Source organism: Mirounga angustirostris, unplaced genomic scaffold, assembly GCF_029215605.1.
Source record: "Mirounga angustirostris isolate CCGP_5_RB_7025 unplaced genomic scaffold, mMirAng1.0.hap1 SCAF_5, whole genome shotgun sequence".
In the NCBI taxonomy this organism is placed as follows: domain Eukaryota; kingdom Metazoa; phylum Chordata; class Mammalia; order Carnivora; family Phocidae; genus Mirounga; species Mirounga angustirostris.
This window is the reverse complement of record NW_026991713.1, coordinates 43,294,454-43,438,632: the sequence shown is the minus strand read 5'-3', so window position 1 is coordinate 43,438,632 and position 144,179 is coordinate 43,294,454. Positions and strand designations below refer to the sequence as shown.

The 144,179-nt window shown below is 34.9% G+C and overlaps 1 pseudogene; it reads right to left on the bottom strand.

Moving 5' to 3' along the window:
* Positions 1 to 47,173: 47,173 nt before the first annotated feature.
* On the bottom strand, positions 47,174 to 126,991 carry LOC123837469 (small ribosomal subunit protein eS17-like; annotated as a pseudogene).
* Positions 126,992 to 144,179: the final 17,188 nt, after the last annotated feature.

Sequence of the window (144,179 nt, the reverse complement as noted above, 5' to 3'; positions counted from 1 at the left end):
TCTGAAAAACAAACTGAGGGTTCTAGAGGGGAGGGGGGTGGGAGGATGGGTTAGCCTGGTGATGGGTATTAAAGAGGGCATGTTCTGCATAGAGCACTGGGGGTTATGCACAAACAATGAACCATGGAACACTACATCAAAAACTAATGATGTAATGTATGGTGATTAACGTAACAATAAAAAGTTAAAAAAACATTAAAAAATAAATGTTGTTTTATGTTCTTAATTATTTTACTTTTCTGTATCTAAAAATATTTTATAGATTTGAGCATTTCCAAACCACTTTATTTGGACTTCTTTTCATGGACCATTGAAGGACATACATTATCATTAGAGTTTAATACTGAAATTTGAAAGTATACTAGAATTCCTAAGCAAGTTAACATAACTTTCAGCTTCCTCAACCACAAAATGAGGAGAAGCATACATATATCATAACTGTAGGTAACTTCCATTGAATTCATTCTCTGTATTAGCTGGCTTATATCTTACTTTAGTCCTCATTTAAACCTTCAAATGCTTAATAGTATTTTACTCTTTTCCACTCATCTTTATATAAAAATAAATAGAAATTATCTTCTGCTAAGAACACTAATAACATTCTTGATGAGTTGTAATTGTTACTTTCAGCGCATCAAAAATAATAATAAATAATTGTCCTTTGAGATCCAACTGATCATTTCTGAAATGTTAGGACTCCTAAGTGTTAGGCATCTCTAAGATCTCCCATTCTTATTAGATTTCCTACCAAATTTTTCAGACATCATTAAATTAGGAAATGCTATAAATTTGGCGTAATGGCAGATAAATCCTTTAATATTATTTTAGTCATCAGTGATTAAAGTCAGGCATTTTTAATCAAAAATTAACCAGTTCTACTGAACTTGACTTTAGTTTCTGGACCGGTATCTATTATCAGCCTTATTTGTAATATTTGAGGCAAAAAGAATAATTGAGACCACTTAGGATTTGTATGTCTCATTCACATATTTTTAAAAGTATACTTTACTTTACAGAAGAGTTTGATTTCCCAAAAACTGAAAAGATAAGAGAGTTTCCATCTATTCCACACAGATTTTTCCCCCATAACTAACATCTTACATTAGTATGTTTGTTACAATTAGTGTACAATTAACGTAATGTAATACCAATGTCTTACTAGTAAATAAAGTTCATACTATAGTTATCTCTATAGTCATATAAATCTCTTTAGTTTTTTTTTTATATTTTATTTTATTCATTTATTTGATAGAGAGATAGCGAGAACAGGAACACAAGCAGGGGGAGTGGGAGAGGGAGAAGCAGGCTTCCTGCCGAGCAGGGAGCCCGACATTGGGCTCGATCCCAGGACCCTGGGATCATGACCTGAGCCGAAGGCAGACACTTAACGACTGAGCCACCCAGGCGCCCCTCTTTAGTTTTTATCTAATGTCCATTTTATGTTCCAGGATCTCATCCAGGGTACTGTATTAACTTAGTTGTCATTTATCCTTAGTTTCCTATATTCGGTTGAATTGTGCCCTCCCCCAGTTGTTATTACCTTAGTTGTCATTTATCCTTAGTTTCCTATAGTCAGATGAATTGTTACCCCCTTCCCAAAACTGTTAATTCCTAATACCTCATACCTCAGAATGTGACTTTACTTGTAGTTAGGGTCTTTACAGAGGTAATCAAATTAAAATGAAGTCATTAGAGTGGGCCCTAACCCCATATGACTGGTGTCCTTATAAAAAAGGGAAACATCAGGGTGATGCTTCTACAAGCCAAGAAATGCCAAAGATTGTCAGGAAACCAACAGAAACCAGGGGAGAACCATGTAACTGACTTTTCCTCATAGCTCTCAGAAGGAACCAACCCTGCAGACATCTTGATCCTGACTTCTAGCCTCCAGAACTGAGAGAATAGATTTCTGTTGTTTACATCACCAATTTGTGGAACTTTGCTATGACTGCTGTAGCTAACTAATACAGCTCCTCTTGTCTATAATGGTTTCTAAGATTTTATTTTTGATGACCTTGACAGCTTTGAGGAGTACTGATCAGGTACTTTGTAGGATACGTGAAATTTGTCTTTTTTCTCATAAATATTATAGGCCTTTGAGAGGAAGGGCACAAAAATGAAGTGGTATTTTTGTCACAATCTTACCACACTACATTATTTCCTTTTCTTCTTTTCACACTGCACTATTAAAGATTTCATTATGCACAGATTAAACTTAAATTATGCTCCCTCTTTAAGAGCAATATCTCTATATAAATTTTTTGGAATTCCTACTCACATGAGATTTATACTATTTTATTCCTTCTGTTCTTCAAATTGTTCCAGATTTGGCCATTGGCAACACTTTCATTTGGCTCAATACCCTTTTTACAACATACCCCCTTAAATATGTTACTTGTTTTTCCTCTGAGCACTTTATTTTATGGTACTATAAGATGCTCCTGGCTTATCTTGTAAATTTTTTTTTGTCTTAGTTGTAGAATCAGTTATTTCTCAAAGAGGTTCTGATTCATTTTATTAGAGAATGGTATTAGATAATGATGATACTGTGGTACATCCTGATAATAGAATATTATTATGTTAAAAAAAATGAGATCTGAGCCATGAAAGACATGGAGGAAACTTACATGCACATTAGCAAGTGAAAGAGACCAATCTGGGGCACCTGGGTAGTTCAGTCAGTTAAGCGTCCAACTCTTGATTTAGTCTCAGGTCATGATCGCAGGGTCATGAGATGGAGCCCTGCATCAGGCTCTGCACTGGGCATGGAGCCTGCTTAAGATTTTCTCTCTCTTCCTCTCCCTCTGTTCCTCCCCCATCTCAAAAAAAAAAAAGAAAGAAAGAAAGAAAGAAAGAAAGAAAGAAAGAAAGAAAGAAAGAAAGAAAGAAAGAAAGAAAGAGAGAGAAAGAAAAGAAAGAAAGGAAACCAATCTGAAAAGGTTAAATGCTGTATGATTCCAACAATATGGCACTCTGAAAAAGGCTAAACTATAAAGACAACAAAAAGATCAGGGTTATCGACAGAATGGAAGAAGATATTTGCAAATGACATATCAGATAAAGGGCTAGTGTCCAAAATCTATAAAGAACTTATCAAACTCAACACCCAAAGAACAAAGAATCCAATCAAGAAATGGGCAGAAGACATGAACAGACATTTTTCCAAAGAAGACATCCAAATGGCCAACAGACACATGAAAAAGTGTTCAATATCGCTCGGCATCAGGGAACTCCAAATCAAAACCTAAATGAGATACCACCTCACACCAGTCAGAATGGCTAAAATTAACAAGTCAGGAAACGACAGATGTTGGCGGGGATGCGGAGAAAGGGGAACCCTCCTACACTGTTGGTGGGAATGCAAGCTGGTGCAGCCACTCTGGAAAACTGTATGGAGGTTCTTCAAAAAGTTGAAAATAGAGCTACCATATGATCCAGCAATTGTACTACTGGGTATTTACCCCAAAGATACAAAAGTAGGGACCCGAAGGGGTACGTGCACCCCGATGTTTATAGCAGCAATGTCCACAATAGCCAAACTGTGGAAAGAGCCAAGATGTCCATTGACAGATGAATGGATAAAGAAGAAGTGGTATATATATACAATGGAATATTATGCAGCCATCAAAAGGAATGAGATCTTGCCATTTGCAACAACATGGATGGAACTGGAGGGTATTATGTTGAGTGAAATAAGTCAAGCAGAGAAAGACATGTGTCATATGATCTCACTGATATGAGGAATTCTTAATCTCAGGAAACAAACTGAGGGTTGCTGGAGTGGGGGGTGGGGTGGGAGGGATGGGGTGACTGAGTGATAGACACTGGGGAGGGTATGTGCTCTGGTAAGCGCTGTGAATTGTGCAAGACTGTTGAATCTCAGATCTCTACCTCTGAAACAAATAATGCAAAATATGTTAAGAAAAAAAAAAGAAGAAGGTAGTGGGAGGGGAAGAATGAAGCGGGGCAAATCGGAGGGGTAGACGAACCATGAGAGACAATGGACTCTGAAAAACAAACAGGGTTCTAGAGGGGAGGGGGGTGGGAGGATGGGTTAGCCTGGTGGGTATTGAGGAGGGCACATTCTGCATGGAGCACTGGGTGTTATGCACAAACAATGAATCATGGAACACTTCATCTAAAACTAATGATGTAATGTATGGGGATTAACATAAGAATAAATAAATAAATAAATAAATAAATAAATAAATAAATAAATAAATAAATAAAAGATCAGGGTTATGAGGTGGAATGGGGATTAGTAGGGAGATATGAATATACAGAACACAGATTTTTTTAATTATCTTTTTAATTTAAATTCAATTAATTAACATATAATGTATTATTAGTTTCAGAGTTAGAGGTCAGTGATTCATCAGTCTTATATAATATCCAGTGCTTATTATATCATGTGCCCTCCTTAATGTCCATCACCAAGTTAACCCATCTCCCCTCTCCCTCCAGCAACCCTGTTTGTTTCGTATGTTTAAGAGTCTCTTATGGTTTGTCTCCCTCTCTGATTTTGTCTTTATTTTTTAGCACAGAAGATATTTAAGAAGAGTAAAAATGCTCTGTAAGATACTATAATGATATTTGTCATTATACATTTCTCCACACCCACAGAATATACAACACCAGGAGTGAACTGTAATGTAAACTAGGGACTTTTAGTAATAATGATTGTCAATGTAGGTTCCTTCCTGGTAGGAAAAAATAAAAGTACCACTCTGTTTAGTGATGCTGATAATGGGGAAGGCTATACATGTGGAAGGGCAGGGGATATGTGAAATCTCTGTACCTCCCTCTCAATTTTGTTGTAAATCTAAAACTGTTCTAAAAAATAAAGTCTTTTTAAAAAATCTTATGAATAGGGACGCCTGGGTGGCTCAGTCGTTAAGCGTCTGCCTTCAGCTCAGGTCATGATCCCAGGGTCCTGGGATCGAGCCCCGCATCGGGCTCCCTGCTCCGCAGGAAGCCTGCTTCTCCCTCTCCCACTCCCCTGCTTGTGTTCCCTCTCTCACTGTGTCTCTCTCTGTCAAATAAATAAATAAAATCTTTAAAAAAAAAAATCTTATGAATAAAGCTTGGGGGTCTTAAGAATGGTCTAATCTTTATTTATAACCTCAATATAACATGATACTTTACATTAAGTAGGTACTCAATAAAAGTTTATTGAATAGACTGTCATGGACAAAATACATTTTGACCTAATTTTATTTATTTATTTGAAAGAGAGTGTGCATGTGCATACTTGGCTGGGGGGAGGGGCAGAGGGAGAGAATCTTCAAGCAGACTCCCTGATGAGCCTGGAGCCCAATGCTTGGCTCTATTCCAAGACCCTGAGTTCAGGACCTGAGCCCAAATCAAGAGTCTGATACTCAACTGACTGAGCCATCATAACACACTGCTTACACAAAATAGTTTTCAATATTTTTTTAATTAATGAGTATCTTAATACTTTTTTAAAATTATTTTTTAATTATTTTGTTCAATAAACTTAGTTTTAGTCTTACTTTTACAGAATCTTGCTCAAAATAGCTATTCTATGATTTCTTAGCTCAACGCTCTTATTCTTCTGACATCTCCCTTGGTAAAATGCATGTGTTCCTAGTCAGAGAAAAAGATCTCCGTGAGGGAAATGCTGCTGAAATCTCTTTAGACTTATGTTAATTATGTCCCTAAATTCCCTAACATTTCATATTTGAAGTGAAAAACTCAGTTTTTCTAATTCTCTTTAAATATTCTAATAAAAATTAAAAATTACTATAATTTATGTGGTACATTCCTTTTTTTTTTTTTAAAGATTTTATTTATTTATTTGAAAGAGAGAGAATGAGCACATGAGAAGGGGGAGGGTCAGAGGGAGAAGCAGACTCCCTGCCGAGCAGGGAGCCCGATGCGGGACTCGATCCCGGGACTCCAGGATCATGACCTGAGCCGAAGGCAGTCGCTTAACCAACTGAGCCACCCAGGCGCCCCCTAAAAATTACTATAATTTATGTGGTACATTCCTTTTCACTTAATAGTCTTATTTTTAATTGTAAGGCAAGTAAGATAATTTTCTGCTAAAGATTTTCAGTACTACTGAGGAAAGATTAACTAGAAAAGAAAATATTTTCCTGAAGAATTTATATTCAAAACTAGCCAGTAATGTCAATATAATTTTTTTCTTTTTTATAATCTTCAGTTTTTCCTGAATATAAGAAATTTAATTAAGAGAAAAGGTGCTTGAATTTATACTGTAGTATAATCAGCCTGAAGTAACTTCTCTCTACCAATAATAATTTTGATACAAACAAGGACCAGTGGTTCACTGTGATGTTTCCTTTGGTGAAGCAACCAAAATTGATGTTCTCACCAAGACCCAGTAACTGAAAGTTCTTGTGGGTGAAATACATTTCGTTCAAAAGAGGGATTTTCAGATTGTGTTTGACTAGACCAACACTCAGGAAAATAGAGGGCCTGCTCCTAAAAAACTATTAAGAGAAGAAACATTTAATTTTGTTTCTGGCTTTTATTTATAGTTACCATATTTTTTTCTACCTATATTCTATGTGTTTTCTCATAGCACTCTTTCTAAATACCAGAGGTTGCTTATACAGTTATTTAAGCATCAGCCTTGAGAAATACAAACTACAATTCATATTTTCACTTAGATTTACTATATAGAATATATATAGAAATGTGATTTAGACAGAGGTGGCTAGGTATGCAGAAGAGCCCATTTAGAGAGTATCTTATTCCATGTCTTGGCTCTGCAGACCTTTCAGATACAATGCCCTTTTCCATATCTGGCAGTTTTCTTTCCTGAAGTCAGTACAAAGTATAGCAAATTCAGAATAAAAACAAGGAAATAACATCACAGTTGCAAAAACTGGCAAGACAGCAGTACCATTCTAAGGCATCAAAGATTATATCTGGCTATTTTTGTTGAGAACTTAGGTAAGTATTCTTTCTTGACTTATCCAGATATGACTAGTCCCTAAAAGAATAGCCCTTAGTAATGAAAAAAAAGTACACTAGAATACACATGTATTCATTTCCAAGATATAACTATCAAAAGGACCAGAAATTATCCATTTCAGGAAAACTGAAGTCTGGGGAATCAAGAAATTTTCTGTACCCAAGCACACTTGTGTAGGGATGCAAAATCATAATTGGGAATAATTTACAATAATCTGTCACAGAGACCAGAAACCTGTAAGTACACACCATCAGCATAGATTCTTCCTGCAGAGATGAATTGGAAAATCATTTGGCAAATGTAAGAACTTTATGAGAAGAGTTAGGAAAGTTAAATATATATAATCATCTCCCTGAAGAACTCCTTTTAACATTTCTTGCAAGTCAAGTCTGTTGGAGATGAATTTCCTCCGTTTTTCTTGGTCAGAAAGGTTTTCTTTCTCCATTTTAAGATGAAAATTTCTCTGGTATAGAATTCTAGGTTGCTGGTTTCTTTCTTCCAACACTAAAAATTTCACTCCAGTTCTCTTATTGCTTGTATGGTTACTGATGAGAAAGCTACTTTATTTCTTATCCTTGTTCCTCCTTAGGTAAGGTTCTCCCCCACTATTCTTTCAATATCTTCCCTTTGTTTTTGATTTTTTGTTCTTTTGTTTGTATTTATCCTGCTTGATGTTCAGTGAACTTCCTTAATCTATGAGTTTCTCTCATTCATTTGGGAAATTTCTCAAACACTCTTATTTCAGAGATTTCTTCTGCTTTGGACATGTAGTATTAAGTATATAGGAACTGAATTAAATAGACCTTTAGTGTGAGGATTTATGTTATTCTGGCTATGAGCTGGGTTGTGTGGAATGTTTGCTTACCTAAAGGTACCAGAGGCTTTAAATTCTTCCAGTGTCCTTGCTTTCATCTTCCCTCTTGACTCTGACTTTGGAAGAAAGAGACTGTGATTTATGGCTCTTTCAGTTGTGATCTACTCTTTTTATTCTGGAGCCATTTAGGTAACTATAGATAGGTGTGAAGAGGTTTTAATCTTAAGATTAAACCTCTGATTTATAGGCTGACCCTTGTATCTAGCTGTGACCCTTACAAGTGTTTTGCAAATAGTATTGCATTTCTTTTCACCTTTAGGTGAACTCAAAGGTTAGAAGGCACTCCAGTGGAAGGATTATTCCCCAGGCTAGTATAAATCTGTAGGAAGGCCCTTTCGCTAGAGATTAGGCCTTTGCTATGGAGAAGACTTCGAGTATATTTCACAATGATTACTGTTTCTATCCCCATGTCATTGCCACAAAGAGATCTTTCTCAGCTCTTCACTTTGAGAACCTAGAGGCATTCTCTGAGGTAAAAGTATACGGGTCCCTTAAGACTGTGGCCCCCAAGAGATTCTCACTCACACTACTCCACACTCATCCTTTGGCAAGTAATCGGTTAGCTTTTAAATGTTCTTACCAGTTTATGGCTCCATGCACATATGCTCCAGGTTAGCAGCTCTAACTAGCAACTCTGATTTTCCTATGTATTTCTAGATTTGGGGATGGAGATTTTGCTCTGTGACCCCAATTTTCTGATCAGTTTAACAGAACTTTGTCTCTTAATTTATTTTCAGTTTGTCCATTAATTACTGATTTGTTTAGTTTTTCTTGTTGCAAGGATGAATCATGACTTCCAATCTCTTTATATATTAGAGATGAGACCAGAATCTATAGTTCTTTAAAACATTTTTTTGGTTATTACCCTAAAATTTATAACATATTTTAATTAATCTAAATCCAGCTTCGAATTGTAGTTGATTTGTAGGACAGATACCTTATTACAGAGTGTTTCCAAATCTTTTTCATACCCTTATGATATTATTGTTATTCATCTCATTTATCCATATGCTACTAAGTACATTTTACTGTCATTATATTAAACAATTATCTTAAAGATAAAAGATGAGTTAAGAATTTAACTTCATTTATTCCTTCTATGACATTTCTTTCTTTCTTTAGGTCCAAAGTTTGAACCTATATTATTTTCCTTCCCCTGAATAACTTATTTTATCATTTCTTGCAGGAAAGGAAGGTCTGGTGGCAATAAATTCCTTCAGTTTTTGTTTGAGAAAATATTCCTTGTTTTTAATGAATAATTTTTCTGTATATGTAATTTTAGGTTACTGGGATTGTTTCTTTCTTCTAAACTTTACATATACAATATAGCTCCCTTTTTTCTTGCATGTTTCTGAATCAAAATCCACCATAGCGGTGCCTGGGTGGCTCAGTCAGTTAAGCGTCTGCCTTTCCTCAGGTCATGATCTCAGGGTCCTGGGATGGAGTCCCACATCAGACCCCCTGCTCAGCGGGGAGTCTGCTTCTCCCTCCTTCCCTTCCCTGCCCCCTTCTTAGGTGCTCACTCTCTCTCTCTCTCTCTCTCAAATAAATAAATAAACTCTTTGAAAAAAAAAAAAAAGAAATCCACTATAATTCCTAAACATGTTCCTTTATAAGGGGTTTTGTTTTGATTTTTCCCTAGCTTCTTTCAGATTTTCCTTTCTTTTTTGAAGATTTTATTTATTTATTTGAGAGAAAGAAGGGGAAGGGAGGGAGAGAGTACGAGTCAGGTGGAGAGGCAGAAGGAAAGGGAGAAGCAGACTCCCTGAAGAACAAGGAGCTCCATGTGGGGCTCTATCCAGGAACCCTATGATCATGACCTGGGCCAAAGGCAGACGTGTAACTTACTGAGCCACCGAGGTGCCCCTCAGTTTCATTTTGTCTTTGTTTTTCTACATAGTTTTTTGCTTTTTTTTTTTTTTACATTCATATGGAGGTTTTTTGTTGCTACTGCTTTAATTTTGTTTTTGTTTGATATTGCCCTGCTTATTCTCTGAGCATTGTGAAACTGTGGTTTATTAATTACATTATGTTTTATTGTATTATTATTATTGTATTATTTGTATCATTAATTACATTAATGTTTGCTATCAATTTCGGAAATTTCTCAGCCATTATATTTCCAAATATTTATTCTATTCTGTTCTCTCATTTTCTGCTCTGGTATTGAACTTACATGTACGTTACACTTTTGGAAATTATCTCACAGTTCTTGTTTGTTGTTGTTTTTCATTCTTCTCCTTTGTATTTTAGTTTCTGAAGTTTCTTTTGACCTGTCTTCCACATAATCATTTTTCTGCCATATCAAGTCTACAATGGGTTCATTGAAGATGTTCTTTACTTCTCTTACAGTGGGGTTTTTTCCAGCATTTTCTTAATTCCTTCTTAGAGTTTCCATCTGTTTACATTACCAATCTGTTCCTGCATGGTTTCTACTTTTCATACTAGAGTCCTTAGCAGATTAACCATAATTATTTCAAATGCCTTGTCTGATAATTCCAATATCTGTGTCACATCTTTGTCTGGCTTTGATTATTGCTCTACCTCTTCAGAATAAGTTTCCCTTGTCCTTAAGAATGCGTTGTAATTTTTTTTTTTTTTTTTTTGGTTGCTGTTGTTATTGAAAGCCAATCACTTTGGTTAATAGGAACTAAAGAAAAGAAGTCCTTAGTGTGAGATTCTATGTTAATCTAGTGAGGAATCAGTCTACTTAAAGATTGCTATAGCTACAGGTGACAGAAGCTCACATTCCTCTCATTTCTTTGGTTTTCTCTCATCTTGATTTGGGCATTTCTAAGTTCTCCTCTCTGGAGAGCCTATGTATAACAGCCCCTTCAGCTATAATCCTTGATATTATTTTGGAGCCATGTTGATATGGTAGAAAGGTATAGGGGGGAAAGGAATCTCTCTAAAACCTAATTGAGTCTCACTGCTTCATTAGCCTGTGTCACAGAACTGACTTTCACAAGTTTTTCTCCACTCAGTCTAGAGTAATTTGTCAAAACTACCATTTAAGTTTTTCTCATCAGTTTATTGTTCCAACAGCTTCTGCTCTAGGTAAGCAAATCTTGACCATGTGTCTTTGGATGAGCACATCTCTAAAGATTTTGGTGTGGTGGTTTGGCCTCTGATGGGTCCAGGTAGAGTCACTGATTTTAAGTTTGTCCATCTTCTTGTTGTAAGGACAAGAGTCATGACTGACAAGATCTTTACATGTCAGATCTAATACTGGAAGTCTCCTTTATAGAGTTTTAAATTTTCCAATTTATGGAATCATATTGTGGTTATGGATCATAATGAAAAAAAAAACCCATTTAGTGGTTACCAAATACTCTTCACTGAAAATATTTTGGGCACCTGGGTGGCTCAGTCAGTTAAGCATCTGCCTTCAGCTCAGGTCATGATCCTAGAATCCTGGGATCAAGTCCCACATCAGGCTCCCTGCTCAACTGAGAGCCTGCTTCTCTTTCTCCTCTGCACTCGTGTGCTTTCTCTTTCTCTCTCTCTCTCAAATAAATAAAATCTTGGGAAAAAAGGAAAAAAAGAAAATATTTTGATGTACAAAAATTTTTTTTGAAAATAGACTTAGCAAAATTAATTATTTTCTTAATTTAACAGTTGTCAATTGATCAATGAATCCTGATTCTCTAATGGTGGTTATAAGTGAAATGACCATATGCTGCAGATCTTCAATTGAGTAGTTCCATTTGTTGGAAAACATATAGACTCACATAGCTTATTTTTTTCTTCCAGATCCACAGCCCCAGCCCAGCCCACAGAAGATGAACATAAATGAGTGGTACATGACTTTACCCAGGTCCATAAAGGTAATATGGACTCTCAGGTATTTTCCAGAAAAAGAGAAATGCCAATTTATGCTACAAAAAAATCTTACAAAATCTTAGATTAATATAATTCTACAGAAAGGAAGGCAGATTTTATAGCTACAAAAACATTTTTTAACATTAATGATGACATCTGCTTTTCTCTTATAGACATATTTAGTAAAACTATGAATATTTTTGTAAAGCACTTTGAGTTTCTTGGAGAAAAAAAATCCGTCATGTTATCCATCTTTATTGCTTAGTCACAAAGCAGGAATTCCAGAATCTAGCTTGGGATTTGGGAAATCTTCCTGGAGATGAACAGGTAAAAAGTTGGGAATTGCTAACTAAAAAAGAGTAACCATCCTCTATGTGGAAAGAATAGTTTACCACCAAAGAAGAGAAAAAAAGTGGATATATTTTGAAAGCAAGAAAACACATGATGTTTCCTAAAAACAACAAAAGATTTCTTCCTACTAGAGTATGAAGGTGATAGGCAGGAAAACAGTATAGTCAGGAATCTGTCATGAAAGCTTTAAGAGAAATGTTAACGAATTTGGATCCAATTCTGTAGGCAAAGCGGAGTTTGTACCAAGGTGATGTAACAGATAATGAGGGCTTAAAGGACCACAATTGAAACAGGAAGAGAGAGAGAGCAAGAGAGTCAAGAAAAGAGTGAGATCGAATTGACATGATTTTATTTTTAAACATAGAAGTTGAGAGAAAGATAAAAATCAAGATTGCTGTTTAGATTTCTAGGTTTGGTGATTAAAAGGATGGTCCTGATATTTTCTGAGCGATTAAAAAAAATGAGGAGGGGGACACATTTGAAATGGGGTGAAATAGAAAAGAAGGGATAGGCCTAGTTTCATATTCTAAGAATGGGGAATTTGTTGCTGTCGCATATTTATAGTCAATAAGGTAGTGCATAATAAAACTATAAGAGTAATTACAGAGAGGAAAGAGCTAAAGTAAGGACTCCAGGAAATTTCAGAATTTAAGTAATAGAAAAAGAGGAACCAAGGAAAATGAGAGAATAGAAATGTCTAAATGGAAGAGAATGCAGGATGAGTGGTATCACATTATTCATGAGGCATATTTAAGGAGAGAAATATGGTTAACAATATCGAATGAAGTGAATCAGAATATGATATGTCTATTGTTCTTAGAAATATAGAATTTACCAGTGAATTGCTTTTCCAGAGAAATTTTAGTAGAGTCAGGAGGACATATATAGATGTTATGGGTTAAGACACTATACCAAAAGACTGAAGGAATTTAGTTGCAAAATGGAGAGTTGGGGGGGAAACAGCACATGTGTGAGAGAGTGAGCAAGCAAGCTGTAGCTAGAGAGGAAAGTCTAGGTGAGTATGCGTGTGTGTATTATCCCAAAAAAGACTTGAGCACATTTATATTCTAGGTAAAAAGAGCAAGTATCATGAATAAGGTTGCAGATGCAGAAGAGATGGCAGATCCCTGGCTAAAAGGGAGGGGCCTGAGGGACACTTCCCTTCCTGGGACTTTGGAAAATTGATTAGCTCTGTGTGTAGGTAGATAAGTGTGTTAGTTGAAGATGATATGGAGGGCTGACAGAGAACTGCAGAAACCATACTTTATAATTTTATTATCTTTGTTATAAATCTGAGGTGATATTGTCAGGTTAGACATTTAACTCTGCCAATTTCTAACAGTGTTTGTACTAAGGTAAATGTTTATCTACAATCTTTACAAAAGCTCATGATTCACAGGTGGTCTGTCATTCTGAAAACAAATTTTTAAAAATAACAAAAAATAAATAAACAAACTTGTGTCCTCTTGTGTAGTATACTGAAAATAAATCCTGTATTGTTTGAAACTTTATGAACCATTTGGATATTTACCTCAGGTAAAACTATGACCACATGTGAAATTCTTAGTGTGAAAAGATAGAAAATAAGATAGGCTTGCATATTTGCTTCCCTGTTTTTTTATCTGCTCCATTTTCCTTTCTGCATCTTTACTAGGCTCAGGTAAAGGGCAGCAGCTGCTCTGGAAGTGTCACACCAGCTTGTGCACAGGCACTTCTTACCCATTGTGAGTGAAATTGACTAGAATCACACAATCTTCATCAATTTCCCACTCAGTAGAAATCAGTTTTCTATGCAAGGGGGCTATACAACATTTGCTCTGCAGCTGGCGGTCCCATGGAGCTAAGCTAGAGGGAGAAAAAGAGATGACCTGCTGCTAGTGAATGATGTGCTCTGTATGGGTGTGCTCACCTGATTTTGCAACTGGAATCAGCCCTCTATATAAGGAGAGCAATAGAGGCTCTGGCTGAATTGAAGGAAATGAAGAGTGTCTGTTTCAATCCTCAAGTTCCATCTAACTCATAACTAATGAACTAGCATTCTGCACAGCGGTACCATCTTCCACAGGCAGCAATTACGTAAGAATAGCATTCCAAACTTGGTAGTTCTGTGACTGGCTGGCATACAAGCTGCTAGAGTGGGAAGGAGCTTTTCACACAGATGTTAGCTAGAAAATAGACGGATGGAAGTGACTACAGCTTACTGGGATCACAATAGGAAAGGACAAAGATTTAAATTTAAAATGTCTAATGCACAAGATGATTCATGCTAAAGATGTATTTTTTTTCTTTGTGTGATTTATGAAACTTCTAAATGTGTAGATTTCAACTAAAAGTACAACTGGGGTGATATCAGTAACCAGTCTCTGTGATCTCCCAATAACTTGAATTGGAATTTCCTATGGAACTTATTACAAAGTGAATTCCTAGACAATGCCTTATGATTCTAATCAGTAATTATGAATGAAGCACAAGAATTAGTCATACATAACAACTCCCTAGGTAATTATTGTACACAGTAAAGCTTAGGAACTACCAGTATATACTGACGTTGGTAAGGGACAGAGACAACACAATTAGGAAAAGAGAATTCAAAGGCACCTTTAGTTTTAAATTTTACATTTTAAACTAGTTCCAGTTAAATAATCCTTAATGTGACAAAAAATAGGAAATGAAAATTATATAGATAAAGAACAATTATCTGAGTAGTTTCAGTTATCATTTGAATAGCATAAATTGATGTTTCTTTCTACAGAGAAAACAATTGGGCTAAGAATCTGCAGATATTTAGTAATTACTACTGACTTCTTCAAATGTCTTAGAGATAGATGGCAAACATATCTACTAGAAAAGAAGGCTCAAGTGTCTTGTTGAAACAATGAGATAACCCTACTTGTTATGGAACTCAACTTGTACAGCATCACTTCAGCACACAAATGCAAATATATGGCACAGTAAATGCCTCTCCTCTTTTTTGAATAAATGGTATTGTTCTTTAACTACAGCAATCCTACTCCTGTCTCTACTCCCAAGTTCTGACTGTGCCTCAAAATCCATGACAGCAAGGCTCACCATTTTCCTAATCTCCAAATTACAACTGATGAATAAATTATCTCATGGAAAACAATTTTCTTTTAGTTTAGGAACATGCATTAGATTTAAAAAAATATAAAACACTAGTTTAATCTTCCAAAGAATTTTATAAAACATGTATACATATATTAATTAATAAGCTTTTATTGGCTTAATTTTTAAAAGTCAGATATAGATAATATCTTACTCTACCTAACAATGGAAATTACCCTGTTTTTTTTATTATGGTCTTGGAAATAGAAATTCCCAGTTTCATAAGCAATTTACTTATATAAAAATATGCAATCAAGGAAGTAAAGATGCTATCCAAAATATCGCCACTGCTTCAATTAGTTCCTAGGGAATTAATTCACTGAAAAAATATTATTCAGCAAAACTGAGCATAAAATTTATAATCTAATCAGTTTAAGAAACAGTCTTTGAAATTCAATTAACATAGCTAGAACAAAGAATAGTATGCATTAGCAGAATCTACCTTTAAAACGTTCAGATGTCTGTTGCCTTAAAATCAAACATTTTTGGCGAGTGTACCCCCACCTCTGCTACACACACCACCAAAGGGAGTTTAGACATGGAAATAAACTTTGTACTGCTTATTCTGAACTTTCTGTATCAGTGAACAAGAAAAAAGTGTAGCTAACCAATTAGTAATCACCCTTTCTCTTTAGAGGGACATTTTATTGGTATCTGGCTTTCCAAATATTAGCATGTCATCTGCTAAAGGTAGTTTCACTGTGGAAACGAAATGGTAGGGAGTGATTTTTATGTACTGTTTTTGTGTCTTGTATAACTTCTAGCATAATCTGTGCATCTCTAAAGGCAGTAGAAACAGAACACATGAAGTCTAATGAAAAGGAGTGACAAAGAAAGAAATTATTTTAAATCTTTTTACCCTTAAACATGTAAACTCTCCAAAAACAAAAAAAACTGTACTTCATGATAATATGCCAAATCCCAGGTTCTATAATGATCCCCGGTGACATCTTTCCTTCAATCCCAACTATACCTAGGTCAACTTCATCACTTTTTTGCCCCTCCTCCATCTTGTGTTCATAATCTTTCAGCATTTACAAATTACTTTGTGATTACTCATTCTCTACTACTAGTCTCTTAATTCCTTGAGAATATGGACCAAAATTTGTCCATTTGATATCCCCAGAATCTAAAGTATATTTTGTATGTATCAAGCAGTTAATAAAATTTTGAAGGAATAATAAAAATCATTTGAAAAGAGTCCTGAATATTAACATGACACATGGTATCTTTTGAAAAACAGAGATTATCTCCTCACAAATCTTTCTTTCCTCTCCAAGCTTTATAAAACAGAACAATATTCAGGGATTAGGAGTACAGAGATAACTCATACTGCTTATGTTTCATACTGCTTATGTTTCAATCATAAGACAAGTAACCTTTATTCAAACTATACTCTGTGTGGATTATGTTGAATTTATTTACATCTGGAACAGCTACATTTACCATCAGACTTTCAATTGCTTGTCATTCACTGTAGAACTGGAAGGAATTAAAGAATGAATATTTTTAATTAAAAACAAATACTACCTAAGTAATTGTAGTTTATTAACTTCGTAGACATATTCCAAGGCTTAGTATTTATTTGTCAATTACTAAGAATAGGAGACAAGAATACACTAAAATAAAATAATAAATTTAGAAAAAAATCTTGGATGCATATTTTTACTATATGTGATATAGTCCACTGGTGTTATCTATGTCTCACAACAAAGTACTTGTTATAAGCTCCAAAGGTAACCTTGAGTTCTTTGAATTCAAGATACAAACAATAGAAAAGATAAAAATACATTTAAATTGATGGTAATTGACCTTAGCTTTGCAGTCTATTCCATATTAGCTTGTAAAATGCAGAGTGTTTTCTATTCTTGCACTATGTACCTTTTATTAATACTGAGAGCCAACAATTATACACCTAAAAATAAATACATCAAATTTTCTAATCTGTATTTCTTTTCACCCCAACTCATCTTTGTATCATTTGAAATGTTTATAATCCTTTTGTCTTTTTGAGATATCTAACCATTCTTCAGGCTTGTATTTCCACCTTTCCAATCTTACCTGTCACACATTAAAATTATAGAAAAGAATAGAAACTATAGTGATAAAAGAAATCAACCATGCATTTCCCAAGATAACCTAGAGCAGAAAAAAAAAAAAAAAAAAGAATGTGGTGTGTCTTTGGGGAGAATATCCTAATTTAGAAAATTCACTTGTGATATACCACTTCCAAATACTCCAATTTTTTCCTCTCTCATAGATTACTATCAAAGACTGAGAAACAGAAATAAGTATATATACATGTATTCTACTGAAAGAATAATTCATAAAGGGACAATTTACCTTCAAAAAGAAAAATGTATCAAGGTCTAAAATGACCACTTCATCATGAAAGAATGAAAATAAATGATATGACAAACTTGTCAAGATGGGAGACACAAGTCTCTCATTTATTTATTTGGGGATATACATTTATTTGGGGGGAATTTTTAAAACAGAACTCACACAAACCTCTGCTTTATCTCTGTAATCGGTATAAAATGGCATGTCACAGGCAAGGTGGTTGTGGATTGGGACTGAAAAAAGATCCTATTAAAAAAAGGAGAAAATGTTTCTTAACCATACCATATTTTGAAGCAATGACTGTCACATATTACATAAATTCTAATTAAGTGCATCTCCTTAAATAGAGAAAAGCAGAGTCATATGAGGACTGAAATAAAAGTTATTATCTCTTATTAAGTAACATAAATCTATAAAAAAGCAGCAAAAATTGGTAACAGTTAATACAATACATAATATCTTAACTAATATTGCCTTAGAAATCCCTAGGGCTTGCAAAACACCAAAAATGTATTCCCTCTTTTTCGTTTTCATTTTCTCTCTGATTTTCAAAGAAATCTATAGTCAAGGAAGAATTCTAGAATTTGAAGCTATCAAGGCTAACTAAGGCAAGGAGTATCAAAGTTATGAGGTGAATAACAGATTTTTAGGAATGCCATGAGATTTGTACATTGTGATATTAACAAATTAGAATGTTGTTAGATCAAATTATCAGAGTCATATTTTCTGAATTGCATAAAACTGGGGCTCCTGGGTGGTTCAGTTGGTTAAGCATCCGATTCTTGGTTTTGGCTCGGATCATGATATAGGGGTCATGAGATCGAGCCCTGCTTTGGGCTCTGCGCTCAGCACAGAGTCTGCTTCAGATTCTCTCTCTCTCTTCCTCTCCTTCCTGCTCACACACTCTCTCTCTCTCAAATAAACAAATTTTTTTAAAAATTGCATAAAACTTTATTTAGAAGTATATATGTATATGTAGAAGTATATATGCATAAAATACACAATAAAGTATACACAGTGATAACAAAGTATATATACATTGTATATATAATGCAAGCATTATACTACATATATGTAAATACCAAATTAGTATATTAAAATAAGTTACACTTTCTATACATTAAATGAACATAACTCTGTTACATCATTCATTCATTTGATCAACTGTGTGTACTTGAAATTTTAAAGAGTGGCATATAAGCCATTTCAAAACTGTTTAGATATATATTCAATAGAAAGTTAACTAACCTGTGATATTGTTCTGTGAAACATCTGTTAAAAGATAATGTATTTTACCAAGATACATTTATATAGAAAATAATAATAGAAGTTAAGAGCTACATGAATTTATGCCTTCCTCTATTACACCTAACATAGTGTCTGGCACACAACCAATGTACATAATATATTTGGAAAACAAATGAAAGAATACTAATAATAATTCTACTAAGATTTTAAAAGAAGGATTTCTGATTTCTGATCTAGCATGTAAGGAGCTCGTAAGTCCTCACTACGTACTAACAAGTAAAAAACTGAAATATCAACAACTCTTCCTGGATCTGACAAAGAAGTGAATTCACTGGGCAAACAACTGCTCCCCAAATTGGAGAGACAGGCAAATACAGGGATAGAGCATAAATGTTTGCATGATCAGAAACCTCTCAGAACCCGCGCTGGGTTTAGGAAAACCTAAACTGTAACTGACAAATAGCTGAGGGTTCAGAGTGGACAAGTCTGAGAGTTTAAAACTCCAGGGGAAACTAGTCATAGAGTGGTTCCACAATTTCATGTTTTGCCTCCAAGAGCTGGACCAAGTTCTTACAATGAATGTCACACAAAAATGCCATCACCAGTCTGAGAGGGGAAGAGGAAAGTAACTATTTTTAAAAATACCAGAGTATTCTGTTCTTCTTAACAAGATCTGCCCTCAAGAGAAACTTTACTTTTTAAGAGTAATTGACCTGGAGGAAGGGAACTATCCAATTCCAACCAGCTTTAGGACATGGGAAAGGCAAAGGCAAATACCCAACTCTGGCCATGTCTAGCCATCCTGTCCCACTCAAGTGGGGCACAGGAGAGGACAGAGAAGCAATTGTGAAGTTCATAGTCCAGCAGCACAGGCTCACTAAAAGACTGAGACCAAATCATAGGACTATAGAACAATTCCCTTCCTCCATACCTTCTCATTACTAAAACCTGATTTCCTATAGTTCCTTTTACCCAGTCCTTCATGTCCAGCTATCAAGAAAAAAATTACAAGGCATACCATATAACAAAAATACAATTTGAAGAGACATAGCAAGTATAAGAACCAGATATGGCAAGGACATTGGAATTATCAAACCAGGAGTTTAAAACAACTATGACAAATATGCTAAAGGCCCTAGTGGGTAAAGTAAACAACATGCAAGAACAGATGGGCAATGTAAGAAGAGAGGAAATTCTAAGAAAAAAAATAAAACATAAATGCTAGAGATTAAAAAAAATAACTATAACAGAAATGAAGAATGCCTTTGATGGGCTCATTAGTAGACTGGATCCATTGAGGGAAAAACCTCTGAGATTGAGGATATGTCCATACAAACGTTGAAAACAAAACAAAACAAAGGAAAGGAAGAAGAAAGAGAAAGAGAGAAAGAAAGAAAGAGAGAGAGAGAGAGAGAGAAAGGGGTGCCTGGGTGGCTCAGTCAGTTAAACATCTGCCTTCAGCTCAGGTCATGATCCCAGGGTCCTGGGATCAAGTCCTAGACTCCCTGCTCAGTGGGGAACCTGCTTCTCCCACTCGCTCTACTGTCCCCCCTGCTTGTGCTCTCTGGCTCTTTCTCTCTCTCTGTCAAATAAATAAAATCTTAAAAAAAAAAAAAGGAAAAGAAGGAAAGAAGGAAGGAAGACTGACAAAAAAAAAAAAAAGACAAAAAATCCAAGAACTCTGGCACAATTACAAAAGATGTAATATATGCGTAATGGCAATATTAGAAGAAAGAGAGAAAGGAATGGAAGAAATATTTGAAACAAGAATAGCTGAAAATTTCCTCAAATTAGTGCCACAAACCAAATCACAATTCTGAAAGCTCAGAAAACACCCACTAAAATAAATGCCAAAATAAAAACAGGCATTTTATATGCAAACTAGGCATATTATATTTAAACTGAAAAAATCAAAAATAAAGAAAAGATCTTGAAAGAAGCCAGAGAGAAAAAATAAAATAGAATTTTACCCATGGAGGAGCAAAGATAAGAATTACATCTGACCTTTCTCAGAAACCACACAAGCATGAAGAGAATGGATTGAAATATTTGAAATGTTGAGAGAAAAAGATCAAAATCTAGAATTCTGCACCTTACCAAAGTATCCTTCAAAAGTGAAGGAGAAATAGTTTCCCATACAAAAAATTGAGGGAATTTATGGCTAGTAAGCCTGCCTTTCAAGAAATGTTAAAAATTCTTCAGAAAGAAGAAAAAGGATATAGGTCAGAAACTCAAATCGTTAAGACAGTTAAGACTGTATTTCAAAACACTTGAAAACTTTCTAAATATTAAATAGGTTCATCAAGGAATTATTATGAAAAGTGAAAACCATTTAGAACTCAAGTAGAAATTAAAATATTTGTAATAATGGTGTTTTAAAAGTAATTCTTATTTAAGAAAAACATCAAAGTTTGAATATAACTGAGCTAAGTGATCAACTCTAGAATCTCAAGAAAAAAGCAGATAATCAATTTGAATTGAAACATAAAAAAGGGGCACCTAAGTGGCTCAGTCAGTTAAGTGTCCCACTCTTGGTTTCAGCTTAAATCATGATCTCAGGGTCGTGAGATCATGCTCCACATCGGGATCTATGCTCAGTGTGGAGTCTGCTTCAGATTCTCTCTCTCTCTCCCTCTGCTACTCCCCCCACTCACATTCTCCTTCTCTCTCAAATAAATAAAAATCTTGAAAAAAAAAAAAAACACAGAAAAAAAAGCTACATGAAAAAGAGGCAAAAGACCTCAATGGAAGCCTAATGAAAAATAAAACTTAAATTTCCAGTAACAAATGAAAAGATGTTTCATCTCATTCACTTCAGCTAAACACAAATGAAAATCTCAAGGAGATATCCTGACAAACCAAATAGATAAGCAAAAATTTTTTAAAAGCTTGGTAACCCACAGATGATTTGGGTGTGGGTATGGACGACTTTCATTCTATATATGCTGGAACAGAGGCATTAAGGTTTTACCTCACAGTGACAAGTGTCAGGGAATGGATGAAAATAGGCTGGTTCGCAAACTCAAACTCTTGACCTCAATACTTGACTGCCTCCCAAGAACAGACAAAAAAATTCTACAAAGGAAAACAGTGGGAGCCCCTCCCTCCAGACTTCCTGGAGCTCCTGTATCTTGTATATCATACTAGTTGGCTGTAAATTAATATTAAACTGCAAAAACAAAAGATTTTGCTCAACTGACTTTACCTATGATAAAGCCTCAAGGTCACCAAGGTTCTTGGTTTTACCCTGAATTAAAGAATTCTACTTAGCAAGTATTCCTGGGAATATTTATGCTATTGCCATTCAAAATTAAAAAAAAAAAAAATACTACCACAGAAATGAGATTTAGTTTACCTGTCCTCAGAAGACCTACCATCCTATTTAACCAACTTCCCTTCCTCCCTTTCTCATTCCTTTTCCTTATGTCTTCTTTCCTTTCAGTATTTTGTCCACAAGTTATGCTGTGCTACACCAAATATTGTACTAAATGCTGGAAATACAAAAGTGAATTAAAAAAATCATCCCTTTTTGGATAAAGTTCACAGTCCAGTACAAAGATTTCTTGATGGAAAAATTATATATTTGTATTCTTTAATGCACTACCACTCCATAAATAAACAGCACCCTAGCTTTCTTCATAGAGGTGATTCTTGGTATCTGCTCTTGAGAGACTTTGATATCTTCAGCTGGTATTCCTAACTAACCATATATGTAAAAACCGTTAATTTGAAAAATAAGTAATTAATGAACTAATCATATTCTTACAGTTAACCATATTCTCCTTTCGGATGACAATAAAGATGATCAACCTATAGTTAGAATCAAATACAGAATTGTGGGAGGTTGTCAGATTTGATAAATTTTTTTGAAACGTGAAGTGATAATTGCAATGTTATTTGTAGGCTCATGGGATTCCCAGTTATACATGAATTACATCAATTATCTCTAATAGGGATGGCAGAGGAAGAAGCATGGAGTGGCTTAGAAGTAATTTATATTGCATGAATAAACTATTTCTTTGGCTCACGTCAACAGGTTTTATGATTATGTAACTAGTTACAAAATGAATTGAAAATAGGAAATGCCACTTACAGGAAGTTTTTCTATGCAAAACTTTTAAAATGTTCACAAGTTTAAAACTTATTTTTGCCTGAAAAACACTCTTGGATTACTTGGATTTTGACCATGTGTAAAAATAGTTATCTAAACTAAATGTGGTAATATAATTTATATTTTAAGTTAAACATTTACTCCTTATTATGTGCTTATGAAATAAGTAAATTAATTTCTTACTCCTTGTTGAATGTAAACTTACATTTTTTGCTCAAATATGCAGGTTAATCCTGTAATAGTACCTTATGTTACGCTAAGTGAACTTGTAGTCAGAGAAACTTCCCAATTTCCCTACTAACACTTCACATTTTCCCCCTTTCCCCTTTTTTGTCAAAATAGAATGATATGAATTTTAAATGAAGCACTACTCTCGTTTTGCTCCTACAATATTCTGGGATATGTCTAAACATCAGGACTACTGGTGGCAAGAAAAAGATAGGCCAGTGTCAAGCAAACCCCAGAAATAGACCTTTCTCCACCTTTCCATAATTCTGGCCAAGGTGCTTCTCACCTACACAGTGCCTTTACCATGCATTTTTAACTCGCCTTTTTTTTATTCCTCACTTCAGGGAAATCTCCTGGAAAAAATTAGATCTCTCCATTCCTTTTTGCCTAATTCTACAGGGTTGTGAGTTGGAACGCTGGCTTTATTTTGAGGTAACACTTTGTATTTAGTTTTAAACTCCTTGATATAATTTTAAACTGCCAAAAGGTACAAAAATAATACAAGGAACTCTCCTAAACTCTTTACTCAGAACTTCCAATTGTTTATATTTTTCCCCATTTGCTTTAATGGTGTATAAAGCATTTTATGTTGATATTTGTTTTTCTTTCAACACTGTATTTTACTATACTCTCTTCTAGCTTACGTGGTTTGACAAGTCCACTATTATTTTTATCTATTTTCCTCTATACTTAAGTTTCCTCTCATCTCTGGCTTCATTCAAGATTTTTCTCTGTCATTGGTTTTGTTTGTTTGAATAAGATAAGTCAAGATATTTTGGGTGGGTCGGAGGGAGAGTCAGTATTTGTCCTACTTGGTATTCTCTCAGAATCCTAGATCTGTGGTTTAGTGTTGGTCATTAATTTTGAAAAGTTCTTGACCATTATTACTTCAAATGATTTTTTTCTGATTTTTTCAAATGTTTTTTCTCTTTCCTTCCTTCCTGGTAATCCAATTTAGGTTGTTTCCAATGATCAATCTATAAGTTTACTGATCCTCTTCTCAGCCACATTAGGTTTACTGAAGAACATCACATCATAAGCATTTTTTATTGTTTTTGACTTCCAGTGTTTTATTTTCATCCTTCTTAAATTTGTCATCTGTTCTTACATATTTACTTTTCTATTAAAACTCTTAGCAAATTAATCACAGTTGTTTAAAATTCTCTACCTATGGGGCGCCTGAGTGGCTCAGTCGTTAAGCGTCTGCCTTCTGCTCAGGTCATGATCCCAGGGTCCTGGGATTGAGCCCCGCATCGGGCTCCCTGCTCTGCAGAAAGCCTGCTTCTCCCTCTCCCACTCCCCCTGCTTGTGTTCCCTCTCTCGCTGTGTCTCTGTCAAATAAATAAATAAAATCTTTAAAAAAATAATAAAATTCTCTACCTAATAATTTCAAAATCTGTGCCGTATCTGATTTTGCTTCTGATAACTGTTTTGTTTCTTCAGATGGGGCTTTTTTTCTTGTGTCATGGCCTATCTACTTTGTCATTTTTTGTTGAAAGGCAATGTATCCATTGATAGGGAACTGAGGCAAACAGACCTGGTATATGAAGATGTATGTTAATCTCATTAGGAGTGGGCTCCATTAATATTTGTTCAACCTACAGATGCTAGAGGCTTCAAATTATTCTATTGTCCATGTTTATGTCTCTCCTCTTGATTTTGGGTTTCCCTAAATATCTTCATCAGAGAGAATAAATACATTGCTACTTTTCTACTTATAATCCACTGTTACTATACTAAGGCCATATTGTGGTGGTAAGAAGAGAATAGAGAGCATTCTACATAGTCTTCTAATTAAATCTCCATCCTTGAGACAGTGGGCCTTGTTGTGGCGAAGACTCTGGGTTTATTTCAGTAATTATTCTCCCGCTCCCTCTGCCACGTTCAGAAGGGTATTTTTCCTGGATGTTGTGAGAATCTAGTGAGATTTCTGAAGGTAAAGCAAATGAATGCGATAGGTCCTCCTTAAAACTCCAGCCTCCAGGAATTTCTCACTCTCATGTTCATCCATACTAAGCCTCCAGCAATTTACCAAAAATACCATTTCTTCTGAGATCCTACCAGTTATTGGCTTCTGCTGCAATTAAGCAGATCTTAGCTGTGTCTGCTTGGATTTGACTGTCTCTCCAGATTTTGGGGTAGAAGTATGCCCTGCCATGTCAGTTTTCTGATACGTCCAAGAAAAAAAATGTTTATTTTCAGTTTTTCAGGTTTATCTTGTTGTAAAGATGAAAATGACAACTTTCAAACTTTCTACATGTCACAGATGAAACTAGAAGTATCATCAGCAAAATTTATCTATTATTTTTAGTACCTACTGATATTTTCTAACTCCTTTATTCCTTCTACATATTTCTTCTGTTATTGTTTTGGGAGGAAATCCCTTCTCTTCTTTGTATTTATTCATTTACATGTTCATTTATTTTTATGTCAGTTTGATAAGTATTTTCCTTTCATTTAATAAGACATAGTTCAGTAAATATTTATTTTCGTGCTCAAGTTGTTCCAGATTGGCCAGTGTGAACCCCATCATGCTGATTCCTGAAACCTCTGACATGTCTCCATGATTCTTAATACTTCATTTCTTTCTGACACAACATGATGTCCCTGGCTCAACTTCTATTTCCCTGTCCTAGTGTAGGAATCATCCATTCCTCCAAGGAATCTTAGTTTCTTTTAGTGGAGACTGGTGTTTAAAAACTGAGATCTGGACTCAAATTGCTCAATTCTGCTCTTCTCCATTTCCATCTTTATAACAGATGTCTTTTGGTACTGAAAGTGTAGGTAGGATCTGAGGAAACATCCTGGGATTACGGAAATGTTCTTTATTTTAACAGCTATGTAGGTTACATGGGAGTATAAATTTATAAAAATTCACAGAACTATATCTTTATGTACATTTTACCATATGTAAATTTTACCTAAAAGAATAAAACCTGCAAACAAATATTGAACTCTAATTAGTGTATTTGTTATTGCAGACATATGGGTTAAAAAAAACTAAAAATGACTTATGTATATTCTATTATTGAACAAACTGAATATATTGAGGATATTTAGGGCCAGGTATTTCACTATTGAGGAATGGAACTATGGTTCCATTGTGGTGGTAGGACAACTGAATAACCATATGCAAAAGAATGAGGTTGAGCTTCAACCTCATACCACATAAAAAATGAACTTGAAATGTATTATAGACCTAATAGCTAAAACTATAAAATTCTTAGAAGAAAAAATAGGCATAAATCTCTGTACCTTTAGATTAGGCAATAGATTCCTAGCTATAATAACAAAAAGCACAAACAATAATAATTAAAAAGATAAATCAGACTCATCAAATTCAAAATGTCTCTCCTTCAAAAGATACCATCAAAAAATAAAATGACACTAAAAAAAAATAAAAGACAATAAAAAGAAAATAAAAAAATGATAATAGGAAAAAACATTTACAAACTATATTATTGATATGAGACTTACATCCAGAGTATATAAAAACTTTCACAATTCAACAATAAAAAGGTAAATAGCCAACTTAAAATATTGAAAAGGACTTTATTATTTACTTTATATTTTAAAAGGATTTTATTTATTTATTTGAGAGAGAGCATGAGCAGTAGGAAGGGGAGAGGGAAAAGCAGACTCCCCGCTGAGCAGGGAGTCCAATGCGGGACTTGATCCCAGGACCCCGGGAACATGACCTGAGCTGAAGGCAGACGTTTAACCGAGTGAGCCACCCAGGGACACCGAAAAGGATTTTAATAGACATTTCTCTAAAGAGGGTGTGTGTGTGTGTGTGTGTGTGTGTGTGTGTATACACACACACACATACCTACATGAAAAGATTCTGAACATCATAAGTCATTAGGGAAATGCAAATTTTAACCACAAAGAGATACTATTTCACATGCATTACAATGCTAAAATAAAGGATAGTAATAATGTGTTCATGGGGAGGTGGAAAAATTTGAAACTTCCTTCCATGCTGGTAGGAATGTTAAATGGTGCGACCACAATGGAAAATAGACTGGCAGTTCCTCAAAATGGTAATTGTAGAGTTCCCATATGACCCAGCAATTTCAAACTCTAGATATATTTTGAAGAGAAATGAATATATATTTCCAAAAAAATGGTACATGAATGTTCACAGCACCATTATTATTTATAGTTAAAAAGCAGAAATCCGTAAATATTCATCACCTGATAAATGGAAAAACAAAATGTAGTATAACCATACATTTGGATATTTAGCAACGAAAAAGAATGGAGCACTTACACATACTACAACATGTGTGTACCTTTAAATATTTTGCAAATTGAAAGAGGATTTTTACAAAGGACCACATATTGTATGACCACACTTATGTGAAATGTCCAGAAGAGGCAAATCCATAGAGACAGAGAGTAGATTATGTGTTGCCAGAGCCTGTGGGTGGGAAGGTATGGCTGCTATTTGGTATAAGGTTTCCTTTCCAGGTGAAGATGTTCTAAAATTATGTTGTGTGAATAGCTGCCAACACTAAGACTATAGTAAGAACCCCAGAACTGCATACTCAGAGGAGGGATTTTATTGTATGTGAATTATATTTCAATAAAGCACAATGGAAAAAAAATTGCACTGAATCTATAAATTGATTTGCTGTGAATGGACATCTTTACAATATCAAATCTTCCCATTCCTGAACATGTATAGCACTTTATTTGGTCGTCATTAATTTCTCTCAACAGTTTCATTGTTTTTGATGTAGAGGATATGCAATGTGTTGTAGTTTCTTCCTAAACATTATTTTATTTTAGGTGTTTTCAAGTGGCTTTTTTTTTTTATTTCTAATTTTCTCATTTTGGGGCTAGTATATAGAATTACAATTGATTGTTGAATCACTTTCTATCACTTAACTATGCTAATTTGTATATAAGCTTTAGTAGTGGTTTTACAGATTTTGCAGAACTTTCCACAAAAACAATTATGTCCAAAATTAGGGACAATTTTGCTACTTATTTTCCAGTCTTTAAGGTTTTTTTCTTTCATCTTGCCTCAATGCACAGTCATATCGGTTACACAGGTAGACAGACATAGTAGACTTTAGATCAATAGGTAGATAGACAGATACAGAGTAGATGGGTAGACAGAAAGAGAGATAGATTTAATATATCCAAGTCATGTTATTTTCTCTGGAGGGAAGTTAATTAATTTTCCTCACCTTTCCTGCTATTAGACCAAATGCTAGCTCATGTCTTTCTGATATCTTGGTTTATGCTATCTTGATTTAACTTATCATCTACTAAATAATAATAAAGTTGAACCAGTAAAGTATGAAAAATGAAGAGATTAAATGTTATCAGTCCCAAAAAATGTATAATTGAGTTCCTCTTTCTTACTTCCCCAATTTAATATATTATCATTTACAAATAATTCAGCCAAAATTTTAGTAATTGAAATCCTATTTCACTTTGACTATGGAGGGGAAGATTTTAGTGTCTACAAAGCAGGCTGTGTAACTGTAAAACTTTATGGACTACCTTGCTTTAGAAATCTGAAATCTACTTTTTGGACAAATCCTTAAGTTACATGATTCAGTTTTTTAAAAAAACAGAAATATTCCAACTGGTGATGATACTGTCGTAACTAAAAACTCAGCTGCATACAGACCTAAAAAAAATAGGCTGTCATATCATACGACTGTCTGAATATTTCAAATAATCAAAAAATTGAACATAGAACCAACCTAGAACAGTATGTTTAAATACTGCAATGTTTGATACATGCACAGAAATTAATGAGATAATATTTTATATTATTAACTAAGATATTTTATCACATTAGAAGTACACACCTAAGAATTAGAAAAAATATGAAAATCTAAGTAAAATTATTTAAAATAAGCACATAACTTTGCTGTTTTCATACTGAATTTATCAATTTGTTTTGACATTGGGTTGACACAGCCTTAGGCTGTTTTCTTACTTTTTCTTATAAAAGAGACAATGCTGCAATAGCAAATACAGCTGGTATTTTAGTTTTACATACAAAGATAAAGTATTTTACATAGTTGGATGCATTTCCCTTCTACTATTTATACATGCCTACAATCTACCCCATGGTAATTATACTGTAAATCAAGAAGTTAAAATGTAATTGAGCTGGGTGATAGACACTGGGGAGGGTATGTGCTATGGTGAGAGCTGTGAATTGTGTAAGACTGTTGAATCATAGACCTGTACCTCTGAAACAAATAATACATTATATGTAAAAAAAAAAAAAAAAGAAGAAGAAGAAGAAGAAGATAGCAGGAAGGGAGAAATGAAGGGAGGGAATCAGTGGGGGAGACGAACCATGAGAGACTATGGACTCTGAGAAACAAACAGGGTTCTGGGGGGGGGCAGGGATGGGTTAGCCCGGTGATGGGTATTAAGGAGGGCACGTTCTGCATGGAGCACTGGGTGTTATACGCAAACAATGAATCATGGAACACTACATCAAAAACTAATGATGTAATGTATGGTGATTAACATAGCATAATAAAATTTTTAAAAAAATAAAATAAATACAAGAAAGAGAAAAAAAAAATGTAATTGAGAGCTGGGTGTTCACAGGATATGCCCACAGCAACTTGATGAAAAATTGATTTGTTTAGAATGACTTACTTAGACACTTAGTAATCTAAGATGAAGATATTTTGAATCTATATCCTCTAGCATCATCCCATATTTCAGCAAATCCTTATTGCTAGGGAAAAATGCAATTAGCTATAAAATATAGGAACCTACTTAATCTTACAAATTTGCTCTATTTTCTTCATTTAGTCTTTCAGAATCCTTATCTAATTTTACATCATCATCATGCATTTCTCTAAAAATAACCCCAGATTTACAACCATAGCCTTTATCACTAACCTGTTACTTGTCTATATAGAAAGCTTTGATTGTCACCTCAAACTCACCAAATGAAAAATTTAACTCCTCCATATCATCCTCCAACATATATTTGCTTTCCAGCTAACCCAGTTCTGTCAATAGGCTTTTCCAGATGACTTTCTAGATTCCTCATCTAGAAAATTTGGTCAAATTTGATATATTCTTCTTTCAAAAAAAGCTTTTTATGTTCTTTATGTCACTGAATCCTCCTAATTCTTTCTTTAAAATAAGCTCAAGTATGCTCCTTCTCCATGACTATCAGAGGTTCCAAGAACATAGTCACCACTGCCTTCTATTAGATAACTGCAAACAACCTACAGTTTAACTCCTTTTTTCTATTAAACATATTAATATTAATAATATTAATATTATTTACTCTACCAAGCTCTTAGGAAAATAATTTTTTAAAAAGCTTTACAAAACTTTAATTATTAATTATTTAATTAATATTATTTAATTAATTATTAAATATTTATTCTCTTACAAAATTTAGGAAGACATTTAGTGTTTTTATTAAAACTTAAAATAATTGCAAATGATATATACTTCATTGTGATAGTCCTTACAGCACTATTAAATGTATCCACAAAATTCAAATATTACAATTTGATAAAACCACTATCTATTAATATATATAAATAACTTCTTCATTAATTGTAGGAAATTTTGCATCCTATATATCTAAAGGAAAACTCATGGAAACAAAAATCTTCCTGAGTTTTTCTATGATCCTAAAGTTACCTCTGACCGGTTTGAGTGAATTCAAGATATTGGTTTAATTTTCCTTGCTCGAATATTTTAAATACATTATTATTGTTCAAAAGTCATGATGAACAAACTGATTTTCTTTCTCCTATATATTGTATAACCAGTCTGCCTAAACACCCAAATAGATTTTTCTTTTTCTTTCTATTCAAAGCCAATACTTTGCTAGTATATGTCAATCTGTGGGTATTCCTATGTTGATTTTCTCATGTATAAACTGCAAATACTGTGCTTCTAAATTTTGTTTTTTGATTTTTTTTAAAAATTTATTTCTGTTGAATTACTTGGGTTTTCAGTATGGGGATTCCTATTTTACTTATGTTGGTTTGCTCTGGCCTATCTTCTGTATCTAATGCTTTTGTTCAAATCCATTTGATTTTTCATTTATTTAAAAAAATGTATCAATTTTTCTGTATATCATATTTCAGATGGCATTATTCATAATTATTTCTGTGTTGTGTGTTTCTTCCAATTCAGACTATTTCTGAGATGACTTCTTAAACATTTTTTAATTAAATCCTGTTATATATTTTTCATACATTTTTTTCAACTTCATTTCTTGGTTTTTGTCTATTTCTTATTTAAGATGTTCTTTCAGAGCTTCAATTATTTTTGGATTAATTTTAGCTCAATTAGAAACATTAGGTTATATTTCTAACTTTTTTGTGTGTGAATAGATCTTTCTGTTACACCTTCACTTTTTCAGGGATGTAATTCTGCTATTTATTCTTTTATTTCTCTATACTAATTTCTATGGAATTCAACCACAATTCTTTATTGGTTGCTCATTTTTAAGGGAGGCTAGTGTTTTTGTATTTTTTAGAAGGTAATTATGGGCCTTTGTATTGTTGCTAACTCTATTACTCTAGAGCTATTTCTTATTTTGTTCATAAAATGATCAAGCATATATTCACTTGTATTCTTCAATATTGCTCCCTTTTTTTTCTACCCTTTGTTTCAGTCCTGCTACTTTTGATCATAATCCCACACTTTCTTCTCAATATAGGGTCTTCTCCTTGATGTGAGTGTTGGTTTCTTAGATGTCATAGAGCTCATACTACTTCTATCTTTTCTTTTTAGAGTCTCCTCTCATTCACCCATAAATTTAGGCCTGAAATTCCCTCTCGGTTTTAAATGCTCTGCTCAGTTTGAACTGGGATACTTGACAGTGAATATCCTTGGTGACAGTTAATATCTTTGGTGACCTGAATTTCTCAGGTCCTAGGGCGGTCAGAGGTAAGTTGCTTCCCCTCTACTTTCCTTCGGGCAGTTTTTGATTCCATGTGGGTCTTGCAGGTCTGACTAAAGACTTATCTTTTATGCCATGAAACCATTATGTCACTTGATTTTATGTATTTTTTGTGGGACTTTTGGTTCTGCTATCTTATCTGCCAGTTTTAATTAGGAAATTGGAGTACATTCACAAACTATTGAACCATTGTGTCCATCTTTCCAGAAACCCAACCTGACCTATTTTTGATAGTATATTCTCAGAGACAGTGGACTATTTGTATGTTGCCATCTTTTTGTTGCTTTTGGAAACAATAACCTTCAAATTTTATTTATAGTGTAAATTATATTAATTAGGCTATTTCTATCACCTTATAATAACACAAATAGAACAAGATTCTATGCATATAAAATTGCCAAAAATATTTAAAGGATGAATTCTTTATGTTTTTAATTTTTGTTTAACATTTGACTTCCTGTAAATCTAATTTAATTTCTAAAGCCCATAATGTATACATATACACAAAAATACTCAGTTTAAAATTAGCAGTGATTGTTATTATAAATATATCACTCAGGATGCATAAAGTAGGGGCTAAGACAAATGTTTCTGTTCAGAAATACCTTTGAGAGTAAAACGCATGCCTTCCTTCAAACGATATAATCTCTAAAAATCTTTTCATATATGATTATCTTAAGTTTGTGATTACTTTCAATGACAACTCATATGTCCTATTCATTAGATGTTTTTAACTGTACACTCAACATTACAGAAACAGTTAAGATCTAATAATATGAGATTTCCATTTCTGGAAGTTTATACTAAATACAATGCCATCCCTTATGTCATCCCCTTTTTTTTTTTTTAAGATTTTTTTTTGTTTATTTATTTGAGACAGAGAGAATGAGAGACAGAGAGCATGAGAGGGAGGAGGGTCAGAGGGAGAAGCAGACTCCCTGCCAAGCAGGGAGCCCGATGCGGGACTCGATCCCGGGACTCCAGGATCATGACCTGAGCCGAAGACAGTCGCTCAACCGACTGAGCCACCCAGGCGCCCTGTCATCCCCTTTTCTATAACTAACTTCATTTTTATCTTTTACAATAAGTTTATATAAAATCAAATAGTTCTCTTTTAATTTGAACCAGTCTTCTTAATATACATTTATACCAGTACATATACATTCATTCACAATTAAGTTAAAACTATTAAATTCATTGCAAAGAAATATCTGTTTTCTTAAAGTATTATCATCCAACCCAAACAATTATTAGTTATTAATGCAACATTTCCCTGCTTCTACCCTTGCCAATCTATATTCTATTCTCAAAAAAGTAACATGAGATCTTTTTTTAAAAATTGTAAGTCAAAACATGTCACTCTTTTCCTCAAAACCACTAAGTAGCTTCCCATTTTGCTCAGAGTAAAGCAAAAGCCACCTCTATGCCACAAACTGTAGTACAAGATCTGGTCTCTCTTCTTCTTTCTAATCCCTTTTATTCACTCACTCTGCCACCAACTTCATGGATGTGCAACATATGCCATCATCAAGGCTTTTTGCTCAAATGGACCCCCCATCTTGTTTAATTCTCCCTAGTCACCATCTTTTGATAATATTTTTAACTTTTTTACTTTATATAAATTACATAATTAGTCCTGCTGGCCATTTTGGTACTTCTTGAATATGCTGGTCATCCCTACATTAAAACCTCTGTTGGTTGTTCCTATTTCCGGGAATGTTATTCCCCCAGAAATAACTACCTTTCTCACCTCTTTACAATTTTTGCTCAAATGTCAGACCTAAACTGAAGACTCTGTTAAAAACTACAGCCATTCCACCAACATCAACCACACTGAATTTCAGATCCCTTATTACCATACTTCATACTTCCTTGTTTCTACAGTTTCTACTGACTAACAATTTTCTTATTTACTGTGGGTTTGTTTATATTTGTTTGTTTTTGTTTTTGCTTTGTTTTGTTTTATCTTTCCATTAGCTAATCTGTAGACTGCACAAGGGAGGATCTTTTTTTCTAATGACATAGCCTAACCACTTAGGACAGTGCTTGGTGAGCACTACTCAGTAAATCTTTGTTAAACAAATGAATCAGTTCAGTCCTTTTAACTAGGATTTAGCCTTTTTAGTTTTACTCATACATAATGTACATCCACAAATACTTGCTCTACCACTGCAAAAATTTGTTCCTATTTGGGTCCTAATATCCCAAAAGGTATTTTCTTGGTCAAAAGAATGATACCCAGCAGAAATTAAACCATTTTTTTGGATCTGAAAAAAACACTGATCTGATTTTTACTAAGAACTTTGCAATATGCTCATTAAGCTTTGTAATCTCTCTCATAAATTAGAATCAGAAGGCTCTAGAACAGACTCATTATATTAATGCTTATGTAACAATGTGAAAAAAATCACCCTTTCATGAAGTCCTAATTTCCTTATTTGTGCTGTGAGAGTCAGCACAATATAAAGACTATAATGGACATCTACAGAGCCAGCTGCCTGGTTGTATTCTGGTTCTACCATTCTAGCTGTGGAATATTGAGATTTCCTCATTAATTGTAAAGGGGAATAATAATAGAATGTCCTCTTAGAGCTGAAGCTGTGAAGATAAAATGAATTTATCAACATAACATACTGTGAACAGGCACATACTAAACACATACTAAATAAGAACATGTCAAACACTGTATAAATTTGCTAATATTATATGTAAAATGGGAATATCAGTGTTTGTGTACTGTGTATTTCTTTGGTCTTTATGAGACTCAAAGATAATACAGTTAAAAAAGTCAAGTTGAAAATTAAAAATAACTGTGTAAAAATATATTACACTGATTGAGCTTAATGACTATCATGAGATTTCCATACCCAGGAGTCTACAATGAATACAATGTCATCCCGTCCAGCATATAATCTTCATTTGTAACTAACTTTATTTTTCTCTCTTACAATCGATTTAAATAAAGCCTAAAAGTTCTCCTGAGAAAAAATAATTTAGGGATAAAAGGAAGTCTTTATTATATTTTACCTTCTCTATGTCCACCATGCTTATCTCTAAGATGATAGGTGCATCTTGCGGATTATTGTCTGGACATTAGAAGGTTAAGAAATTATCAAGCCTATAAGATTCATGTGAAGTGCATGGTAGTGGATACAGTCTCTCTGAGAAACATGGGTGAGGGAAAGGAGAATACTGTTTGGGGACTGAGATTTGTAAATAAACGAACTGTACAGATAACCTTTGGCTCCATGTTCATAGAGCAATGCCATTTCCTAGAGTAAACATATAAAAGGGGCAGAGGAGTTTGTTAAGACTGTTAATGAAAAGAGTCATTTTAGTTTTTGTTATACAATGATGTTTATTAATACAATTTAATTTCAAAAAATATTGCACTTTGATCTCCCAGTTCTTTCTGTGCATTTCAAATACACATCATCCAGCATTTAATTGCAATTCAGTGACATGCTTTCTTTGGATCTAGAGACTAATGATTTTTTTTTTTTTTTACTAGATCAGAGTCCTTTGAGAACACTGACTAATAATTGAGCATAGAATTAAGAGAAAAACTATCCAATTTACTCTATTCAACAAAAACATCTTTTGTAATTCTGGAAGACTATGCACTGTTATGTTAAGTAACAGAGTAAAGAGCCAAAATGAAGTTTTATCAAGAACTAACATTTCCAAATCATTTTGATAACAGAGACATCCTTGCATTTCCTAGAAAACAAGAAATGTCCTAGTTTTCTAAACAACAATCCGGTAAGTATAAGAGTACTAGAGAAATCTGATTCCAACCCTAAGGCCAGCTCAATTCACAGCTAAGGAAGAGTTGATATCTGATTGGTCCTTAGCAGATACCTACTTGGAAACTAAGATATGAATGTGTTCAGATGCACTTGAATAGATCCACATTCACAAATGAAGAACAAACAGATTCGAAGTGTAAATAAAACCAGAACAAATGATACAGTTCTTTGATGGTATCAGGACTTGGCATCTCCTTGGAGATCAAAGAACATACATTTCCCTTAAATTTAACACCACTCAATGAACACTTAACATACAGCCTAGTGTTAACATATTTTGTCTTTGCCATAAACTAGATAAATACCACTGGAAAAGTTATTACATTTTTTTCAGATTTCTGTTAATCTATAAAATAATGGTGATTTTTTTCTCTATACGAAGTAGACTAGAGGTCTCATTCTAAATCTTTCATAAAGAATTCTATTTAGGGGCGCCTGGGTGGCTCAGTTGGTTAAGCGACTGCTTTCGGCTCAGGTCATGATCCTGGAGTCCCTGGATCGAGTCCCGCATCGGGCTCCCTGCTCGGCAGGGAGCCTGCTTCTCTCTCTGACCCTCCCCCCTCTCATGTGCTCTCTCTCTCTCATTCTCTCTGTCTCAAATAAATAAATAAAATCTTTAAAAAAAAAAGAATTCTATTTAGGAAAAATTAATTTTTTGAGAAAAAAGAAAAATATTGAAATGATTTTGCAAAAAAAGTTAAGATTTATATACTCAGATTTTTGAAAATGTAATATATTTTGACAAGAAGAAAATGATGCAATAGCCTGACAGCAATCATCAATAAACCAATAAAACCTCCCATAAAAAAAAAAAAAAAAGAAAGAGCCAAATGGTTAAAGAAACAAAACAAAGCAAAGCAAAAAACCAATATGCTAAAGGTCTGGGGGTAAGCAGGAAAAAATGTTAGAAGATACATAAGATAGGCATAAATAAAGAGTACAAGAAGTGATTTTCATTATTGTAGTCAAGGTTTTGGGCCACAAACACCAAAGGAATAATTCTACTCAAAAATCATCCTACCCAAGACACCATGACTATATGTTTACATTGGAGTTTGAGGCCAAAGCCTTGTACTAATTGTCTGGGGGAATAAAACAAAAAACACACACAAAAAACAAAAACTACCACATGAGCTTTGGTTAGGGCGGAAAACAAGTTAAGGATTCAGGATCCCAGTAAATCTCAGAACATACATATAAAATATAGCATAGCATGATTTAGCCTGACTTAACAATCATAGAAGTTTAGAAAGGAGAAGGTCATTACAGAATGCTGTGCTTTACTTTAAACGATTAACCTACTTATGGGAAATCGTTTCATACCAGAACAATCTCATTTATTATAAATACTGAATCTTGGAAATGCCACTTATTACTTCTATGATATAAATGAGTCGTATGTAATATCGGGCTGAATATTTAAATATATCATTTAAGGATGATTATCCATTATGACTTACTGGTGAACTTTCTTATTATGGAAGGAAGCTAACTAAAGACATAATCATTGAAGTATTAATCAAACATGATAATCATTCAATAGGTGGGACAGAAAGATGTTGATGAGAGAGAAGCCATTTACCACTAACTGTAGTGCAGTTTCATGGCATTTTTTAACCTCTTTTGTGATTTTTTAAAAGATTTTATATTTCACTTAAACTCAAGTACCTAAATGCTACTATGTGGATTATGACAGTTTAGAGGTTTATAAAATCCCTAAATAGTTTATATGGCTACCCAAAAGGGCTTTGGGGCCAAGATGTACTTTAGGTTGACATTCTATGTAGTCATTTATATTATAATGAAATGGGTGTACAAAGTCCAGGAAAAAAATGATTTTTTTTAGAGTAACATCTTTTATTTCTTCTTATGCCCTTACCCTTTCAGGTTACCCAGCCTGTCACAGCAATAAATAGCTTCTACCTCCTGCTATGCCATGCCCAGTGGATGCTTAGTAAGGTCAGAAAGCTAAACAAACAAGAACAAAAGAATGAAAAGGGAACATTTTTATAAAAAGGCAGAAATATTAGGAAGAAATGGAAAGATAGATATGGTTAGTTTACGGTAGTATTTTGCAAGGCATGCTTCATGTAACATTAATTCTATAAAATTCTTTTATCTTGAGAATCCATGGGAAAAAGTACCATGTTCAAATACATGTGGAAAATCTGCATATGCTAACAGTTTCTAAGGCATATTTGCATACCTAACGCTCTAACTCAGAAAGAGAAGCAATGTATTTAACTTTGCTTAGCTATTTATTTCTCAGATGTGTTTGATCATAGAAGTCTTTCTATCATTCAATTCCTTTTAAGCAGCTGCTTTTGGGTTCTGCAAATCAAACTTTTGGAAAACATGGTGCAGGTTACACAGTCAAGTGTGGACTATTCCCTTTCAAAATGAAAATTAAAAGGTTATATATTCAAAAGATAAACATTTTATATTTGGTTTCTCATTTATATATTCTTTACTTAGAAAATCAAAAGGAAACAACTCCATGGGTTCATGTCAGTCAAATTGGGGCTCCTGCCACTCAGTGGGCTAGATAGTACTTGCATCCTTTCATCAAATTAAAAAATAATTGTAAGACACCAAAAGACCCTATTTCCTTTTTCTCTACCAAATATAATGCCAAGTATGGTACAGCTACTACTCATTGCTCCCATCTTCTTAAGTATCCCACTGGTCTTATGACCAAGAAAAGGAAGCATGGCTCACTTAGGTAAGAATGAGGCTGACAGGATTTTCTACTGCTAAAGCCAAATATCTGTGATTTTAATCAGTCATCCTTACTAAATGTGTGAGGAAGTGTTCTGACACTCCTATTAATTTTTCAGAGCACAAATTGTGAATAAGTGTGATCTCAAGTCTTAAATTTCGGATCTAATTTGGAATAAGAAAAGAATGGTTTCTCTCAATTCATTATATAAAAATAAAAGCAGGGGCGCCTGGGTGGCTCAGTTGGTTAGGCGACTGCCTTCGGCTCAGGTCATGATCCTGGAGTCCCGGGATCGAGTCCCGCATCGGGCTCCCTGCTCGGCAGGGAGTCTGCTTCTCCCTCTGACCCTCCTCCCTCTCATGCTCTCTGTCTCTCTTTCTCTCTCTCAAATAAATAAATAAAATCTTTAATAAATAAATAAATAAATAAATAAATAAATAAATAAATAAATAAATAAATAAATAAATAAAAATAAATAAATAAAAATAAAAATAAAAGCAACCTAGCAACCTGATTTCTAAACAAAAGAGGTCTTGAATTTGTAGACATGTTCTCTCTTAATTCAGATATGTGGTCTGTTTTCAGAAGGGGCACACTGATTTTGGTGTGTGATGAATAGTACTAAAGAGTTTTTAATACCATCTTCTTCATATGAGAGGGCTCCATGTATGGGATAGTCTTGATGGGAAGAGTCTAGATGCATAGTCCATACAGTTATAGTCTAATAGAAAAAATAGGTAAATTAAATACATAGTTATAATATAATTAGCTAAATGGAAATAGGTGTAACATGCACAGAGTATAAGAAAGGGTATGAGGATGAGCTGCTTCTAAAAATTGATTTAAAGGGGCGCCTGGGTGGCTCAGTAAGTTAAGCGGCTGCCTTCGGCTCAGGTCATGATCCCAGGGTCCTGGGATTGAGTCCTGCATCAGGCTCCCTACTCAGTGGGGAGCCTGCTTCTCCCTCTGCCTGTCTCTCTGCCTACTAGTGCTTCTATCTCTCTGTCAAATAAATAAATAAAAAATCTTAAAAAAATAAAAATAAAAATTGATTTAAAAATAGTAATAATCAGAGAGAAAAGAAAACACAGTTTGCTGGGGCGCCTGGGTGGCTCAGTTGGTTAAGCGACTGCCTTCGGCTCAGGTCATGATCCTGGAGTCCCGGGATCGAGTCCCACATTGGGCTCCCTGCTCGGCGGGGGTTCTGCTTCTCCCTCTGACCCTCTTCCCTCTCGTGCTCTCTGTCTCACATTCTCTCTCTCAAATAAATAAATAAAATCTGAAAAAAAAGAAAACACAGTTTGTTGTGTTTAGAGAACTATTAAGCATATAATCCAAGATATAAAGGGAATGGAAGTGGGCAATTATAAAATTCAAGAGATCAAATATGACATAATATCCTTAGCTGGGTGAGTGGGTTAACTGTGGCACTATAATATAATGCTGAGAATGCAAAATTAGGTTTAGAGAAAAGGATAATGAGCTTATCATAGGATATTTTGTTCTGGAAGTATCCATTAAATGTCCAAATAGTAAAGGGGGAGCAGAGGAGAAGGCTGCCTTAATACTGATAATTTTCAGCATATAGGAGATAACTAAAAATGTGAGAAGATTAGATAACCCATATGAGCAATGGGTTGGGAAAGACTCAGAGAGAACACCTTAATTTGAGGGGAATATTATATTTAGTTGCATCAGTATTAGATATTATTTTAATATCTTATTTCCCTATATATGATAGTTACCTTTTACAATATGTTTACACTAAAAATTTAGTCTTTTGGTGTTAACAAAGCAATTTATATATTTGTTGGAAAAAAAAGCCCTACTTTTTGAATAGTTTATTACTATTGAGTCCGCATCTATGAGGATAACAAAAGTCCTACTCTCTTACTTTCTATTCAATATGAGTAGAGAAATTACAATTTTTTTAATCATAAGTGGTCCTCCATTTAAAGTGATATTTTATGCGGAACATCTAGTGAATGACATTGAATTGTTGCCCCTATATTAGTATTCTTTCTTCAGTGTTCTTAATCAGAATAAATTCTCTTCCACATTCTAGGGCCACTGAGCTATAGAATTAGATCTAGATGGCACTATTTATTTTAGGAGGGCAATATGACATAATGAAGATCACCATGGACTCTGAAATTTGAAAACTTCAAGTTCAAATAATGAGCGACTTAACTTTCAGTTAGAAAACATACTTAAGCCAGTTAAACGCAACTGCACCTGTTCAAAAAACTTAAGTGTAGAACTTAAAGACTATTTACATATATAATGCCCAATATCAGATACCAGATCTATAAATTTCAATCATTCTCCTTTCTAATACCCTCAGAATTTCTTAATTATTCTGACTTTTATAATCATTGATAAGTGTTGCTGGTTCTTAAAATTCATATAAGTGCATTTATATATTTTCATTTGTGTCTGCTTTTTTTGCTCAATATAATATCCATATTATTCTGCATATCAGAGTTCCATCCTTTTTTCTACATGTATAGTATTCTGTTATTTGAATAGAACATCTCATCCATTTTCCTGTAGAAAGAGTTTGGAAATATTATGAATAAAGCTATTGCAAACATTCTTTTGTTTATGATTTTGAGAACATATAAATACATGCCTTTTGGGTGTATAGCAGAAGTGGATTTGCTGAGTCATAATGTAGGCATATGTTTAGCTTTAGTAAATACAGACAGTTTTCCAAAGTCTTATACTCAATTTAAACAACCACCAACAATGAATGAGAGTTCCAGATCCTTCATATCCTTATCAATAATTAATGTAAATCTATTTAATTTTAGCTATCTTGGTAGGTGCAACATAGTACATCACAGAGGAGTTAATTTGTATTTATCTGCTGATAGATGCTGTTAAATATGTTCCATATGCTTTTTGGAGATTTGGATATTTTCTTTTATCAATTCCTATTCATTGTAGTTTCTTTCTTCTAAGATGTCTTGATTTCCCCCTCATTCCTGAAGAATATTTTCCCTCGATATAGGATTCTGGGCTGACAGTTCTTTTCTTTCTGACCTTCATGGTTTCTATGGGAAACCTGTTGTCATGAGAATTATTTTTGCCTGACAGTTAAAATGTTGTTTCTCATTAGAACTTTCAAGATTTTTCTTTGCTATTAGTTTTTAGATGTTTGACGATGATGTTTCTTGGTGTTGATATCTTTGGGTTTATCTTGAAATTTGCTCAGCTTCTTAAAATTGTGGGTTTCTCTCTTTTGTCAAATTAGAGGATTTTTCAGCCATTGTTTCTTCAAGTACTCTTTTAGCCTTATTCCCTGCCCCCCATTTTTTAATTTCCTTCCTGGACTCCAATTACACCAATATGATCTTTTTCTTTCAACCCTGCCAGTGCCTATGCTTCTGTTCATTTCTTTTTTCAGTTATGTTCTCTCTGTTTTCTCATTGGATAATTTTTATTGTTGAGTCTTTAAGTTCACTGATTGTTTCCTTTGTTCCATCCATTCTGCTATTGAGCCCATCTACCGAGTTGTTTCGGTTACCATATTTTTCAGTTCCATAATTTCCCTTTGGTTCTTCTTTATAGCTTCAATTTCTTTGCTGAGAATTTCTATATCCTTGCCATAACTTTCTATTTTTCATTTGTTTCAAATATGTTCATAATTGCTCATTTATTTTTTTTTAAGATTTTATTTATTTATTTGACAGAGAGAGACACAGCGAGAGAGGGAACACAAGCAGGGGGAGTGGGAGAGGGAGAAGCAGGCTCCCCGCAGAGCAGGGAGCCCGATGTGGGACTCGATCCCAGGACCCTGGGATCATGACCTGAGCTCAAGGCATTCGCTTAACCAACTGAGCCACCCAGGCGCCCAATAATTGCTCATTTAAACACCGTTGTGATGATTGCTTTAAAGTCTTTGTCAGATAATTCCAACCCCTGTTATTTTAGTGTTGGCGTCTATTGATTGTCTTTTTTATTCAGTTTGAGATCTTTCTGATTCTTGGTAGAATGAATAATTTGTTACTGAAACTTAGATATTTTGAGATTATGAAACTCTGGATCTCATTTAAACCTGTTTTAGCTGGCTTGTTCTGACACTGCTCTGGCAAGGAAAGGGCAAAGTGCCACGTCATTATTGCCAGAAAAGCAGAAGTCCAGCTTCTCCACTTGGCCTCTGTTGATACCCAAGATCAGGAGGTAGTCATTATTATTGTGAGATGGTAGTTCTGGGTCCCTGCTAGTCCTCTACTAATATCTCCCTGTCTAGGAGGCATAAGCTCTACCTTTTTTTAGCATCTTATATGTTTTCCATTTACACCAAGTTGGGGAGGATGTCCTTGTAACTGCTGGCAAGAGGGAAAGTCTTGACTCTCCCAAGAGCCCTCTTCTAATGCTTTCCCAGGAGGAGTGGAGGAGGAACACTGCCTCTTTACTTCAGGCTCACCATATGGTCTCCATCAACACCATGTTGGGTCCTTGTTACCACCTAGAAGAAATGAATTGCTTTGGCTCCCAAATCAGCCTTCTCTGACACCACTCCTATGTGGTATTGGAAGGAAGCTGCTGCACCTTGCTACAACCTGCAGACAGTGAAAATCTAGGCTCTCCACTCTGCTTTTGCTGGCTGGGTTGGGGCTGACGCCATGGTTTTCCCTATAGTGTTTTGTTTTTTTGTTTTGTTTTGTTTTACAATAGAGTACTTGTTATATAAAAGTTCTGTCTTGCTCTACAGCCAATTTCCTGTCTTTTGGTTGGAAACATCAGGGATTTTCAATGATGGTATATTAGTTCTAGCATATTAAGAGTTTTATATATTTTTAAATAAATGTATGCTTTAATCAGTTTATCAAAGATTTTTTAAAACTATGAAGATGATCACTGATAATATAAATCTAATGATATTAAATATGTATTGCCTTTTCAGGATTAAATGTTACTTTGGTCATGACTTTTTTCCCATTTAAACAGTGGTAAATTGTATTTGTGAATACTTTATTTAGGATTTTATTGTACTGGGATTTTAAAATTTGGATATGTCATGTGTTTATATAATTGATGACTGTCTTACAATAAGCTGAAAAGTTTTACAACTTTTCTTATGCTCTCAAATAATTCAAATAACATGGAAATTGAGATGTCTTATTGTTTACTGTATGTGTATAAATAGTTGCATTTCTCTTCTAAGTGCAATATAAAAGAATACTCATTTTACCACTCCTCTTTTTCAGCAAGTATTCAGTTTTAACCAAGGAGGCAGCCCCTGGTTCCTAACCTTGAAAAAGAATGGTTGTATTTGATGGGACAATAATTGAGTTCTCAGCTGATCATGTTTACTGAGACATATAAAATCAACTCCTCAATCTCTCCCAGGCATGTTTCTCTCTGTAATTGAGGCAACCTCTGAGATTCCAGATACCAATCCCCAATTCTCCTTCCTTCTTGATTTATTTAACTTTATGGTCACTTTCAGCCTGATTTCCTAATTTTTTTAGGTATATTTGTTGCATACATCAATATCACCATCAACTGCATGGCCAGAGCATACTGTGAATTAGCAGCACTCGGTTTTTGAAAAATTTGTGACACCGTGACTCAGAATAAAACTGATGGAACCCTAAGGTAAGAAAAAATCTGTAGGCCTGTTTATTCCATCTGTCTCTGATGTCCTTTCTTGGTGGCACTCCAGAAAATCAAAGTCAGACTTGGGATTTCAATTGAGGGATCAGAAGTCAGAGGTAACAGAAACAAGAAGAGAGTAGTGTATCCACTTAGTCAACCTCTCAGCAGAGAAAGGCTTGCCTGACATATAGGAAAACAAAACAAAAGCAAAAAACTTCTCAACAAAGTATATTTTTGGTGAAATGTTATAAATCTTCCTTAAGGAAAAAAAACAGCCAATTTGGACTGCTTGTTTTTGTTATTGTCATTATTTTGAAAATTCCAGCCTTTAGGTCTCATTAAAGACCTCTCATATTGACTCAGGCCAAGATCATCAACTCAATTACAGTCTGTCTTTCAATGTGAGCTAAAGTTCCCTAATCCTTGTTCAGTAATTCAGCTTCTGGTGACAGATTCTCCTGGGCTGGTCAAAAAGTTTCTACAGACTCTTTGAGGTAGAAGGCCACACTACTTTGCCTCCAAGGAACTTGGATGCTGACTTTGAAATCACATTATCAGAGAACCATCAATGACTGTCAGGAATCCATTCTGAAGGTTAATGCTACAGTTGGTGTGATACCTGCTCCCACACTGTTTTGCTTATTGAGTGGTGAAGGATCTTCCATCCCTGGAGTCTTTTAGAGTCAAATTCCCATCCATTGTTCTGCTTTCCATTACAGCATGAACATAACTTCCATGACCCCTGTTGTTTACCTGATGGAAAAACTGCTTCTAACAAAATTGCCTCACTCGTTCCTAATGTCAGGTTTGCCTGGTCAAGTCAGGTCGATCATTCTTCTCAGTAAATGCTAAAAATGTAGTTTGAGAATGTAGTTAACTTGACCCAAAGTCACATAAAGTAAGTATGCAGCTGATCCTTTACCTCTGTTACCCAAATTATGTTTAGAAGAAATTTCAATCTGTATCACTTCACTGATAGAATTAACTTCTAAAAACTCCTCATATTTAAACACCGTGATTGTGATTGTTTCTTTAAAACAAATTAACCAGAACACAGCAGTACTTTTTAGACAAATGGCAACAGTGATGTTTTTCTGTAGAATGTTAAGCCTTAATTTTTAGTATGCACTGAATATCAAGAACCACACTGTGGTTATTCTGATTTAAAAATAGTAACCAAACCCTTTGACATCTATATAAATGAGACTTGCTGGACTTGTGACAGTTGTCTGAATCACCTTCCCCTTCTTTCAGAAATATGTTATAGAAGGACAGAGAAATTTCTGCAGTTTGGCCACTGGTTATCTGAATACACACACCACAGAAGCTAGTTTTCAACTACACTTTTTTTTTTTTTTTCACTTCTCCCCTGAGAATTGTATCCTGAAGTTGTTTAGTTGAAAGCTTAAATGGTAAAGGGACTGGAAATGGTATTTAGGATTCTGTAAGGGAATAAGGAATTGAGGGCAGGCCCCTGAGAATAGTCTGTGGTGACATACGAACACAATTATGGTCTCAAACTGACCGCTAAGAATCCATGAGCCAAGGAGTAGGCTGCAAAAAGAGTTGGTGCCCTTTTGCTGAGAGAGCCTTGGTTCCTCTGCTACATTTCACAGACAGCTCAAATAGAACAAAGAAAGACAAACATGCACACTGAATGTGTAACCAGTTCAGAGGAAGAAAGGTTAATTAATAGCAGAGATGGTAAGGTTACACTGAAATCCAAGAATAAAACCTTCTTAAGGACACCACTGAAAAGCAGAGCATGAAAGGATCATAAAGGGCAACGGGGCACACATAGAGGAGAAAAAGTTAGATTTTGTTATGTTGTAGAGTCTAAATTTTTAAAGAGCTACTAAGATGTGACCACAAAAATGTACACATATATCTTGAACCCCAGAATTCATATCTTCCCTGTAGGAATGTATTAGGGAATTAGAAATGAATATTTTCTGTTAAAATGTAATTTTATCAGCTGCTTCGTGTTCAGATGGGTTTTGAATATTTGTGGCAAATATCATAATTGTTTTTTCTGAATTGTCAATTCTAAGTGTACATTTATCTATCATCACATTAGTATTCCCTTATCTATTCGCCTGAAGCATTTAAACTGTAATGCTTTAAACGAAGTTTAATTTATTTTAATATTGTGATCCATAGCTATTTGTCTTTTAATTGTGGTTTTCTTATATTGAGGAGTTGTGGTATTTTGTGATTAAAATCTACTGACATTCTTCTTTGGGAGTTCTTCCATTACCTTTAAATTCAGAAAATTCCCCTGTCCTGAATATTTTATTTTATAGTATCTTTATAATATAAACATATATTAGATATATTATAAACATATATTAGATAAATACATACCTTTATAAGTTATTATTAATATAGTTAGAACCTTACTATAAAATCATTAGAAAATCATCTTCAATATGTTTGTTTCTTTCTTAATTTGAAAATAGATTCTATTTATAAAAGAGTTTATTCACATGCTCATTTTCTTATGAAACAAGTACAAAGGGATGGAGGAAAATGATAGAGGAAATGATATTGCCTATTTTAGTGAGGATGTTTGAAAAGTACCTATTGAGTAACATATTAATAATATAGCAGAATTCTTAAGGGCAATAATTTCTTCAAAGTAATTTTAAAGCACCATATCTTTTAAAATTATGCATGTGGCAAAAATAACAGAAGAAATGATGGCATCTGCACTGTTATGCAATAACCTGAGAATAGGAAATTGTTAAAATGATATTTTTTTCTATATAACATACATGGTAATACATGATCAGAACACAGAAAACCAAAGGAAATCTGTAAGTTTATTTGGCATTATTACCTACGTATTATGTAATTGAAAACTATAGTATGTGTTATATGAAATGTGTACAGTGAAATCCCCTAAAATAGCTATAATTTATAATATGTAAATATTATAAGTAGAAATGATATTAGACTAATAGGGGACTTTATTTCAATTTCTTTTTTGTTGTTATTGCTATGTTGTTTTCCAAGGTTACTGAAGGTATTATAGAATGGCAGAAGGATTCAAGTGGCTCCACATGGCGTTTTGAAATTCATCCCAACTGTAGGCTAAGTGACCTGCAGGTTGGACAAAGCCCAAGAGTTTCAACATTTCCTTAGTGTCGGGATCTACTTCAGTGATCTCCCGATCCAGGGCTGAGACCTCAGGAACAAAATTCTCTCTCCTTTCTCTCTCCTCCTGAAGCTTGATTGAGATACCTCTCACGGGGCCTCTCTGCATCGGCTTCATCAGATGTGTGACATAGCCTGCTATCTTGTTGCAGAGCTTCTTGCTGGGAATAATGGCAATCTCCTCACACACACACTTGGTGTGGAAGTTGTTGCCCGACATGCATAGTACTTCTCAGTGATGACCCGGACCGCTTTCTTCATAGTTTTGGTACAAACACAACCTATGTTGGCAAGTCCCTGGTAAAAGAGGATTCCAATTCTTCATAGAAGGAAAGTACTAAGTGGGAGTTGGAATAGACTGTAAATTATTGAAATGTTTTAAAAGTCATGAAAGGGTCAGCACAAGCATGTTTCACTTTATAAAATACTAAAGTAGGATGTGGTATGTTTGGACAAGAATAGAGTCTGTTCTGATGTCACTGTTCTTGGTGCTCTGTTTATTTTGACTATCTATAGGAGCATGAGGGTACTGACTATTAAAATGATATAGAATTATGTGCTACATGCTTCTCTTCTTAATAATCATTGAAGAAACACTTTAAAAGAGTAACATGTATGGCAGCAAAAATTATTTAAGAACAAAATCAAGGCTCTGGATTGAACCATGTTGATTGACTAGTTATTAAATCATAAATAAGAATTATGCATATAATATTATTTGTGGGGCGCCTGGGTGGCTCAGTCGTTAAGCGACTGCCTTCAGCTCAGGTCATGATCTCAGGGTCCTGGGATCGAGCCCCACATCGGGCTCCCTGCTTGCCGGGAAGCCTGCTTCTCCCTCTCCCACTCCCCCTGCTTGTGTTCCCTCTCTCGCTGTGTCTCTCTCTGTCAAATAAATAAATAAAATCTTTAAAAAATATATATTATTCGGGCGCCTCGGTGGCTCAGTCGTTAAGCGTCTGCCTTAGGCTCAGGTCATGATCTCAGGGTCCTGGGATCGAGCCCCACATCGGGCTCCCTGCTCGGCAGGAGGCCTGCTTCTCCCTCTCCACTCCCCCTGCTTGTGTTCCCTCTCTCGCTGTATCTCTCTCTGTCAAATAAATAATCTTAAAAAAAAATATATATATATATATTATTTGCAATCTTCTGCTTAAGTTGGGTGATAGTTTCATGGGTATTTTTTCTATACTTATTACCAAAATGTGAAAATTATTATTCATCTATATATATATAATTATTTATATTATTTTATACATATAGCAAATAATAAATAATAAAACTATTTCCAAAGTTTCTACAAAATTTTCTTAATTTAAAAATCCATTTAGATAATATAAAGTCTGATTGGGCCCACCTAGAACTTTGTGTTCAAATTCTGTATTTATAGAGAGAGAGAGAGCAAATGAGATAAGTAATATTCTTTTCAGAAAGTTGGCTTAGTTAGGGTTATGTAAGACCTTATTGGAATATATTATGTCATGATGAACAAACCCAATAGAAAGTGTATGATTTAATTTTTATTCTCTTCATACACAATGCAAAAAAAGTCTTTGCCCATAACATCTTACTTTCTCCATGAGCACTTAGGTTTTTTTTTAAGATTTATTTATTTTAGAGAGCAAGAGAGAGCACAAGCACACATGCTTGCGTGAGCAGGGTGAGGGTCAGAGGGAGAGAATCTTCAAGCAAACTCCCCGCTGAGCATGGAGCCTGACACAGGACCCGATCACATGAACCATGAGATCATGACCTGAGCCTAAACCAAGAGTCAGACACTTAAGTGACTGAGTCACCAGGTGCCCCATGAATGCTTAGTATTGAAATTGCCATTGAATTAACAGAAAACAATATTCCCCCTTCACTAGCCTTCAAATAGATTATTTTATAATGCAGACACACAGATACACACAAACACACACACAAATGGCAGCACTGGACAGCAGCAGCAAACGACAAAAGGAGATACTGGTGCATAAGGGAAATGTAATTGATATTTTACATCATAGTGGATTTACTCCATAACTCTTGCTAACTAGTTCTGGAGACAAATATTTTAATATGTAGTGAAATACACAACACTGGCCTACAGGAAAACCCTTTCCCAAATGACATACTCACATGTATGATATGTATGATAAAATATTTAGTTCTTTATCTTCAATATCTTTTAGTGAACTTACAAAGTTCATGACTAAAAATTTTATTAAATTTTTTTATTAAATTATATTTAATATAAATGTACATTAGAGGATAACTTCTAGAAAACAAAAAAAAGTCCTTACACATCACTATTAGCTAGACTCATCTCAGATATTTATGTCTATAATTTTAAACATAAAAAACACTGATTTTTTTTAGCAATCTTAAACTCATTGGTAATTACTTAAATGTGAAATGAAGCAAAAATTTATAAATATAACTTCACTAAAGAAGTTTAAATTCCCTACTAGATAAATAAGAACTTCACAGGTTATTTTCTGTACACATCTTAGCATAATTATAAAATGTTACATGTATTCATATTAATATAATTTTTCAGAAAGTCTTCAAGAAAGCAGAATAATTTAACAGCTACACTGTGATTTTATGTTTACTTCCAATAATCCTTTGCTAAATTTATGATGTTGAAGGAAAATAAAACTGTAATCTCAATAAAAGTACTGAATTCTAATTATCAGCTTCAGATTTATGTGCTAATTGAAAAACAGAATCCCCCTTTCCATGACTTGTGCTTCCTACCTGACTTTGTTGTATAACAGATAGGGTTTTCAGACAACTCAAAGAGAGAACATACTGCCTTATATTTATGATTAAAATTTCACTTTTCATGTACTTGCATCTTGTGAATTTTCAGATTCTGGGATATAAGCCCCCTTATAATATCTATAAAAAGACTGATATTGTAAAATCATTAATCATAATCTTTTACTTTCCTTTATCCTGTTTGTATCAGTAAATTTTGTGGCCCATTGTTTCTAACTTTCTAAGTAATCAATATATATTTTGAGCTTTAACTGCCATTTTCCCACTTTTAATTTGTTCTTACAAATATAAAACAGAAGTTTCCACATGTCTGTAACTGCCATGAAAATGCGTATACTTTTTTTCTCTAAAATGTTTCTTCACATAACACTTCACAAAATAAAACTGACTTTTCCTATAGAATCCCACTCTCCGATGGTATCCACAAGCTATAGTAACTCCTTAAATTTCATTTTAAGTTAGGTAAAATTAAATGAAAGTTAAAATTTAGTTCCTCAGTGCACTAGGCACATTTTAAGTACTCAAAAGCAACACACAGCTTGTGACTACCATATCGGAAAGCACAGAAACATTTTCACAGATTTGTTAAAACAAAAAAAAGGGAAAGATGTTAATAAATATATGCATACATACATATATGTATGTATTTCTTTTGGTTTCTTCTGAGGGAATTAGGATTCTGTGTATCTCTTGAAATTTTGAGACTATGCCAGAAGGAGTAAGTGATGTGAATGTCTAGAAAGGTTGGAATTGTCATAATCAACAAAGCCATCCATTGGGAGATTAAAGAAACAAGAGTCCTTGGAGAACCATAGACCTTTAAGTGACAAAATGAGAAGATGCTACAGTCACTGTTAGTCAAGTGAATTAAGTATATTCAAAAGACTGGAATGAGTGTAGGGAAACTAGGGAATTTAACTTTTTAATACATATTATGTTTATATTCTGCCCAACAACTTCTCTCCACTAACACACAAGAAAACCCTCTCTGCCCCTTTACCCAGGAAATAAAGAAATCCAGAATTCAAGGACACAAAAACATAGCTCCCTGCTACAAAAGGAGGGTGGAACAGAAAAACATTTTATCCATTTTGTTGTGCTATGGCAGAAAAAAAATAAAATCAAACTAGACAGTTAATTTCTCAGTAGGTTATTCTGCCACTTTAAATTCTTAATAATCTGCCATGTTATGTAATAATTTTTGTTTAACCCTCCATTGCATGCATATGAGGTATATGCTTGGTTGAGGGCAGGAAAAAAACTGTCTTGTTCAATGAAATACCTATTGATAGCCATCCCCACATGTATTATAAAATAAGTGAAGTGAAATATTTATAAAAGGTTACGGGAAGTGAGGTTTCACTCAGAGCCTATATAATGACCATCAAAGCTTAGTGTTTATTCATAGTCACACAAAATAGATCCTCAATTTTATATTTATATTAGCACACCCTTTTGTGACTATATGTTCACAGAATATAATCTTTATACACATTAAAGGATTTTTTTTTCCCTTTTGTGATTTTTGTAGTGTTTGTTCTTCACAACTCTCACCCCCTTTCATTCTTGTATTACAGGAAAGTTCTAGTTACATCAGTGGACTAGCTGAGATACATTACAATATGTAAAATCGGTCTTTTTTCAATTTTGAGGAAATAGACAAGTCCATTAATATTATAAAACAGTTATGAAGCTGCCAGAGTTTACCCTGAACCTACCCTGGACTCCACCTACTTGTTCAGAGGATATCCAAACTAGTGTTTCAACCTTAATTCCCACCAATCCAGCCATATAGGCAGAAAATGGAGAACTTAGAGGGAGAAAATGAGTCTGTTAGTGCTGAGGTGTAGCTCACTAAAATAACTGAAGGGAGCTCATTCTCAGAGAGACTGGAGATTTTTATCAAAGGGAGAGCTGACATCAATCGTTTCTGGTTAGATGTTTCAAAAACTGTGAAAACTCTTGGGCCCACCCCAGAACTGCCACTGGAGGGGAATCACCTTGAGAAATTGACATTGGTCCTCAGTAGTTTGGGAATATACATCTACGTGGAGCTTCGTGCCTGTTTCCTTTCTGAGGAATTTTGAAGACTGGTGGTTTACTGAATGAACCACAAGCAGTGTGGTGAGGAGAGAGGAAAATGAAATCAGCCCCGGTATTCAAGTTTCTACTTCTTAACCTAGTGGCACTGCCAAGTCACGATATGGACTGTGTACTATGTATATCTTAAGGAGGGCAGCTTCAAAATAGGCCACAATATGCCCCCATGAGAAAGCCAACATTCTGATGCTAACTGAAATAGAATGCTGATGGACAGGCATTAGCATTCTCCCTTTGCCTACCCCAGAAAAGATATCATCAGAGGCTAGGCCCTCATGAAATCATTTTACAATACAGTGTAAATTCTGAGACACAATAAAACAGCAAGAATCTACAAACATCCCAAACACTTTCAGAAATCTAAAGAAACGATTTTCTAGATATATTTGGTACTGTTACAGGATTTTGTGACTCCTTAGTGCCTGCGGCTCTTGGTCACACCACTTCGAAGAATGAAGAGGTAGACCAGACGAAGAGTGGTGGGCAGCAAAGCAAGGTTTATTGAGCAAGAGTACAAAGCTCCTAGGGAGGGAGGAGGACCTGAGTGGGTTGCCCTCGTTATTTCTAAGTTTAAGGGTTTTTATGAGGTCTTTTGCAGGACTTTCTTAAGCAAGCAGGGTGTGCTGAGTCGTGCCAGTCAGGGCTTCGGTCACATATCTGCCTACCAATTAGGTTAATGTCCACTGCTGGTGGTCCTTTTTTTGCTGACATGTGGGGGCTTAGGTCTTAACTGCCCCTTGCCCATGATATTGACAGATGCTCTTGTGGTTAATTGTCTTATTTTAGGACGTTTTGCAGAAGTCATTTCTGCAAAGGCTGCAAAGCAGAATGTCAGTGTGGTCCTGTCTAAGCTGCAAAATAGGATGTCAGTGCTATTTTCTTTTAGATGTCCTGACTCCGTATTTTCTTGTTGGGGACCCTCACCCTGACTACCTAACTGTTTAACTAACTCCTAACAGTATAGAAGAGCTTGAACAATTTTTTTTCAAGTAAAAATTAGTTTCATATTATAATAACATGTACATCATTATTATAAACACAAGTAAGCATTAAATCGGTTATTTTAATAAACTATTATTTCCTGAATATACAACTAGCTTTTTTGCCCCATTTTCTTATTGATTTTAAAGCTGTGCCTATATATAGTAGAGAATTTACAAAAAATTATCCCAACAATCAGGCAAAAATGTTTGCCATTAAAAATATTTAAGGGGCTTGGTTGAGTGTCTGCCTTGGGCTCAGGTAATGATCTCAGGGTCCTGGGATCAAGCCCCGCATCGGGCTCTCTGCACAGTGGGGAGCCTGCTTCTCCCTCTCCGTCTGCCTGCTTTTTCCCCCACTTGTGCGTGTGCACTCTCTCTCTCTGTCAAATAAATAAAATCTTTTTAAAAATGCTTAAAAATGGGGTGCCTGAGTGGCTCAGAATAAAGAGAATTCTTTATTTTAGATGCAAGGAAAATATAGTACCATATATAAAACAAGTAAAGAAGGGAACTTAAATTGTGGGGATATTTTGATATTTATCAAAGCATTCTCATTTTTATTATATTTACTACTGATTCCTATTAGAATTATTATATAGAACCCCATTCAGTAACCTGATCTCAGCTCAGGTTAATCAGGTGTTTCTGAAGACACTGCTGAACTTGAAAGACCGATTATTCTTAAATTAAACATTTCACTTAAGAAAGTGTCCAACTCTTGATCTCAGCTCAGGTCTTGATCTCAAGGTCATGAGTTCAAACCCCATGTAAGGCTCCACACTGGGTCCACGTGGAGCCTACTTAAAAAAAAAAAAAATGCTTAAAAATTTGGAAATGATCATGGAAGTTTTTTGGTTTAATTTTAGTTATCTAGATTATTGCCTCTATTGTCCAATTCACACTTTAATGTTTAAAGCATAGTTCTAGTTTTCTTTTCATTTGAATTTTACATTTTTCCCTGATTAGCAATTCTGATAATGTGTAAATGAAAAGTTTCTTAACATTTATAATACTATTTCTGTAGTTTTATATAGTGAATTTTTTATTATCAAATTAAACACCTATTTTATAAAATAAATAATTTATTTTTGTTGTTGTTAGTGCTTAGGATCTGTGAATGTTTTAAACATCTTGAAAAACGTGAAAGTTGTTTTTTTTCCTCTAAGTTGTTCAATACCTAATTTCGTATGTAATCCATAAACTCCTTGAATCAAACACAATTTACAGCTATTTAAGAATATTAGCAAGAAATGATATGCATACAATATAGGAAGAAGCAAACAATAGACCCAGAGAACATTAGCTTCTTGAAAGCTAAGTTTTTAAGGAAGCAGAAATGTCAATCCAACTTAAAATACCTTTACAGGTCTCTGTAGATTCTATATAGAAATGGAAATTTGGTCTGTGACATTTCAGAGTATTTCCAGGTTCAGTAGTCATGTACTGTGACAAGGCTTCCTGATGTAACTAATAATACAATGGCTGTGGTGGGTCTCTGGCATCTGTAGGGAATCATTCCTACATTCAGATTTACTACAAAGCCTGTTGCGTTCTGAAGTATTATTTAGGAGTAACTCAATGTATATCTACTATTATTTGAAATTTTATTTTTAGAGTTCATTGAGCTAAACTACAGGAGGGGAATGGGATGAGGTTTCCTAGCAGAAAATCTTAGATTTGTCACTACTGCAGAATAAATTGTTTAAATTAAATGTTATTCTTGAAGATCAATAAATAGACCAAAGTTATTTGTCAAGCCAAAAGAGTTTGAAAATTATTTTCCTACACAAGGGTTTTTTGCTGTATTTATAAAAAAAAATAAAAATATGGTGATTCAATGTGTATACCTCAGGAGGAAAAAAAAATCTCTTTCTGATACATGGCATGAGAAAATATTTGCTGACAAAATTAAAATAAATTAGACATATGTGGAATGTTTGTCAAAGGAACTTAATAACCTTATCTGTTGACATAGCTCCCAAACAAGATGGGTATGATTCAATTTGTTTTGGAGGTATTACTTTAAGAATGCTCTAAATTAGAAAAAAAAAAAAAAAATGCTCTAAATTAGAATAAAAGTGGGAATCTATATATTTATTTTCTATAGAAATTGGCTAAATCAAATCACTTTTCGATTTTGTACCTACGCTTTTATTTTATTAAACTTCCATAGCTTTAGAACCTTTTATTCTTTTGGTCAATCGTGTCTTTTATGTTCTTCCTTCCTGTCTTATTCCACTTTGTTGATTAGGAATTGCTGTTTTTGGGGCGCCTGGGTGGCTCAGTTGGTTAAGCGACTGCCTTCGGCTCAGGTCATGATCCTGGAGTCCCTGGATCGAGTCCCGCATCGGGCTCCCTGCTCAGCAGGGAGTCTGCTTCTCCCTCTCCCACTCCCCGTTTGTGTTCCCTCTCTCGCTGTGTCTTTCTCTGTCAGATAAATAAATAAAATCTTAAAAAAAAAAAAATCTAAGTTAGATAAAAAAAAAAAAAGGAATTGCTGTTTTTATAAGTCAGTCTTTCTGTGTACTTGGTATGTTAGCATATAATCCTAATTCTACAAGTGAAGACACTAAATCCTAGAACTGACTTAGCCCCAGAATCTACTGTACACTGTGCATCACCTAGAATCCCTTGAAACATTTTTATTTAATTATCCACATACATTTAACAACAACAACAAAAAAGAATGGAAAAGTACTTTTTAGATTAAATGAATAGCTCATAACAATCTGCTGGATGTTAATCAGGAATTTCTGAAGACACTGTTGAACTTGAAAGACAGGTTATTCTTAAATTAAACATTTCACTTATGAACAACTGTATATGAATTATTAGTGTTACATTTAAACAAACCAGAGTGTATTTGGGAAGACCACTGCAGGGGGGATTTATTTTATAACAGAAAAAACAAATATGAACTGGGCATATACCTCAGGGGGCAAGGAGAAAAAAAAGATTAAAATATTTTTTATTGTATGAATAAAGAGAATTCTTTATTTTAGATGCAATGAAAAAATAGTATCATATATAAAACAAGTAAAGAAGGGAACTTAAATTGTGGGGATATTTTGATATTTATCAAAGCATTCTCACTTTTATTATGTTTACTACTGATTCCTATTAGAATTATTATATAGAACCCCATTCAGTAATAATGCAAGTACAAATTCAGGTTTTCAAATTATAGACTTTCTAAAGCTTTCCAAAACAATATTAAAAAACGGGCAGTCATGTGGTTTTTAAAGAAACATGACTAATTTAAAATTTCTCTAAACATTTATGATAAAATAGTAAATGCTCTATACATATTTAAGTGGTCTTTTAAAATTTGACAATGCACATCACCTAATCTTTAGGTAAACTAATTAGCATTTTTTTTGTTGGGTGCTACACATAGAAACACAAACATTAACTCCATATCTGAAAGTTCACAGCCTCAATTGGAAAGTTGATATGTGTTAAGTACTGAATATGTCCCTCCAAAATTCATATGTTGAATCCCTGGCCCTCCCTTCCCCCCAAAAGGGCTGATTTGGGAATGGGAACTCTAAGAAAGTAATTATGGTTACATGAGGTCCTAGAAGTTGAACCTCTTATTAGGTTAGTGCCCTAACAAGAAGAAGCATCAGAGAACTTGTCTCTGTCTCTCTTCATATGCATGCATTAAGTAAAGGCCTTTGAGGGCATAGTGAGAAGGTGGCTGTCAACAAGCAAGGAGGAGTCATCACCAGAAACAGAACTGGAACCTTGATCTTGGACTTCTAGCCTTCAACACTGTAAGAAAATAAATTTCTATTAAGCCAACCTGCCTATGTTTTTGTTGTTGTTGTTGTTGTTGTTGTTGTTGTTGTTGTTAATGGCAGCCCAAGCTGACTAACACAATATCCAAAGAAAGGATTCAATTCAACCCAATTAAATTAATCAAATATTTACTGCAGGTCTATTATTCACCAGCTATTGTTCTAGGTTATTAGGTTTTAGGTTTATCACTGAACTATTGGGGAGGGAGAGAAGTAATCACTCCCACAGTGATTACTTTCTCATGATGTAAGACAAAGTACCCGTGAAGTCAATTATGTATGTTACTGGGAAAACTAAAGCAAGGAAAGAAGATAAGGAGTGCTGCAAGTTAAAATAGGGCAGCCATGAGAAACCTCTTTATTTAGAAAGTTGTATTTGAGTGAAGGTCTAAAGTTGATGAGGGAGCTAGCCTGTGGATATGTGAATGAGGAACATCATGGGCAGAGAGAAGAGCAAGTGCAAGGATCCTGGGGTAAAAGCCTAACTGGCAAGCTCAACATTCAGAAAGGAAGCCATTGGCTTTGGTGGACATCAAAGAAGTAAGGAAAAGATTTGTGGAAACTTTTAGGACATTCTAAATACACTTGGGTTTTTTTGTGCTAAATGATATGGAGAGGTATTGCAAATTTTTTGAGAAAAGGAGGAACATGATCTAAGTATGTTCTATGAAGGATCATTCAGGCATCTGTATTAAAAAGCTACTCCAGAGGAACAGATAATGGAATCAAGGAGCTTTTTATTATAATCCAGACTTGGAACAGAAATAGAGTACACGACGGGTAAGAAAATGTCTAATTCTATATACTATATATTTTAAAGTTTAGCCAATGAATGGATTTGATGTGGTATGTGAGAAAAAGAGAGAAACAAAGAAGACACCTGAGTTTGGGACTATGCAAATAGGATAGAGCTGCCATCATCGGAGACGTGTGGAAGAATAAGACTAGAGCAGGTTGGGATGGGGGAACTGGTGCAAAGGAGCTCAAGTTTGAAATGTTTCTTAGATATCTAAATGGAGACATTAAGTAGACCATTGTATAGACAAATACTGCATTCATAGTAGATGCAAATATAAGAGCCTTCAGCACATGGGCTGCATGAGATTATCATGGGAGTGGGTATGGAGCAGAAAGGCTCATGGGCCTTGGGTCTCTCCATCTTTAAGAGACTGAGGATATGAGGAATCAGCAAATGGGACTGAGAAGGAGTGGCCAGTGATTGAAGAGGAAAAAAACAGTGATGGGGAGTGGCCCTGGAAGCCAAATATTAAAATATTCTCCTGGGGAGGTAGTGATCAATTGATTTAGTCCAACAGTGCTGCAATTTGATGAGAATTAAGAAATAACATCAGATTTACTGCCATGGTTGTTGGTCATTGATTTTCAGTGTTTTGGATGCAGAATAATTACATCAGAGTGAATTTAGGGAAAAATCAGAGAATAAGGGCCAGAGAGCAGAAGCATTTATAGTACAACATGAAAATATTATACAACATGTAAAAATTCTAAGCTCTTTACATATACAAGTTCATTAAATCCTCATAGAAATTCCTGAGGCAGGGACACTTATCTCTCTCTGTCCCCTTAGGATAGAATAGTAACTTTAAATTTGCAAAGTAAGGAGTGCAAAGGTTAGACACAAATTAGGTTTATCTGATGACAGATTTCAAGTATATAACCTGACTCTTATCTCACATTCTGGGAGAAAAGAAAAGAAAGATTATTGAGAAAATGCCATCTGAGTTCAGTTTTAATGAACAAAAGTGGAAGAAGAATATGCCAAGTATAGATAGTGATGAGACAGGAAAGAGTAATGAAAACAGTTTTTTATAGGCATCATTTTTGCTGCAATCCTTATTTTTTTTTTGTTTTGCTTGATTTTCTTTAGTTCTGTTAAATGTTCTATAGATTTCTGACTATGTGCTTACAATAATTTATACAGTCTGTGCTACCATTCTAAGACATGTAAAAAAGGGGGGGAAAAGGTCAGAGAGGAAGTATTTCATTACACTAAGAAACAGAAGACTCATGGAAAATAAGGCTATTTTTTAAATTACGATGAATTAAAAAACAGAAAATTTTAACTCTCCTATTTTTAAGTATTTACTGAATTACTTGTTTTGTTTATTCAGGAATTTAATATTAACATCGGTGCAAGAATGAGCCTGAAATAAGTAAAAGACTTATAAAATTGTATGTACTCTAAGAGTCTCACATTCATATACACCATACATCATACTGCAAATATGTGGAACAACTTTCTGTCTAGTAATTTACTCATCAAATTTTCTTTTGAAGAATAATACTTTTTAAAGCTAATCTGTTTGCTAAAACCACATTCTATTGACCAAACTAAAACTCCTCTGGTAATTTTCATACGTTCTAAGTACAGGAGCATTTTAAGAATTCTCTTTAATTATAGTTCTTTTATAGTCAATTAGCATTGACTTGCAATCCATGCCTTATAATTATATCTTTAAGTGCCTTATAAGCATATCTTTAAATCACATCTTTAAATCATATCTTTAATACTGAAAAAAGTTAAATTGAAAAGTTTTGTTTCCTTCTTGTTTTGTTAATTTCCCTACTTGTCTGTATCTTTCCTTATAGGATATCGCATAAACATCAGATCTAATGCTTAAGAAATTGTACCTTAAAATGAACAATTTATTTTAAATGTCAGACAGTTACAACTGAATTCCTTAAGAGAAGTCTTAAAGCAAGATTTTATTTATTTCTATTTCTATTAGGATAATTAAAAATTATTGGGTTGGACCTATAAATAATGATTGTCCATTTGATGAAAGACAGTGAAATGACATATAAATTGAAAGGTACACTCAGTTTGGTCTAAACTAGCTGTCCTGCTGAGTCACCCAGCGCTCCACTTGCTATGCCTGCTCCTCTCACAGGGAGGAGCCTATGTATTTTGTCCAGCCTCTCGGACCTCCTCTTGCTGGTTTTTGAAGCACCTAATCATTTCTCTCCTATGCCTCCTTGTTCAAATCCTAATTACCCGAAACGCCCAGTTCTGTAGTCACCTCCTGTCTCAGATATCCCTAATCTTTTGCTATGGAAAAAATTTTCAGTTTCCTATACCAAATTGAACTTTATTTGTATATCATTTCTCAGGGGACATACTACTTTCTACATTTTATTTTAGTTATTTATGTGCATGCCTTACTGCTCTTAACTTCATGTTTTACTGGTGTCATTTTTCACTGTCAGTTCTATTACACCATGGCTTCCAAATCTGGATTTATTTCAACCTGTCTCCTGGTCACTTAAATTACATCTTTATTAAATTTTCACCGAAGGGTCATGGATGTGATTTTTTTCAAAGCCCTTGAATATCTGAGAATATCCTTTTTGTTGACATCAATACGACAGGAGAACCACAGAAAAGCTAATGAAACCTAGCTCTTAACATATTTTTAGTGAAAAATTCCTAATTAATCCTTGTACGCTAAATAGCCACCAATACAGCAATCATGTCTTTTACTTTGTATAGTCAGCTTTTAAAAATGACCATTCCATGGGGTGCCTGGGTGGCTCAGATGGTTAAGCGTCTGCCTTCGGCTCAGGTCATGATCTCAGGGTCCTGGGATCGAGTCCCGCATCGGGCTCCCTGCTCCTTGGGAGCCTGCTTCTCCCTCTGCCTCTCTCTCTCTCTCTCTTTCTGACTCTCATGAATAAATAAATAAAATTTAAAAAAAAAAATGACCATTCCATAAATGAATGGCATGATTCATATAGCTCATTCTAGGATATATTTCTGAGCTCCTAACTTATATGTCCAAATGCCCACTTAACAGTTTTCCATGTAATTTAAGAAATTCACCAACAATATTCCTTCATGATCTTACTGTCCTGGGTAGTGGCACCATCCATACACAGTTTCTCTATAAACATGGAAGTCAGTTTTGACATTTCCTTACCTCTATCATAGGTCAAAAATTTATTTTAAATATAAGAATTCTGTCATGACCATGGTCAAAAATTGCATTTATCCTTTGTGTTTTTACTGTAATAATCTTTTTTTTTAAAGATTTTATTTATTTATTTGAGAGAGAGAATGAGATAGAGAGAGCATGAGAGGGGGGAGGGTCAGAGTGAGAAGCAGACCCCCCGCTGAGCAGGGAGCCCGCCACAGGACTCGATCCAGGGACTCCAGGATCATGACCTGAGCCGAAGGCAGTTGCTCAACCAACTGAGCCACCCAGGCGCCCTGTAATAATCTTTTAACCAGCCTCTTTAATTACCTTATCTAATTCTTTTTCTATGAAGATTTAAATATTCTTAAGTAGTCTTTTAAAAATACCTTTATGTGATGTAACTCATCTGCATAAACTCTTAATAGCTTTTCATTGCATTTTAAAGTCATGTTTTAAGTTCCCTTAATGTAACGTATGAATATTACTGTACTACTTTAGTGTTTAAGAAATATCCCATTATTTATAAAAATAAAATAGAAATAAATCTGACCATTACCACCACCACTAAAAGCACACTTTTTCCTCTTCTCTCAGTAAGCTCAGGCCTTTGTAAAGCTAATGCTAGGAGGAGAGGTGTTGTGAAGGCAAAGTTTGCTTTAGGCCCTAAAATTTAAACATTAAAAATTTGAACATAAAAAAAATTGCAACTAAGGAGATTACAGGCCTAAACATCTTTGTACAAAGATGGGGAAATTACAAAAGTGGGGAAATGCTAATACTAAAAGTAATCCTAATCCTTTCTGATTATATTATAGCAATTAAAATATATGCACACATACAAACTTTAACATATCAAAAAATATGTATATAAATAGTATGTGAAACTCTGTGTGGACTACGAATGTATTTTCATTACCTATTATTCTCCTCTTGCTTTCTATGCTGCAAGCACACTGACCTTCTTTTATTTCTTAGAGTACGTCAAAGTGTTTAATATAGGTGGGACCTAGGTTCCTCTATCTGTCACCATTAATGAAAGAGATCTCAGTGAAAGGCAGTGTTTTCAAATTTATATTTGAAAATGTATATCTAAATGACAAATATCCTTATTAAGGAAATAGATTCATTTCACTAGCTTAAGTATAAACTACTCCACAATTATTTTTATTAAATATAGGAAATACATCAAATACAAGAAAATCTTTCCCTACATTTATACTGTATTCATTGGAAAAAGCTGAATAATTTAAATTTTAGTCCAAAGATAATAGGAAATTTCAAAAAAGGGATATTTTCAAATGTTGATAAAATATGTTAATCTATAAATCAGTGCATGGCTACATAAAAGAAAATAGAACTTTTTGAAAATAATTCAGTTGTTATAAAATGAGGCCCTAATCTAAAATCAGATATATCCATTTTTGATTGCTAATCTTTAAAAAAATCAGATTTAGTAATTAGTATCTACCTTTTCAGACATAAAGTTGTTTAAAACTTCTACAGAGTACTGAAGAATGAGTTTACTCTACAGTGGCACCATTAGTAAATGAACGATATCCTTAACATATACTATTTATTATCATCTTTGAACAAAGAACTGAAGGAAGAAAGGGAGTGAGTCATGTCAAAAGCTGTAGTAGGGATGTTAGGCGGGTGAAAAAAGTATTCTGGTTTGGATATGTAAAATTTGTGATGCTTTTTATGTTCAAAGTTTTTACGACTATACACCAGAGTAAAAGATGGTTTGTATTTATTATATCATTTAATTTTCATAACAGTCCCATAAGTTTAGTATTATTACTGTTCTCAATTTTTAGAGGAGGAAGTTGGGGTACATACAGAAGTATCTCTTCAAAGTCACGCACCTAGCATATAGCAAAATCACAGTGAGGACTTGGGTCTATAGTCCTCAAGTCCCATGTGTTATTCTGTGTAGTATATTCGCTTAACCGCATTTTGTTCAAATAATCAAATCTAAAAGACGATGCATTTTTAGGCATGTGTAAAAACTGAGGAAACTCTTTGTTATTCTAATCAGAATTTCCTAGAAACCTTACCTAATGCACACAGAAGTAGTTTTGTACTCCTGAAATTTTTTAAACTGTTTAACAGTTGAAACTTTCAAAGCAGAGGATTAAGAGTAGAACACTTTTTGCCACCACTTTACAAATGAGCTAACTTTTCCTAGTATAGTTGCTCCAACTAATTGTCATAAAATCGTAGCTTATACAAAGTTATATATGATTTAGTCTTCTTATGCAATAGCCCAGTGGTAAATAAATGTAACCACAGAGTCTAATATACTATGACTTTATAAGCATTGGAATAAATTTTTGCAAAATACACCATATGTTTATATTCCCAAAGGCAAAGTTCTCTGATAGAAGTAGTGAAGCCAGAGGGGATGGATGGCAGGGATAATTGCAGACTGATTTCTCAAATAACATTTAGTAATTTTAAAAAATAATTGATACAAAACTGCATTAAATAAAACAGATTTGACTATTTTAACTAATTTTGTTACTGAAGAGAAATCTCAGGCTTTGGCTCTTCAAATGAAGTTAAACAGACCAATACTGAATAACTGTCAGTCTCGTTTATTGTAATTTGTCTACAGTGCAGATTTTTGTGGAAAGAGCCAAAGGATACTTGCCCGATGTTAACACAATTTCTGGTGCACTGTGTTCGGCTCTGGTTTACGCTTTTACTTTAATTTAATTGGTTGGCATAGGTGCTGCCAAAATTTGTTCTATTTTACACACAAAATGCAGTTATTAGACTCCTAATCCCTTAAAATAGGAATACTGAAAGGAAAGGGAAGTTATTTTTATTTAAGGACATATTCCTCCATCACAAAAAAACTGGTTTCAATATAAGAACAAGGGATTCTGGGAAAATGAGTAGCATAATATTTAATCTCCTCAAACATCCTTATAACAGCAGACAGACCAATTAAACAGTAAACCAAAACTGATGGACCACATTTACAACAAAATTATCTTTTATTTCCCTAAACCCAAAATACAGTGAGTGGGGAGGAAACATGATAGCTACATGCCCTGTGTTGCCTGTCTTTGGAACAATGGGAGCGTAGGAAACAATCGTGTCTTAAGATTCGAGGACAGTGTAGTCACCATGGGCCAATTTGAAAACAGCTAAAGTAGGAGGGGTTTTGTCTAATCCACAGCTGGCCAATGCAAAGGTCTATAGGAAGGTCTGAAGGGGCTGGAGCAGTCCAACCCCTCTTAATTCTTGAAACTGATTAAGCATGGCTCCCTTCCAGAACAGAGTTCCATACTAAGAGAGGAAAAAAAAAACCTAAGAACTGAATTACTGAATTAAAACTTATTAGGATAAGGGCAATAGAAATGAAGAAAAGAAAAGGTCTAGATAAAAGTGGGGGTGGAGAACTGAGCCAGAAGAGTGGCATGTTTTTAAATACTAATTGAAAAAAAAATCAGAAGTGAGAGCTCTGTGAAGGTTAGAGAACCTATTCTGAAACAAGCTTACTTTCAAAAATTCAGAAAACTTATAAAAATTCAGATTTTCATATGATAATAAGCCTTGGATATATAGCTATCTATACAGAACTAAGATTAAATGAAGAGAGAATACAGAATATAATTGCTACATCCTAGGACAAAGTAGATATAGTCAAGTTAGAACTAACTGAGGACAAAAAATAATGCATTTGAAAATCTTTTAAGTGTGTTTGGTAATCATTGCAGGTTTTGAGGTATTTGCATTGTTATGTGGACAACAATCTGGGTGTGATGTGGGATAAGGCAAATAAGTAATTACTGTACACTAATTTTGTCACCCCTCCCTGTACCTGAAAACAGAATTCTGAAGGTAAAAGAAAAGAAGTATATATATATATATCTAAAGTGAAGAGGTTGAATAGTTTTGCAGGCCTGAAGTTAAACTGGAAATCAGGATGAACTCATTAGGCATTTGATTCATCTATTGAACAATTAATTGTTCTATCAATATTTACTTTCTTCTAAGTTGCAGCCACAAAGCTATATAGAAAAAATCAGGTAAAAATGAATACTGCTGGAATCCAGGTTGTAGACTAAAAAGATCTTTTCCTGCTAAAGATCATGAGGCTTTTCTTGGAGAAATGACTGATTCCAGGTCTGAGGCTGAAAATGCACAAAATGAACCTGGAGTAACTTGTCACTGCAAAGACTAAGGATCACATCAAAAGGAGATGGGATTCAATGTGAGGAGGGGCTATAACTGAAGATTTGAGCTTCAAAATGGATTGAATTTATATTAAGAGACTGAAACCCATCAAATATGCTTAAATACATGAGTTTCTTTTTTTTTTTTTTTTTAAGATTTTATTTATTTATTTGACAGAGAGACACAGCGAGAGAGGGAACATAAGCAGGGGGAGTGGGAGAGGGAGAAGCAGGCTTCCCGCGGAGCAGGGAGCCCGATGCGGGGCTCCATCCCAGGACTCTGGGATCATGACCTGAGCCGAAGGCAGACGCTTAACAACTGAGCCACCCAGGCACCCCAATACATGAGTTTCTAATGATATTTTGACAACAATCTAATTAGTTACCTTCAGGAGATGAGAGGGAACAAATTAATTATCTGGAAATCTATAAAATAAAGAGAAAAACTGAGCATCTATCTTCTTTTTCCATATAAAGTACTGATTTTATTAATACTTTGAGTGATAAGAGTATTAACGTTTTATCACTACAACAAATAAAAACACTATTAATACTCAACAGATGATGTAAAACTTTACATAAGTACCCCTGGCAATAATTAAACAAGCAATGATAAGATTCAATTATCAATGAATTAATGGATACAGGCATTAAGCATAAAAAGAGAAGACAAACTAGAAATAAACAAAATCATGTGTGATCTTGCCAAAAAAATCTGACCTAAGTCTTCTTCCTTCCAAGTTACAGAAAATACAGAGGGCAGTGGAACATTATGAATTGCAAAATGAGCATATTCAGCAAAATCTAAACACGGGAAATTTGCAATTTAAATGGCTTGTGTTTTTCTTTTTTTTTTTGCATTTTTTAAATTTTATTTTATTATGTTATGTTAATCATTATACATGACATCATTAGTTTTTGATGTAGTGTTCCATGGCTTGTGTTTTTCAACTTGGTATTTTGCAAGGGAAAGAGGAAGATAGAGTTCGCCCTTGCAATTTAAGAGGCTTACGCAACATACCAAATTTTAAGAAATAGGGTAATATTAAACTATGTTGTCTAGAGTGCATTTTTTTTTTTTTTTTTTTTTTTTTAGAGACAGAGTGTGTGCTCAAGGATTGGGAGGGTGGGGAGAAGGGGCAGAGGGAGAGAAAGAGAGAGAGAATCTTAAGCAGACTCTACACCCAGTGTGGAGCCCAACATTGGCTCGATATCACGACACTGAGATTATGACCTGAACAGAAATCAAGAGTCGAACACTTAACCAACTGAGCCACCAAGGTGCCCCAAGATGCATATTTAGATAATGAAAAAAATAAAAATATACAGGGAAAAAATTGCCTAAAAAGCAGAACTGTGTTTATTTTTTGAGGATCATGATTAAGATCTGGCAATGGGAAGGGTTTCTGGGCTTTCAATCTACAGAATATTTATACGTTATAAAACACAGTACATATAAAATATCTGCATATCTATAATTTTATAAAACAAAATGGCCTTTTATATTTAGTTTTTACATCAATAAATATGTATCTAAAGATTTAAAATGTATGTTGCAATCTATTAAATGGCTATAATAATTATTTTACTATAATTAAATTCATTATTTTTGAACAGACTATTTCTTTTTTAAATATTATAAACTGTGCTATAATGACCATAGCTAAAACTCGCAAAACATTCTATTTCTCTTTCTTTCCTTCTTTCTTTTTGCTTTCTTTGTGATTTTTGGGTTAAATGATGTGAAAAAAAATAAAAGACCTGGTATGTATTAATACATTGCTCCTCTAGAAATTTTGCGCTGATTTATACTTTACGTTCTCTCCTATTTTCTGCAATTTGCCAACTGCTTATAAACTTAAATCTCTCATAAATCTTTTAAATTTTTCGTAATTCTTTTTCTATTTACATATTTAATACAGTCTCATTGCTAAAAAATGGAAAACAAAGAAAACCTTTAAATTTTAAAACCAGATTATTTGGGATGGGTTACTGAGACACTTCCCTGAACCCTTATCATATAACATTATGACTCATGTCTGTCACATTCTTTGGTCATCTGATGTCCTAAATGGTATCTTCCTGTTGTTTGATTATTAAGGTAAAGCTTGAATTTATTTAAATTTTATTGTCAAAAGAACACTTAACACAAATCTATCTTCTTAAGGGTACTAAATACTGCTGTTGACTATAGATATAAGGTTGTACATAGATCTCTAGAGTTTATTCATCTTGCTTGACTGAAACATTATACTGGTTGATTAGTTTCCTATTTCCCCAGACCTGGCAAACACCACTCCACTCCTCAATTCTATGAATTTGACTAATTTAGATACTTCATGTAAGTGGAATCATGCAATATGTCTTATTTCACTAAGCATAATGTCTTCAAGGTTCCTCTTTGTGTCCCACAGTGCAGAATCCCCATCTTTTTAAATGCTCAATAAACTTCCATTGTATGTATATACTACATTTTCTTTACCTATTCATCTGACAATGGTCATGAGGATTGTTTCCACATTAAAGCTTGATTTTTTTATAGACATATTCTATTCCGTTAATTTTTTTTCATATTTTGCCCACTTATACACTAAGTATTTCATCTTTATCTTATTAATTTCAAGAATCCCTTATACATTTAGTGTATCCTTTATCTGCTTTGTAGAACTTCCGAAGTTCTACAGTGTGAATTGGACAATAGAGGCAATAATCTAGATAACTAAAATTAAACCTGAAATATGTACAGTCAGTCCATGTCCATGTAACCAGTCTTACATTGTTTTTGTTATTTATTCTGCTTTTCTTATGTTTGCTAATGTTTTTTAATTTTTATATTCAAAATTAAAGCCTTTGTATATTTTTATGTATGGTGTGACATGGGAAAAAATCATCCAAGCAAAACTAAAATTCTTCCAAATTTTACATCATTTACAAAATAAACTTTGAGTACATATAGGAATATTTAGACATTAACAGGAAATAAAAAATCACATGATAGATATAAACATATCAGTTGTAGGATAAGTCAAGATTTCAGCAAAGAAGTTTTTGAGGACATACAGCATTTTTACACTATGACAATAATAACTTGGTCTCTTGTCAGTTAACTGATGGTATGGTAATTCGAGTAACTTCTTTTCCATTAATTGTAGAACAATTTTGTAATTTTGCAAGTATGTCCTTAATATGTGTGTAAACAACTTGACCATATTAATTCTATCAGGTCTCCCAGTAACCTGGCTAATATATTTTCCATTGATTATTATCTGACTAGCTGGTTAAACTGACACAAATCTTTTTTTGGAAAAGACATGAACTGTGAATATGCTGGTAACAAGCACCTGAGATTTGTTTATTATAGAAAGCATAATGTTTAAATTCATCAACAAAATTCTATAGAATGTGATGCATAACATATAGATTAGACATCATTATAAGTAGTTTCCCCTTATATATATTAAATGTTTATAAAAATAGCTATGAAAATTAAATATTATTTTTAAAGTTGAACAACAGATTGACATTGCATTGACTGTGCTATTTTATGGAGGTCTTAAGTATGACAATATTTTTTCTAGCACCCCACACATGTTCTTTAATTGTGTTTTTTCCCTTTCACAGTTCACACAGAAACCATCAGATTAAGTCTAAGGATCATAGAACTGAAACTAGAGTTGCTTCATTCAGCATCCTTAATGAATTCCATCTTTGTCACAATTGCATTATGTTTATGACACATCTTTTTATATCTAGTATCAGCACCTTCATTTTTCCATTTTCTAGTAATTTATATTAAATAAGGCAAGATTCAATAAAATATCCAACTAACTGCACAAATCACAAACACTTATACAGAGAAAGATGATGACACTGCAATAATGAAAATTTTAGCTCTCTGACAGCATGAAGAAAGTACAGAAGTCCAAACTTGCACACAAAACATGGCATAGGAGTGACAATATAGAACACATAAATGCATGAATTGTAAAAAGTCAAACATATGAAAGGGAAGAGTTAGAAATAAAAATTCTATTCCAAGTGTGATGTCATATTAATTTTGAGTATACCAGAAAAGTAAAATGTCTTTGAACACTATAAAATTATCTATGAATTATTAAACTGTACTTGAGAAAAACAAAACCCATGCATCCTTTCTATCTTAACTTGCCTCACTATTCTTTTCGAGCTCAATAAATTACATCATCATTCTTTCAGTTGTTCAGGCCCAAAACTTAAAGTTATTTTTAACTCCTCACATCCCCCATCCAATAGAACAGTACACCTTATTGCTTTTACATTGAAAATGTACCCAGGATCTGGTCATGTTTCGCCATTGCCGCTGTTACCCTCCTTGTCCCAACAACTGTTTTCTTTTGCATCCATTGCATCTACTGGCCACCAGCCAGATGGTTCCCTGCCCTTGTTTTTCCTTCCATACCACAAAGGTCCAGCGCTAACATAGCAGCTAGAGCCGTCCTTCTAAAACAAAAATCACATCTCTGCCTAAAACTTACCAGTGGATTTCTACTTGATTCGGAGTAAAATCCAAATTATTTACAATGGCCTATAATGCTGTATCCAGCCCTCTTTCCAACGTCTCTGACTGGATCTCTCACTCACTCCCTTGCCGACTGGTGTAGAAACACGAGTCTCACATGGAGCAGTTTATTCAGGCTGGAAATACCTTTCCTCAGAAACAGAAATGGCTTGCTTTCTCCCTATTTTTAGGTTTTTATTAAAAATATTTACCTTTTCCTTTATTTTTTTAAATTTTATTTATTTATTTGAGAGAGAGCCAGAGCGAGCCAGAGCGAGCACAAGCGAGGAGGAGGGACAGAGCGAAAGGGAGAAGCAGGCTCCCCACCGAGGATTCTGGGATCATGACCCGAGGCGAAGGCAGACGCTTAACAAACTGAGCCACCCAGGCGCCCCGATGTTTATTTTTTTAGTTACGCCTCCCAAATCAACCTAAATGAAATAGCAACACCAATTATCTTGACCCTCCTTCTCACATAGCATTTCTACCATCCGATGTACTTATTTTACTTATTTGTTTGGGTTTGGCTTATTTCCGTACAAGAATCTACGCTCCACAGAAAGCAGGTATTTTCCTAGGTCACGTTCTAGTGTCTAGACATAGGGAGAATATATTCTCCATAAACATTTATGGGATTAATCGAGGACTGTCCATTTGTTACTACACTTGATTCATTTGGCAACTATTCACTGAGTGAGGACTGTCACACGCACACTCTTACCTTGTGACGCAGAAGCACCTGTGGTCCAGGAAAGCCAGCAAGCTTCTCTCCCACCGCCGGGGCTGCAGCACACCTTTCCCTGGGACGCGTGCAATTTCTAGGCCCAAGACGCCGCCGGCGTGTGGTGTGGGCTTCCCACGTGCCCCCTCAACAAACCGGAACTTCGTTATGCAAATGTGCCGCTGGACCCCGAGGCAGGATATCCAGTCATCCAATCGGCAAACGCCAAGCCAATCCGCAAACGCCAAGCCAACTCCGGGCCTTCTCACCCCAAACAAGGGACTGTGGGGCCCTAGTCCATCATGAAGTATTTTCTATTTTCTCGTCTTTGTTCGTTACTGTGGTAGCAAAGCTTCTTGCCTTCCGCCCCGTATTGCGAGTCTCTGAAAGGAGACTGTCCGCTTCCAAAAGTGTTAGATAAGATTTGTTTTTATCACCAAAATTGTCTTTTTTAGTCATGTTTTTAAAGTTTTTGACCACGAGGAATGGCATCCGAGGCGGCCAACGGGAGGAGGAGACAAACGGGCGAGGCGCCCGCGGCTGAACCGTTTTGAGTTCCTAGTTCTGCTCATTGCCGAGGACCCTGGGTGAGTGAGCGGGTCGGGTTTGAGCGCTGCTCCCTTGCGTGCCGCTGTCCGACCCAAACAAACTTTATTTAAAATTACCTGTCCGTCTTGCTCCCAGAGGGTTCTGGAGGCCTGGGAAGGTCCCGGGATTTACTAATATTCTTAGAAAGGTTCTGGGTCCATAAGGTTCCAGAGTTTGTTAAAGCATCAAAATATGAAATATGAATGATTAAATATGTATGTAAAATACCCGTACAGAGAAAAAAAAAGATTGATGAGAAAAACCAAGAGTAAATGCTCTTTATCAGGGTAAATATTCTTCTCTTCCTAGTTTGAGAGTTTTTGTCAAGAATGTTTCTTGGATATTGTCAAAAAGTTTTTCTGTTAAGCTGATTTTTTTTTCATTTTTAATTTGTGAATTATATCAATTGACTTATGAATGTTAAATAAACCTTATATTTCTGAGGTAAAACTTATTTGATAATAATTTATTATTTTGGGGCGCCTGGGTGGCTCAGTTGGTTAAGCCACTGCCTTCGGCTCGGGTCCTGATCCTGGAGTCCCGGGATCGAGTCCCGCATCGGGCTCCCTGCTCGGCAGGGAGCCTGCTTCTCCCTCTGACCCTCTCCCCTCTCATGCTCTCTCTATCTCATTGTCTCTCTCAAATAAATAAATAAAATCTTAAAAAAAAAAATAGGGTGCTTGGGTGGCTCAGTTGGTTAAGCAACTGCCTTTAGCTCAGGTCATGGCCCCAGGGTCCTGGGATCGAGTCCCGCATCGGGCTCCCTGCTCCGCAGGGAGTCTGCTTCTCCCTCTGACCCTCCCCCTTCTCATGCTCTCTTGCTCTATCTCATTCTCTCTCTCAAATAAATAAATAAAATCTTAAAAAAAAAAAATAGGGCGCTTGGGTGGCTCAGTTGGTTAAGCAACTGCCTTCAGCTCAGATCATGATCCTGGAGCCCCAGGATCGAGTCCCGCATTGGGCTCCCCGCTCAGCGGGGTCTGCTTCTCCCTCTGACCGTCTTCCCTCTTGTGCTCTCTGTCTCTCATTCTCTCTCTCTCAAATAAATAAAAAATCTTAAAAAAAAAAAATTTAAAAAATAATAAAAAATAATAATTTATTATTTTTATTGTTGGAATCCATTGGCTAAAAGTTTGTATATAATTTTGAATCTACGTTCATGAAGGAGATTGGTCTGTAGTTTAATTGTAGTATATTTGACTGGTTTTGGTGTCAGGGTAATTCTGGCCTCATAAATTAAGAAGTATTCCCTCTTCCTAAATTATCTGTAAGAGTTTCTGTAGAATCGCTGTTAATTCTTATGCAAATATTTGATAGTATTTAATAGTTAAGAAACTAGTCAGGGAGTTTTCTTTGAGGGTTAATAGTTTAACTACAAATTCAATTTCCTTAAAAGACATAGGGCTATTCAGATTTTCTGTAACTTCTATAGTGAGCTGTGGTAGTTGTGTCTTTAAAGAAATTTGTTCATTTCCTCTAAGTTATCAAATTTACTGGCTGAAATAATTATTAATATCCCCTTAAATAATTATTAATATCCCTTTAACATCCTTTTAATATCTGTAGAATCTAGAGTGATGTAACCCCTCTCATTCCAGATGTTGTTAATTTATGTCTGTCTTTTTTTTCTGGATCACCCTGGCTAGAATTTTATCAATTTTATTGATCATCTCTAAGAGCCACCTTTTGATTTCATTGTTTCTATTATTTTCATTTTCTGTGTCATTGATTTTCACTATAGTCTTTATTATTTAACTTATTCTAATTCTGTGACTTTAATCTGATCTTTTCCTTGTTTTTTAAGGTGAAAGCTGAAGTCATTTGTTTTGAGACTTTTCTTCATTTCTTATACAGGCATTTAGTGCTATAAAATACCAAGTACTGCTTTAGCTATGTTAAAAGATTTTCTGAGGCACATTAAAATTTTCAAGAGTTTATTTGATGGAACTTCTGTTCCAGTGGGGCTAACCACCAAAACTGGTTAGCAGCACTCCTTAGGAGCTGGGCAAAGACTTTTACGGACCAAATGCAGAACTAAATCAAGGAAATCATTCAATTGTCTATAGCTTACGTGGTTGGCTTAATTAGGAAAGAACAGTTGGCCATTGTGATTTGTTCTTAAGTTTTGTTTTTTGGGATACAAGTGCATTTAAAGGACTTTACTCTGGCTTACTTCTGTTTAGGCTACCAAAACATTAAAGCCAACTCAGCCTCCTTGTATAATTACTTTAACAGCTACCATAGTTTTTGACATGTGTTTTCATTTTAACTTCAGTTCAAAATACTTTCTAAGGTTTTGATTTTTTCTTTGACCTGTGGATTTAGAATTGACTTATTTAGGGTTTAAATGCTTGGGGAGTTTCCAGACATCCGTGTATTTGGATACGTTGTTTTTAATTTCATGAAGTTTGAAATATCTTCTGTGTTTCTAGTGATTTTTCTTCTCCACTTATGTATTATTTAGAAGGTATTTCAGTCTTTTGAAACGTGTTGAGACTTACATGGCTTAGCATACGGTCTATCTTGGTTAATACATTGTGTGGATTTGACAGTTTTCATGCTGCAATTGTAGTACCTAGTGTTGTAGAAATATCAACTAAGTCAATATGTTGACAGTGTTTTTCAGATAATTTATGTTGTTACCAATTTTTAAAATTAAATCCTGAAAGATGGATTTAAATTCCTATGATTGTAAAATTGTTTATTTTTCCTTTAATTTTCTCAAATTCTGCTTTATATACATACTTAAACATTCATTTACATTTACTACTTGGTGTGTTGACCCTTTAATAAGCATTAACATTTTTGATGCCTTTTTTTTTCTTTCCTGGTGATCTAGGTCATTTCTGTTATCATCTCCCTTCAGCCTTGAGAACCTCCTTCATTATCTCTTGTGGTGCAGGTGTGCTAATGACCACTTCTGTTATCTTTATTTTGTCTGAAAATGTCTTTATTTTGCCTTTACTCTTGAAGAGTGTTTTCACAGGATATAGAATAGTTGATTATTTTTTCCTAGTGTTTTAGAGTATTCTGGCCTCCATATTTTTTGATAAGAGATCAGCAGTCATTCAAGTGATTGTTCCTCGTATGCAATCTGTCATTTTTGGCTGCTTTTAAGATAGTCTTCTTATATTTAGCTTTTGTCACTTTGATTACTTTGTGCATACCGAGGTTTTCTTCATATGTATCATGTTCAGGGCTTACTGAACTTCTTGAACCAATACATTTATATATGTATCTTTAAAAAAATTTTGGCTTTTATATTTTAACATATTGAAATATAGTTTCTATTCATTTTCTCTCTCTCCACTTTCCACTACTCCTGTTAAACATATGTTATACATTGTCTTATATTCCCTCAAATTCCTTAGGTTTCAAACACATGGTTGAAAGCATGGAAGTGAGTTCAGTCTACCCTCCTGCTAAAAGATGTTAAAAAGGAAAGTCACCCTACACCTTCCATGTTTTGACTCTCCTTTCAGAATCTTCTTATTTTGATTTACTCGCTAGTGCCTCCAGGTCCTTCTATTTTCTCCAAAGATTGTGTTGTTATCTGTGGGAAGGCATGAAATAGTAGGTGTTTACTGTGGAAAGGCATGAAATAGTAGGTGTTTATTCAGTTTTACTGAAAATAGAAATCTTATCAAATAATTTTTGAAACGTGTGCTGGTGTAATTCATATGGGGAAATTATAATATTTTCTTAGAACCATTAAAAATCCCTGTGGAATAAGTACTTTAATCACACCATATAAAAAAATTAGCTTGAAATGGATATGCATCCTAAACAGAGATCCTAAAAACCTAAAATTTATGTGAAGAAACAAAGGGGATAATCCTTATGATGTTAGGATAGATAAAGTTCACTACTAAAAAGAAATATCATTAAAGAAAATATAATAATTTTATAAATATGCAGTAGCTAGTCTCCAAGAGGGTCCTGGTCATCCTCTGGTACTCCTGGTATTCACACCCTTAAGTAAGACCTCTCACATTGTGCTGATGTTGGTATATTGGACCAATAGACTGTGACAAAATTGATCAAACACCATTTTCTGAGATTAAGTTATAGCAGATACTATAATTTCCATCTTGGTCTCTTGGTTTCCTGCTCTTGCTTTCTTGGTTTTCTGTTCTTGCTCTCTCTGTATCTCCCTCCCTACTTTCAGGAAATTGAGCTGCCTTGCTATAAGCAACCCTATGGAAGAGTCCATGTAGGAGGAACTGGAAACAAGATCCAGCCAAACCCAAGAGCTTTACTGCAATCTCATGAGAGATCCTGAGCCTGAAACATCTATCTAGCTGCTCATAGATTACTGATCCTTGCAACTATGTAAGATGATAAGTGTTATTGATGTAAGCTGCTAAATTAAGAGAAGTCTAGAAGTTATACAGCAAATAGATAACTAACAAATGTGGTTTCATAAACAATAAAAAATTATGTTCTTTTAAAGACGCTGCTAAGCAAATGAAAAGGCAGGTCACAAATTTTGAAAAATGACTCATGATAAGTGTATGTGACAAAAGTCTTATAACTAGTATATAAAACAGTCTCTTATGACAAAAACACAATTTTAAAAATGGACAAAAATGTTGAACACTTCACCAAAAAGATATTCAAATGGTCAGTAAGGACATGAAGAGATAGCCACCATCATTAATCTTCAGGAAAGGAAAATAAAATCACAATGAGATATCACTCATCACCCACTAAAATAGCTAAGTTTAAAAGGCTGACAAAACCATATGTTGAATAGTACATGGAACAACTGGAACTGCCTTTTACGGCCAAGCGGAGTTTAAATGGGCAAACACTTTCGAAAATTCTTTAGTAACTTCTTAAAAAGTTAAATATACACTTCCACATGGCCCAGCAATTTCTCTACTAGGTATTTACGTGAAGTAATTGAAAACACATGTCTAAAAAGAGCTATATATGGGGCACCTGGGTGGCTATGATCTCTGGGTCCTGGGATCCAGCCCCACTTTGGGCTCCTTGCTCAGCAGGAAGTCTGCTTCTCTCTCTCCTTCTGCTCACTCTCTCAAATAAAATCTTTAAAAAATAATAATAAATAAATAAATAAAATTGAGTTTCAAATACCCAAAATAAACACCAAATGCATACCTAAACATTTTTTTCTAAGGCTATGTTCTTATTATTAAAGTCATGTTATAAAGGTCTAAGACCTTTTTGTAAGTTTTTAATTTATATCTACAAAATATTTTCCACATTTAAATAAGCCATAAAGACAAATAAACCATGCTTTGTTTTTGTAAAAAAATTGTGTGGGGGGGCAGGGAGTGATAGAAGAGGTAAAAACTGAAGACTAATAGCATAAGAAGAAAAAAAATAAAATAAGTCGATTGCTCTATGCTAAATTAGAGGTAAAGTTTATCTACTTTTATTTCAATCCATAATTATTCAAAACTCAAATTATTGAACATCTAAAGAAATACATAAATTATTTCTACATAGTGGTGTGGATCCAAACTATAAAGTTAAATAGCACAATAATGCTAACTAAACTATTTATATGCTTTGAATTTTATTTTTATCTTGTCAACTTTCTTTAGCATTTTGCTCTAACATTATTAACTTCATGTTTGGGGGAAGAAATGCTAAGCTTGGATACTGGAGAACAAGATCTCTGCCACTTCTTACTAGGTATAAATGACTCTGGACAAGTACTTAGAGTCTGGGAGTCTCAGTTTAATCATCTGTGAAATGGGGAGAAAGAAAGAGTGCATGTTTGAGGCTTCAATTAGGATAGTGATTAAGAGATCACAGGGCACCTGGATGGCTCAGTTAATCATCTGACTCTTGGTTTCCGCTCAGGTCGTGGGATCAAGCCCCATGTTGGGCTCCGCCCTCAGGGCGGAGTCTGCTTCAGATTCTCTCTCCCTCTCCCTCTGCTTCTCCCCCGCACTTGTGCTCTCTTTCTCTCTAAAATAAATAAATAAAGTCTAAAAAAAAAGAGAGAGAGATCACAAACATTACTTCTAAAGTTTCAGATTTTCTGATTGAATTTCAAGTTAGATATACTTTATATGTACATACACACATATATATGGAGAGATCATTTATATTGAATTTGATTTTGATTTGCATTTTATATATATAAATATGAAATAATTGTTCTTGGGGCACCTGGGTGGCTCAGTCAGTTAAGCATCTGACTCTTGATTTTGGTTCAGGTCATGATCTCAGGGTCCTGGGATAGAGCCCCATAGTCAAGCTTTGCGCTCAGCGGGGCATCTGCTTGGGATTCTCTCTCTCTCTCTCTCCCCCCCCCACTCCCTCTGCCCCTCCTCCATCACACACACACTCTAAAATAAATAAATAAATCTTTAAAAAAAATAAAATAAAACTGAAATAATTGTTCTTGATTTTGACCGTTTACATAGCTAATTCAATGCTGTGCTTATTCCTCTAAACTCCAAGTTGCATTTTAAATGTTCTGAGTGATTAATTTTTTTCCCTCCATGAATCTTCCGGTATAAGTAAGTTATAACATATAAAGGGAAAAAACAATCTTCTAATAACCTTTCAACAGTTATACAGATTCTCAAAAAATAGTTTATTAAATCCTTGTTATTAGTGTTATCATTGTTATATTTATATGTACTATGTAAATCCCTCATATTTTATTAAAAAAATGGCATTAAATAGATGTTAGAATAACAAGTGCTGGCTAATTATTTGATATCAAGCATACCAGATGTATTCCCTATACATTTTTAATGAAGTGTTCTTTAGCTTCCTATTCTCAAGTCACTGGCAAATAAAGGTGACATTTGGCAAAGACAGCTGTCAAAACATACATCTTTTTTTTTTCTTTTTCCCCTTTTCCTTATTTTAGTGTTAAGTGGAATTTTGTGAACTCATCACGTTTTTGTGAATTATTTTTCTATTCTAAGAGCAAGAAAGCAAATATGGAATTGAAGTTTCCAAAAGTCTCCAAAATCACAATTGCCATTCAAGAAAATTAAGAGAAGCTGAGCTGTTTGGTGTTTATAAAAGCATTAGTTAGCAGAGCTTGAAAATCAATATTTCAAAATTTCTATTCAAAGTCAAAGTGAATGATTTTATGTCATATTAATCAGCATAGTTTTAAGCCCTCAAAATACATAGGACCATAAAGGATGTCAAATGAGTTACAGGGAAAAAACATGTAGTCTGAAAAAGAAAAAGATTTTAAAAGATACAGACCCTACACAGAGCTTCACATTAATATATATCATACCTTTCCTCTATCTAGGATTTGTTTCCTTTTTTTCTTCTTTTTGGCCATTATCTAGTGGTAGTTCAGGTAGCCACTTTTGTAAATTAAAACTCACATCTTTCAGCATTGATGTGAAAGATGAGAGTGACTCATGATAAATAGCCATTAATATACCATGTTTCCCAGATGATTTACTAATATAGTTCTTGCCAACTGCTGATAGGAATAGTCATGCATTTTAGATGTAGATCTTCCTTTGAAATTTACATGTTGCACAAATGTCATCTAAGAGAGGTCTGATGAATTTCAAAAAACAAAACAAATTCCACAACAATATTGGACAGTATTTTTAATATAGAATACTACTTTGTACGTAACAATTTTTTTGGTCTTAATAGTTATGAATTGAGCCTTAACATCAGAATTCTTGACTTTAAATTCCAACTTCAACACCTTGACCTTGGGCAAGACACATATACACTGTAAGCCTCAGTTTCCTTATCTTTAGAACAAGCTATTATTAGGATATTAATATTTGCTAGGAGGTAGGAAGTAAATAATACCTACAGTGCCAGATGTAATACCTGGAATAAATCAAAGATTAAAAATGTTAACCTGTCTTAGTCTAGTTCAGGCTGTTATAACAAAAATACCATGGACTGGCTAGCTTGTAAACGGCAAACATTTATTTCTCATAGTTCTGGAGGCTGGAAGTCCAAGATCAGGGTGCCAGCATGGTCAAGTGAGAGCCCTCTTCCCAGTCATAGACTTCTCTTTGTATCCTCACTTCCTGGAAAGGAAAAAGGAGCTCTCGGAATCTCTTTTATAAATGTGATAATCTTATTGAAGAGGGCCCTAACCCCATGGAGCTATTTGCCTCTCAAAGGCCCCACCTCTTAGAACAATCATATTCCGTGTTAAAATTCCAGTATGTGAATTAACAGGGAAACACACTCAGATATAGCACTTAACATTACTGTTTTTATACTTATTGTTATGTTGTTGTAATGTGTAATATATTATTTAGCAAATCACTAGTTACAGAATCAATTTAAGTAAACAATGCCTGTAGTATTCAATGGATGATGTATTTCCAAAATGTTCAAGATTAAGTTAATTAGCATAATTTCCTGATAAGTTTATCATACAATGCTCAAGAAAACATTCTTAAGCCAATATATCTATAAAATGTAAATAATGTTACAGATTCTACAAAGGGGTATTTTAAAGGTTATAATAGAAGCACTTTTACTTATTTCAGTAGAAATTTCTGAATTCAGTGAAGTCTCAAGTATCTTTATTAATGGGATACAGTAGTTTCTAAAAATGGGAGAATTATGGTTCTAATTTTAATACAAAAAAGTGAAAAAAAGGTAGATGAAGACAAACTAGGATGTTGTCATGGAAGCAAGCCAGAATAAAAGATACCTAAGGGCCGCTTAGTCACAATGTCACCAGGCTACTGATGGTGAGGTAAGCAAAGTTCAGGAAATACTTTTGAAATCAGTTGGGATCGAAATCAGGACAAAGTCATTCTGTGTTTGGTTCTTTTTTTAAAGTTTTTTAAATTCCAGTTACTTAACATACAGTGTAATATTAGTTTCAGGTGTACGATACAGTGATTCAACACTTCCATATATCACCTGGTGCCATCACACCAAGTGCAGTCCGTAATCCCCATCACCTATTTTACCCACCCCCCTACCTATCTCCCCTCTGGTAACCATCAATTCTCTATAGTTAAGAATCTGTTTCTTGGTTAGCCTCCTAGTTTTGTTTTTCCTTTGTGTGCTTGTTTTCTTTTTTTCTTAAATTCCACATATGAGTGAAATTGTATGGTATTTGTCTTTCTCTGACTGACTTATTTTGCTTAGCATAATACTTTCTGGCTCCATCCATATCCTTGCAAATGGCAAGATTTCATTCTTTTTTATAATGAGTAATATTGCATTGTATATACACATATATACCACATATACCTTTTCTAAAACACATATACCATATCTTCCTTATCCGTCCATCAGTCCATGGACGCTTGGGCCATTTCCATAATTTGGCTATTATAGATAATGCTGCTATAAACATCAAGGTACATGTATCCCTTTGAATTAGTATTTTTGTATTCCTTGGGTAAATATCTAGTAGTGCAATTGCTGGATCATATGGTAGTTCTATTTTTAACTTTTTGAGGAACCTCCAAACTGTCTTCCAGAGTGGCTGCACCACTTTGCATTCTCACCAGCCGTGCAAGAGGGTTCCCTTTTTTCCACATCCTCACCAGCACCTATTATTTCTTATATTGTTGACTTTAACCATTCTGACAGGTGTAGTTTTGATGTGTATTTCCTTGATGATCAGTGATGTTGAGCATCTTTTCATGTGTCTGTTGGCCATCGGCTATCTTCTTTGGAAAAATGTCTCTTCATGTTTTCTGCCAATTTTTTAATTGGGTTATTCAGTTTTGGGGTGTTGAGATTTAGAAGTTCTTTACATATTTTGTATACTAACCCTTTATCAGATATGTCATTTGCAAATATCTTCTCTCATTCCATAGGTTGCCTTTTAGTTTTGTTGATTGTTTCCTTTGCTGTGCAGAAGCTTTTTATTTTAATGAAGTTCCAATTGTTTGTTTAATTTTGCTTTTGTTTCCCTTGCCTCAGGAGACATATGTAGATAAAAGGTGCTACACCCTCTGTCAAAGAGGCTACAGCCTGTGTTCGTTCTCCTCTAGAATTTTTATGGTGTCAAGTCTCACATTTAGGTCTTCCATCCATTTTGAATTTATTTTTGTGTATAGTGTGAGAGAGGAGTCCAGTTTCGTTCTTTTGCATGTTGCTGTACAGTTTTCCCAACACCATTTGTTGAAGAGACTGTCTTTCTTCTATGGGATATTCCTTCCTGCTTTGTCCAAGATTAATTGACCATATAATTGTGGATTCATTTCTAGGTTTTCTATGCTGTTCTATTGACCTAAATGTCTATTTTTGTGCCCATGCCGTACTGTTTTGATCACTACAGCTTGGCAATATAACTTTAAGTCCTGAATTGTGATGCCTCCAGCTTGCTATTCTTTTTCAAGATTGCTTTGGCTATTCGGAGTCCTTTGTGGTTCCATACACATTTTAGGATTGTTGGTTCTAGCTCTGTGAAAAATGTTGTTGTTATTTTGATAGGGATTACATTAAATGTGTAGATTGCTTTTAGTATACACATTTTAACAATATCTGTTCTTCCAATCCATGAGCATGGAATGTTTTTCCATTTCTTTGTGTTACCTTCAATTTCTCTCAACAGTGTTTTATAGTTATCAGAGTACAGGTCCTTCACCTCTTTGATTAACTTTATCCCTAGGTATCTCATTGTTTCTGTAGCATTTGCAAATGAGATTGATTCTTTAATTTCTCTTTCTGCTCCTTCATTATTGTACAGAAATGCAACAAATTTCTGTAGGTTGATTTTGTATCCTATGACTTTACTGAATTTGTGTATCATTTCTAGCAGTTTTTTGATGGAGTCTTTCAGGTTTTCTATACAGAGTATCATGTCACCTGCAAATAGTGAAAGCTTGACATTTTCCTTGCTGATTTGGATGCCATTTTTTTTTTCTTTTTGTTGTCTGATTGCTGTGGCTAGGACTTTCAGCCCTATGTTAAATAACAGTGGTGAGAGTGGACATCCCTGTCTTGTTCCTGACTGTAGAGGAAAAACTTAGTTTTTCCCCCATTTAGGATGATGTTGTATGTGAGTTTTTCATATATGGCCTTTATCATTTTGAGGTTGGTTCCCTCTAAACCTACTTTCTTGAGGGTTTTTATCATGAATGGATGTTGGACTTCGTCAAGTGCTTTTTCTGCATCTATTGAAATGATCAAATGGTTCTTATCCTTTCTTTCATTAATGTGGTGTATCACGTTGATTTGTGAATATTGAATCACCCTTGCAACCCAGGAATAAATCCCACTCGATTGTGGTGAATGATTTTCTTAATGTATTGTTGGATTTGGTTTGCTAGTATTTTATAAAGAATTTTTGCATCCATGTTCATTAGGGTTAATGGCCTGTAGTTTTCTTTTTAAGTGGTGTCTTTATCTGGTTTTGATATCAGGGTAATGCTGGTCTCCTGGAGTGAATTTGGAAGTTTTTCTTCCTTTTCTCTCTTTTTGGAATAGTTTGAGAAGAATAGATACTAATCTTCTTTAAATCTTTGTTAGAATTCACCTGTGAAGCCATCTGATCCTGAACCTTTGTTTGTTATTTTTTTGATCCCTAATTCAATTTCTTTGCTGGTTATGGGTCTGTCTCTTGTAGGCAACGCATATGTGAGCCTTGTGTTTTTTATCCATTCTGACACCCTATGTCTTTTGATTGGAGCATGTAGTCCATTTACATTCAAAATATCAATAGATATGTATTTATTGCCATTTTATTACTTCTTTTGACATTGTTTCTGGAGATTTTCTCTGATCCTTTCTTGTCTTTGTCACTTTTGGTCTCTTTTCTATACTTAAAGTGTCCCCTTTACTATTTCTTGCAGGTCTGGTTTAGTGGTCCTGAACTCCTTTAGTTTTTGTTTGTCTGGGAAACTCTTTATCTCTTCTTCTATTCTGATAGAAGAGTACTGGAATACTCTATCCAGTAGAGTAATCTGCATGGCTGCAGATTTTTCCTATTTACCACTTTGAATATATCATACCACTCCCTTCTGGCTTGCCATGTTTGTGTTGAGATATCTCCAGCTAGCCTAATGTGTTTTCATATGTAAGTTAAGGCCTTCTTTTGTTTTGTTGCTTTTAAGATTTTTTCTTTATCACTGTTTTTTTTGCAAATTTAATTACAATATGTTTTGTTGTTGGCCTGCTTTTGTTGATTTTGATGGGAGTTCTCAGTGCCTCCTGCATCGTTTTATCTGTTTCCTTCCCCAGATTAGGGAAGTTTTTTGCTATTATTGCTTAAAATAAATTTTCTGTTCCCTTTCCTCTCTTCTTCTTCTGGGATTCCTATAATACAAATGTTACTACATTTGATGGAGTCACTGAGTTCCTTAAGTCTATTCTCATGTTCCATAATTCTTTCTCTCTTGTTCAGCTTCATTATTTTTCTTTTATTTCACTGATTCGTTCCTCTGCTTCTTCCAGCCTGCTGTTCATTGCATCAAGCCTGTTTCCAATCTCATTTATTGTATTCTTCATTTCTGATTGATTGATTTTTAACTGTTTTATCTGTGGTTCTTTAAATGTATATACAGGTGAAAAAATAAAAATTTGGCTTCCTAATTTTGTATGAAAATTTCAATGTAAGTAGCACAGAACCCAAAGATTAACCTATATACATAATTACCAAATTTACCAAAAATGTTATTATCCTATGTTTATGTATTTATTGGGACAGTTTTATGTATTCACTCTAAATCCAATAGTTGCAGTGAAATGAATGCCACCTTTCTTTCAAAGTTTCTCTTGATAGTCTAGTTAAATCGAAAATCCTTTAAAACATCCTAAGGAAGAGATGCCATGATGAATCATAAGATATGAACTTCAAAGGGAGGTAGAAAACTGATCCTCACAACTATTTTCTTCTTCTAAGATCACAAATGAAACCTATGGCGGAAAAATAAGCTTCATAATACCTAAAGGCAGGATTTTTGTGTACCACATGATCCATTCCCTTGATGAAACAAGTTATTTAATAAATACCCCTTTACTTTGATATCTCAACATGCGAGGTAGAGGAGGGATGTTAGACACTGATTGCAGTAGATGCTTGATTGAATCTATCAGAGCATAGATTGCTATTTTAGAGTACTGAAATTATCCGGGAGAATTATCTTCTGGTTTTGACATTGCAATGGAAAATCTGAGGCAAACCTAATTTTTCTTTTTTTATAGATACAATTTTTTTCAGCTAAAATGTCTTTGAACATTATGTTTCCCTTCATAGATTTTAATGTTTCTCTTTTATTTTTCTCTTTTTTGATATCTTATATTGGATATCTCTGGAATGTTATAAGTCTTTTCACTGTACTTAGGTAATATTTTAGTTTGGGAAGTATTTCTGATTTTTGTTTTTGTTCTAGTCACTGTAGTTTCTTACTCTGGAGTGCCACATGTACAGAAGTTGGCCGTTGTTTTCTGTCTCCCATATCTAAAATTTTTGCAAATAATTTTATATGTGTTGTTTTTCCATTAAAATAGGATGGTGGGATTATGTGCACAACTACTATCTTTTTCACTCTGCATCAACATCTCTCACATCCTCCGTTCACACTTTATCCACTACATTATTAGATCCAATTCGATCATTAGAGCCAATTAAAGTTTATAGTTAATAAGTATACTATTCCTTATTCTCTCCACTCCCTTCCCTCCTCTGCCTTAATTGTACTCTCCAAATCATCACCTACTCCAACAAGGCACTCAGCTATTCTGACACTTCTTTTTTTTTTTTTTTTTTAAAGATTTATTTATTTATTTGACAGAGAGAGACACAGTGAGAGAGGGAACACAAGCGGGGGAGTGGGAGAGGGAGAAGCAGGCTTCCCGCAGAGCAGGGAGCCCGATGCGGGGCTCGATCCCAGGACCCTGGGATCATGACCTGAGCCAAAGGCAGACGCTTAACGACTGAGCCACCCAGGCACCCCTCAGCTATTCTGACACTTCTTATTTTAAATTCATATCAGATAACCTTAAGTGAAACCTTAATGCTCCCTGACAGTGTTGTCTTTTAGCTCACGTCATTCTCCGAAAAGACTATTTTATGACTTTTTTTTAAAAGATGTATTTATTTATTTGACAGAGAGTGCACATAGGAATAGAGGGAGGAGCAGACGGACAGGAGAGAGAGAATCCCAAGCAAACTCCCCGCTGAGCATAGAGCCCAGTGCAGGGTCCAAAGACCCTGAGATCATGACCAGAGCCAAAACCAAGAGTCAAACGCTCAACTGACTGAGCCACCCAGGCATCCCCTATTTTATACTTTTTTAACGTTTCTCAGTAAATCAACATTTTCTCTGCTCCCCTCACTCTCTGCTTATGATCTTATAATCTACTCATTTCATTTGAAGATTAGAAGAAATTAGAAGAGAATTACCATATTAGTGCGCCATGACTTCCACCAATCATCCAGCATCTATTCTCGTGTTGTTATGAATGAATTACCAGTATACTTCTCAACGGCCAATTCTTCTACCTCTGCACTTGTTCTCATTATCTCTGGACTATTAAAATTTTGCTTTTATAACGGTTCTCTCTCTTCTGAATTATAATTATTCCCTCTATACCAAATCAAACATAATTAACATTTTCCACCTTACAGAAAAGTAACACACACACAATGGCAAAACTCCCTAGACTCTACATATGGTTTCAAAACAACTTTAAGGAATGTACCAGCCCACTATCTACTTCCTTTCCACAGTCTAACTTGAACTCATTCTAATCTTGAATCAGTCCTTTCACTCTGAAAAAAACAGAACATATTACGGTCAGCAATGATTTACACATTACCAAATCCAATAATCAATTCCAGATCCTCATTCTCTTCAAACTATGGGTTAAAACCTTAATGCAGTTGAACACTATCTTTCTTAAAACACACTCTTTACTTGAAATTCAGAATACACATTTCTCTTATTTTTCTACCTTACTATCTATTTTCAGACTAATATTCCTACTGTTTCCTAATTTCACCAATCTTTCAATATCGATATATCTTAGGAATCAGTCCTTGGGCCTTTTGTGTCTGCATTAAATCCCAGGCTGCTCATTTAGTCCCCTGACTTTAAATATCATTTACATGTTACCTAATCCCAACAACATTTTTTTTTACTATCTTTCCTTATACTGTAATGGAAGTTCTATGAGCACATTAACTTTATTTTGGTTTTTACCATTATCTCTACTGCCTAGAACAATGTCTGCATATAGTTGTTGAATAATTATATGAATGAATAAACAAGTTAGCTCAAAGAAACATTCTAAGCACTTGGAAAGAATTAATCTAATATTGTATTTTTACTCAGAAGACTTTTTCTTGGTGTCACGGTGACTGTCTCTCTGTTCCTCTTGACAGAATACAGACAAGTGCAGAGTAACATTTATTAACAAACTATCTTTCTCTCTATGACTCTTAATATAACAATGTATTTGTGTATTACCAAGTTTTTCCTCCAACTGTTCAATGCATTTTCAAGGACCCATGGGGTCCTAGGTAGGAAGATAGGCCATAATGATATAGTTGTGGTAGCAAACAATTATAGATCAGATGCCAGTGATTTTTGTTCTTTCCCGTACTGTCTGTTCAAGCATTTTCTAAATAGCAGAGACTGTATAAATAATTAAGGGAGGGGAGAGATGAGAATGGAATATAGGATACTAGATGCCTCAAAAGGAGTGTCTCTACACTAACCTATGAAATGAGAAAGATAAAGAATTAAGTGGTATACAACTATAAAAGAGAAGGCTATTTTTCTTCCATAAGTATAATTATATATAGAAAATAAAGGGTGGAAATAGATGTGAAAAAATTAATAGGTAATAAATAAAGTCAATATGCTTGATAATAATCTAGATAGACAAACGTGTAGAAATGCATTTTATACTAGTAATAAGTAATGAGGAAAGAAATTAATTAAAATTAGTAATTGACAATGTATTGACAATGTAAATATATGAAATGCCCAATAATGAACTTTTCCAGAATATGAAAAATACAAAAAATCTTTGAGAGATGACTCTTAGAATAAATAGAAATGCATAATATGTCCTTGGATATGAGAATTAAATATTTTTAATTGCCATTTCCCTAAATTAATTTTTCAAATAATATAGCTTTATTTTTTGAACAAAGGAAACTGCTTCTAAAGTTGATAATGAAAAGAGAAATATCCAAGAATAATTGGAAAATTTATGTAAAAAATGAGGATTAGGAGGTGGCAATGGAAATATTTCAGTTGGATATCAAGTAAAGCTCTAATTAATAAAATAAGCTATGGATGAATGATTAGACTGAAAGATCATTAGAATATAATAGTAAATCCAGAAATAATCCTCCAAACATAAGTTGATCTAATCTATCAAAATCAGTGGCATAAACATGGATTAGTAAAAAGATGATGGTAGGCAAATTGACTAGCTATTTTAGCTAATCTTGATTCTATTATATACCCTACTATAAAATTAATCCTGTAAGGATCCCATTTAAAAATACAAAAGTAAATTCAAAAAAGTACTGAAAGAAATGTAATTTTACTTTCATGACTTCAACTGGAATAGGCTTTTCTAAGGATGACACAGAATCTGTAAGCCATAAAAACAAAGATCAAAAAGGTTTACTTATATAAAAATGGGAAATGCAGGGGGAAAAAAGTCAAAAAATCTATAAAACAAAAACAGGTTGAAAGAATATTTGCAATGCATACAGACAAATAGACAATTTACTTTATGTATAAATAGTTACTCAATAAGAAATAGAAAGATACTTATTGAGGAAAAGACAAAGGTATAATTTGCCCACTTTGGGAAAAAATTAAAGTAGTCATTCATGTATGAAAATATCCTTACTATTACTTAATTTAAAAATGCAAACGAAAACAAAAAGGTGAGACAAACTCTGGGTTGGTGAAGATGAGGGAAAAGTCTGTATCCTTCTACAACAGGAGCTCAGTAACACTAAAATTATTGCATATCTAAAATACTTTGGAATTTAGGAACTCCTGGGTAGCTCAGTCAGTTAAGCATCCAACTCTTGATTTTGTTCAGGTCATGATCTCAGGGTCCTGGGATCAAGCCCCACTGTCAGGCTGTGCACTCAGCAGGGAGTCTCCCTGAGACTCTCTCTCTCCCACTGCCCCTCCCCCTGCTTGCATGTGGACTCACACTCTCTCAAAATAAATAATTAATTAATTTAGAAAATAAAATATTTAGGAATTTTAGTAAAACTAAAAACATTGCATATTTTGAAGGTTTTGGAATGTGATAGAAGGGACCAGGTAGAAGGGGGTCAAAAGTAATAAAAGCAATAATTAAAATGAATAAACAAAAAATTTTAAGATAATTATTTAAGCAGTACATTTATTATTTAAGCACTTTTATCTGCTTATGCCATATTTTAATAAATTAAGGTAACAACCAAAAAAATTTTCACAGAGTATGAGAAATTTAAGCCTGGTTTTGAAAGACAAAAAAAAAATTTTTTTTCAGGTTAACAGGCCATTAAAAACATAGAAGACAGAGTAAGCTTAAGCTAAAAAAAAAACCAACAAAATAAAACCAGAAGGAATTCTGTTTGTTAAGAGAATATCTATTACAGGGAAAGGAATGAATAATGAGGTTAGAAATATTGGCATAATATTGATTATGATTAATTTCTGGGCTAGTTAGAGAATTTAAAATTTATCTTGAATATAATGGGATTGTAGTGAAGTATTTTTAAAATATCACTTTGAGATCACCTGAAGGATGGATTTGAGATGGAAGAAAGATGAATTATTCTGTTACAGAGAAAATGAAGGAGGGAAATGGTATGTTATTGGCAGTGAGGATACAGAATGAAGATGAATTCACATTTATAGGAATTGGGATAACTAGACCTTAGTTAATTGATTGAAATGTGGAATGAGAAAGAGATTTCTTAAAGACTTTTTTTTTATGTATTTTTAAAGATTTTATTTATTTATTTGAAAGAGAGAGACAGTGAGACAGATAGCAAGAGAGCACAAGTGGGGAGGAGAGGGAGAAGCAGGCTCCCACTGAGCAGGGAGCCAGACGTGGGGCTCCATCCCAGGACCCTGGGATCATGACCCTAGCCGAAGGCAGACGCTTAACCGACTGAGCCACCCTCGTGCCCCTGTTCTTAAAGACTCTTAAGGATCTCATGAATTCTTAAGGGGACTTCTTAAGAATCTCATGACTATTTGAGGAATCACAGAGAGAGAAAATTCAAGAAAAAGACCAATTGTCAGAGAAGGAATGAAGCCAGGGAAATTATGTAATCAATTATAGATATATGAGACTGAGTTTCTTGTGGAACACCCTGGTACCAGGTGTCCACCAGGCAGATAAATCTAAGAATCTTTAGCTCAGAAGTAGATTCTAGGCTTGTGAACAAAATATGGAAGCCCCCAACCTACAGTAGAATCTAAAATCATGGGAAAAAAGTCACTGAAGGAAAAACGTAAAGTGTAAAGTGAGAAGAATGTTTGACAGTAAACAGAAACTTAGGTCCTACTGCCACTTGAGGGATTGTATGGATGAAAAAGAGCTGGTGATGCAGGGGTGGGGGCAGCGCTCTGATAATGGTTGAACACTTGAGTCAGTCACACCTTCTGGATTTAGTCTGCTTCTTTGTTTCTTACTTTCCTTACTAACATTATTATTTTGTGGCAAATTGGTTTCCTCACTGCAATAAAATACCCGATAGTGTTATTCAGAAAGTAAAGGAGAAAGTACATTTGGAGTACCCACAAGTGTATTCTAAAATTTTAAACACCTAATTGGTAGTAACTATGATGATATAAGGGGAAAAGGAAGAAAAGATTAGAAGGTATAAGGAGAGTGAAATGTCAAGGAAACCATGAGAGTGCACTATTTAGAAAATGTACTTCTCCAGTTTCTTATGAATGTTAACACCAAGTTGATGGTGGAAAGCAAAAATGGGATGCATTTTATTTAGCCTCTCTCTCTCTGGAACAGCCTGTCTTTGCACTCCAAAGACAGATGATTACAGAGAAAATGAGGTAGCTCCTAATAAAAGTGATGATGGCATTATTAGTGAGCACTCTTACATAGGGCAAAATCCTTTCTTCCCTTGCGTAAGCATATATTCTTCTACTTTATTCACAATATAATCTTTTCAACCACCAAGAGAGCATTTGCAAATTGTGGGCAGAAAATATTTAAGGACATTTGTCATAAATGTACATTATAAAATCATGATTATAAAATCATGAAATAAAGACATAGTTATGGTCGTTAACAAATAAACTAACAGTAGGTGAACCACATTGGAGGAGATCAACTTTGGTCAAATTAGTAATGCAGAGAAGACTTAGATTTCTAGAGACAGGTGGGAATATTATCATAGCAGTTTCACCACTATTTATTAAAATAGCAAATACAATTGCAGTACAAAGGAATTATCCATATGTTTTAATTGTGAAGTGTAACAAATGATACTATCAAAATGTTAATTGACAATCAGTGAAGTGCAGGAGCTATATTATTTTACTGTGGTGCATTTTTAAGTTTCATGATAAAAATCTATAATTGTAAACATCAGGTACAAAAGAAGAGCAAATAGTAAGAGAATATGAAAAAGCTATTGTAATTACTATAATTTAAATGTCTACAGAAGGCATTTTTTCTATGGAAAATTCAGTGTTCATTTTTTTTTTTTTTAAGATTTTTATTTATTTATTTGTCAGAGAGAGAAAGAGCACAAGCAGGGAGAGCGGCAGGCAAAGCAGGCAGAGGGAGAAGCAGACTCCCCGCTGAGCAAGGAGCCAAATGTGGGACTTGATCCCAGGACCCTGGGATCATGACCTGAGCTGAGGGCAGACGCTTAACTGACTGAGCTGCCCAGGCGTCCCTCAGTGTTCATTTCAACAGATATGCAGCTAGTTTTCTAGTATTTGATAGAGTTTAGCATGGATTTTGAAGTAAGTGATAGATACATATTGCTAAAAAATTTAATTTTAATAAATTTTTAATATTCTCTGCCATTTAATCATTTAATGAACTTTCTGAAATTTTATCAATTCTTTTTTTAAAGATTTACTTTTTTATTTTAGAAAGTGCACTCAAGTGGGGGGAGAGGCCAAGGGATTGGGAAAGAATCCTCAAGCAGACCCCCGCTGAGCATGGAGCCAGCTATGGGACTCAGTCCCAGGACCTGAGATCATCACCTGATCCAAAATCAAGAGTCAGACGCTCAACCCACTGAGCCACCCAGGTGCCCCTGAAATTTTATTAATTCTTAAGATAATATTTTAAAAGAACAAAGTTAAAATTAATTTTTAAACTTATTTTTCTTTATTATTCAAAAGAAGAACATCAAGAATGCTGGGAATCACTGACTCATTGATTCCATTTCTAGTAGTTTATTCTACAAAAATAATCTAAATGGATATATACTTAGGTTCAAAGATGTTCACCACAGCATTATGTAAAGCAAAGAAAAAGTGTTTTTGAAATTAGAAGCATTCTAAATATACAATTGGTTATCCTGAATGTCTATTATGGAAAAATAAAAAGTTATGTACATTTTATTACATTCTATATGCTAGAATACTACGAGATAATCAACAATATTTGTAAAGAGATTTAAATAATAGAAATCTTAACTTTAGAATGTTAACCAAAAAGATTTTTTCAAATTATATTCTTTAGGCATTCAAATATTTAAATAATAACACAGCACTAAGTACCCATGAAGTTCTCCATGAATTCCAAATATTAACTTACTGAATCTTTACAATGACCTATGAGTGAATACCATTATTATTTTGTACCCCAGTGACCCTATAAGTTGCTACCATTAGTATTACCATTTTAAAAAGAAGAATCTGAAGGAAAGAAATTCTTGCTTTTGTCACACAACTATTAAGTAATGGTCAAGATTTAAAACCAGACAGTCTGTCCCAGAGTCTGTGCTATGAACCACTAAATCCCATTAGAAATACATAGCAAAAAGAAAGGCTGAGAAGAAATATCCTAGACCTAGAGTGTTAACAGTAATTATTTATCTCACCTTCTCAAGGTCTTTATTACTTTTGTCCTCATTCTCTCTCCCTCCAGCATTAGTCTCTCCATTTCTGCTGAATCATTTTCCATTACCTACCATTTTACTCCATTATCAACCATTTTGTAAAACAAAAATTAGAAAATCAAAAAACAAAATCTGTGCAAAACCATTTACATTTTAATTCTGTTTCAGCAAAACCCTTGAAAGAACTGTAAATGTTTACTCACCTCCTATTTACTCTTCAGCCCTCAGAAGAATTTGTACTTTGTCAAGTTAGCTAACCTGGAACTAGTTTCCTTGAATTCCCTTCCCTGCCTAATTCCAGTTTGCATGAGTTACATGAGACAGTATGAATGAGACTTAGACAATGGAAGTGAAGTCATGTTTTTTTTCACTCTAGGGAGGACAGAGGAAGGGATGAGGTACTGCTGCAGCTCAAGCAGGTTGTATTTTATCTGGTGGCTCCTTGGTTGGGATCGGCCAGCTGGGCTCACAGCAACTCTAGCTACTGCTTCATCTCCTCCTTAAGGGTCTTGGACTTCTTGGCCTTTTGCACTCTTAACTCATTGACCAAACCACCAGCTGTTCCTGCAAGAATTCTGTATCATTGAAACTGGAGGCTTGGAGGAGATGGGAGACTGATACCAGTTCCATTCTTTGCTCCATCCATCCATTCATTCTTGGATATTCTAATTTTTCTGTGTTTCCCCTTTTCCCATCAGTGTCAATCTTCCCTTAACAACTGACCACTCTGCTGACTTCCTGCAACAGCTCCACACAGGGATAGCATAACGAATTCCCACAATTGTTTACAATCAAATTCTTAAAATAAATTATTTACTTATTGGTTCTGTTTTTCTTATCAAACTCAGACTGGTAGAAATCCCTCCAAAAATTAGTTTTGTTTCTACCAAACCAATGAAAGTTTTAAGTACCGCTTATGTCGTGCCTTTTTTTTTTTTTAAAGAATTCAGCATATTTGAAACATTCTCTTCTCTTGTTTATAGTCACTTTCTAAGGATTTTTATCTTACCATCCAGTTTTGCCTTTTTCTCCTTTGCTGGCTTCTCTTCCTCCCACCCCCACCCCCCGCAGTTTCTAAATGTTGGAGTGTTTCAAGAACCAAACTCTAATTTCTATCCTAACTGTGTCTAAGTGGATTCATGCATCCACTTCTGTAAGATGATGACACAACCATTTATAATTTCTATTAGATCCCTTGAGCTCCAAACTTGTGTGACCAAACTGTCTCCTTGATGTTTGAACTTTCATGTTGAGTCACACCCTCAAATACAATGTATGAAAAAATAGAACTCTTGATTCTCTCCCCTCTCCTCCCCCAAATGTTACATTGATCACATCTTTTCTATCTCAGCAAATAGCACAGACCACCCAGTTGCTTAAGCCACTTACCTGGAAGTTTTCTCAATCATTTTGTGTCTTTATAACTTTAGGTGTAATTTCATTAGCTGTGGAATACCTTTGGATGAAAACAAAGTAGATGTCCAAAGCTGTTCTTTGAAGTCATTAAGCCTGCATAAAAATGCCACTAACGTTGGGTGCCTGGGTGGCTCAGATGGTTAAGTGTCTGCCTTCGGCTCAGGTCATGATCCCGGAGTCCTGGGATCGAGTCCCGCATCGGGCTCCCCGCTCTGCGGGAGGTCTGCTTCTCCCTCTGCCTCTCTCTCTCTCTCATGAATAAGTAAATAAAATATTAAAAAAAAAAAAATGCCACTAATGTTGATTTTTCTAAGAGAGAAATTTGGTATATATTTATAATAAAAGATGAGTTGCTAGAACTTTACTTATAAATGTTTGTTTTATTAATGAATATTTAAGATGAAATATATAAATATCAAGAAATTTTGTTTAGAGGGAAAAGATACTACTCCCTGCCTCAAATCTATTGCTTACATATTTATGAGATCCGATAAGCCACTTAACCTGTCAAAATTAGTTTTCTCATCTGCAAAATGGAGAAAATAATGTTTTCTTTATGTAGGTCACTATGGTTATGAAGGCTATGTAAAAATATTTTTATGACAGTAGTTTTTTTTTATTATGACAGTAGTTTTTAAATGATAAAACCCACTTTATGTTTTGTCACAATGCTGCTGAATGAAAACTATAGTCTCGTGTCCATTGTTAATTCTGTGTCCTAAAACTGTGTTTTTATTATTACTTCTAGTTTCCCTTGTTAAAAACCTGGTATCAATTTCTGCATATTTCCACATAGCCCAAGACAATTTTCTAGCACCTCTAGTCCTCTTTTCCCCATATTTAGATCAATGGAAGTACAAGAGTTAAAGATTTCAAGAGAATGACCACTACTACACACGTAGTAGATATAAATTTGCATTATATTATTCCCAAGAAAAAAAATGCAACTGAGATCACGGAGCATGACTTTTGAATCTATAATTATATATAATGTAATGACTGCCAGTTGAGGCAGGGGAATAATCTAGGTACTTATTGGAGACATTTCTCCTCAGGAGACTAAAGGAGCCAGTTTTTTCACATTTACCTTCATAAGCCCTTTACTTAGCCTGGGCACACTTTCTAATCTCAGTGCAGCCTTTCTCTCCTCTAATTGTGGATGTATTTGCTGTCATAAAACCCAGCTCTAGATTTGATGCTCTGATAAAATGCTAATAGCCACAACAGTAATAATATCAGTGAACACATTTCCTCAGCACTTGCTCTGTGTTGAGCACTTTGTATACTTTACTTAACTTCATCTTTATAAAACCCTATGGAGCAGATCCCATCATCATTCTCATTATACAGGGACAAAATTGAGGCAGACCATTTTGTATGAGGAAGTAATGATAGGCATAAAAGTTGAAGTCCTACTTTTTTTTTTCATCTTGCATTACTATGTGTGTGTATATATATATATAGTCACATGTATATTTTTAGCATTTCCTATGCAAGTTATTTTTCAATCATTAGAATCACTGAGCTTAAACAAATCATATTGTTTTATATGGTTTCTCTAATACAGAGAGAGGAAGAACAGAACAAGGACATCATGGTAGATTTATAAAGAAATAATGTCAAAATGGTTAATGTAATTCACCAGTTCAATAAACTGGATTACATTTTAGTAGGACAAAAGATCAACAAAAGCCTATTTATATTCATTGGCTGAAGGCTGAAACAGCAACCAGGTAATGCTTTTCCTATCTTTAGGCTCATTAGCCGTGGCTGTTACATTTGTTGGATGCCATAACATCCAGATGTTTCTGGACAGCTCAGCTGATTTTTTCCCCATGTATAGATTAAATAGTAATAGATAGCAGGTGAAAAAAGTCAATCACTAGTCAAAGTTTGAGACTTATTTTTTCTTGCTATGTTTTGTCTTTGTATTTTTCAAAATGTTGATATCTTCATAAGACAAACCTTGAGGACACAAGCCACTTCTTTCAAGGATGAGTATGGTACAGAGATTAGGAATGCCATTTTTTCCTATTTACATAATGTCTTTATCCATTCACTCTACAGACTTGGGTGAAATGGTATTATGCTCCCTCTCTCTGATTATTCCTTAAGGATATCCAATAGTAAGTACTCTAATATTATTTTCTCATTAACCTGTTCTTTCTTGGTTCTACAATAGACAGTATCACTTCCCTGAAGAGAATATTATAGGTACACTATAGAGAACGTAAATAATACTTCTCTGGCAGAATATTGACTTCTAATATTTCATCTTATCTGTCATCTAACTGAATAATAGGCATACATTATTATGTTTTATTTTTTCTAATAAAAATCACACAGATTTGTATATATACATATATATTAATAATACTGGAAAGTCAAAATAGCATACAGAAGAAATAAAGCTAAAGTATATTTCCAAAATACAATTATACTACTGTACCACTATAATAGGTAATCAACAGCATTACATTCCTTTTTGTTGGTGGTACTAATTTATCTTATTACATTCTCTTTTTTTAATTATTCAAAGCATAATTATGATCTTGATAGGTTTTAGAGATAAGGAAGGTCTTTAATAACATATTTTACTTTATTGGGGGGGTGTATGTATGTGTACATTTGAAACAGATGCTATTAACTCTGTCTTCTCTCTGTATATTTATACTTCAATCAAAATACAGACTTATCATAATCATCCTCATCATGACATTAAGCACTGATAAACTGTTTGATTGCAAATGCCACTCTGGTGGTTACAGAACAATGAGAATTGATTGTAAGTAGCTTACCCCATAGGAGTTTGCAGACGATGGCAGACACCTCTCTCTGGAAACATATGTCAAAGAAACATGGGGAGTTAGAATAAAAACATTAAATCATGAATAGCTTGTGAAGTATCTCCAGAATAGAGCAGTCAAAGACACATGCATGTCAGTACATTTTATAGTCAGGGATCAAGACAGGTACATAATTAAGGTGAAGATCAAGGAGAGTAGCTGTGGGAACTTGATGTCCTGACTAGGTGATGATTTACTAACTTAATTATTTCAGAATCTTCCCACGAAAACGGGGGTATCTGCTCTTTAATAGCTGTTGCTCTCAGATGTACCACTGGGTATTTGCTGACATACACAAATAATTATATCCTATCCAGTTTAAAAATATGTCAGGATATTCAATGATAGGTTCAATCAAGTAAATGCCTTTGGATTCCCTTTGCTTAATTAGAAAATTTGCATAAATTGCCTTTTATTTTTTGGTGTTTTTTTTTTGGTCTTTCTCAGCTCTGGCAGTCAGAGAACCAAGTTTACTGGACTGATGAACACTGTTTTCTCTAAGATGTTTAATGTCAGAAACATGCAAAAATAAAGAGTTGGGAAAACTTTGGTACTTTTCATAGGCTTCAACCTGGATTTTAAAAGCAAATAATATCATGAGCTAAATAAAAATGATTAAATATTTTACCTTTAATTAGATAAGACAACATAATGGTAAGCTTTTATAAGTATATATGCATAGGTATAAATATCTGTATTTTTGCAAACTTTAACACAATGAAGATAGCTGTTTTTCATCTTAAAATTAGTAAGAATATTTAGGTACTTTACCCTTTGTATCTTTCTTATGCAAATGAATTGACAAGAAAAGCAAAAGATCAAAGATTTCTTACTAAAAAATGGCAGTTTCCTCTAAAGAAGATTAATAATTTACTACCATCTTCATTTCACTCTCTAATTCTACTTTACTTCCTTTTACAGCCTGTGATGCTGTAATTTCCTTATCTCTTTCTTTCTCTAGCAAACATCTTGTCAAAATGGGGAGGTTTTATTTCAGACCAGTCATTATAAAAGCAAAACAAGAATAACAAGAAAGATTAGGCTCATATTCAGTTAAATAAACTTAACAATTGTGTGCAGAACATGCTATTTCCCATGGATTGTTATTTTCAATATTAGTTGACTATTTCAGTGAATACTTCAGTAACATTTGAGGGAACGTTTCTTTCAAAATGCCATCTCCTCTAAAATAATAGACTTCTTTCTTTTCCCAAATTATTTTGTCTTTTACAAATTTTATCAGGAATCTAGAGCTGCAGCAATAAATGGATTACAGTAGACCAAAAATTAATTAACTTGTTTATTCATGTAAAATATTTCATTTATTGCTCTGTTCCTAGTAAAGAACACAATCTTAACATCACAATAACTGAGAAATACTGATGGGCAGAGTGACTTCATCAGACTCACTGGCAATTGCAGCTTAGTTTCTCACTCCCTTTTATGGTCTTGAACTATCTCCATAAATGCACCCCTCCTGGTAACCATAGGAACAACATCCACTGTGATTTCTTGAAGTGGAAGAACAGCTAGTGCCTAAAGACATCTATGAGGAAATATATGAACATAATTACATCCTAATTATTATATATGATATCTCACATTGTATATTAGATGTTAATGTCTTCTGTGCCTGAATGAAGAATTAGATCTGTGACCTTTCCTCTACAGATGATTCTGATGGATGATATTGAAAGTAAATTCTCGAGATTTGGGGTGAAGAAAACTAATGAAGGCAATAAAGCCTTTTAATTTTATTCATGATGAAGCGTGTGAGTTTAAAGCTTTATTTTAAAATCCTGTCTTCAGCTACTTCAAGTACATCTATTGGTGGATGAAAACTCACCTAGTGATTTTTGCTTCTGCAAGCCAGGACTCCATTTCAGAAACCCTTTTCAATATCCCCTGTACCATTATAAGGAACAGAATATCTTGAAAATAATGTGCTAGACAAACTGGTTCACAAATATTTGTCTGTTATTATGTAATTTGCTAATACTTAAATTATATTTTAATGATTCACTATATTTTTCTCTTCTGTGTACTTATTCCATACATTAAAATATCATGCTTTCTTCAAAAAAGAAGATACTAGAAATTAACTGATAATTAACTTTATATTTTTATAGCTTTAAAGAAATTTATATTTAAGAGAGTTTTATAGTAGCAAATTCTTAATTACTTCATTATTTAGTTAAGTTATGAGTTAATATGGACCATTAAGACATCTACCTTCAGGATCTGGAAGTAATATTTCTTCTTTATTATATAACTTTCATAGCATTACTTAATGGATTAGTAAGTATTAATAATTCACAAATAAAAAGTGTATAAGAATTTGATGAGCATTAAATGAGAAATTTCTTGTGGTATAAGCTTTATAGATTAGTCCAACAATATAAGAATCACAGTCTTTACAAACTGTCAAACATTGTTTTAACTAACAAATATAAAAAAAAAATATTTCCTTTAAAAATAGGAAGTTTTTGGGACGCCTGGTGGCTCAGTCGGTTGGGCATCTGCCTTCGGTCATGATCCCAAGGTCCTGGGATCGAGCCCGTGTTGGGCTCCCTGCTCAGCGGGGAAGCCTGCTTCTTCCTCTCCCTCTGCCTGCTTGTGCTCTCTCCCTTTCTGTCAAATAAATAAATAAAATCTTAAAAAAATAAAAATAGGAAGTTTTCAAGTGAATTATTATATTTAACTAATTAGAAATGGATAAAGTATATGAAACAGGGCTTCCTATTTGGACAAAATGATAAAGTCCTATTCTTAGTATTCCAACTCTAGTCCTCCACAGGATTGGATGATCAGAAAGTACATTAGCTTTGTATCATTGGTATCTCTCCTGGTATATCCTTGCCTTTGCACTGTTATTTATTGTTAAAAGAGTAAATGGGCACCTAGGTGGCTCAGTCAGTTAAGCGTCTGCCTTCGGCTCAGGTCATGATCCCAGGGTCCTGGGATCCAGCCCCATATGGGGCTCCCTGCTTCTGCCTCTCCCTCTGCCCTTCTCTCCACTCATGCTCCCCACCCCTGTGCGCTCTCTCTCAAATAAATAAAATCTTTTTTTAAAAAAAAGTAAATATATGTATCTCTTTAAATATAGAGACTTAGATGTCACTCAAAGAGCCTATAACACTGCACAGTTATCTCCAGAATCTCCTTGCTCCAGAAAAAGCAACCTCACTTAATACCACCAAAGTCAGGAATAAATGAAATATGAGACTCTGCTCTCCAGATTACTGACCAGTCACTGGAGCTTGGGGTCAGGCTGCTGACTAAACTCCTGTTACTCTGCAGGATCTCTGCTTCTCACAGATTTTGATGAAAGTGTCAAGATTAAGATGTCAGCAACAGTGAAGCTGTCTCTGGCATTTAATTCTAAGCTCAAGCAAGATGGTTATTGGCTAAAGTTGAACTTTAATATCAATATTAAGGTTTTTTGTTTTGTTTTGTTTTCACACCTGTGCAGACCTGCCTGGTCAAGTGCACACTCTCCATCTCAAAAGGTATTCATCTTGAAGCTAGCAAGAATTTTTAGGTATAATAACTGAGAAACACCTAGAAACAGTGTAAACCAACTTATTTCTACCCACTTCTTCCTACCTACAGGTTGCCCCTATTCCTTCTTTTCCTCTAAGCCTTGATTAGAATCTTCTTGGTTACAAAAACTCTGAACCTCTTTTAGAAATGATTGAGATACAGTTCTCTTGGGGAAATAGGAAATCATGCCCCTCCCCCCAAAGACAAAACAAAAAATTTGTATCAATAAAGAAGAGGAAGATAATTATTTTGTATGCATATCATTACATGTATGCAGACAGTCCAGGAGAGATTGCAAAGTGATAATATCCTAAGGTGTGGATGGGGAGAAGCTGCCACCTCCCTTCCTTTAATTAAATAAAAGGAAATTTCACTGTCTTACAATTCCCCCAGCAGAATACCTTGGACCCCATATGCAGCAATCTTCAGTTTACTGCATATCAACTATGATAAATATATAATATAGTAAATAAGCTTCAATTCACTAGATTCCCTATTAAAGTAATATTTTAAAAAGTCATACTGATAAGCTTAGAATATGGGTTTTGGTGATGAAGGCTAGATTCTTACAAGTATAAGAAATTAGGACATTTTATGCCAGGTAAATGTAGTATCCTGGTTTTACATCTTTTCTTGAGAAATGGGGAAAGACTAAACTGTCATGTCTCTATGGGAAACAGAAACAGAACATCTTTAACAAGAAAGGTGCTGACTGCTGCAGAATTGATTATTTTTTTAAATTTAGATGTGGAAAACAGTTGAGATGGATGATTATTAAAGTATGCTCTGTCTGCTCAAAATTCCTCATACCAATTCCTAAGTAAATTACCTCAGAGATTAGCACTTTTTTGTCCATTTAGACATAATTTTTGTTACAATAACCAATTTTCTAGCATTTTATGGTTCCAGTACTATTTCCCATGTAGTATTTCATTTTATTCTTATAACCCTATGAATTCATTATTAGAATATCTTATTCGTAATAAAAAATAGTTTTAGAAATATCAGTTGACTTGCTCAAGATCATGCAGCTAGTAAGTGACAAAGTCAAGTTTCTGACACTAAAGTCACAGCTCAAAAAATAAGACCTGTCATATTTACAGTTATTTTAGTACTCAGGTACATAAAAGTCAAGTGTGGGGACGCCTGGGTGGCTGAGTCCATGGAGCTTCCGACTCTTGATTTCGGCTCAGGTCATGATCTCAGGGTCATGAAATTGAGCCCCATGTCAGACTTCCTGCTGGGCGTGGAGCCTGCTTAAGATTCTCTCTCTCCCTCTCCCTCGCCCCCGCCCCCAATCACGCACTCTCAAAAAAAGTGAAGTGTGAATCAGTCTTTGAGCTATAATAACATAGAATACTTTGAGGGATTAGGGAAGGGTAATATAAATACATAGTCTTCAAACATTGCTTAACTATTATGAAGTAGTAATTAATAACAAATTGTGTAATGCAAGAAATAGATGCCTTATGGATTTGGAGAAATAGATCATAAATGTTGAAATGTTTAGGTAAATATTCATGATGGAAGTGGCGCTTACACTGAACTGTGAAAGTCAGTTAAGATTTTGAGAGATGTGGGAAACAGGAGGAATCAAGTCACCATTTTAATTGTGTTTCATTCTAATTCTTAGAGAATCCCAGGTATTCTGGGGACTTATACCAAGTAAAATCTGAAACCACATAAAAAGTAATTTGTACTCTTAGTCCCTGCTGAGCTGACACAAAGTTTATGGGATTTGGTAGCCAATAGATATATTGTATAAAATGAAATAATCTGATATTAAGGCTATTTTAAGTAATTATAATGAAGTGGTAAATTAAAAATCTATTATTCTCAAGATCATTTTCTGGCTGCTTTTTGTTGTTGTTTGTTGTTGTTGTTTTAACTTTTATTTTTTATACTTAACAGAGCTGTTTTTCCAGAGCCATATAAGACTTTAACTCTTTCTTTTGTAGAACTCAGGCCCCTAACTATTTGCACTTGCCTTCATTCACTTGTCCTCCACTTACAAAACAAGACCAAACAACTTCTCAAATAGATTGCTCATGAGAAATGGCACTCTCAAGACAGCAATCGAAGTGTCTTTCATAGATCACAGATCAAAATGTTGAGCATAGAGGGGAGCAATAAAAGTAGTCTATGGTCATAATGGCAGTGCTTAGATTATTTTTCCCCCTTTTTTATTGGAAGTTTTAGCTCTTTGAATTATAATATCTTTAAGTAGCATAAATTCTGAGTACTTTGGCTTAAATAAATTTGCATCAGTGGATTAATCCATGGAGCTTAAGTATTTTTCTGATTTTAATCCAAACATCAGAGTACAATAATTATGTAAAAATATCTGCTTTACAAATGTAAACAATTTAAAATGACATATCTTTTCTTTTCTTATCTGAAAACAATTTTAGCTGAAATGACTGGCTAACATCAACATTACAAATGACATAATGAAACGGTCAATTTTATTTAGTCTAAAAACTAAATGCACATTTAATGTAAATTTCAACTAGTAAACTAATATATAATGAGCTATATTTATAGCATAGTGTTGTATTTTTACCTTTAGGGCATCTGAATAATAGAGCAACATAAGTGGGGCAAGCAAAGCAACATGAACTGTTCCAAACCATGAAAGAATGTATGAATGTGGGGCACCTGGGTGGCTCAGTCGTTAAGCGTCTGCCTTCGGCTCAGGTCATGATCCCAGGGTCCTGGGATCGAACCCCGCATCGGAATCCCTGCTCGGCAGGAAACCTGCTTCTCCCTCTCTCACTCCCCCTGCTTGTGTTCCTTCTCTAGCTGTGTCTCTCTCTGTCAAATAAATAAATAAAATCTTAAAAAAAAAAAAAAAAAGAATGTATGAATGCTTAAACTATACATTAAATACATAGGGCTAGGATGAATCATAGAAAAGTAATAATCCAAATAAGATTATTCAGTTAGAGAAGGACTTAGAAAACCTGCGGTATAAGCATGATTTTGAACATGAGGTAAAGAGCATGTCTAATTGAAGAGAGGGTCTAAAAAGTTAAAGCAAAACAGCAGAAATAGAATGAAAGTCATATTCATTGAGCATTACAAATGTAGCAGGGATTCTGTTAAATTCAGTATTCCTGATTGAACTAATCAAATTTACCCAAGGTACAGAGAGACCCCAAGTTTTGTCTTGCCAGTGCTATTAAACATATAAAAAAATCATGATATATTTAAATTTCTGACTTTGAGTAAGTCATTGCTTTGCAGTGTTAAAAGTCATGAAATGCGGGGCACCTGGGTGGCTCAGTTGGTTAAGCTACTGCCTTCGGCTTAGGTCATGATCCTGGAGTCGCTGGATCGAGTCCCGCATCGGGCTCCCTGCTCAGCGGGGAGTCTGCTTCTCCCTCTGACCCTCCTCCCTCTCATGCTCTCTGTCTCTCATTCTCTCTCTCTCAAATAAATAAAATCTTAAAAAAAAAAAAAATTAAGAGTCATGAAATGCAACACGTTCTTCATGAACTAGAAAGATACACTAACAAAACATAGCTATTAGAAGATTTATATTAATTTAGTAATATTTTTGTGTTAATCCAGCTCAGCCATATATATAGGGAACTATTAAAAGTATATGAGGAGCGCCTCAGTGGCTTAGTCGGTTAAGTGAGGGACTCTTTTTTTTTTTTTTTTAAGATTTTATTTATTTATTTGAGACAGAGAGAGAGACAGCGAGAGAGGGAACATAGTAGGGGGAGTGGGAGAGGGAGAAGCAGGCTTCTCGCCGAGCAGGGAGCCTGATGCAGGGCTCGATCCCAGGACCCTGATCTCACCTCAGGTCTTTATCTCAGGGTCACAAATTCAAGTCCTGAGTTGGGCTCCATGCCGCTTAAAAAAAAGTATATGAGAAATGTGAAAAGATTTAAAAAGCAGCAAGATATTTTTCTTGTGGCTTTGTTTTGTTTTGTTTTGTTTTACTTTATAGGAGCCATCAGAAAAATGCTACATGTTGCACCATAATTTTAAGATTTAATAAATAATTATAGAAAAACAAAGCACTATGCAAGAGTATTATTGATAATAATATTATTATCATTAATGAAGTAATGAGCAAGTAATGGTCAGAATACTATCAATTGGACCCATAACAATTTTCTTCCATTTTAATTTTTTTTTAAGAGAGCACATGCATGTGCCTTAACAGGGGGTTGGGAGGTGCAAAGGGACACAGAGAGAGAGAATCCCAAGCAGACTCCATGCCCAGCACAGAGCCCAAGGCGAGGTTGGATCTCATGACCCTGAGATCATGACCTGAGCCAAAATCAAGAGTTGGATGCTTAACCAAGTGAGCCACCCAGGTGCCCCTTCCTACATTTTAATCTTAGGAGTAATTCACAAATAGCAAAAATAAACTAATAGCAGAAATTTATTTTAAAAATACTGAGAATAGGGGCACCTGGGTGGCTCAGTCGCTTAAGCAACTGCCTTCGGCTCGGGTCGTGATTTCAGGGTCCTGGGATCGAGCCCCGCATCGGGCTCCCTGCTCCGCGGGAAGCCTGCTTCTCCCTCTCCCACTCCCCTGCTTGTGTTCCCTCTCTCTCTGTCAAATAAATGAATAAAATCTTTAAAAAAAAAAATCCTGAGAATAATCTGGGCTTAATGCAAATTTAATTGACATAATTTAATTAAGTATGTTCATTCATTTCTACTGCATTTCATGTGAATAGTTGATATTCAAACTGATAAACATGCAGTATGCAAATATTGATTAATTCACAAAAGAAAGGAAATGCTTGATTTGTTAAACTCTGGTTTGAACATGCCATTTATTAAGTTTGACTTGTTCTCAGTAAGTCTAACATTAAGATATTCACTCTAATAAACTCCCAAGTTTTTCAAAATGAAAGGGGGCTATTCTATCAAATTATAAGACTTACATTGGGGGATCAGTAATGCCAAATTATAAATAACTGTGGTAATGACTTTTGGGATATATATATATATTTTTTTTTTAAGATTTTATTTATTTATTTGACAGAGAGAGACACAGCGAGAGAGGGAACACAAGCAGGGGGAGTGGGAGAGGGAGAAGCAGGCTTCCCGCGGAGCAGGGAGCCCGATGCAGGGCTCGATCCCAGGACTCTGGGATCATGACCTGAGCTGAAGGCAGACGCTTAACGACTGAGCCACCGAGGCACCCCGACTTTTAAGATATATTTGATGTCGGACATCATCATCATCATCATATGGTTACTTGGTATCAATTTTACACCTTCAATATACTAAATATTTTGCCTATTTTCACATTTTATTTTGAGGGCCAATGTGTTTGAGAAACTTGTTTGAGATCGCATTCTTTTAAAATGGTGACATTGTGGTTTGTTTGTCCAAACCAAGTGTCTAGTCTCTGTGCTTTTCTTTTTTTTTTTTTTTTAAGATTTTATTTATTTATTTGACAGAGAGAGAGACAGTGAGAGAGGGAACACAAGCACGGGGAGGGGAGAGAGAGAAGCAGGCTTCCTGCGGAGCAGGGAGCCCAATGCAAGGCTCGATCCCAGGACCCTGAGATCATGACCTGAGCCAAAGGCAGACGCTTAACGAGTGACACCCAGGTGCCCCTCTCTTTGCTTTTCTAGGAACATCCTATGTAACTATGAAGATCATCTAATTCTTCACTCTGAGTTTAATTGTTTAGTAGTCAGGAATTCACTGAATCTTTAAATTGTTCTTCATCTTCTCTATCTCCTCACACTTGCATGCTGGCTCCTTTTTCCTCTGTTGAAGTTGGAAGGGGGTGGGGAAAGAAAAGAGTGTATCCATATTTGCAAGTTAGTGGCAGCAACATCAATTACTGAGTCAAAGTCACATTCCACAGTCCTGAGAAATGAAAGGTATGCTGAGGTAGTAGAAGGGGGTGGGGGGGAGGTTAATTGAGAATGTCTTCCTGTTTTTTTGCTACTTGGTGTGTATTGAAGGCTAGCAATGACCCTTGAGCAAAATCTAATTTTTTTTTTGAGACTGAAGTGTGACATAGGCTTAATTTACTTTTGTGTGATTGCTTCAGCCTTTTTTCCATCATTTCTCATAATTACCTATAATTGCCCTATTTCGTTTTTACATGTCCAAAAAAGACATTCTTATTAATGATAACTATTATATTAATAAAAAACCAGTGGATTTTTTTCAAAGTGCTTTATAATGTTACAGCATTTGCACTTGAATTGTTTTTAAATTATTCAATTTTCAGAACAATTCTTTGAAATAGAGATAAATTATTATCTCTATTTTTGCATGGGGGAAACTGGGAAAGGCCACATCATCAGGGGAAGGAAGATAGCTTTCTTTCTTATTTTTGTTTCAATAGATTTGTTGTCATTGGTGAAACTTAACACACTTTACAAATAATACATGGGCATAAAGTAAATTAAACTGTACTGAACATTAATGTATAAATAACCCACACAAAACCAGTGAAATCAGGGATAAATGAATCATAATTCTTGCAAAGTTTATTTTTTAAAACACTTTAACTGTGTATCAATTATTCCAATGTCACAATTTTAATAAATAATGTGATATCATTAGAGAAAAGGAACACCTATAAAAATCAGTGCAAAGCTGTAGTTAAGCCCCAAGGACTTAACAGCAAGCTTTGTTTTTCTCCTCTCAGTAAGATCTTTCTGAAACATAGATTTTTCAGAAGCAATAAGAACAAAGCTTTGCATGTATCATTATATTGTCATTTCTCCCCTTTTGACTATCTTTGTTAAGAAACTTCAAATATTATTGAATTTGTTTATTTTACTATGTGGTTGAATTACTTGTAACTAGGAACTGAGGATTTCTAATCCTCTTAAGCCAAATTATTTTCCTTCTCAACTATGCACTAATGAACTCATGATTTCTTGTTGATAATACATGTTCTTTAATTGGCATTTTCCCTAATACGGTAGGGTTTATCTGGTTTCAAATGTCTTCTGCCTTGCTTGTACTTTCCTTCAGGTGTGAATTATGAGGGCCATCAATACGTGGCACAGAGTGGAAAATTAGACCAGCTTACATCACTTTATTTCATATTCTTATTTTTTTCCCTGCTGAGAAAAAATGTCACCTTACATATATTATAGAATTTACCAATGGCATATTTGCATCAGGATTAGAGAAGCGTATAGCATTAGATCTACTCAGTCCATTTCGAACCCATGTTCATTCACTATTTATATCAGACATTAGCCTAAATTTTGCTTTTACACAGAGTAGAGGGAAAGATCAAGATGACTAACACATTTTTGGCTAGATTCACAAAACAAGGATTTTTAAAAAATAAATGCCTTTTTAAAATATTTGAGCTAGGGTAACCTAAATCTTTTTTATATCTTATGTACACAAATTTCTATGTTTCCATGAACTTGGTTTTATTATATAATGGCCTAAAGGTATTTTATCATGTATTAAGTTATACCATACTTTATTGCATTCATATACACATTATATACATATGAATATAATAATGAAATATATATACTTTTATGTGTACATAAAAATTGAAGCAACATAGCTCTACCCTATATATATAAGTATGACTATTTTTATTGAGGAATATTTTTATATCCAGAATAATCTAATTGACTTTGGCCAAAAAAAGAGAGAATGTTCATCCTTGAGCAGAGTAACTTCCTGGGGAACCAGTTAAAATCATTTGTTCTAATTATGCATGGTAATCAGATGAGTTAACTTGTTTTGATGGATTGCTGTTTACAGTACAAATTATAAAAATAAATGACTTTAGTTTCAGAGTGGGTAATTACTGGCCTTCTGACTTAAACCTGAGTCAGTAATCACAAATCAAATAGTGTATAAATATAAGATTCCAAATTAATAGCTCCGAATCAAATTCTGCCCAATATAATATAAGCTCTATAAGGATGGTCTGCTATATCCCAGAGTATAGCTAATATCTTGTCATATGGGAAATGCTCAATGAGTATTTGCTGAAGGAGGTGAGGAAAGGATGGTTTTCAGTAACAATTCAGAAGACATGTGCGGGAGACTTCTTTCTTACCATCTGAGAAGCCTTTCCTCTCAAGGTTATTCTTATTTTGGTTGACAGTCAAAGATAAAAGGGCAGGTCTGGCATAAATGCCTCTATCTCTTTTCTCTTTTATTATTAATTCCTCTCCTGCTATCTGCCTTCTCTTCTTCCACATCTGTCAAGTCCAGGTCATGGTCTCAATTCTACCATTCATTTCATCAGTGTTATAGTATTTAGTGTATCATACTAAAATTATTCTAATTTCACAGAGAGCATTCTTTTCCCCCAAGGTAGGATTGGTAGTATAAGGTCTAGGATGTTAATTCATTTATGGGGCTGTGATCCCTACATTATTTTGAAATTCAGTGCCCTCTTTCCACCTGGTCACACCTATGTGACAATTCTAGTCATTCATTACTACTCTTACTATGATCTTTACATTTTCTGCAACTATCTATTTTCACTCCCCTCTACCTACAACACAGAAAGAAATGATAGGATTCATAGAAATACTAAATAGACTTCATAAGAGAAACAGGGCACCCCTATTAAACTACTAATCTGTCTACTCAGACTAGATAATCTAGCACAAGGCTCAGTGTCTAGTGCATTGTAGGCTATCACTGAATATTTGTTGAATGATTGAATAATTGTATAGCAATTTTTCCATATATGTATGCCATGTTATCTTAGAGCTAAAAAAAGCCATACCGTCTGCATTGACTTTTTTTTTCTGTTTTCTAAAGCATTCTAGCTTATAACCAGTTGATCTAGAGTAGTATCAGATGATTAACAAAGGAGTGTTTTTAAAAGGAAGAAATATATTCCTGTTTTGACTTCAAAAACGTTTAATTGCTTCATCAAGAAACTATCTCTCATAATGTTAATTCTCTCTGTAGTTTTATGTCATGGATTCTTTAGAACAAGTATATGATGCATTAAGGGAGGTCATGCCATTTAGGTCAAAACTGACTCCTATCAAGACTCAAAGGCCAAGAAAAGGAAAAATGTAAGCTGAGTATCTTCTAGACTAACTCTCCTGTACCTAGCAATAGTGCCTAGCACTGATAGAATCCGTAACATTAATGAGCAGAACATTGTATCTAAAGACAATTTCAAAACAAGCATTCCATCACTTTTGTCATCAGTGGAAGCACCTTCAGAATAAATATTTCCATGATATACCAAAATAAAATGAGATCTGTAAAAATAAACATTCCAGTGTATTTGTTAAAAAAAACAAAGAGCGGGCGCCTGGGTGGCTCAGATGGTTAAGCGTCTGCCTTCAGCTCAGGTCATGATCCCAGGGTCCTGGGATCGAGTCCCGCATCGGGCTCTCTGCTCCTTGGGAGCCTGCTTCTCCCTCTGCCTCTCTCTCTCTCTCTCTGTCTCTCATGAATAAAAAAAAAAAAACAAAGAGCCACCTCACTCAGTAATCCTTCAAGCTCATTGATCACTACAGCATTGCCCACAATGATTGGAGTCCAATATCCTTTATTCATTTCAAAAATAGCTCTTGGTTACATGACTGTATTAGTCATGAGAAACATCTCAGTTTATAGAAAATATACTTTTTCATTTATTAAGATAGAAGGAAAAAGAATAACTTCTAGTTGAAAGTTCTGCACTATTAAAACATCAGCAGAAATTTAGAGACATTTTGGCATCCAGTTAGGTATAGAGTAGCTCATTTTCTAATTAGAGAATTGGAAAAACAAAGCTAAATTAACAGGAGATAGATATATAGATATATAGACACGGATATATATGTATGTATGTGAATATAGATATGGATATATATGTATGTATGCATGTGAATATAGTTTGAGATAACATTGATGAAATTTCAGGGCATAGAAACAATGGAACAAGGATATTGAAATGTTGCATATAATACCCTTTTTTTTTTTTAATTTATACAACAGAAATTTATTTTCTCATAGTCCTGGAGGCTAGAAATTCAAGATCAAGGTTCTGGCCAATTCAGTTTCTGGTAAGAACTCTCTTCCTGCCTTGTAGAGGGCTGCCTTGTCACTGTGTCCTCACTTGACCTCTTCACCCTATATTTTAATATTTTATCCCAAAGAAGTTTGCACTGTTTGCTTCTTTAACAAATTAAGAAAGCATAAACTGGGGTAAAATATTTCTGGTAACAAACTGGAATTGCATTGAATTTATGATATACATTCTTTGACTCTCTAGAAGTATGCTTTTTACTTATCCACTCTTTAGAAAACCATAGAATTTTACTGTTATCAGTGATTTGAAAATACATGGAAAATCAATTGTTATTTCTCTAGGATTTTCCCCCATGTCTCTAGAATAAATTAGTTGGGAAAATATATTCTCAGCTAATAAGCACTTGAATTTTACACCAGGTTTCATTTTGGAAATCTCTCTTCATGAGGAGCAAGAGAACAAAGAAAAATATAATTATGAAACAGTTTAAGAGTATCTACACATAGTTGAGTACCTGCAGAACAACATTCCCCTGAAATAGATAGATGGGGTTGTAGAAAACCCAGAGATTGGTTTCTAGCTGCTCAGCATGCTGAGTTTTGGTGACTGCATTATTATAATGAATATTCTTATAAAACCAGCTGAAACTAGGTCACAGCATGCCAGTTGTGAATCATCATGTTTGTAAGGTTATTTGAGAAGAAAAATTCTAATTGTTATTGTTAAGAAAAGGCACACTCTACTTTTAGCCCTTACTTTCAAACAGATGCCCAGAGCAATTCAGCTATCTTTTTTAGGCCACACAGCAATAAGTATAGGAAAAGAAGGAAAGGCCTTTCAGGGGGAAAAAAAAAAAAAATCATCTGTGTGCCCATAATGAAAGTTAGCTGCTATTACAATGGTCTTCTTTGTCATTTACTGGTTCGTAATCCTTTTTTAGGTTGGCAAGAATAGAAGCAGAGACACAAAATGAGAGTCTGGGTCAGTCACTATAGTGTTCATGCCAGGCATTCATCCTGTTATCTGATTCTAAGAATACATGGAGCATCCTGCAAATATTCCAGATATGGTCAGATTACCTATTTCACAGTCCCTTTGCATCTCCTCATCATAGTGTAAAGCCTAGGTAGAAATTGCAAGAAATATCCATTTCTTAGTATTTATATAATCAAATATTTAGAACCCATTAACTCTTTAAAAATAATAGAACCCTAATCAAGACATTTATATGCATCCCCCTTGCTTAAGTTTTCATATGTTTATGTAAAGGGGCAAACAATAATAAAATAAATTTATGCTAGTTACTTTAATGATCATATTTTCCTGAACACTGTGCCACTATCCTCCAACTGACATTCACATGGATGTAGCACTTGGAAAGTTCTAGTTTCACTTCAAAAATGTAAAGAGCTTGGAAGTCATTCCCATCTTTATAACAAGAAAAAGGAAAAAATAAAATAAAAACAGAAAATCAAAAAAGATTTTCATGCACCTATCAGTATATTATGGTTATAGGGCAAATCACTATACTCAAGTTTGGAAAGATAGACAAATAGGCAATATAGACAATCATTGTAGACACTCGTTTACCTGGAGCAGAAGCCATTGGAACCCATAATTTAGTAGTAACACTATACTGGTTAATTTTGACAAATGACTGGAGGCTGAGTATGGCTTAGCATGAAAGTGAGAATTCCCTGGGAGGTACAGTTTTGGGAGGTTCCCTAAACTTTTGTGGCTTCACCTCCAGGAACCCCAAAAGTTTCTCACCGTGAGGAGACAATAAATATCCCCTGTGGCTTTGGCAGAAAGGGGTAAGGGTAACCATTTTGAAATGTGCTTGGATCATTATCTGAAACAAAGGCCTACTCTCCAAGGGGGAAAGACTTTACCAGATCATTGTTTGACCTGGGGGGAGAAGAAATTATCCAATTTAGCCCCCTCTAACCTTCCTGTCTTACCCAAATGGAGAAAAGAAGTGGTAAGAAACATTTGTGGAGGTCAAAGTCTAGGGACTCAGGCCCACTAAAAGATTGATAATTAATAATACAATACCCAACACCTTACCACCACATCAACAGTGAATTATAGCTGGAATTGCTGAAAGACAAATACTGACTTTAAGGAGCTCTTAGACCCAAAGAAAACAGGGGAGATTAAAAACAATGACACTAAATCAATTGTAAGCCTCTGGCAACTACAGCTGCAGTAAACAGTGAAATATCACCGCTCCTAGCAAATTTAACATAAAAATTAATGCTATGAACTAGTATAGTTGGAGACTTCAACATACCTCTTTCAGTAATTGATAGATTCTACAGGTAGAAAATTAGTAAGGATATAATTGAACTGAGCAGGAGCACCATTAATCAATTGTATCTAATTGAAATTTATAGAATACTTCGTTCAACATAGCAAAATACACATTCTTCTCAAGCTCATATGGAATAATCACCAAGATAAATACACTTGAACAAATACAGAGAATAAACATCGTGCAAAATATGTTCTTAGACTACAGTGGAATTAAACTAAAAATGAGTAACTGGCTGGAAATAGCTGGAAAATTCAGAAATACTTGGAGATTAAACAACACACTTCTAAATAACACATGGGTCAAGAAGATATCTCTAGAGAAATTTTAAAATATATTGAAATAAATGAAAACAAAAATACATCAAAATTTTTGAAGTGCAGTAATAACAGTGCCTAGAGGCAAATTTATAACATGAAATACATATATTTAAAAATAAGGAAGATCTGAAATCTTTCTAACTTAATAACCTAAGCTTCCATCTTATGAAACTAGAGAAAGAAAATCATTTAATCCAAAAGGAAACATAAGAAATAACAATCAGGGCAGAAATCAATGACATTGAAAACAGGAAATCAAGAGAAAATCAACAAAACCAAAGGCCAGTTTTTTGAAAAGATCAATAAAATACGTAAGCCTCTAGGCAGGTTTGAAAATGTTCTAATTTAGAGATTTTAACACAATACAAAGCCTCCAAGGTCTGTAACTGTTATCTGTACTATATACATGGCCATCCCAAACAGTAGTGTAAAACAACAACTTATTATTGTCTCTCACAATTCTGGAAGTTGACTGGGCTTGGTTATGTTGTTCTTGATCAGTTTCTCATATGGTTGTGGTCAGTGAGTGGTGGGTCTAGAATCTTCTCAAAGCCTTTCTCTCTTAAATGCCTGGCAGACGATGATGTCAGTCACCTGTTTTGGGGGTGGAACACAACTACGTTACCTGGATTTCATCACAGCAACATGGTTGGTTTTTAAGGCAAGTATCTGAAAGGAGAGCCAGGCAGAAGCTGTATCACTTTTTGGGACATAGCCTTGAGAATCATGTACAGTCACTTCTACCACATAGTGTATTAGTCAGGGTTCAACCAGAGAATAAGATGAATAGGAGATACCTATTGAAAGATTTATTGAAAGGAATTGCCTTACATAATTTTAGGGACTGGATAGGCAAGTTTGGAAACTATAAGGCAGGCCATCAGGAAAAGCAAGCCGAAACTCTTGGACATTACCGAAACGGTTATCTACAGGCAGAATTTCGAGAAGCCTCAGCTGTGCTCTAACAACTTCCTAACAGATTGAATCAGGTTTACCCAGTTCTTCTAGGATAATCTTCTTTTCTTAAAGACCACTGCGTTTGGATTCTAACCTAATTTACAAAATAACTAGATTATTGTTTGAACGGGTAACCTGCCCAAGTTAACAGATGAAATTGGTCATAATGAGGTATTAAGACCAGCCAATATTCAAGTCAAAGACAGCAATGTCAGAGAATTTGTAGTTATTTAAAAATCACCCCACACTGGGTTTCAATAAATTTTTATTTTAATCTGAAAGGACAATGGGTTATTTCTCTTACATTAAAATGTATATGTTTACATACACACTCACACATATATATACCTTATAATTTGTTTAGCATACTGTCCCTATATTTATATATAGCAAAAAGACTGTAAGAGTTAGGTCTTAGAATTATGTTTCAGTTTTTTTTTTAATTTTTATTTATGGGTCTTTCTATAGTTTCTATAATTATTGGAGTGAGTGAGTGTGAGTATGTGTGTGTTCAGTGATACCATGTAGATTATTAGCATTTTTTTTTCCTGGAGTCCAAACAGTTGTCCATTGAAATATACAATACTTCAAATACTATATTTATATAATAGTATATAAACTTTTGTCCATTGAACCCAAACTGGAGATATTTTCTCAAGCCAACATAGATTAAGAATGTGTCCCTTACACTATTACTCCCTGCCCCGTCCCATGAGTTCTCACTCTTCTCCCCATCTCACACACATTATAGTGCAGATAGGCCAGCCTATAGTCTCTGTTGTGAAGAGGTAGATGACTAAAGTACAATTGAGGTCATCAAATTCCAGAATCCCAAATTACAGAACTGCCGCTGTATGAAAATGATAGCTACTGCTTCAGTCACATCCATTTTGAAATCTAAATTCATGCTGGGAACCTTTAGCCAACTTATTGATACCTGGGTACTACTACTCAAAACAAGCTAATGAACCACTTAAGATGAGAAGAGGAGGGCAGAGGTGACACTTGCAAATGAGTTTAATCTGCTTGTCCTATAGATAAGAGCCTTGATGTGGGGGCTCTAGCCTGCATCACACTAATTTAGAAGGCTTAGAACACCCCATGCTTATTTTTAGAACACCAGCGAAATAGCTTGGTGAGAAAGTCCTGTGGCATTGATAGAATGAGATCCTTTCCCGTTTTTCTGTTTTTTTTGTTTTTGTATTTGTTGAGGTTTTGCCTTAACATTTATCTGTCATACATAATTGTCTTCTTTCGTTCTCTCACAATTATATTTTTAAAATAATACTTATAAAGAGGAATCTACTTAAAAGAGATGAAATAGATTAAAGCTAAGTAAACTCAGCAAAATGCTGACTTTATATGTAATAAGTTAGATGGAGCTCAGGTAGAGACTTACTGATATGTTTAAGCTTTCTTTCACTGCTTATCATCAGCCTTGGAGACTGTTTTCAGACTTTACATCACAACTGGTGAGCTTTAGCCAATGACTGTGTGTAAAAACAAGCACAGAGCAGTTTCAACCTTCAGCACTCTTTTTTTTTTTTTTTTTTTAAAGATTTTATTTATTTATTTGAGACAGAGAGAATGAGAGAGAGAGAGAGCACATGAGAGGGGGGAGGGTCAGAGGGAGAAGCAGGCTCCCCGCCGAGCAGGGAGCCCGATGCGGGACTCGATCCCGGGACTCCAGGACCATGACCTGAGCCGAAGGCAGTCGCTTAACCAACTGAGCCACCCAGGCGCCCACCCTCTTAAAGAGTTCCTTCCAGAGAATGCTTATCCTAGCAAAAGTACATGAAATATAAATCTAAATGCACAGTGCCTTGTCCTGTTCTTGACATTACTGTTAAACCTTCAAAAAGAACATTTGTTTTTGAACTTTCTTTTCCAGGGACTTTAATACTCATAAAATAATTTTTCTTTATTGAAGAGTGGTTCACTGATACAGGAAATTAAGCCCAAAGACCTCCAACCATGTAACATTATCAGTGACAGTATATGGAGGTTAAATCATAAAACTTAGAATTCCACATTATAGTATGAATTCAAGGATCTGTTGAATGCACAACTGACCAGGAAATAAGATGAAATAGTTTATGCAGGAATTTGTTGAAATATAACTGAGTTATTTCTGATTTTAACATACTGAAATCTACTTAAAGGGTAAGGAATTTATGCAAACTACCAGCAGATTGAGCCAAAGGAATATATCTTTAATGCAATCAATCTGTTTTAAGAGAATTTCAGCTTACAAATCATGGAAGACAAGAAGCTCACTGTATCCTGTGCTGGTCAGACCACTTGCCACTGTGGAAACCATTATTTTTTTTAAGAATGGCATACATACATGCAAGTTGTTAGATGTGTTCTTGGTATTGTATGGATAAATAAGGGCAGTTGTGCTGTTTAATCTGAAAAAATATTCTTAGAGGATACATGACAACATTTCTCAAACATATGAGTATTTGCCTTGTGAACGTGAGATAAGACTCTGTGAAAGTAAAATCTGTAGAGCAAAAGCAAGTGAGTAAATATTACAGCAAGGATGGTCTTACTCAATATGAGAAATCACAATTATACCTGTCCAACCACAGACATCTCTCCATAGGAGGTAATGAAGCTTCTCATTTTACTTTCTACTCAAAATTTTTATTAATAAGAACAAAGACTCTCACCAGATCACCATTTCATCAACTCTGCATATATTAGCAAAGAATTTAAGTGTGTCATTTTGGTTTAATAGGAAATGGACTCACAAAGGTCCTTTTAGAAACTAAGTTATTTTTAAATAGAAGCATGTCAGTAGTGATCTCCCTGTGATTGGAAATATTGAAAATGGATTTAATTGCTAATGAACTGATAGAGGGACTTTTTGTACTTGATGGGATGTTGAGTTATTTCCTCTTAGGAATTCTTATGTAATGCTAAGATTTTTACAGCCTTAATAAAGATCACTAAAGTAGGATTTAAAAGAGCTGGGCTTTACTATTGCTTTTTCCTCATTTGATCATGGAAAATTACTTAGCCTCTCTGGCTTTTATGTTTCCCAAATGAGAGGATCATACCATATGATTGGGTTCCTTTTAATTCCCCCCCCAAGATTTATTAGATATTATTTACATGTAACATATATGAGTTTAAGGTGTACAGTATGGTTATTAGAAACATGTATATGTTGCAAAATGATTATGACAGTAAGATTAGTTAACACCTCAATCCCCTCACATAATTAAGATTTTTGTGTATGTGTGGTGATGATCTGCTCTCTTAACAGCTTTCAAGTATATAATATAGTGCTGTTAATTATAGTCACCATGCTGTCCATTAGATCCTCAGATCTTATTTATCTTATAGCTGAGAGTTTATATCCTTTGACCAACATCTTCCCATTTCCCCCACCCCTCAGCCTCTGGCAACAACCATTTTACTATTTCTATGAGTTTTGCTTTTTTAGATTCCACATATAAGTGAGAACATTCAGGATTTGCCTTTCTCTATCTGACTTATTTCACTTTGCATAATGCCCTTTAGGTTCATCCATGTTGTCACAAAAAGAAAATTTCCTTCTTTATTATGGCTGAATAATATTTCATTATATATATATACCACATCTTTATCCATCATCTATTGATGGACACTTAGGTTGTTTCCACCTCTTGGCTATTGTGATTAATGCTGCAATGAACATGAGAGTGCAGATATCTCTCTGAGATAGCGATTTCATTTCCTCTGGATATACACACAGAAATGGGATTACTGGATTGTATGGTAGTTCTTTTTTTTTTTTTTTTTTTTGAGGACCTTCCATACTGTTTTCCATAATGGCTACACCAATTTACATTTCTGTCAACAGTGCACAAGGGTTTTCTTTTCTCCAAAGCCTCACCAACAATTGTTGTTTATCCTTTTGATAAGAGCCATTCTAACTAGTGTGAGGTGATATCTCATTGTGGTTTTGATCTGCATTTCCCTGATTATTATTGATACTGAGCATCTTTTCTTGTACCTGTTGGCCATTTGTATGTCTTTGGAAAAATGTCTATTCACTTCCTTTGCCCATTTTTAAAATTCAGATTCTTTGTTTTTTCTTTAATTCTTAAAGAAAGGATTCTATGTGCAAAAATAGTAACACTATTATAAGTCACCAAGAGAAGGGATTGCCTAATGAATGGAATGGTTAATGATATTCTAAAATACACATAATATCATGCTTACTGGAGATCTTTGATGAGGTGGATTTGAGATAAGATTTGAAGAATGGCTGGGATATAACTATGAAGGGAATTTCATACCAAAAGGAGAGGAAGGACAAAGGCAAATTATTGGCAGTCATCAAATTTGGAAATAGTGAAAAAAATTTTCAGTGGGGTACTCTGGCCGAGTGGAAGGTATGATGAAGCTATTCTACATGACAGACGTCAGCAAACTAGAATCAATAGGTAAATTCTGTCCTGTTTTTGTAAATAAAATTTTACTGGATTCCAGCCACACCATTTGTTTAGTTATTGTTTGTAGCTGCATTCCAGCTACAATGGTAGGGTTTCATAGTTGTGACAGAGCCCCTATGGCTGGCAAAATCCTAAAATATTCACTACCTAGCCATTTAAGGAAAAGTTCGCTGGCTTGTGCTATGAGGAATCATTATGTGGCCTTAGAAAGGAAAAATAGAAATACTTTGCCTGTGAGAAATCCCCAAAGGATTTTCTCTGCAGTAGTGATTCCCTGTTATTATTTTGAAGAGGAGTCACATGATAATTGTTAGAATATAAAAGACAATAATGGTTCCGTGGAAAAGCAGGAAGATCCTAGTGATTTACAGCAGCTAAGTCTCTGTCTGAGGAAAAAGAAGGCTGATTTACAATTTATTTAAATGACAGTAATTTGATACCTGTGATATATGATATTTTGCGTAACGTCAAGTATTATTTCATCTTCAGTATTCAACAATAAATCTTGCCATGGCTTTAAGGATTCAGAGAATAGTTAACTACGTAAGTAACTATGCTGTACCTGGTAGGTGGAAGATAATATGAGAAAGTTTTCATTTATTTCCTGTGCCTCATTTTTCCTTTATTCCTCAACTCATTTATTTCTTCTTGGCCAGAGAGGAAATTCACTTCAAAAAGCTATATTGCTGAGAAGTATGGTGAAGGTGTAACTCAACTATATTAGACAATTCAAAGATAAGTCTGTTACTAAGTCATCCCCAATTTTCCCTTGATTTGTGCCTCTTTCCTTTTTTACATGGCAGATGTCTGGATGAGTTTTCAGGTAAACTTAACAACTGATGATTAGTTTCATGTGATTGGTGAAAAGTATTGCTATCCATAAAAATATCTAGTTTCAGACCCTATCAGCCTGTAAACATAATGATGCCATTACTATATCAATGTGACTCCAAAATTACTTTTTAGGACTTTTGTTACTTAGCGCTGAGATAAAAATTTTTGAACCAGTTGGGCTTTCATTGAAATTGCTTGAGAATCATGAGTAAATCTTTTACTAAAATACCAGGAACAAGTTGAGAAGTCATTGATTTTACTACCCAGAAATGTGAACACGACGCTTTTTTTGTTGTTGTTCTCTCTTCCCACGGTTTATTTAAGAGACTTTACATCTTCCCATTACCTTTGAGTTCCACCTAGAATCAGACCAATGGGAGCACGTAACTATTGGCTTGTCTTTGTGATTTTCTCAACCTCTCAACTTCAGTTTTCACATCTGTAAAATGAGTCTAATAATTTCTCTCAAACAACTGCTAAGAATTTTAAATGGGAGCCTACGGAAACACTCATAGGCCCACTTGCTCATACATTCAAACATTTCCTATGTTGATGTTATAGAACCTGACTAGTATTCCTTACCGCACAACAGTCTACTTGCAATAAAGTCCTGTCACCTTACTAAGTATCACATGTTCCAGAACTATTAAAGGAATGGTGACAGTGGCCAGTTCATGGAAGGTAACTATGAATGATTAAACAGCTGCTCTGGTTTTAGACACGTCACTGGACAGACTGAAATGTCATAATACATTGTCTAGACAAGGCAAGCAGCTGATTGAAGAAGGCATCCCCCAATATTGATATTGTACCCATTCATCTAAATTTGTTTTAAAGATAAGCATATCAAGTCAGTATTTTGCAAATGAATGAAAATATCAACCCCAAACTGACCCTCAACATAGGAGGCAGAAATGTTATTTAAAACCAATGAAGTGGGAGAGCGAGGTTCTTGTCTCACGGAGTCAAAGAATGAATCTTGTGGACAAAGGAGAGTGTGTAAAGCGCTAGAGTTTTATTAAATGAGGATACAGAAAAAGCTCTCAGGAGTGAGAGGGGTCCAGACAGAGTTGCCACTGAGGGCTTTTAAGTTTCCTGGTTAGCCACTGAAAGCTAACCAGGGAATTTAAATCCTTTTAACATCTCTAGTGATAGCCCCATTGAGTAAGGATTAGTGATAACACCTTTAATGGCTTAGTTCCTTTTTAATTTTTGTTGGTCACAAGCATCTGTTTTAACAGGAATCCACCTCTGACACCTAGGGCAGGATAGTCTGGTTTGTTCCCTTATCTCAGTTTCTTTACAACTCCACTTTTTTGTGATTTTTGTGAGCCTGATCCTGTAGCCCCCTACCTCTCTCTCTCTACTTAGCCCCGCCTGTTCCTTACTCAGCAATATATATTATCACGAGAAATTCAGTCAAAATAAATTCACTTTAGTGGGAAAAATTGACAAAAACCTCAAAAGAGACAGAGTTTAAGGTCTACAGTTCATTAAGAATGCAGTAATATGGGGTGCCTGGGTGGCTCAGTCAGTTTAGCATCTTCCTTGGTCTCAGGTCATGATCTCAGGGGTCCTGGGATGAAGACTGCTTTTCCCGGTACCTTCTCTCGCTCTATCTCCCTCCCCCCACATCATGCTTGCTCTCTCTCACTCACTCTTTCTCTCAAATAAATAAATAAAATCTTAAAAAAAAAAGAATGCAGTAATATTAAAGAATAAAAAGAAATATTTTATAGATATAAAAAATCATCGAGGTTTTAATGACAGTTTGGAAGAATATACATCTAAGAATTTTAAAGTAAAACTATTATAGCAGTTTCAGTTAATAATTTTTTATTATTATTTTTATACAGTTTGGAAGAAATATAAAATATTTGTATGTAAATGGTAGTTTGTCATAAAATATGCATGGTCAGTTCATTAATTTTTAGGATTAAAATATAAGGCAAACTACTAATTTTTATGGTTTTTATTAGAACTATTTCCAAAAAATGAGCCATGTTGAAATAGCCTGTTGTCACTGCAACAGGAAGGGGAGAACAGAATACCCTCTTCAGCACACTCTTGGATATCCCAAGAATCAAGACTTTAATCATATCTTGGCAACTATTCCAAATGTAAACATTTATGGATTAGTCAGTGTGAAGCAGGTTAAGTTTTGTTTGGACAATTTTATATATTTGTATATTCTCTCTCATTTGCACACTGCTTCTTTTCCATTTTTAACAAAAAAACACCTATCTTTGGGGGGGAGTGCATCTTTTCTGGGGCTTAGATTCCTGCAGTAATAATCTCAGACTAAAACTCTATATTCTTTGATATTATTGGTATAATAAGGATATTGCATTTTCATCATTAGGGTATTTTTAATTATAATACTTTGTTGCTAGATCTCATCCTCATATGCTTATTTGTTAAAATTATATAGATCTGGATGATGAGACAATTATATATAAACAGGATTATTATTTTAAAGATAAAGTTTTTGAAGTATTACAAATGCTTAGCCATGTTCTTTACTTTAGATCTGTTGATTTAGCCTTCCTATTCTATTTGTTTGTTGTAACTTCACATAAACATTATGACTATGTACATGGTTCTCACTGGTTGAATTTTTAAGGTTTGTGTTTTGAGGGTTTAGCTTATACTGGTAAGTGCTCTGACATGACCTTTGGTATATCAGTTACCTGATCTCTTTCTGGGTAAACGTGTCTTCTATTTTGACTTCTGTGAATTGGTACAAAGGAGAAAACTGGAAAAAATAATTTACCATTTCTTTTTTTTTTTTTTTAATTTTATTATGTTATGTTAGTCACCATACAATACATCATTAGTTTTTGATGTAGTGATCCACGATCCATTGTTTTCGTATAACACCCAGTGCTCCATGCAGTACGTGCCCTCCTTAATACCCATCACTGGGCTAACCAATCCCCCCTCCCCCCTCCCCTCTAAAACCCTGTTTGTTTCTCAGGTCCATAGTCTCTCATGGTTCATCTCTCCCTCCAGTTCCCCCCGCCATTTTTCCCTTCCTTCTCCTAATGTCCTCCATGTTATTCCTTATGTTCCACAAATAAGTGAAACCATATGATAATTGACTTTCTCTGCTTGACTTATTTCACTTAGCATAATCTCCTCCAGTCCCATCCATGTTGATGTAAAAGTTGGGTATTCATCTTTTCTGATGGCTGAGTAATATTCCATTGTATATATGGACCACATCTTCTTTATCCATTCATCTGTTGAAGGGCATCTCGGCTCTTTCCATAGTTTGGCTATTGCGGACATTGCTGCTATGAACATTGGGGTGCATATGGCCCTTCTTTTCACTACATTTGTGTCTTTGGGGTAAATACCCAGGAGTGCAATTGCTGGGTCATAGGGTAGCTCTATTTTTAAATTTTTGAGGCACCTCCACACTGTTATGCAAAGTGGCTGTACCAACTTGCATTCCCACCAACAGTGTAAGAGGGTTCCCCTTTCTCCACAACCTCTCCAACATTTGCTGTTTCTTTCCCTGTCCATTTTTGCCATTCTAACTGATGTAAGGTGGTATCTCAGTGTGGTTTTGATTTGGATTTCCCTGATGGCTAATGATGATGAACATTTTTTCATGTGTCTGTTAGCCATTTGTATGTCTTCTTCAGAGAAGTGTCTGTTCATCTCTTCTGCCCACTTTTTGACTTGATTATTTCTTTTTTGGGTGTTGAGTTTGAGAAGTTCTTTATAGATTTTGGATACCAGCCCTTTATCTGTAGTGTCCTTTGAAAATATCTTCTCCCATTCTGTGGGTTGCCTCTTTGTTTTGTTGACGGTTTCCTTTGCTGTGCAGAAGCTTTTTATCTTGATGAAGTCCCAAAAGTTCATTTTTGCTTTTGTTTCACTAGCTTTTGGAGATGTATCTCGAAAGAAGTTGCTGTGGCCGATGTCAAAGAGGTTACTGCCTATGTTCTCCTCTAGGATTTTGATGGATTCCTGTCTCACATTGAGGTCTTTCATCCACTTTGAGTTTGTCTTTATGAATGGTGTTAGAGAGTGGTCGAATTTCATTCTTCTGCATGTGGCTGTCCAATTTTCCCAGCACCATTTATTGAAGAGACTATCTTTTTTCCATTGCATGTTTTTTCCTGCTTTGTCAAAGATTATTTGACCATAGAGTTGAGGGTCCATACCTGGTTCTCTATTCTGTTCCATTGGTCTGTATGTCTGTTTTTGTGCCAGTACCATGCTGTCTTGGTGATCACTGATTTGTAATATAGCTTGAAATTGGGCAACGTGATGCCCCCAGCTTTGTTTTTCTTTTTCAACATCTCCTTGGCGATTCGGGGTCTTTTCTGATTCTATGCAAATTTTAGGATTGTTTGTTCCAGCACTTTGAAAAATCTCATTGGAATTTTGATCGGGATGGCATTGAAGGTATAGATTGCTCTGGGTAGCATAGACATTTTAACAATGTTTATTCTTCCAATCCATGAGCATGGAATATTTTTCTATCTTTTTGTGTCTTCTTCAATTTCTTTCATGAGTGTTTTGTAGTTCCTAGAGTATAGATCCTTTACCTCTTTGGTTAGGTTTATTCCGAGGTATCTTATGGTTTTTGGTGCTGTTGTAAATGGAATCGTTTCTCTAATTTCTCTTTCTACAGTTGCGTTTTTAGTGTATAAGAAAGCAACTGATTTCTGTGCATTGATTTTGTATCCTGCCACATTACTGAATTGCTGTATGAGTTCTAGTAATTTGGGGGTGGAGTCTTTTGGGTTTTCCACGTAAAGTATGTCGTCTGCGAAAAGAGAGAGTTTGACTTCTTCTTTGCCAATTTGAATACGTTTTATTTCTTTTTGTTGTCTGATTGCTGTTGCTAGGACTTCTAGTACTATGTTGAACAACAGTGGTGAGAGTGGGCACCCTTGACGTGTTCCTGATCTTAAGGGAAAGGCTCTCAGCTTTTCCCCATTGAGGATGATATTCGCTGTAGGATTTTCATAGATGGATTTTATGAGCTTGAGGAATGTTCCCTCTATCCCTATACTCTGGAGAGTTTTAATCAGGAAAGGATGTTGTATTTCGTCAGTGCTTTTTCTGCATCAATTGAGAGGACCATATGGTTCTTCTCCCTCCTCTTATTAATGTGTTCTGTCACATTGATTGATTTGCAAATGTTGAACCACCCTTGCATCCCAGGGATAAATCCCACTTGGTCGTGGTGAATGATCCTTTTAATGTATTGTTGGATCCTATTAGCTAGGATTTTGTTGAGGATTTTGAAATCCATATTCATGAGGGATATCAGTCTGAAATTCTCCTTTTTGATGGGGTCTTTGCCTGGCTTGGGGATTAAGGTAATGCTGGCCTCATAGAATGAGTTTGGAAGTTTTCCTTCTGTTTCTATTTTTTGAAACAGCTTCAGGAGAATAGGTATTATTTCTTCTTGGAATGTTTGGTAAAATTCCCCAGGGAATCCATCAGGCCCTGGACTCTTGTTTTTTGGAAGGTTTTTGATCACTGCTTCAATCTCATTACTGGTTATGGGCCTATTCAGATTGTCAATTTCTTCCTGTTTCAGTCTTGGCAGCTTATAGGTTTCCAGGAAGGCCTCCATTTCATCCAGATTGCTCAATTTATTGGCATATAGTTGTTGATAATAATTTCTAATAATTGTTTCTATTTCCTTGGTGTTAGTCGTGATCTCTCCCCTTTCATTCATAATTTTATTAATTTGGGTCCTTTCTCTCTTCTTTTGGATAGGTCTGGCCAGTGGTTTATCAATCTTATTAATTCTTTCAAAGAACCAACTTCGAGTTTTGTTGATCTGATCTACTGTGTTTCTGGTTTCTAATTCATTGATTTCTGCTCTAATTTTAATTATTTCTCTTCTAATGCATGACTTAGGCATCGTTTGTTGCTTTTTCTCTAGTTCTTTAAGGTGTAGAGTTAGTTGGTGAATTCGGGATTTCTCTATTTTTTTGAGTGAGGCTTGGATGGCTATGTATTTCCCCCTTAGGACCGCCTTTGCAGTATCCCATAGGTTTTGGACCGATGTGTTTTCGTTCTCATTGATTTCCATGAATTGTTTAAGTTCTTCTTTGATTTCTTGGTTGACCCAAACATTCTTGAGCAGAGTGGTCTTTAGCTTCCAAGTGTTTGAATTTCTGCCACATTTTTTCTTGTGATTGAGTTCCAGTTTTAGAGCATTATGGTCTGAGAATATGCAGGGAATAATCTCAATCTTTTGGTATCGGTTGAGACCTGATTTGTGACCTAGTATATGGTCTACTCTGGAGAAAGTTCCATGTGCTCTCGAGAAGAATGAGTATTCTGTTGTTTTAGGTTGGAATGTTCTGTAAATATCTATGAGGTCCATCTGGTCCAATGTATCATTCAAAGCTCTTGTTTCCTTGTTGATTTTCTGCTTAGATGATCTGTCCATTGCTGAGAGTGGAGTATTGAGGTCTCCTACAATTAACGTATTGTTATCAGTATGACTCTTTATTTTGGTTAACAGTTGGCTTATGTAGATGGCTGCTCCCATGTTGGGGGCACAGATATTTACAATTATTAGATCTTCTTGTTGCATAGACCCTTTAAGAATGATATAGTGTCCTTCTCTGTCTCTTATTACAGACTTTAGTTTAAAATCTAATTTGTCTGATATAAGAATTGCTACCCCAGCTTTCTTTTGAGGTCCTTTGGCATGGAAGATGGATCTCCATCCCTTCACTTTCAGTCTGGATGTATCTTTAGGTTCAAAATGAGTCTCTTGTAGACAGCATATGGATGCGGCCTGTCTTTTTATCCAATCTGCAACCCTGTGCCGTTTCATGGGAGCGTTTAGGCCATTCACGTTGAGAGTGATTATTGAAAGATATGAATTAATTGTCATCATGTTGCCTGTGAAGACGTTGTTTTTATAGATTGTCCCTGTAAATTTCTGTTGTAGATCACTCTTGGGGTCTTTCTCCTTTTATAGAACCCCCCTTAATATTTCTTGCAGGGCTGGCTTAGTGGTCACATATTCTTTCAGCTTCTGCTGGACGTGGAAGCTCTGTATGTCTCCATCCATTCTAAATGAAAACCTTGCCGGATAAAGTATCCTTGGCTGCATGTTCTTCTCATTTAGTACCCTGAATATGTCTTGCCAGGCCTTTCTGGCTTGCCAGGTCTCTGTGGATAGGTCTGACGTTATTCTGATGTTCCTCCCTCTGTACATAAGGAATCTCTTCCCCCTAAGTGCCCTTAGGATGGTTTCCTTGGTTCTAAGATTTGCAAGTTTTACTATTACATGCCGGGGTGTTGGCCTGTTTTCCTTGATCTTAGGAGGGGTCCTCTCTGCCTCTAGGACTCGAATGTTTGTTTCATTCCCCAGATTAGGGAAGTTCTCAGCTACGATTTGCTCAAATACATCTTCTAGTCCTCTCTCTCTCTCCACTCCCTCCGGGATTCCAATTATTCTGACATTGGAACGCTTCATGGTGTCACTTATTTCTGATTCTATTTTCATGGATTCTGAGTTGTTTTTCCCTGGCCTCCTCTTTTCCCTTTTTATCTATTATATTGTCTTCCAGATCGCTTATTCATTCTTCTGCCTCAGTTGCCCTCGCTGTTAGATTATCTAGATTGGATTGGATCTCATTGATAGCATTTTTAAGTTCTGCCAATTCAGCTTTCATTTCTGCCCTTAGAGACTCTATGTTGCCATTAATTGATTTCTCCATTCTAGCCATTGTCTTCACAATTGCTAACCTGAATTCCATCTCCGACATCTTGGTTCTATCTGCATCCATTTGTAAATCTGCAGCATAAGTCATAATCTCTGAGTCTTTTCTGTTTTGGGGGCTCCTCCTCCTAGTCATTCTGTTGACGGGTGTTTGAGGGAATGTATAGAGTCCAAATTATTGACCAGAACCCAAGCAAGATGCACCTGTTTTCTTGGGACCTTAGGGTTGCTGGCCTCTTGTTTTCCCAGCCTGTCTTCCGCGGGAGGGGCCTCTCATGCTGTTACTCAGGCAACCCTGTTTGGGCGGAGTTGCCCTGCGCCCCTGTGGCGGGGGATGGGCTCAGTGGGAATCAGTCTTTGGGGCTTTTGTTTTCTGGCAACTTTCCCTGGCAGCTTTCCGCGTCTCTTCCGCGAGTCAGAGCAGAAGAGACCGTTTCCAACCCTCTGCCTCAGAGCAGAGAGACCTCAGTCTGTTCTTCAGTGAGCTCTCCAGGCCACACTGTCTCCGTTTCTTTCTGTGCTGCTATAAACTGCAGTGTCCTGGGTTGTAAACCCCTCCGCAGCGCCCCCAGTCCTGCCTCCAGGTCGGGGCACGTCTCTGCCCTTTGTGCTTCTAAAACCACCAGCTGCTCACAATTCGCTTGCACGCTACTCCGCCACTTGGGGTTTCCACTCCCGGGGGTTGCAGTTCACTGGTGCGACCTGGCGCACTGGATTTCCGGCTCGGAGGCTGCAGTTGCCTGCGTGCGACCATCGCTCCGTTTGGTTTCTGTCCGGGGGGGCCTGCGGTTCGTGTGCACGCGACCCCACCGGTCTGGTTTTCCACCCTGGGGGTTGCCCTAAAGTCCTTTCCCGAGGCTACGGGTCTGCGAGTCTGTGCCCCGTCCGCAGCGCGCGAGGCTGTCACTCACCGGCAGTGTAGGATCCCCACGTCCAGGCACCCTCCCACTGCCCTTCATCCTCTGATATCTGCCCACAGAATCACAGCTCTCTGCTTTGTACCTCAAAACCAACTGCCTGTGATATTCTGTTTGTAGAGATCCAGATCTTCTTACATCTCAGACTGGTTTTGTGGGTGCTCAGAGTGGTCTGGTAGATGTCCAGCTCAATTCTGGGAACCAGTTGAAATAGGGTCCCCTACTCCTCCACCATCTTTCCCCTAATTTACCATTTCTTAAAACACAAAATATTTAAAGGAAAAAAAAGCTTTCAGTTAGCTAATTACCAACTGTGTTGTTAGTAAAAATAACAAAAGTAAAATTATAGAAACTTTTTAAACTGTAGATTAGACATCTGTGAAGTGAAAACCAGGTATATCTTTATATAGGATTTTTTCTGTCCTTAATTTTAAAGTAAAGCTATTTTAGCAGTTTCAGTTAATAATTTTTTAACAAAATATATAGACATATTGAGACAAAAAGTTACTAGTCCATGTTTGGATAGCCAATATGTAAAATGTTCTAGCTTATTCTAGTTGCACCTGAATCCTATAGTCTGCTGTTTATCTATTCCTTATGTTAAATTCCTGCTTTCCTATTTTCCCCATTAAAATATATTAACAGTATTCTTAAAATGAGACCCAGATAAATAAGAGTTAAATCCAATTTATGGCAAATGTGATAGGTAATCCAATACACAACAATTAGTTTTACATTTTTAAAAAAAATTAGACAGCATATTACCATGAAGGTATTAAGAAATCCAAAACTTTTCAAATTTGCACTGAAATTCTACAAATAACTGACAGTGGGAGTAAAAGAGAGAAAGACAGAATCTTTGGAAGTCTGTAATCTGTGCTGAAATAACCAACTACATAAAGACCAGATCAAGTTAGGAATAAAGTGACCCTGTATAAAATATTAGAACAGTTTGATGGGACATTATGTGACTTTTAAAGGTTACACATCTAGAAACTGAAACAAATAAACCTAAATCTCCTGAAATTATGTCAAGTTCTATTACTACCACCCTAATATACCCCTCAGATGTGTAGCTATGTCAAATTCTAGTACTTGAGTCTTCATAAAAGACAACATTTGGGGGGCTTAAAAGCACTCTGTAAATGAAAAGAATGGTGTAGATGTTCTGAAACATCAAATAATAGTAACTTACCCGCGGTTTTGTTACACACTGCAATTCTGTATTTTTCTCTAAAGTAGCTTTATGTTATTAAACTTAATTTAACTACTGTTAGGATGAGTTTAGATTATATAAGCAAGATGTAAAATATCTGCAAAATTAAAATCAAGAGTAAATGGTAAATTTCAGCCTTCTCCATGGCAGCAACTCTTCACAGAAAATGAACAAAGAAAAGCCAAACAGTTTTGCAAGGCTTCTTCTGGGAAGGGAATTTGAAAATAAAAGTATTTAAGATGCCAGTACATATTAAACAGCCCACCTCTCTTCTTCTTCCTGAACTCTGAGTACATTCCTGAATTCTGAGTACATGTCCATCATGTGGACATCAGGTTAGCTGTGTACAAATGTTGCTGTTGCTTTAAGATGGTATGCTATCCTTATCATCCATGTTGTCCTGGGTACCTCTGTGAATAGTCTAATAGAAGGATCACAGAGAAGAAGGGATTTTTGACAAGCATTCTCATTTAGTTTCCATATGAATGGGTTTCCCATTGAATAATACTCCAGGCCTATCTCAATCTTCATGTTCCTCCCTTTCCTTTCAAAAAGAAATGAATGATCAGATTATAGAGTTAGGGAAAGGGTGCAAGGCATACATAGCTCAACTCTTTCCTCCCTGCCTTCATTTTGTATATTTTTCTGACTGCAAAAGCTATGTCCTTGTGATAAGTTTGATAATGAAGTCTGTAGTCTGGCATCAGGAGTCCTGGGGATTTCCAGGACTTCCTGTGACTTGTGCAAGTGTACATTAGGATTTGTAGCAAATCCCATAAAACTCACCACAGTGAGCTTAAAATTATTTCCTGATACTTTCCAGCACTCTTTCAGTTAGGAGGAAGCCTGTGCCAACTTAGACAATGACATATAAGGTGAAATAGCATGTGACACTTGTAGGTACACCAGTGATTAGCTCTTTTTTGCTGACCCAGCAGCTAACAACTGTTGTAGTTGGTAAGGCTACAGGGTGGTGAAGCCTGAAAATACCTGCTTCCAGAATGGACCGTCTGCCCACATCAACCCAAATGGTTTTTTAATATTCCAGTTGGGATTGATTTCATGGGGGTGTGGACTGTGCAGGTGCACAGGGTTATGGGCTTAGATGCTCCCACTGTTTTAGTGCTCTGTGGCTGACATCTTGAAATTCTTAATATTTTTTGAATAAGGGTCTCACATTTGTATTTTGCACTGGGCCCTACAAAATATGTACCCAGTAATGACTCCAGAAAAACCTAGTTAGTGCTAAGTAGGAAAGGATTTTTAATGACTGACAATACCATCTACTCCTAACTAAAATAAAATAAAATAAAAGAATATATTTAAAGATTATTGTTTAGACACTAAATTTATATGCTGAACTTCTGGAAGCAACGTAAGTAGAACTATCCAACCACACAACAGAAATATTCCATTTGAAATCCTGCACAGGCTGGAGACCACAGATCCTTATATAGTTGCTATTAAAAGAGAAGACTAAGGTAAAGACAGAGAAGAGGAGGAGAAGATGAAATCAGAGAGGAAGACAAACCATAATAGACTCTTAATCATAGGAAACAAACTGAGGGTTGCCAGAGGCGAGGAGGGTGTGAGGATGGGGTAACTAACTGGGTAATGGACATTAAGGAAGGCACTGGGTGTTATATAAGACTGATGAATCACTGACCTCTACCTCTGAAACGAATACATTTTATGTTAATTAATTGAATTTAAATTTTAAAATTAAAAAATAAATAAAATTAGGAAGTGTGAGCCCTCCTGGCCCCCGATCCCAAGAAAAAGAAGAGGAGAAGGTGGAGGTGGAGAAGTGGAGGAGGAGGTTAGGGGAGGGGAGAGGAGAAGGGAAAATTGAAAAGAGAGAAAGAAAAGGGATATTTTTTTTTCTGATTTTGCTTGCCAGAGAAGCCACATGGCCTCTGCCCTGTAATTTTAGTTCTGCCTCCCAAGTCTTACATGGGAACCTGCTTGGTGGAAGATTGTCACTTTTAAAAACTTAGCTTCAGGAGTGTGAGAAATGAAATTTTATCTTCCCATCCTCTAGGTTAGAGGAAGAGAAGCTCATTGAACCAGTCTGCAATATTTACCATAGATAGGATTGATCTAATTCTGGGATTCAGAATTAAGAAGCTGTCACAAAGCTGCATTTTGCAGAGGAGAGGCTGTGAACACTATCTCTTTAATAGTTATTTTTCTCTGTATTTTAACTCCATACCAGATTTTTCTCCTCAATTCCAGATCCCATATATTTAAATATTCACTAGAAATTTCCACTTGATGTCTGATAGACACCTCAAACTGCACATGAATGAAGCTTATTATGCTTTCTCCTAATTATCTCTTCTGTAATTGTTCCCTTACTCTGTAATCAGTACTATAATATCTTTGGTTACTACAGTCAAAAACTCTGAAATCATCCTTTCCAACCCATACCAAATCAATTAGGCTGACTTGCAGACAATGACTTAAGGATATCTCCTAATTATTTTGTTTTCTCCAATACCACTAAAACCATTGATATCTCTATGTCCATTATTTCTTTTTTCCTAAAATTTTATCCATACAAAATCTCTGTAAAAGGATCTTTAAAACATACAAACAAAAATGCAACAACGTTCATGATGCTCCCTTGCTGAACCATTTCTCAATTACAAAACAAACTATTCCTTTGAGGATACATCCAACTTCTTAATTTGCTGCATGAGAATCTTCTAGTTCTTCCTTTCCTCTCCATCGTCATAGCTTTTCACACTCCATCTTGTACTTTTATATTCCATCCATATTGAATTTCTTTGTCTAGCCTACAGGCTTCCCCTCTGCATGCTGTTCTTTTTCATGCAGTGTTCTACCTATACTCCAAATTTTGGCTATATCCCATTCCTTGGTAAGGACTGGACTTAAAATTACTTCTGAGAAGTTTTTCTCACCCTCTTCCTCCCCCAACCCTAGATTATTATGCCCTACTTTCTGATCTCCTTGCATTCCTTATTTCCTACCTTAACTATGGTAATTACTTGTGTAATTTTCTATATTCCATGAAAAACTATACACTCTATGGGGTCTAAGGACATGATTACTTTGTGTATTGATGCATCTCCAAGAATGACAGACTTCCTCATGCATGATATGCTATCAACAATTTTATGGTAAATAGAATGAATGGATAAGTACATAAATGATTAAATAAAGGACATTGATTTATAGTGTCCATCCCAGAGTTCTAAGGTACAACACTTTTATACTTCTCTTACAATTTGTAACCTTGTGAAATATCCATTCTCTAGCTCAGATTTTGGACAGCTTCTTAACAGCTGTATTTCTCTTACATCAGTATTTTATAAACACACATACATAAACATACACACATACATATATAAGCTGTACTACTATATTTGTGCATACTCCCTCAAAAATGATAGTTCAATCCAGCTTAGAAATGAAACATTTCTTTTTTTCCTATTCTCTAAATACAAGGAAAAGTAGGAATGATCAGGAAGAGGAAGACTGTATGTGTGAACATCTGTCATGCTAAACTCTAGTGCTCCCACTCCTGCTTTGTTTTGTCTCTCTCCCAAATTTAGATCTTGGAGATGTCATTGTGAATTAAATTTATCTGATTGCCCTCAAAATGTCCATTATTGGCACAATTTGCCAATTTTAAGGAATATTTTCATTGTTATAAAATTGCAAACACATTTTTGAACATTACTCATGACTTCAACCCTATGTAGAGAACCCTACTATTCTTTCCACATAACCTGATAAAGACCTCTGTATGTTTTTTGGGTCTTTAAGATTTCATTCATATCATCAGTTTAATACCAAACATATTCTCTTGATTTCATATATAGTGCTTCTTTTTGCCAAAAATGCCTTTCTCATGTTGTTGTTTTTGTTGTTGTTGCCTGCATGTTCTTCACTTGCCTTTTGCTTAGGTATTTTCTCTTCCTCCTTCAGTTTACTAAATATTTTCCTGACTTTCTTTCTGCACCCTTTCATGTTACAAGGAATATCCTTTATTCATGATGATTATCACATTTGTAATGTGACTTTATTTTTTATGTACATCTAATTAATGTCTGTCTCATTCGGTAGATTATATGAAACAAGAGTCTTTGTCTCTTCATGCTCACAACTGCAATTCCAGCACCTAGCATATTAATTTGTACATAAGAGGCTATTGATACATGGTTTAGAATGAATAAATGATTTGCAATTATTCAGGGTATGAAGTAGGTAAATTTATAAGTCAAAATGAAGCATACTTAGTCAAGTTAAATACATAAAAGTTATCATTATTATATACAAAATACAGGGACAGAAATGATAAAGTGAAAAGAAGGGTGAGAATGGAAACTACCATTCATGATGCTTCTACTTTACAGCATTCTACTATAATTCTTACTATAAACCCACATTCTTTCTATTCTATTATTTTCATTTTATGAATGAGAGACACGTGATGCAGAGTTTAAGTAATTGTTTCAACTCCCTAAGCCTAGGAAGTGCTGATGCCGGAATGAGGAACCAGATCTAATTATCTCCAAAGCCCACACTCCCTCCATCACTCCATGACTGAACTACTTGAGCTTGTGACCTCATGTTCTCTGTGAGATCCTGTACAGCCTTGCTTCTGGTCTTTCGTCTGAAGAATGAGTTCTGTGGAAATTGTGAGTTTAAACCTATCTTAGACTCACATCTTCCTAATTGCCTTTTCTCTCTTTCCCATAAGTGCAGCCACAATTTAAATGCTTCTGCAATTGTTGATTACTGCATTTACACTATGCCAGATGTTATCTTGTTTGAATTGTGCCCACACACTGCAGGTGCAAAATGGAGGCCACAATTGAGAAAATTTGGACTTAAGTATCTCTGTATTTTCATTTAATCTATATGCTTGGCCATATAAATCATTTTCTTCTGATTTTTTTCAGCTTTGTCTTTGCCTGGCAGGCTTATTTTATATTACTTTAAAAGTTTTAAAAGTGAGATTACTACATTGTATTTTTTTAAATAAAAATATCCTCATCTTTGAGGTAACTTTGCATTTCCCCAGACCACAAAAAGAGTACCCTTGCACATTTTTATTTGTACAAATAGGCCTAAACCTGTCATGCTTTCCACAGAGTAGACCACTGTATGGGATATGGCAATAAAATATCAAAAGTACATAAGAAAATGGATTTGGATAATCCCACAATTACTCTTCTATGAGTAATCTAAGTAATCTAAGTCCCAATGTAAAGAGATGAATCCCTTTACATTTCCTCCTAATTTTTTTTAATGTGATCTCTGTTCTTTCGCCTAGCTATCATGTCAAAAAATGTAAAACTTGTAACTTTGTTGCATTCACAGTGGTGTTTCTATTGACTGCTATACCTAAACTAGTGAGGAATCACTCTGATGTTTCCTATATAAATATATTCATTTTAGGATACATTTTAGGCCACTATTTTGTAACATCTGAGCAGCCAGTATATATCATTAAATCTAAGACATAGTCAATTGTATGATACACTATTATGTTAATTACCATCAAAAAAGAACAATAAAAGAACACTGCCAATTAAAACTTTTAAAATTTTGTCCTTATAGAAAAATATATTTTTTTAAAGATTTTATTTATTTATTTGAGAGAGAGAGCGTGGGTGGGGAGGAGCAGAGGGGGAGGGGAAAGAATCTCAAGCAGACTCTGCACTGAGTGTGGAGCCCACACAAGGCTCGATCCCAGGACCCTGAAATCATGAACTGAGCTGGAACCAAGAGTTGGATGCCTAACGGACTGAGCCAACCCAGGGCCCCTGGAAAAATATCTTTTTCACTCGATTTGGATTTCTTTTTTTTTTTTTTTTTTTTTTTTAAGATTTTATTTATTTGACAGAAAGAGACACAGCGAGAGAGGGAACACAAGCAAGGGGGAGTGTGAGAGGGAGAAGCAGGCTTCCCACAGGGCAGGGAGCCTGATGCGGGGCTTGATCCCTGGATCCTGGGATCATGACCTGAGCCGAAGGCAGACGCTTAATGACTGAGCCACCCAGGCACCCCTCGATTTAGATTTCTATTTTATATATCACTTGTATATATATTAAAAAAGAAAATGTAAGAGAGAAGTTTTTTGAGAAATAATTTGAAAAAGATATTACTAAAAATCTTTCCATTCAGAGTCTGGCTCTTTTGAGTTTCAGAGTTGTCAGTCTCTGTATTCTGCCTCAGAATAACATCCCCTATGATATCAAAAGTATTGGTGATACAATGATGTATAATTCCTCTAAAAAGTTCTTTGCTTTTGTCTCCAAGATATTTTTCCATACTACTTACTTATGGTCTGCAGACTTGATTTTTTTCTCTCTCTTTAACTTTCCAAAGAATGCACAGAATATTTGTAGGTAACAATGAGAAACCGTATTTTCTTCTCAAGAGGTTCAGAAATGCCCTGTTGATTTGAAAATGGAGTGGCTATGGTTGTCCAGTCACAGCACTAGAAATAACAGTCAGGGTTCCCCAAGCCCAAGCAACCTTCCACTGCTTGGCCTAGGACAATTTTAAGAGACCTCAACATTTCAAAGAACTTAAAATATAAATAAATAAATAAATAAATAAATAAATAAATAAATAAATAAATAAATAAAGCTGTTTCTTAAATAAACTAAAAGTAAGGTAACCCCATAACAACCTATATTGGCCAGTGTTATACCATGCCTGGCAAAAATTATTTTGTTAGGTATCTGTTACCGTGTTTCTACTATACTAATACAAGGTTCAGTGAATTAGCATACTATAAATTTTCTCTCTGGTGATTTTAGACTTAACCATCGTATTTCTAGTTCTTTGGAATCTGTCACTCTGTTCACTCATCATGCCTTCCTCATATCATGCTTTAATTTAATTAAATATTTGGAGAAATAGCCCCTAAGGATTGCCCTGCAACAGGAAGGAGTATGTAGCTAAAATTTATGGGCAACTTATCTATTATGAACAAGCCACTTTGATAGTGGCTTTATATCTACTTTTGCATTTAAACCCTAGGAACAATTCAAGATTTATAATTGCCATTTTTTAAATGATGTAACAGGGAACTGATTCTGTTATATGATTTAACCAAGATAATCCATAGTAGAGCTGGTATGCTATAATTGAAATTTTAGGTATCTTTTTAACATCTCCTGCTTTTTTATTCTAACTTTTAATTCCATATAAGTTGGCCAACATGTATTCATTTCCTTTTATTTTTCATGCTGTTTTCTCCATTTAGGAAATCATCATCATTACCACCTCATGTATATGCTTATTACAATGAAAATCACCCTTGGTGTTTCATTTTGGGTTTTAGATATCTGTCTGTCTTACCCTGGACTTACTCTATGATCATTTCCAACAAGTCCTGCTTGCTAAAGTTCCTTGAGAATCTGATTGACCAAGTTCTCAATCATAGCTAGGATCTAAAGCTTGTATGGGAATAGGCAGTAGAGATGAAGGCCCAAGATCAGAGACTACAAAGTAGAGGCACTACCTTGATGTTTACTTAGGGAGGTAAAGTGGTACATAGGGAGCAGTGGTACATAGTGGTACATAGGAAGCAGCAACCACTATACCAAAGGAAGAAGGGAAGACGCCAGTGTAATACTGAGCCTGATCATCACAATGTCAGAAGACTCATTTTTAGCTAGGTCCTTTATTCTGAAGAAAAGATAGCTTTAGAATTATACACAGCCGTACTCTCATGGAGTTGATTGAGGTAGAACTTTTTAAAATGTAAGATGAAAGGGACTGTATGCCCGGGTGTATTATGATATACCAGCAGAAATGTGTAACAAAAATTTATTTGAAAACTGAAATTTATGAATCAGAGATTAGTCAGCTTGTTTTAAGTTAAGCAAGAAAACTCACCTTATCTGATCATAAAGAGTGGGGGACCTGGGTCTCCATAATTTTTTTGTTTGTCTGAAAGATTTATTGATTATTCTCTCTGGGTATATTTGTGTATATACTTGGAGGTGGGGGATGGGATGTTATCTGAAATAGCATCTTCCACATGAAGTCAGCAGCTCCAATTCTCTTCAGTTTACTGTAGGGTCTGTGGCATATTTTCTTAATAAATTGCCTGAGGATATTGCTGTACCCAAGTCTTAATTATTTAAAATATTCTCACTGTAGCTGTGGAAGATAGAAGAAACTGAACTAAAGCAAAATTGAGCTAGGACTCTGCAAAGTCGTGGTTTTGTAAAAATACCGGCTAGTTACTGTTTTGCCATTAATTTCTTCTTTATTCTAAAAGTTAAATTGAAAAAAATCTAGTTAATTGAGGGTTTCATTACTTAAGGTTTTATTGCATGCAAATAACGATACAATAAGAATATACAAATTAGCTCAACAAATAGAAAACTTCACTTATTTTATGCCTCGTTGAAGGATAGAAGTATCAAGGAAGGTCCCCAGGGATCAGAATGTGCATTGGTATTATTCAACATATTCATTAAGCAGTCAGTGGAAAATGTAAACGAGCGTACATCCAAATCTGTAATAATAAAATGCTAGAAGCTAGAGATAATAAATCATCTTGATCAAAAATACAGATGGATCTGGACAGCTGGGGAAATTATTCAGATGAGAAAGAGATGAGTTTGAATGGAAAGAATAGTACAATAATGCATTTGAAGAAGAATACATAGCAGTAAAAAATTAATAAGAAGTTAAGATACATATGAAATAATTATGGAGAACACTATTTTAGTGTATTTGTTGATAAACTGGAGTGTCACAACAGTGAAGGATAATTGTATTCTAAGTTCCCTAAGTTGAACAATTAGAAAAGAAGAGAAACATTATACTACTACTCAGCTAGACAATAAAATTCTATGAATAAGCTTAATGGAGATTTTTTTTTAAGTTAGCCACTTTCAGGACAAAGTAGCAATTTTAGTACATAAAAACTGGCAATTATAACTAGTGTGGAGGTAGCTGTTAGTTTTAAAATATGGAATTCCCTGCATATCCCCAATCTTGTAGACTAATTTCAACTATCCATCTCAAAGTTTTCTATCTGATCACACTCTTGCAACTTTTCTTCTAAGTCTCAGTCTCAAAGTAACATGGCAATTCTTGCTTTGCACTCAAGATGCAGTGAAACTTATCAAACCAAGGATCCATAGCTGACTGTTTTGACTAAACGAAATAGCATTCTAATATCCCAGGTATATCACACACTCTTACCATAAATTAAGCCATACTATTTCTAATTTTATAAATTTTTGCATTGCTAAGTAAGAATAATAAGAAAGTATTCTTAGAACACTTTCGGCATCAGTTTATCCCTAAGGAGACAAATAATAACCAACATAATTACTAGTTGGTTTTCATGGAATATACCCTGAATTTAGGAAATTGATAGAACTACATGTAACAATAAGGCCTACTGAGATGGAAGTCTCTATACTAAATGTTTATGAAATTGGTAAAAACCTATTTGAGCAGATGTAATATAATAGGAGAAGCTTTGATTGAGCATTTAGAAAATATAAATTCTTGTCCCAGTTCTAACCCATTTGCTTTGCGGTCTTGACAAGCCTCTTGTTCTCTCTTAGACTGACTAATATCATGGCATTAAGAGTTTATTTAAAAAAAAAAAACAGAACCTGTATATAAAGGTAATATATCATTAATAGCATTATTATTAGTTTAATGTTATTTATTTATAAACAAAATTATGTTCCAAATAGATAGAAATGTTTGTTCTAGTGAGAGTACTTAAATATGTTTTTATTAAAGTTGACTGGTCTTCCAAACTCCTGAATACTAAAATTTTAATCTTTTATCTCACCTAGGTCTCATTAATTTTTCTCCTTCCAGTTTTTCTGTAAGAAAAGAATTCTATTGTCTTGTATCTCTTTCTTTTATGTTCTTTTAGAATTTTTGTTTTGTTAAACTATTCCTCCTGCTCAGACAACTCTGTTTATCATCATCACCAACAATAACGATTTTAAACACCTCCCATAAGTCATAATTACTATCACTTCCCATTTTCTGTGGTAGCCTATTCTGTCATTTGCCCAGAAAGGAGAAAAAAAAAATTAGTATTCACTGTAGCTTCTTCACTTTTATAAATGGTGTTTCCTCCTGCACTGCTTTCAGCTGCAGTCCCAGAAGCACTTACTAATTCTGAAACTCTCCCTTGGGTGATTCTCTGAATTGGAAATTGTGACCTTGAGGCTGTACTGATAGATTACTTCTTGTATGCTCTGATTCCATGACTATGTTGAGTTCCAGAGAAGAGCATCTTTCCTTTGCTCTAGGAGATTCATTCATCTCAAGGGTCTTTATTTTTCTTCCCTCATTGGAACCATTTTATGTATGTGCACACTCTGGGCACTGAGTACAAGTAGAAACATATGGCCAGTAATTTGCTTGTGATGTATTCACATAGGAAAAAGAGGGAAGAGGTCAGATAGAACATATAAATCAAGTGGTAACCTCAGGCAAATAACTTCATGATATAACATGTATGAGTCAGAAAATATTTTTTTAATGAATCACACATCTTTGAAATTATAACTAAAAAAAATTTTGCCAAAGAATTGGACTCATTTTTTATGATTATTTTTACATTGGACTATAATGCTCACACTAATACCAATAAATCACATTTTGCAGACTAATCCGCATTGTCTAATTTAATGACTACCACCCAATCAAATATGTTGTATATAAGTATATTAAGATTATTCTAGTTTACATGAGAGGAACCTAAATCCCAAGGACTCCCAAATAGTAAGCCCAGGAGCCAGAGTTAGAATTATATTTATCATAATTCAGAGGACTCTCAGATCTTAAAAACTCTCTCTACATATTGGGGAAATATTATAGTCAGCAAAAATATTAGTTTCTGAGTGCATTAATGAAGTCCAAGTTATTAATATAAAAATAACTCTTTCCAGTCCTCATCTTCCACACTGATGAGTTATGAAACAAAAGCCTGGGATCTGGAATTTGGACACGAAAGGAAACTCTTCTCTTGGGATTCACAAGCATACATAGAAGACCTTGATAAAGTTGTTTGGGAAAGTCTCCACATTGCTTGCTCTGCCCTGGAAGCACACATTTGAGAAGACATGTGATAAATTATGGATTGCTTAAAGGTTCAGTGTAATACAGTGAAATGACAATCATCCTGAAAACAAAGGAGTTGCTGGACAAATCCTTCACTGGCAGCAACTCTCTCCTGACCTACAGGCCTCAGAGCTGTCCCTGTAATCTGTTCCCTCCATAGCTCATCATCATTCTCCACTACAGTGTCTTATATACCACCTCCCTATTAAAGAGGTTGGCTTAATTAAAGAGGAAATATTACTATATATTGTAAAGCCAAAGCAGCCTTGCGATACTTGGATATCAAATGAAGGAGAGAACCAAAAATGAAAAGAAAGTAGGAAAGAAAAAACAACTCTCATATTTGAGTACACATGCATATGCCATCAAATGGCTTCTTGGTAGCCCTACAGATGAAATGTTAGGTGTTAATGCTAATAAAGCAGAGTGTTTACTAATTTATCATAAGATAAATCATTGGCTTTGTCCTAAATTTTGTGATTCTATAATGTTTTTGTTATTGATGCCAGTGTTCAGAATTAGGGATACTGTTAATCAATGAGCTTTATAATATGGTTTAGTTCTGGTTGGTAGAACCCAATTCAGGTTGATGCACGCAAAAAATAGAGTGTTTGGCTGGCGTAAAGAGGAGTCTAAGAGTAGAAACGGCTTTAGATATGGGTTGATATAGATGTTCAAATGAGGTATTCAAAAAGCGTTCAGTAAAGGTAATGCTTCATCACTGCTTTGCTTTTATCTTTGTTGACTTTGAGCAGCTGCACTCAGCCACAAGTAGTGCCAAGTGATAACCAGTGACAACAAGATGATATTTTATCAGTTTAGACACCTTCTTAAAAATAAACAAAATACTTCCTTTTTCTATTGACAGTAAAATCCACACGCAGTGGCCTCCCTGTTCCAGCCAAGGTAATGAGTTTAGTGAGGAAACTGAAGTGCCTTAAATGATCACAGCTGGGTGGTATGTATTGCTAATGTTCAAGGTTGAATCAGCCTCTGTCAAATCGCATGGATTAAGATTGAGGAAAGACTTATCTTCCAAAAGAAAGGTAAGGTGCTTTTACCAAATGAAAGGGAAGTGTTTTTTGGGCAAGCAAAATAATAGCTCTCCAGTATAATGGTACCCATGGGAGGCAATGAAGATTAACATGGAGTCTAAGAATAATAATGCATGCACAGGGCACCTGGGTGACTCAGTCGTTAAGCGTCTGCCTTCGGCTCGGGTCATGATCCCAGGGTCCTGGGATCGAGTCCCGCATCGGGCTCCCTGCTCCGAGGGAAGCCTGCTTCTCCCTCTCTCACTCCCCCTGTTGTGTTTCCTCTCTCGCTGTGTCTCTCTGTGTCAAATAAATAAATATAATCTTTAAAAAAATAAAAAAATAAAAAAAAAATGCATGCACAGAGCTTAGTGTCCTTGAACACTGTCACTCCCTTTATTCAGTACTCAGACACGATTTATTGGCAAGCACTGTGTTAATGTTGTCTTCAATTAGCAAAATGGAGTTGAAATTATCAAAATCCTGGACCAGAATGCATCAATTGGTATTACAACCATACTTGCTAGACCTGCTGTCAAATGAAGCTAGGATATTTTCCAGCCAAAAGAAAGACTGGACGACAGAAACTCAGCCAGTAGCAATGTAAAAGAGTTGTTGATTGCTTGAAATAAACAGAAATAGGAACAAACAGCTGGCAGGGAGGAATCCGAGATAGGCCGATATCATTTTGGGGGGAAAAAAATCTCTATAGATCTATATTACAGAGGCTAATAGACAGAGATAGAGCTCCAAATACAAAGGCGTCCTCTGAAAGTAGCAACCTCACCTGCTAAGCCAAGGACAGCTTTCATAATGTCTTCCTCAGAAAATATATTGGCCTTTTTAGCTTCATATTCCACTACCATAGTCAGTTTCAAATATTAAAGTATGTTAACTGTGTTCATATACCATATAAGTGTAAATGCCATACTAAAACCCAGGGCCATTGTAGATCGAGGGACATACCCATGTAGGAAGCACACACCATGGATTTATGATATAGTGAGTCTGTCTGCAAAACAACCAATCAAACAAACACATACACACAACTAACACCCCAAATTTCATGCCTAATCCAAACAATCGAAATAGAGACCTTATAATTAAATCACAGTTAATTCGAGGGTACTCAAAAAGGATGATTAAAAATTTAGAACAAGTGTATCCATCCTCTAGTCAGCTTAAAGCTAGAAAAATTGAAAGTGAATGATACATTGTTTTATTCACATTACATTATCCAGCTCTTGTGTATAAGTGCTATATCTGGTTTTGTCTCATCACAGTTTACCAAAGTATGTGGGTGTTTACATATGTATATTTGTGTATGTATATATGTATGTATGCATTTACAATTCATGCTCTCCTTAGTGACCAAAGTGTTCATTTCAACTCTTAGGGATATGCTTTTAAAAAAGCAATTCTTATGGTCTAATTTAAATGCACTAAGAGAAAAAGGATTAAGTGCATGCACTTTCATTTAGCAGGTTCAGCTAGCTTACTTGTGCATCCAACGTAATCTCTTAAAAATTACCATAAGCAAAATATAACAGATTGTAAACGGTTGCTCATATTAACTTAGCTAAGTACTTGTAATCTGCATAAGCATTATTTAACAGAACATAATTGTGTAACAGTATGATACCTCCAGAGTTTGGAAGGCTGTTATGTGACTCAATCATATTTAGCAATCAGAAGGCTAAAACAGAGAATACTTAAAACAGTAGATACTTTTGAAATATATGCAGATGCATTATTTTTTCCAAACTGAAAAGTACATTTGAAATTAGAAAAAAAAATCTGGTCTTCCTCCTGGTATTTCATTTCATTAATCTTAGTTTGAAATAGATACAAAATATAGTAAGGAAAAAAAAAGAGAAAACCATTGTCCTGAAAGACAAAGTACTTTGGATTTGTAAGAACTGAATGTCGGTGAGAGAGAAAAGGTTTTTCTAGAATTCCAAAAGTTCAGCTTTAAATGTTGAGGGTAAACTTTGAAAGACTGAGAAATACAGTTTATATTATGAAACATAAAGAATGGAAAATTTAACATGATGATATTCCAGCCCAAAAGGAAGTAAGGATTCAGATATCTGGGTCAGTAGTTTCCCAAGTACAGTCCTGGAACAGCAACATCAACATCACCTGGAAACTTATTAGAAATGCAAGTCGTCAGGCTCTATTGGGACCTCCTGAATCAGAAACTCCAGGGGTAGAACTCTGCAATCTACGGTTAAATAAGCCCTCCAGGTGATTCTAATGCATGCTTGAGAACCACTGGTCTAAGCTGAAAGTGATTTTAGGATAGGAATGATTTAGAGATAGTTGTTTGGGAAAGAGTCATCACACCTGCCCCACCTAGAGGCCAAAACCCTGCATAGGGCCAGAAGTACTCAATATTAAAAGCCTGAGAGTACAGGAGAATCCCTGGGTATGGATGTGGTCTCTCTTTTGCACATGTAATACAGAAAAGAATGTAAACCTTTTATATGTGTTCTGTCCAACATGAGGTCAGGAGCTGATAGCGGCCTCAGAGTCCTAGGTAGTGCAAGGAAAGCAGATGAAGGCTTCTATCTAGCCAAAGATGGGGTCAAAAGTGTCAAGAGGATCTAACGTTGAGACAAGAAGGACTGTTTGAAGACCTTGGTGACCAAAAACTGGCAGAATGCATAGATATTTCTCTTTCCTTATAGCAGGGTGATCTATAACATTCTGCCTTGATCTTAAACATAGATCACCTGGAGAAAAAGGAATATAGAGAGAATTCTGAAAGCAATTGAGTTACTTTGAACTAACATATTGAAAATGGGCCTTATAATTAACTTTCCATTTGTAAAAAAGTAATGGCTGCTATAATTTTTTTATATCATACTTTATAACTATTCATTTTTAAAATGTTACCATTAAAATAAGCAGAAGGCTTTAATAAAACAAGAGCTCCTGTGGTTATATAATCGATATTTTATTTTTAACTTGAAAGATCTGGCTGTATGATTTTAACAATTTTAATAACTAATATTCAATAATTATAAGTTGTGTTTTAAGAATTATGCTAGGTGCCTCTCATTTGTTTCTCCAATTACCCATATAACAAGTCGCTGGGATAGATGTTACTTTACACATGAGAAAACTGAGACTTAGAGAAATTAATTTCCCATTACTCATCATACTACAGTAAGATGCAAACATAGGTATACGATATCAAGACCTAAGATTTTAATCTCTATGCTATGCCAGAGTGGCAACAACTAATGCATGAAGAATGTACATAGTATAGCTTAAATACTAAATAAAACACTTGTTTTGCATTATTCTAGGCAGTTGATAAATATTTGTTGAATGTGTTGAATGAATGGATAAATACCATTCGATTTATACAAACTCACTTCTATATTTAATTCAGATGGGCCTTACTTAATCACCTTGCCTAAATAGCACCACCCTCTTCTTGAATGTCTCCTTAACCTGATTTATATTCCTTCTTTACACTTAAAATTATATGACATATATATCTATTATAAATTCACTCAGTTTTTGTCTTTCCCACTCACCTGTTAGTTCCATGAGAAGAGGGCTTTGTCTCTGGTTCACTACTGGATCCTTAGTGCTTGGTATCTAGTGGAGATTCAATAAAAATCTCCACAAGAAAATATTTATAAGTGAAATAACAGTATTCTT